The sequence below is a fragment of the Nelusetta ayraudi genome, unplaced genomic scaffold (assembly GCF_046127955.1).
Source record: "Nelusetta ayraudi isolate G7.1 ecotype Tasmania unplaced genomic scaffold, CSIRO-AGI_Nayr_v1 ptg000053l, whole genome shotgun sequence".
Lineage (NCBI taxonomy): Eukaryota > Metazoa > Chordata > Actinopteri > Tetraodontiformes > Monacanthidae > Nelusetta > Nelusetta ayraudi.
In genome coordinates, this window is record NW_027466103.1 from 2163410 (window position 1) to 2307588 (window position 144179).

Here is a 144179-nt window from a genome sequence, read left to right on the forward strand (position 1 = left end):
AGGTTTTGCCCGCTCAGCCCTCACCAACCTTCTTGGATATCTGGTGAGCGGGACAGGCCCGCGATATGACCTTGACTGGCGCGATATTATGATTTAGCATATGTTACGCTCAACGTCATTCCGTGCGGCAGGTAAAAAAAAAGGTGGTGTTGTCCCGGGTGTCCCAATTTCATCGCAAGCCGATCGGAGCCGATTATCACCCGGGTCGTTTGTCGGGTTGGTTGACCCGTTTTGTCGTGCAACAGCTGCAACTGCAAACTGCAGGCTTCAATTTACCGACGCCTTACACATGTGATGGCATGGAGACTGTGCATTGTAGCAACATCAGTCCCCTCAGAGAGAATCTTCTCCAAAACAGGGCAGATATTTACAGAGAGAAGAAACAGGATCAGCCGCACAAAGATGAGGCTCTTGGTTTTTCTCATTGTCAATCTTCACTAAAGGACAAAACTGTTATCTGAATGCTGAGTTTTTTTTTTCTTTTTGTTTTACACATTTTAATTTATATTTTGTTGTGTGAGTTTCTGTAAGCGTATGTTGTTTGACTTTACATTTGTGTAGTAGTAAAAAACTAAACGTTTAAAATTGGTAATAGTTATTTAGATAGAGGCACCTAGACCCACCTGTGGGTCATAACATCCCCTCTCTTAAGAACTAAACCCTATTAACATACCTACAAACAAAACTAAACAAGAAAAACCTCAGTTCCCCTGAAATAAGAATTCCGCAGCTAGTCCACATGTACACGTGATAACGCATCTGCCAACACATTATCAACCCCCCTTCCTGTGGCAAATCTGGAGATTGAAGTCTTGCAGGAGCAGAGACCACCGCATGTACGGCTGGTTTGATTGCGCATCCTATCCAGGACCACGAGGGCATTATAGTCTGTAAAAACCTGACCCCAAATTAACATCAAGATGGGCACTGTCAGAAGGAGAGCCAAAGCTTCTTTCTTAACTTCCCAGAATGGACTCTGTGTGCGTGCTGCTTACTTGTGGCATGTCCCTCTACTTCTATGTCATGGTGCAAAACTGACGTACGGCGGGGGTGGTCAGAAAACAATAGTGGGTGGCTCTCAATTAATTTAACAATATCATGACGGGCTGATGCAGGCAAATGGGACAAAAACGAGCTTAAGTTATTCATAATTTCAGAGTTTCCCAGGCGCGCCGAAGGAACACCGATTTCTTTTTTTCAATGAGCCCTCCCTCCGCCAATGGGCACGGAGGGGGCGGAGGCTCAGGCGACATATTTTTCCAAGCGACGTAACGCCCGGTTCACACTGGACGCGGAAGCGCCACGAAGCGCCGCGAAGCGCCGAGCTCTTCCATTCGGCGCCCATGTTAATCAATGTAGTAGTTCACACCAGACGTGAACAGGCGTGCGGCTCCCCTCGCGGATCGCGCCATGCATTTAACGTCAGTCCACTGGACGTGGAAGCGAAGCGCCGCCGAGCGCTTCCATTCGGCGCCGACGTTAATCAATGTGGTGGTTGCGCGGCTCGCGGCATGCACTTGTTGTTTCGGCGTCTGCTCTATTTCGTGCGCGAGCCGCGAGCGGTCCTCGTCAATAGTACAGGAAGTCGCTCAATAAAAACGAGAAAATCCGGTGAATTTTCAAAATAAACTAATTTCAAAATAAAAACCCAATGACAAATTCGATCATATATCATATTTGTATGTTATATTTGTCAGTACATTGTATCAGAGTGCGAGAGAGATTAAACACACACACACACACACACACACAGAGAAAGACTTGATCAAAATACGTCTGTTTGATCCTAGAGATGCCGGTCAATGATCATTATGAAAGAGGTCTTTGTCTTGAGATGGACACCTGAGTGCGTGTTTCTATTTATTTACACACACACGCACAAAAGTGAGCTATGGAGCGGGCTGGCTACGGGGCGAGGGGGGGCGATGACGAAAATGATTTATTTTATTCTATTTTTTTTAAAGAAAAAAAAAGAAGTGAAAAAGTGGGAGTGAAAAAAAGAGAGCAGAAGCGCTTGTCGACCGTCGCGGAGCTGTTCGCGTCTGGTGTGAACCAGTTGGAGCCTCGCTCGCGAAATTCGTTGGCGCGGCGCTTCCGCTTCCATTGAAATGAATGGCACGAGCCGTTCGCCTGTTCGCGTCTGGTCTGAACCACTACATTCAGTGCGTTTACATGGCACTAGAGAAAATCGAATTATTGCCTTAGTCTGATTATGATCGGAGAACTCACGTGCATGTAAACACCTTACTCCGATTATGATTGGAGTTTGAGAACTCCGATTGGAATCGGAGAACTCCGATTGAGACACCCAGATAATGCGATTGGAATTCAAATTTCTCTGCCATGTATACGCCTTAATCGGACTATTAACTGGACAATGCGAGTGCGCATGCGCCACGCATCGCTCTCGCGACTCATGACCGCACAACTACGTCGTCTAACAAAACAGACGGCGCGAAACAACCTGGCAAACGCGAATAAGAATGTTGACATTTGGAGAGAGGATGAGACCGGGGCGATGCTTTCTCTTCTAAAAGAGATGGACATATTAAAATAACGCGCAACGGAGACCTTTTTAAAAAGGGTAGCGCAGCAAATGCAGGGCTCCGGCTTTGCGCACCCCTGAACAAATACGTATTCCTTCGAATTTATATTTCTACCTTTTCGTTCACATTTTTTGTAAATTAGAAGAATTTTAACTTTGTAAATAAAAGCACAGCAAAGAGATGTTTTCCTGATTTGTTTTTATTTGGGTAATTTCGCTGTTATTCTGCTGGAAACGGCGTGCAGCGGCACCAGCTTCCTCCACGGTCGGCACTTTAATGAGCGTGTGTATAACTGAAGACACCGTTCCTTTGCAAAACCTGTACACAAACTCTCCCACCAGTCTGCTCCGAACCTGAATCCAACAAGAACGAGAGTTTGGGGTCCGTAGCGACGGCACAAAGCGTAGCATCGAAGTGTTGTTGTAGCCCTCCAACAGCAAACAACGTTCTTGTCTGCCTTTTAAAATAACCAGGAGCACAAGACATAGGGTACACCTTATCTGCAAAGCAAGTAACACGTACATTATGAACTATCGTTCCATATCATAATACATTTAATATGTCAACCGAAAGCAGCTGACCGGCTGAAAAGACTCACTCCACCCCCTAGTGTTGGGAGGAGGACCCGTCAATAATTTGAATTTCTCAGCTGCATGTATACGGGGACCAAGGTGAGAACTCCGATTGGACGAGAAAACCGAATGATTGCTTAGTCCGATTAAGCTCTGCATGTAAACGCACTGATTGATTAACATGGGCGCTGAATGGAAGCGCTTGGCGATTTGCAGCACTTCACTTCGCGGCGATTCGCAGCGCTTCACTTCGCTTCGCGGCGCTTCCGCGTCCTGTGTGAACCGGGCGTAACTTTTCAACATTTTGACGTGGCAGACGCGGGATGATCGTTTTCTATCAGGAGTGTGCACTACATAATCTGTATCGGAAAGTTTGCGCTCCACGACATACGGACCAGAAAAACCAGCCTGCAAACCGGAACCGGGTAACGGCAACAATACCAACACACAACGCCTGTCTCAAAAACTCGAGCCACAGCTTTCTTGTCAAACTGCCGCTTCATTTTAGACTGGCTGGCGACAAGAGTTTGGTGAGCAGTTTCACAAGCACGATGCAAGCGTTCACGGAAAAAAAATTACGTAATCTAACACATTATTCTCTACTCGTTTAACATCGGAAAGCCACTTACCCCTTAACAGACGCAAGGGTCCTCTCACCGAACACTAAATCAGCTGGGCTGAACCTGAGGGACTCCCACACATACAATCGACGACTGAAGATACACTTTATGCTGCGGAACCATCACTGTGCTCATTTTAACCCCCCCCCCACACACACACACACACACACACACACACACACTAAAATATACGAATTGCAGTAGGTTGGTTTTGTTGCTCTTGGTTGTCCGTTAGTTTTTTGAGAGTTAGTAGTAGATAGATCCCTAGATAGTAAGTTTGATAGATGGATAGAAATAGATAAGTTAGTTAAAGTTACACACACGCACATATATATATATACATATATATATTAATCTCTTTCAATGAACTCCAAAACATACATGGTCAAAATCCATATTATTATTATGTTGTGGTTTTTTTTAAATGCTCATACAAAACAAGAAAAAAGTGTCACATCCACTTGTAGTGCATTATTTTTGCCAGCAAGCTTCTCTTGTTACTACTGACCACATTGACCCATATTTTCCATATACTCACCTGAATCAGGTACCCTGCAAGGGCAACGACCTTCCCCGAGGTGATCGGTGGAGTGACGTGCAACCAGCATGTGACCTCTAAAATGAGCTTCCTCCCACGGAAGTACCATAGGAGGACACGGATTAAATAGTATGGCTTGTCCACCAGAAGGCTGGATTATGGTGTACATAATATAAAACTTCGGCCCAGTTCTGCTTGTATTGCATTGTATTGGTTGGTGTTCCTGAAGTTTCATTTTTCATCCCTTTTTATTTTTTACATCCATGTTTGTGATGAAATTGTATTGTGAATCGCTAGCTCGCATTGCATGCTGGGAAAAAGCGTCACTCAAGGAAGTTTTGGCTTCGCTGACACGGTCCTGAAGGGAAGTGGGTTTTAGTGCACTGGAACGGGATGAATGTGTTTAATCAAGCAGTACAAACCTGATTAATTGTCTTAATACTTCACTTCGAATGGCCATATTGTTTAGGATTAGAATTAGATGACAACTTCTTCACAATATTTGCAACTATTCAATTTGACCAGCAGGTGTCAGTAGAAGACGAAATTTCATGTTGACTATTTCCTAATGGAAGTGCTCTCTTGACGTTGGATTTTTCTCATAATTATTTGAAGTGTAGGCCTGTATCTGCACACAATTTGCAATTCGTCCCAGCGCCCTGAGCTGTAAATTTGGACGGTGTAAAATGAAAATGGCCAGCTGTAGCAGAAAAGTGGACGTATATATATATATATATATATATATATATCTGCAATTCATATTTTAACGGTTTATATAGACCCCTGAGGCTCCATTCAAAATGGGGGTTATTGTAGGAGAGTTGCAGTCAACTGAGATTTGAAGAGAGTTTGGATGACTAGATTTTGGATAGTGTTTATAGTTTGGAGTGTTTGAGACTAGATAGCGTTTAGTTTGGAGATAGTTTTGAGAGCTTAGGGAGAGAGTGAGGAGAGGAGAGGTGATAGGATGGAGCCCCCTGTCCTGTACATCAATGTCCATGTTACACAAGCATCTATGCCAGGGGTGCCCATTACGTCCATCGCGATCTACTGGTCAATTGCGAAGGGAGTTTGGGTGATCGCATGGAGAGAGAGAGGGAGAGAGGGAGAGAGAGAGAGAGAGAGAGAGAGAGAGAGAGATCCGCGTCAATTACAGCAGGTAGAATCGTTCAGGCAGGATTAGAAAACACGGTGGATCTGGTTGATTTTGGTCATAATGTACGATGTGCTGGATTTTGTTCTTAAATGTGCTGTGCTTTACAGTGAAACGTAAATGTGACTATCGGCTTCGGCACTATTCAGATCAAATAAAGACCAGACAGGGACAGGAAAAAGAGGAGAAAGAGTTTTGCTGTTGTTTTACACGCAAAACTACCGGGGTTGTCGCGTGAGCTTGCAATCCTGGCATAAACTGATGGAGACACCTCGCTCGGAAAATGCGCTTCAAAGTGCGCACGCACTACAGACGCGCCGGAGATCCTGGGAGATGCTGCTTCACACACACACACACACCAATTATCCCTAACCTATGCGCTGGAAAACAGAAAACTATACAGCAAAACATCTTAACGTAAACACACTTTAATTGATAAAATCAAACATAAGCAGATATAACCTAAACAATTTTAAACCATGAGTTTTCTGTGCAATGATGAGCATAAATGCACATGGGAACATGTTGACCCATTTAATCCTCTTTCTTTCTTTATCATTGGACTACAAATATATTGCTGAATGACTTTTCCTGTTTTATAGGAGGTGGATCTTTTTGACTTGCTCATTTTAAAAGTAGCTTGCATGTTGAAAAGGTGTGAGCACCCCTGATCTATGCCCTTTTCCAAGTCCCACAATCACTTTCACTGTCATCTGCCTGATTACACCCATGCAATTTTCAGAAAAAAATTGCACAAACAGAATACATTCAAAAAATGTATCATACACATAGTTATCAAGTCAAGTTATTTATTTATTGTCATTGTTGAACAAAGTTAACAACAAAATTTGTTTGGAGCATCCCCATAACCACTGGCATCAGTACCGATAAAAATAATCATAAATAAGTGAGAAAAAAAAACAAAAATATATATATAATTTATGTACAGAAATTATTTGGTCATTCATTTTTTGCAATTCATAGTCATTCCCAACAGACATAACAGACACAAAAATTCAATGCATCACACATGGTTCAGACACAGCTTGCCTGTGATTGTACATTTGGCCAGTAGGTGGTTTCGTGTGCACATGAAGCTTCGAGAAATGAACCGTTTCTCGAACCAGTTGGCTCAAGTGGTTCAATGCCTCATGAGGCTTCACCTCACCATCACTAGTCGTGACACACAGCTTGCTGTTTGGCTCCACTTGTTGTAGTTCTGTCAGCCACCACTAGATGGAGCGCTCCTCTTCACTCTCCTCCTCATCCTCCCTCACCTCCACCTGTAGAGAGAAGAAGAGACAGCAGGAGTCAGGACTCAGGGTCCTTGAACGCATCATCACAGAGACGCTGACTGTTGATGGAGATGGTGGAGTGACTGGTGAGAAGAAGCAGACTCTCAGTCACATGTCTAGTGTGGAACATGTGAAGGTCATGTGACCAAGGAGTGTTGGACTGATACTGAGGCCTGATGAAGATGAACTGATCAATAATTGGGTGGTGAACTGAGAGAAGAAGCAGTTTGGCAGCAGATGTTGGATGAATGAGGAGCAGCTGGACGTCACCGTCCTCCTCTCACACTGTGACTGGGAACACTGGACCTCTGCTGTGGGATCAGCTGGCTTTGGTGCTGGAACCATCATCCAATGGTTCTAAACCAGTACTGACCTCACACTCTCCAGTTGATGGTCTCTGCTGTGGACAAGATCCATTAGTGGCTTCACTCCTGAATCCTGCAGCTGGTTCCCATCCAGGTCCAGGTGTCTGAGGTGGGAGGGGTTGGACTTCAGAGCTGAGAGCAGCCAATCACAGCTGAGCTCTGACAAACTGCAGCACCACAACCTGAATAGAGAATAAATGATGAAGAGTTTATAATGATGGAGTTTTTCCAGGGTGTCATCACTCTGAAAATCAAAGTGAAATGTCCACTTCAGAATCTGCAATCTGCAAGCTGACCACTAGATGGGAGGATTTTACACACTGTACCTTTAAACCCAGTTTCATTCATTTCAACCACAAACCAGTGACTGCAAATTGAATTTCCAACAGCAGTAAAGTGAAAATCATGACGACAACAACAAGAGTGATAGAAGTTGTAGAGTGAAGAGGGTGAACTGACCTCAGAGTCTCCAGTTTACAGTCTGGACTCTGCAGAAAACCACTCAGCACCTTCACTGTTGAATCCAGAAGGCAGTTCCAACTCAGCTCCAGGTGTCTGAGTTGGGAGGGGTTGGACTTCAGAGCTGAGAGCAGCCATTCACAGCTGAGCTTTGACAACCTGCACCTCCACAACCTGAATAGAGAAGAAATGATGGAGAGTTTTTCCAGGGTGTCTTCACTCTGAGAATCAAAGTCAAATGTCGACTTTAGAATCTGACACTCATCAAAGGAGAGAGGGTGAGTGAATGAGCGCTGCAATCTGAAATCTGACCACCAGATGGCAGGATTTTACACACTGCACCTTTAAACCAGGGGTGCTCACACTTTTTCAACATGCGAGCTACTTTTAAAATGACCAAGTCAAAAAGATCTACCTACTATACAATCGGTGTGTGTGTGTGTGTGTGTGTGTGTGTGTGTGTGTGTGTGTGTGTGTGTGTGTGGAACGCAGATGTTTTGCTAGCAGCATCTCCCAGGATGTCCAGTGCTTCTGCTGTGCGTGACTTTGAAGCGTATTTTGCGAGCGAGGCGTCTCCGTCAGTTTACGCCAGGATTGCAAGCTCACGCAACAACCCCGGTAGTTTGGCGTGTAGTTAAAGAAAACAACAGTCAAACTCTTTTTGCTGTCCCTGTCTGCTCTCAAACAGAATGCAGGTATCTGAAGTATACCTTGATTTTGTTCACTATAGTTGCAGATTTAAAATGAAACCTGCTTTATATCTCCTTTATTTGATCTGAGCAGTGCAGAAGCCGATTCATCACATTTACCTTTGACTGTAAAACACAGCACATATAGAAACAAACTCCAGCACATCGTACATTATGACCAAGATCAACCACAACCACTGTGTTTTCTAATGACTGAGAGAGCGGTTCGTCTCTCTACCCACCCCCTCGACCTAATGGGCACCCCTGCTTCAAACCCAGTTTCACTCATTTCAAACACAAACCAGTGTCTGCAAATTGAATTTCCAACAGCAGTCAAGTGCAAATCATGACGACAACAACAAGAGTGATAGAAGTTGTCGAGTGAAGAGGGTGAACTGACCTCAGAGTCTCCAGTTTACAGTCTGGACTCTGCAGAAAACCACTCAGCTCCTTCACTGCTGAATCCTGCAGCTGGTTCTCACTCAGGTCCAGGTGTCTGAGGTGGGAGGGGTTGGACTTCAGAGCTGAGAGCAGCCAATCACAGCAGAGCTTTGACAACCTGCAATACTCCAACCTGAATAGAGCATAAATGATGGAGAGTTTATAATGATGGAGAGTTTTTCCAGGGTGTCATCACTCTGAAAATCAAAGTGAAATGTCCACTTCAGAAGCTGCAACAACACTTATATCAGTAGACTCATCAAGTTGCAAGGCAAATTTCTTACTGATAGGGATCTTGTCCAAAACCACACTTTCGATGTCTGCAGACATCTCATTAATACGTCTGGAGATTGTGCTATCTGAGAGAGGGACTTTGGCTATTTCTTTAGCCGCTTCGGGTCCGAGCGTCTCATTTACAATGGCTTTGCAGGCGGGAAGTATTAATTGCTCTGCCACAGTGTGGGACTTTTTTTGATTTAGCCACAAGTTCAGCGTAGTGTTGCCACCCGTCCCGTTTTTCCCAGAATTGTTCTCTTTTTTCACCACCTGTCCCGGGAAAAATAAAATCTCTCCCAGGACACAATTTGTCCCGTTTTTAAGGGAAAATGACAAAACCTCATTTGATTTCTGCCTGTGGTCTACTCCCGTAAAATACGCGATTGTCCCGTACTTGGCAACTAAAAAACCTGTCCCGAATGAACTGATACAGGACTGTCCCGTATATTTCGGTGGACCCCCCCCCGTCGACAGACTTGACCCCCCCCCCCCACAGAGGTCCCGGATTTGTAACTCTGGTAGGTGGCAACCCTAGTTCAGCGACGTGGTAGCTAGCTTTAAGGGCTCTCTCGTTTACTTTTGCGGTTTTTCTCATGAAAGTTGCCTGTTTCTCCGTGTGTTCACGCAGGCGAACAAAATACTCCACATTTTTCTTTTGAACTGAGGGCTGTTTCGTTTGGAGATGACGTTTAAGCTTACTTGGGACCATAGCACTGTTGGAGAGCTTTTCACCACATACCAAGCACAACGGAGTCGGTGCCGTTGCATCTCCGGTAAAAGTAAATCCAAATGAAAGATAGCTTTCATTGTATTGCCTCACGCCAGAAACTTTGCTCGACGTCACCGTCTTTGCCTCCACTCATACTAGGGCCTTCATCTGGGTCCGGATTTTGTCCAGGGTCCAGTTCAGAGTCAGCATTTTTCCTCTTCAAAAACTTATCCATCACTTTCAACCGTCGTCCCGCTATCCACAATCCACACACCTGTCGCTGCATCCATGCGTCACTAATTCGCTTGTCTCCAAGCGCAAGGCAATTAGCTACCTGCTGCTGCCACCTACTGGTATGGAAGAGTACTACATGATTACTCTGCCAGGCGCTAGACTGCACATGCACACAAATGGGATAATTTCCCACGGCACACCTGACAATATCTCGCGGCACACAAACACTGGTTTACAGGAACGGGTGCTCATCAGAAAACGCTGGCAGTGTGTTTCCCGTGTCTTACTTCCGGTATAAAGTTCGCTTCAAAATTACAACAGAAACTACTGAAAGATGCCAGTAGGTGGCAACGACGCTCTATAAATGCTTCTCTTAATGCAACAAATAAATGAAATGACTTTCATACTTACACCAACTGCTCTTAACCTATTTATTAAACAATTTAGACTTAAAGTTTTCTTTGTTGTTTCACCTTAATAGAACACTGATAATAATAATAATAATAATAATAATAATAATAATAATAATAATAATAATAATAATAATAATAAATTGCCATTTACAAAACGTGCACATTTCTTTTAAACTTAAGTGTAGTTGTTTTCCATATCTATTGACGCAAATGACGTTAACCTTGCAATGAACGCAGCAACACTTGTACCTAATAACACTAATGATACAACAAATACACGTCAAAATGGTTGCAGTGAAAATGGACGCTTTTAATCATATATGTTTTGGCTCTTGCCAAGTAAAATTTCAGGAATTATTCTTTGTTTGTTTAGAATGTCGGACATGTATTCAGCACTTTGTGATGAAGAGCTGGATGCCGTCATTGCAGAAATCCAACTCAGTCACCCAAACACAGGGTACAGAATGATGAGAGCATTCCTTCATGCCAGGGGATGTACGAGTGCAAAGTAAGTTTGATATGAAGTTGATCCCCACATGAATGTATTCAGTAATCTGTATTGTGCATCAGTTTAACCGAAACAAACAAATATAATTAGCTTTATTTGTATAACGCTTTCCGTACAAAATGTAGCTAAAAGTGCTTACATGGATGATTAAAAAAAGAATGGCGGTATATTTAAAAAAAAAGAAAGTGGGGGTATTTAATAAATTAAATCATACCTTTTGTCAGCATTATCTGTGTTAACACGGATTTGTGCCTTTAATATTTTATGTAGTTTGTCTTTCTTTTTTTTTTGCTGTTGTTGTAGTTCAAAGAGTACGTGATTCCTTAAGAAGAGTGGACCCAATTGGGACTGAAGTGCGAGCCTTGGCCAATCGCACACTAAGACGGAGGCAGTATTCTGTTCCTGCACCAAATGTAATGTGGCACATAGATGGAAACCACAAATTAATACGGTATTTTTCAAAACTGTTTTTAAATACTTGAACAAATGAAACATTGAGATTTTCTACCCACTCCAAATCTTTTCATCTTTGTACCATACCTTTTTTGTGTCAAATAAGCTGTGCATGAACCTTTTTCAATTAGCTATCTGATGCCGTATATATTTTAGATTTCTCTTTCCATCTTCTCTCCCTTTTTTACCAAAAGCTGGAGATTTGTCATTCACGGTGGAATAGATGGCTTTAGCCGTTTAATTGTTTATCTGTCTGCTGCAATAAACAACCGAGCATCCACAGTGTTGGAAACAGGGGCGGTCCTAGAATTTTTTTCTTGGGGGGGCAAGCTCGGGGCACAGATGGGTGGCACACCGGAATGATATTTGTTTTGTTTTTTTAAATGCCCTATGCCTTAGGTAATAATAAATGGTAGGCGGAGGTATGAATAATAGAACTATTTTATTTACCCAAATAATGCACAAAACAGTGTATCATCCAGCATTTAGTAATCTTATCTGACTGAGTAAAATGCTTTTTGTTTGTTTGAGTGGGTTGATCTGTGCTCCGGGAGAGTATACTGGTGTATCTAGTACTAGTAACCTAGTATTAGTTTCAGCAAGATAAACAAGTGTTTCATAGGTATCTATGTATCTTTGTTAACTTATAGAGATGGAAACCAACAACTGAGTTTAGTTATGAATGTTTTTTTTTAAAATTCATAACAGATACAAAGTGCATACACATGAAAAATCCCTTTGTGAGAATTATATTCAAGTTACCAAAGTTTGACTTATATTACAAGTACACAGTTTATGTGTATTATTTACAAACAGGATTATGACAGCTGAATACGCTTGTTTTGGTGTTGACTACCTGCAGAATGCTGAATTGCAGATGATGGGCCCTCAACCTCATCATTGGGAAAAGTTCCTGGGAAAAGTTGTATAAATTACTCAAAATGTCAATACAAGTATAACATCAACTCAACTTTTAATACTTATTCAAATGTTATCGATTTTAAAGACACCCTGCTTCCTTTCTTGACATTGTGGACATATCCTATTCACTTCATTTAAGCGTCTTATGTTATAGGCCACTTGTCTATCCATTAGCTCATAAAACAACAACCACACTTCCATTCAGCACCAATAAAGAGCATTAAAATAGACATAAAGTAATAAAACAGAATGTAATTAGATTAAATTAATATTGCCCATTCCACAGTCCAGAACAAAGCAGAGGTGGTGTGCGACTTTGAGTGTGACTGATTCAGGATGCAGTGACTGTAGTGATGGTGAGGTGAAGCCTCATGAGGCATTGAACCACTTGAGCCAACTGGTTCGAGAAACGGTTCATTTCTCGAAGCTTCATGTGCACACGAAACCACCTACTGGCCAAATGTACAATCACAGGCAAGCTGTGTCTGAACCACGTGTGATGCATTGAATTTTTGTGTCTGTTATGTCTGTTGGGAATGACTATGAATTGCAAAAAATGAATGACCAAATAATTTCTGTACATAAATTATATATATATTTTTGTTTTTTTTTCTCACTTATTTATGATTATTTTATTGGTACTGATGCCAGTGGTTATGGGGATGCTCCAAACAAATTTTGTTGTTAACTTTGTTCAACAATGACAATAAATAAATAACTTGACTTGATAACTATGTGTATGATACATTTTTTGAATGTATTCTGTTTGTGCAATTTTTTTCTGAAAATGGCATGGGTGTAATCAGGCAGATGACAGTGAAAGTGATTGTGGGACTTGGAAAAGGGCATAGATCAGGGGTGCTCACACTTTTTCAACATGCAAGCTACTTTTAAAATGAGCAAGTCAAAAAGATCCACCTCCTATAAAACAGGAAAAGTCATTCAGAAATATATTTGTAGTCCAATGATAAAGAAAGAAAGGATTAAATGGGTCAACATGTTCCCATGAGCATTTATGCTCATCATTGCACAGAAAACTCATGGTTTAAAATTGTTTAGGTTATATCTGCCTATGTTTGATTTTATCAATAAAAGTGTGTTTACGTTAAGATGTTTTGCTGCATATTTTTGTGTTTTCCAGCGCATAAGTTAGGGATAATTGGTGTGTGTGTGTGTGTGTGTGTGTGTGTGTGTGTGTGTGTGTGTGTGTGTGATGCAGACGTTTTGCCAGCAGCATCTCCCAGCATCTTCGGCGCGTCTGTAGTGCGTGTGCACTTTGAAGCGCATTTTCCAAGCGAGGCGTCTCCATCAGTTTACGCCAGGATTGCAAGCTCACGCAACAACCCCGGTAGTTTTGCGTGTAAAACAACAGCGAAACTCTTTTTCCTGTCCCTGTCTGGTCTTTATTTGATCTGAATGGTGCCGAAGCCGATACGTCACATTTACCCTGGACACCCTTGTCCAGGGTGTCCCCTGCCTTCGCCCTAAGACAGCTGGGAGAGGCTCCAGCAGACCCCCGTGACCCAGAGTTCGGGACTAAGCGGGTATGGAAAATGAATGAATGAATGAATGAATGAATGAATGTAAAGCACAGCACATATAAGATCAAAATCCAGCACATCGTACATTATGACCAAAATCAACCAGATCCACCGTGTTTTCTAATCCTACCTGAACGATTCTACCTGCTGTAATTGACGTGGATCTCTCTCTCTCTCACACACTCTCTCTCTCACACACTCTCTCTCTCTCTCCCTCTCTCTCTCCATGCGATAGACCCAAACTCCCTTCGCAATTGACCAGTAGATCGCGATGGACTTAATGGGCACCCCTTGGCATAGATGCTTGTGTAACATGGACGTTGATGTACAGGACAGGGGGCTCCATCCTATCACCTCTCCTCTCCTCACTCTCTCCCTAAGCTCTCAAAAATATCTCCAAACTAAACGCTATCTAGTCTCAAACACTCCAAACTATAAACACTATCCAAAATCTAGTAATCCAAACTCTCTCCAAATCTCAGTTGACTGCAACTCTCCTATAATAACACCCATTTTGAATGGAGCCTTGCAGATATATATATATATATATATATATGGGTCCACTTTTCTGCTGCAGATGGCCATTTTCATTTTACACTGTCCAAATTTACAGCTCAGGGCGCTGGGACGAATTCCAAATTGTGTGCAGATACAGGCCTACACTTCAAATAATTATGAGAAAAATCCAACGTAAAGAGAGCACTTCCATTAGGAAATAGTCAACATGAAATTTCGTCTTCTACTGACACCTGCTGGTCAAATTGAATAGTTGCAAATATTGTGAAGAAGTTGTCATCTAATTCTAATCCTAAACAATATGGCCATTCGAAGTGAAGTATTAAGACAATTAATCAGGTTTGTACTGCTTGATTGAACACATTCATCCCGTTCCAGTGCACTAAAACCCACTTCCCTTCAGGACCGTGTCAGCGAAGCGAAAACTTCCTTGAGTGACGCTTTTTCCCAGCATGCAATGCGAGCTAGCGATTCACAATACAATTTCATCACAAACATGGATGTAAAAAATAAAAAGGGACGAAAAATGAAACTTCAGGAACACCAAACAATACAATGCAATACAAACAGAACTGGGCCGAAGTTTTATATTATGTACACCATAATACAGCCTTCTGGTGGAAAAGCCATACTATTTAATCCGTGTCCTCCTATGGTACTTCCGTGGGTGGAAGCTCATCGTAGACTTCACGTGCTGGGTGCTCGTCACTCCACCAATCGTTGCAAGTGAACAGTCGTAACAGAAGCTTGCTGCTGAAAATAATGCCCTGCAAGTGGATGTGATGCTCACTAAACCCAATTCAGACGACTCACCCTCCACTTTTCTTATTTTGTATGAGCATTTAAAAAAAAACCCAACATAATAATAATGTCAATTTTGACCATGTATGTTTTGGAGTTCATTGAAAGAGGTTAATAATAAAATAAAAAATATAATATATATGTATATATATATAGTGTGTGTAACTTTAACTAACTTATCTATTTCTATCCATCTATCAAACTTACTATCTAGGGATCTTGATATTGTGTTGGCAGATGCATTATCACGTGTACATGTGGAATAGCTGCAAAATTCTTATTTCGGGGGAACTGAGGGTTTTCTTGTTTAGTTTTGTTTGTCGGTATGTTAATAGGGTTTGGTTCTTAAGGGAGGGGGTGTTATGACCCACGGGTGGGTCTAGGTGCCTCTATGTTTCTGTCTGTGTGTGTGTGTGTGTGTGAGAGTGGATGATGCCTTGCAGGTGCGGTCCTGGATGTTGGCTGCTGATTGGACGCGCCATGGCTGAGAAGGAGGAGCAGTCGAGCCAGCCTGACGGTCATCCCTCCTCCGCTCCCAACTCTGCAGTTAGTCACTTCTGAAATGGCGTTAGAGCACGCAGCCGTAGGGATGGGCTGCCATTTTCTTTGTCCCCTCTTTTCTCCTGTTTATTAAGTATGTAGGGAGGTTAGCCTTTCTGTATTTGGCTTCTCTTTCTTTCTTTAGTTAGTTCTTAAGGCGAGCTAGTTGGAGTTTGGTTTATTATTTTGGCCTGGGCCCACCCTGAAGCCTTTGCTGCCCACCGGTTAAGTTGTTTTGTTTATTTCATTTACTGATTCATAAATGTTTTTGTTGAAAACCGCCAACTGCCGTGAGAAATTAATGAGGCTTGGGAGTGGGGGAAGGTGTCCCACACGTTGTGTCTCGGTCCCCCTCGACGGGACGTAACACAGAGTTTTCACCGTGACAGCAGGTTGAGCTCCTACCGTTTTACAAGTGACGTCGTCACGTTAGGCTGTTCCATCCCTGCTAAATTCTTTAAAGAACTACCGTTAGTAAACTTTTAAATTATAATACGCTCTACACTAATTGTAATTTCCTGCCCGTGGTTCTATATTGCAACAGTTGACGGCTCATATCAGCAGATAAGCAGCAACAATCTGGGCATTGCGGGTGATTCATAAATATGTCATTTCTTATTAATTAGCCCATAAGTGTTGTACACCAGTGTGACACCAAATGCTTGTTGCTGACAGCAGTGAAGAAATGACACTCTCGTGGTTCTGCACATTAGTATAAATAGAGTGATTCTCTATCATTACATCACAGGACGGCGGCACTCTGACAGATTCCATGAACCTGGACACTGATGATCCAGACTCCGGTCCAGATGACACAACAGGCCACAGTGGAAACGGATCAGAGCATGGACTGGCTGCTGAAAGGATCCAGGTAGGTGGCGCTGTCATCCCAAGGTGTGTGGTGTGGAGGATCAGGGCCAAAGTTCCAGATGCTCACAGATGTGACTGTGGATTCAGGAGGAGTGTTTGAAGGCTGGACTCCCAACAGTGATTGGCTGCTGAGGACCTCTCAATCACAATCAGGTTTTTTAGTGGCTGTGAGATTGAAAGTGAGATTGCATTGTCCAGGTAGGAGGACAGCAGTCAGCCATGTTTCACCTCCAGTCAACACGCAGTGGTTCACATGAAGGTCCAAGAGGCCTACAGACCTACACTGAGTCTGGAAGTGGCAGTACAGTTGGATCATTGTCTTTGTTGTGTTGTTTGGTCATTGTGATCCAATGTGTGTGAGAGATGCAGTTATATTGGAGTGAGTTATTTTTAGTGTAATAGAAGTTATTATGCAGAGTCTGTTTTTATGAAATGTTCTATCACCTGGCATCCATCCATCCATCCATCCATCCATCCATCCATCTTCTACTGCCGTATCCGGAGTCAGGTCTCGGGGGCAGCAGCCTCAGCAGAGACCCCCAGACTTCCCTGGACCCATTCACCTCCTCCAGCTCCTCCAGTGGGACCCCAAGGCTTCCCAGTCCAGCCCAGAGACCTGGTCCCTCCAGCAGGGTCTCCTCCTGGTGGGACATGCCTGGAACACCTCCCCAGGGAGGCGTCCCAAACAAGACCCCGAGATGCTGGAACTCCTCCCCCTGAGGCAGGGCCTCCCCACCGACCCAGAGAGGGCAAACCACCTCATATCTTGCATTGATTTATCTGTTGGTGATTAATTATAATGTATCATTTATTTTATTTAAATTATATTTGAACTGAATTGGATTGTTTGTAAAAGTGAGATTTATTTTCATTGATTCATGTGGTTTATGTTGAGACCTAGTGGAGAAGTGGGTATGGCCTACAGAAGGTTTGAGTACACAAGTTATTCAGATATGGAGAATCCCCATGGCAGGACTTCAGGAGATATATAATCAAAGTGTTAAAGCAGCAGAAATGAAACGTCAGTTGAGGTCAAGGTCACACAGGTTGTGATGGCTTCTATTGTCAGAATATTGAATCATTGAAATATAATGTTTGAGCTTGTAACAAAGTTAGGATGATATAACATAATCACATAAAATAAATGATCTGGTTTCCTTCTGATTCATTGACGTCCTTCTGAAATCTCCACACAAACATCTGGCAAGCATCAAAACCATGAATTATTTTGAGGGAAACTTCTTTTGTCTTACTTATGATTCAATTATGATTTGAGTTCCCATCACAGGTGTTGTGAATCACTTTATCTTTTCCACATGATTTCATGAGAGCAGAGCAGTGTGTTGTTGATGTGTGGAACCTTCATGCTGAGATGTTCCAGCCGTGGATGATGAGAGCAGAAGCAGTGGTTGTGTTGCTGCTGCCTTCACTGAGCAGCTGCTCCAAGTCCTGCTTCTTCCACTGAGGATTCAGCTCCACCAGTGGCTTCTGGGACGTCTCTCCCAGTAACCACAGCAGCTTGTAGGGAGAAGCAGTCCGCCAGCCACCAGGCTCCACTGGGGTCAAAGGTCGTGACACGCCCACACAGCGTTGGTGCGTGCAGCTTGCTGTTTGGCTCCACTTGTTGTAGTTCTGTCAGCCACCAGTAGATGGAGCGATTCTCTTCACTCTCCTCCTCATCCTCCCTTACCTCCACCTGTAGAGAGAAGAAGAGACAGCAGGAGTCAGGACTCAGGGTCCTTGAACGCATCATCACAGAGACGCTGACTGTTGATGGAGATGGTGGAGTGACTGGTGAGAAGAAGCAGACTCTCAGTCACATGTCTAGTGTGGAACATGTGAAGGTCATGTGACCATGGAGTGTTGGACTGATACTGAGGCCTGATGAAGATGAACTGATCAATAATTGGGTGGTGAACTGAGAGAAGAAGCAGTTTGGCAGCAGATGTTGGATGAATGAGGAGCAGCTGGACGTCACCATCCTCCTCTCACACTGTGACTGGGAACACTGGACCTCTGCTGTGGGATCAACTGGCTTTGGTGCTGGAACCATCATCCACTGGTTCCAAACCAGTACTGACCTCACACTCTGCAGTTGATGGTCACTGCTGTAGACAAGATCCATCAGTGGCTCCTTCACTGATGACTCCTTCAGGGGGTTCATATTCAGGTCCAGCTCTCTGAGGTGGGAGGGGTTGGACTTCAGAGCTGAGAGCAGCCAATCACAGCTGAGCTCTGACAAATTGCAGCCCCACAACCTGAACAGAGAATAAATGATGGAGTTTATAATGATAGAGAGTTTTTCCTGGGTGTCATCACTCTGAAAATCAAAGTGAAATGTCCACTTCAGCATCTGCAATCTGCAATCTGACCACTAGATGGGAGGATTTTACCCACTGTACCTTCAAGCACAGTTTCATTCATTACTATCACAAACCAGTGTCTGCAAATTGAATTTCCAACAGCAGTGAAGTGAAAATCATGACGACAACAACAAGAGTGATAGAAGTTGTAGAGTGAAGAGGGTGAACTGACCTCAGAGTCTCCAGTTAACAGTCTGGACTCTGCAGAAAACCACTCAGCTCCTTAACTGATGAATCCTGAAGATAGTTCTCAGCCAGGTCCAGCTCTCTGAGGTGGGAGGGGTTGGACTTCAGAGCTGAGAGCAGCCAACCACAGCTGATCTATGACAACCTGCACCTCTCCAACCTGAATACGGAATAAATGATGGAGAGTGTCATTCACAGTTGGGTGTGCGCGCGCATCCGCGCGTGTGTGTGTGTGCGTGCGTGAGTGCGTATGTGCGCATACGTGTGTGTGTGTAATTTAAAACCAGTTTTACACATTTCTAATGGAATCAAAGTGAATTCCAACAAACTCAATTCAAAGTCATGACAACAATAACTGCAGCAGTTGTAGAGTGAAGAGGGTGAACTGACCTCAGAGCCTCCAGTTTACAGTCTGGACTCTGCAGAAAACCACTCAGCACCTTCACTGTTGAATCCAGAAGGCAGTTCCAACTCAGCTCCAGGTGTCTGAGTTGGGAGGGGTTGGACTTCAGAGCTGAGAGCAGCCAATCACAGCTGAGCTCTAACAAACTACATCTCCACAACCTGAATAGAGAATAAATGATGGAGAGTTTTTCCAGGGTGTCATCACTCTGAAAATCAAAGTGAAATGTTGACTTCAGAATCTGACACTAAAGCAATCTGAAAGCTGACCACTAGATGGGAGGATTTTACACACTGTACCTTTCCACCCAATTTCATATGCTTCAAACACAAAGCAGTGACTGCAAATTGAATTTCCAACAGCAGTGAAGTGAAAATCATGACAACAACAACAAGAGTGATAGAAGTTGTAGAGTGAAGAGGGTGAACTGACCTCAGAGTCTCCAGTTTACAGTCTGGACCCTGCAAAAAACCACTCAGCTCCTTCACTGTTGAATCCTGAAGGTAGTTCCAACTCAGGTCCAAGTGTCTGAGGTGGGAGGGGTTGGACTTCAGAGCTGAGAGCAGCCAATCACAGCTGAGCTTTGACAAACTGCACCTCCACAACCTGAATAGAGAAGAAATGATGGAGAGTTTTTCCAGGGTGTCATCACTCTGAGAATCAAAGTCAAAAGTCGACTTTAGAATCTGACACTCAACAAAGGAGAGAGGGTGAGTGAATGAGCGCTGAAATCTGACCACCAGATGGCAGGATTTTACACTCTGTACCTTTAAACCAGGGGTGCTCACACTTTTTCAACATGCGAGCTACTTTTAAAATGACTAAGTCAAAAAGATCTACCTACTATACAATCGGTGTGTGTGTGTGTGTGTGTGTGTGTGTGTGGAACGCAGATGTTTTGCTAGCAGCATCTCCCAGGATCTCCGGTGCTTCTGCTGTGCGTGACTTTGAAGCGTATTTTGCGAGCGAGGCGTCAAAACAAAATTCAGTACATCGGACATTATGACCAAGGGCCAATTCCAATTCCTCCCTTAACTCCTCAATCTCAACCCTCGCCCTTAACCCTCAATCTTTGGCCCTCAATCTTGGCCCTCAAAAATAAGTGTAAGGGCTTAGAAATGGGACACCCCTTAAGTGCAGTTACGTCTTCAGACTGTGGGGGGCTGCCTTACGCCAAAGCTAAGTCCAGTCTGTCAAGAAGACGACAACGACGCAGAAGAAGGTGAAGAAGAAAAAGATGATGAAAAAGAAGAAGTCCTCCGTCGCTACACAACGAGGTACACAAGTAACGTGAAGCCGGGACCGCCGGTCCGGCTGACAAACATCGTAAAGTAAAAAAAAATAAAAATGTTACGCAACAACGATGTCAATAATCCATAAAAAACTCTTAAACTAAGACAATAAAATGGTTTCGTAATATTTATATCTTTATTAACTAAGAAAATACTTCCATTTGTAGCTCGCTTTTTCATCGCCATCTTTTTCGAAGATGTCTTGGCGAAAATACACAATGCCTTCTGGGTAGCCCTCACTGCCAAGGGCGGTCCCGGAGAATCTCAATATTGAGGGCGATACAGCCCTTAATCTCCTCCCTCAACTGGACGTTCTTAGAATCGGGACAGCATTTGCACCTAGCAGAGAGCGCGCATTTTTGAGATTGAGGGTTGAGATTGAGGGTTAAGGGAGGAATTGGAATTCACCCCAAGATCAACCACAACCACCGTGTTTTCTAATCATTGACTTCCTGCCTGAACCATTCTACCTGCTGTAATTGACGAGGACTCCACTCTTAAAGCACTCTCTCTCTCTCGCTCTCTCTCTCTTTCCCTCTCTCTCTCTCTTCGACCTAATGGGCACCCCTGTTTCAAACCCAGTTTCACTCATTTCAAACACAAACCAGTGACTGCAAACTGAATTTCTAACAGCAGTGAAGTGAAAATCATGACAACAATAACGAGTGATAGAAGTTGTAGAGTGAAGAGGGTGAACTGACCTCAGAGTCTCCAGTTTACAGTCTGGACTCTGTAGAAAACCACTCAGCTCCTTCACTGATGAATCCTGCAGTTGGTTCTGACCCAGGTCCAGGTGTCTGAGGTGGGAGTCGTTGGACTTCAGAGCTGAGAGCAGCCAATCACAGCTGAGCTCTGACAACCTGCAGCCCTCCAACCTGAATAGAGAAGAAATGATGGAGAGTTTAGAATCAAAGTCAAATGTCGACTTTAGAATCTGACACTCAACAAAGGAGAGAGGGTGAGTGAATGAGCGCTGCAATTCTCTGTACTCTGTACCTTTAAACCAGGGGTGCTCACACTTTTTCAACATGCAAGCTACTTTTAAAATGACCAAGTCAAAAAGATCTACCTACTATACAATCGGTGTGTGTGTGTGTGTGTGTGTGTGTGTGTGTGTGGAACGCAGATGTTTTGCTAGCAGCATCTCCCAGGATCTCCGGTGCTTCTGCTGTGCGTGACTTTGAAGCGTATTTTGCGAGTGAGGCGTCTCCGTCAGTTTACACCAGGATTGCAGGCTCACGCGACAAGCACGGTAGTTTGGCGTGTATTTAAAGAAAACAACAGCCAAACTCTTTTTGCTGTCCCTGTCTGCTCTCATACAGAATGCAGGTATCTGAAGTATACATTGATTTTAACAATTATTACAGTTTCAGATTTAAAATGAAATCTGCTTTATGTCTCCTTTATTTGATCTGAGCGGTGCAGAAGCCGATTCGTCTCATTTACCTTTGACTGTAAAATACAGCACATATAAAAACAAAATCCAGCACATCGTATATTATGACCAAGATCACTGAGTTCCTGCCTGAACCATTCTACCTGCTGGAAGTGACGAGGACTCCACATGATTGACCTAATGGACACCCCTGCTTCAAACCCAGTTCCACTCATTTCAAACACAAACCAGTGTCTGCAAATTGAATTTCCAACAGCAGTCAAGTGCAAATCATGACGACAACAACAAGACTGATATAAGTTGTAGAGTGAAGAGGGTGAACTGACCTCAGAGTCTCCAGTTTACAATCTGGACTCTGCAGAAAACCACTCAGAACCTTCACTCATGAATCCTGCAGCTGGTTCTGACTCAGGTCCAGGTGTCTGAGGTGGGAGGGGTTGGATTTCAGAGCTGAGAGCAGCCAATCACAGCTGAGCTTTGACAACCAGCAGTACTCCAACCTGAATAGAGAAGAAATGATGGAGAGTTTATAACGATGGAATTTTACCAGGGTGTCATCACTCTGAACATCAAAGTGAAATGTCGACTTCAGAATCTGCAACAAAAGCAGTCTGCAATCTGACCACTAGATGGGAGGATTTTACCCACTGTACCTTCAAGCCCAGTTTAGGGCGTGTTTTCATTGCCTCGCCTCACCACGGTTCGCCTCGGTACGATTGCGTTTTCATTGGCTCTGTGATTACGAGACCGTGGACGGAGTCGACACGGTAAAGCGGGACAATGTTTTCCCCAGTATTACTTCTGTGCGATACACAACAGCGCAGCGATGGACAAAGTAGAACAACAACAAAGTAGTTGTTTCATACCTGCTGCTCGGTCTGTGGTTGCTTTTCTGTTCAAGAAAGAACACTTTCCCTCACTGAAGTCACAGTTGATCGTTTATGCAGCAACATTTATAATTTATTGTTTCGTTTTCCATGCGAGCAAATGTGTAGTTCAACCTTTATATTTTCACCAAAAGTAAACACGAGACGGATACAACGGGAAATAGCGTTTATTTAAAAACAAACAAACAGAAAAACAGACAGTAAACACGCCTCCTTATTTGAAATAGCTGCCCTCGCGAGCCAAGGACGACTTTGTTATATGCCGCAGTGTTTGAGGCTTCCTCGCGGCCAAGAGCCACGTCCTCTCGACGAATCAGTATTTCTTCTCTCCTCAAGACTCCTGGGGTTCCCTAGCTTACCGCGCCTCACGCAGGAGCAACTCGATTTGTTTTCTTTACCGAGCGCTTCGCCATTTGCCCTTTGTCGTTTTCGCGAATATGGTTGAACACACTCGCGACGTCGAGGGCATTCCCGGTTCGCCTGCCTCTCCCCAAAAGACAAAAGTAAACATGTATTGAAAAAGCTGTTTTCAAAAACTGTATACACATAAATGTATTTGTACAACACCAATAGTAGCTACTTGTATTCACGGTAAAATGTACCTGACACGGAAGTTCTGTGTCAAAGGAGTTGGCGTGGATGTCCGCTCTGACAGGGAACATCGACGCGGACACGGAGCCAATCCAGTGCCCTGCTCGTCGCTACGTCACCACTAAACTCGCTTCGTCTTGCTCGGACCCTGGGGGATTGAGGTACCAAAACAGCGCCCCCTACAACTGTGTAGCAGCCAGTGCAAACACCCTAACACCATACCGTGGCGAGGCGAGGTGAGGCAATGAAAACACGCCCTTTCATTCATTATCAAAAAAATGTGACTGCAAATTGAATTTCCAACAGCAGTGAAGTGAAAATCATGACAACAACAAGAGTGATAGAAGTTGTAGAGTGAAGAGGGTGAACTGACCTCAGAGTCTCCAGTTTACAGTCTGGACTCTGCAGAAAACCACTCAGCTCCTTCACTGATGAATCCTTAAGGTGGTTCCAACTCAGGTTCAGCTCTCTGAGGTGGGAGGGGTTGGACTTCAGAGCTGAGAGCAGCCAATCACAGCTGAGCTTTGTCAACCAGCAGTTCTCCAGCCTGAATAAAGAATTAATATTTGATTTCTTCCATGGTGTAAATGTCATATTCAGAGTCATTTCTCCCTGTTGATGATCCAGATGTGTAGCTGTTGGGATCACTGAGTCATTCCCTCAAAGGAGTCATTGTGCCAGTGTGTTGTCAACACAATAACAACAGCAGTGTGTCAGTCAGTGTGCAGCCAATCAGTAGTGAAGATGGAAAATAATCAGTGAGTCCTTTGTGTGCTTGTGGCTGTTTTCAGTCATCAGAGTCTCGTTACAAGTCAAACACATTCAAAGGACAAGATGAAGAAATACTGCTGCACTATTAATCTGCCTCTAATGTTTCTTCACAGGATCTTCTGCTCAGTCATGTGACCTTCATCACCAATCAACAACTTCCATTGAGCTCCAAAGTGACTGGAGACATTTTCCACACTTTCTTCCACCATCCAAAGTCTTTTCTGGCTGCAGATTGTTGACATGAAAATATCAACAACATCCACTTTGTCTAGATGAGTCTTGAATATCTGCTTCAAAGTCTTCACACTGAGCAGCGTTACACACCAGTTGTCATCTGCTGACACACACTGTCCACCAGTAGAAAGCAGGAACTGACCTGAGAACTTCCAGTCTGCAGTTTGGACTCTGCAGTCCAGCACAGAGCAGCTTCACTCCAGGATCCCTCAGGAAGTTCTCACTCAGGTCCAGCAGTGTGAGGTGGGAGGGGCTGGACTGCAGAGCTGAAGACACCACTGCACACTGAAGCTCTGAGAGTTCACTGGATGAAGGAGAGCAAAGAGAGAAGTTGTGGTCGACATGTGAGATTCTGAAGACAGTGAAAGTGAATCAAGACTCATTAATGTCTGATCATCATCATCATCATCACCATGTAAATGGAGGGAAGTCCCACGGTGGTGCAGCATGTGTTTACATCTGTGGTGCGTGGTGCCGGGACACTGCAGTGGTATGCAAACACTGTTCACCACTGGCACAGTTGATGATCATAAAGTGCCGTCCATTCTATCTGCCCTGGCAGTTTACTGCCATTTTGCTAGTTGCAGTTTACATCCCTCCCACCAACAACAGCAGTGAGAGGAACGCTGCACTCAATGAACTGTACCAGGCCATCAGTGATCAACAGACAGCAAACCCAAAAGCTTTACCATCCTCACTGGAGATTTTAGTCATGCTGACCTCAAGACTGTCCTTCCAAAAGTCCACCAGCATGTTGGATTTCCAACAAGGGGGGACAACGCTTTGTATGTGGAGGTGTTCCGAGGGAGGAGCAGGGCTCGTGCTCATGTGCGATCAATTCCACAAGGATTGGGACGCTCAAAGGAAATGGGTGTGCGTTTGTGCGTTCGCAACATTTTGAACATCCAGATTTTTTTGTTTCAGGATGAAATCCATGTACGTTTTTGTAAATGAAGCCCCAGGTCCTCAGTGTCTCCACTACAGTGTCCTCAGTGCAGCTTCACACTCCAGTGTGTTCCAGCCACTGAGTGTCAACATGTCCTGTTGTGACTGACAGTGTTGCTCTGATCTGCTGCTTCAACTCAACATGATGCTCAGTTGTGTGTAAAGTCACTGCAGCTTGGAGCTCCACTGGATCAGAGATCCTTCACTGGCGTCTCTTCGGACTCCACTGCATCTTTGATCCAACTGCTGTTTTATTGTCTGCTGCCAAATGAAGGAAGGATGTGATGTGTTTGTGTGTTCAATGTGTTGATTGACTGTCTGCATGAATCCTTCACACTGAACAAAGCTCCTCATTCTGCCACTGTCACATCTTCATCTCCATCCTAGACTCCAGTGGAGCAGCTTCACTGCACTCACCATCCAACACAAAGCAGCTGAGTTAACCCTGTGTTGACAGCCTGCTGCTATAAGTCACCACTCAGTGTTTCCCTCATTGTTTTCTTGGAGACCTGCAGCCACAAGTGGATCTGCTGATGTTGATCCACCCTGTGACTGGAGGAGCTGCTGATATAGCAGAGAGGCTAACACCAAGAGCGCACGCGCACACACACACTCATCATCTCCTCATTTTCACCTTCTTGCGTTCATATATTGGTTCTACACAGCAGTAGGTTGTTTATTGTCATAGAAGAGCCTTCAAACATAATTAGTGGGTGAATCTGATAAGTGGCAGATTGTACCAAACGGCAGAAATATTGGACAGCATTGTGAAGCCATTAGAAACTTACTTGGTGCTGAGCTGCACAACCAGGGAAGAAGCACCACAAAGCAGGTGAGAATCATTGTTGGAGGAACAACACTGTGGAGTTGACCAAGAATTCTCTCCAGGTCTGTGTGTCCACTGGTGGTGGCTGTACTTTCACTTTCACCTCCTCTTCACCTTCCTGTCGTGTTTGGGTCAAATCTGATTGATGTACAAGTTAAAACACTCATAAATATTGTGTTTTACATCTGATTGCCTCAAGGCCTTACACTCTACGCACTTGAACATATAAAATTAATTTTGAGCTCTTTCATTGAATTTTGAGTGTTTTAATCAACACCTGTGGTGTTCCCGGTCAAAAGTGACCGCCATAGGAAATGAATGGGTATCCAGACCCATACACACCACCCCAACTCATTCACTCACCAATTCACTCACTCACTCATTTCACACTGAACAAAGTATTTTGCAGGTACACATCTCTTTCCCGGGCTTACGTGCCGACCGTCCCAGGTGAACCAACTTCCTGATGAAACAACGTATCATATCTTATCATTCATTCATCATCCGTACCTGCTTGGTCCTGGTCTCCGCAGCACATCTCATGTCCAATTTCCAGCGTTTTGGGTTCTTCCAGTGTATGGATCGTTGGCTGTGATCTACCAACACTCCTCGCCTCTGATCTGCGACTAAAGTAAGGGGCGGGAGGTGAACACGACCGTGTTGGACTTTGAGCTGCTGCTTTAGTGTTTCAGGATTCCTGGTTCTAGTCTTTCTCATACAGGAAGTGTTGCCTGAAATGACAGCACACTCTGGAAAAAGGTTTAAAAAAAAGTCAGTAATCATGGAACGTCAATAGTCTGTATATACTAAAATATGACATTTCCAGTAAATTAATCAAATGAACTGAATTTGACTTTTTTCAACATATGATGAAGATAAAAACAGTTTTCATCCACTTTTCATCCCCATGAAAAATAACATCTACAATCTGTTTTTCACCAGAAATTCCAGAAAACATGAACGATAAACCTTCAAGAGAGTGATAAACATTAACTAGAAGACCACACTTTAGAGAAAGTGCCACTTGAAGCTCAACACCTGGGAGGAGGCTGCCCTCCAGAGAGGCATGTGGAGCAGGATGGATCATGAAGGCTCAGTACAAATAGAGAGGGACGTCCACAGTGCCGCAGGGAAAAAGAGGCCACTGAGAAAGGAGAGAGCAACCACCAAGACGCGTCCTGACACCTCCACCACCACCACGACAAGCATTCACACATGCACCCACTGCAATAGAGACTGTGGATCAAGGATTGGCCAGTTCCACATCACAGCAGAGCAGAGCCACCTACAGGAGGACGATCACACTTGCTTCAAACAATGTCACTGAGTCTTCAGTGGAGTGAAACAGACACTGGTCCACCTCTCACTGACCCTGTTGACTGGTATCACATTTCATGTGGATCCATGAGTCAGTGAGGACTCACCCTGCTGCTGCTGCTGCCTCCACTCAACATGGAGCCTGACGGAGAACCACTTGGGCTTTGAGCTGCTCCCCGTTACCTGAAATCCCAGAGCACTGTGAATGATTGAGTGAGTGAGTGAGTGAGTGAGCTCCCTGTTTCAAACAGACACAACTAAACTTGGGACATAAATATCACATTCATCAGTTGTTTCAAATCCCCGAGGGTTGAGCTTTCAGGAACTGTTTTTTCTGTGTTCTTTTGTCATCGGGCAGCTGAGTGGGCAGCTCAGCGGGCAGCTGAGTGGTCCTCAACCCACTGCTGTGCAACCTGATGTCTGCATGGAGGACTTGTGCTGCTTCAATCGAGATCTTCAAGCTGTTCAAATTGTGTCCAGACTCGCTCTCTAACACCCCCCCCCCCCCCCCCCCCCCCCCCCCCCCACACACACACACACACACCTGTTTCTTTGGCTGGTGAACTCTGCCAGAGGATCTGGAGCCAAACTATGCAGTACTTTAGAAATCAAAATTAAATCTGCAAATGTGTGAAGACTGTCCCAGTTTAAAAGACTGTGGGCCAGATCCACAAAGCGATTGCGCGGCTTTTGCGCCTGAAAATCCGTGTAAATAGCGCCAAAAACGGTGATTCCGATCCACAGAGAGGACGCAAACGTGAAAATCGGCGCAAAAGTAGCGGCAGGGTTGCGCCAGACTCATTTGAATGTATTTAAATGAGTCATTACGCGCCCCCTCTATGCGAATATGCCTAATTCAAACCGTGGCAGATCCAGAAAGAGTTTGCGCTTGTGTCTGCGCGCAGTTTGACAGACGCAAACACCGCCGGCCAAAACCAGGCGTAGCTTCTGTCTGTCAAAGTGTTTCTGGCTTCTGAGTGTAACTTTCCTCTCTGAAAAGCCTGCAATATATATATATATATATATGTGTGACCTCTCCTACTGTCCTGCTTGCTGTATAATGAAGACTTGCATAAGTCAGGTGTGGAGCAGCAGTTTATTCTCTGAAACAGAATGGGACACAACCATAACTTGCTCCGTGAAACTTGGTCACCTCCTGCTTCATGGGCTTCCTCTGTACTGAAGTAGTGATCGTATAGTTGTTTTTACAATACAAATAATATTAAAAATAAAATACATTTTTCTACAAAATACAAAAAAATGACATTCGCAATTTAAATAATAAACTCCCTAAAGCTCCATTTTTATACACTGTAACATTCTTCCAGTTACACACACATACCTGAAACAGAATGGGACACAACCATAACTTGCTCCGTGAAACTTGGTCACCTCCTGCAGAGACAACGTGCTCCGTATGAGAGCTGTGTCCTGCTAATGGACATGCTAGCATGCTAATCGTTTTTAATAGCAATAAAAATAAAAACGAACTTTGCTTTAAAAAAAAAAAAATTAAATGAAAGACACCAGCACACATTTAAACACTCAAACACAGTTACATGAAGCATAGCTCAACTTATTGCATTAATTTCTGTCTCAGCAGGGAGGAGACCGTCTCACCTGCTTCATGGGCTTCCTCTGTACTAAGGATCGCCCAGAATGCAAAGCGCTAACTTCAAAATAAAATACAAAATAAAATAAAAATAAAATATAAAGTGCCATGGCTGTGCCCCAACCAAGTTTAAAAATGATTGAACACAATTTAATAACACGGTTACATATGTAGGTCCCCAAATCTTACATATAGATCAGCATAGACTACAGTATATATGCCAATATTTTAGATCGGCTATGAAAAATACAAATGGTACTCAGGTGTTGGTGACAAACGCGTCTTGCATCGAAATGCCAGGAGCGCTTTTATCCTAGCAGAGTTTCACTGTCAAACACATGCACTCACCAACAACCTTTGGCGCAAACTGCTCTCAGGTTGCCACGACCGCAACATTCGCACCTGTTTCAGGTGCCGCATTCGTGGGCGTGTTTGCGCCTGCATGTCATTAGCGCAAAAACCTTTGTGGATACCCGCAACTGTTGCGCAAATTGCCGCCACAATCCCGCCGCAAAATGCGCCGCATTTTAGCGCTGCGCGCCCTTTTTTGAGGATCTACCCCTGAGAGCAGCTACACACACACACACACACACACACACACACACACACACACACACACACACACACACACACACACACACACACAGCAGCTCTAATTGGCTGAGAGCTAAATATCTTCTTATCTTTCTGGGTGTAAATGAATCTGTCCATTTTTTAAATGTCGAAATTTAACATTTGGTTTCTATTTTTTCAGATATTATTTCTGTCAAATTCATTTGAATCAACAGAAGAAGAAAATCAGTGTGTAGTTCAAACTTTGTGCGTCTTTGTGTTCAGTTTTTCTGCTGTAGTTATGCTTTTCTTTTCATTCCAGATGAATTCCACTCCATTTCCTTTTCAAACCTTGTAGGTGTTGAGTGAGCTGCAGCGCCCCTGGCTACAAGTTTCATACTGTGACTCTGCCGACCGAGGTAAAAAAAACAACAACAAACTCTGACACTTTGCTGAGGACCTCCTGGAGGAGCTGAAAGTGCAGAACCTTCTCAGGCCTCTCTGAGGAGGAACTTGCGGCTGTCGGTCCTCTGCTGCCCCCTGCTGGTCACACAGGCATCTCCGTTCGTCTGTTCAGCACAGTGCTTCCTGAACACCTCACCGGCACACTACAGCCGCCTGCTAGCACAAAGCTGCGCAGAGCCTCCTCGTTGTTCTCCTCACCTGGAGGACGCTTGGTGATCAAGACCTGTGGCCCAAAACTCGGTCCTATAAGATAAGTGCAGGAACACTGCTGCCTCGCCCGCACTTGATTGCGCTAGCCGCCCTGTACAGACGGTCGACGGTGCATGTTGCTTCCGTCGAAGTGTGTGTGTGACATCATGGATGTCTTGTTTTAGGATATAATATAATTCATTGCACAAACTGTCAGGCTAAGTATAAGAGCTATAGTCTACTACAATCAGTCGTGCCAAAAAAGAGACATTGTCTTTATTTTTCATTTTTATTTTATTGTGTCAGCATTAAGCAGTTAAAGGTCTACTCTTTTCAGCCATAAAGCCCTGATGGTATGCTTTACCTTGATCTAACAAGGAGAACCAAGAGTGGCCTCCCAGGCCATCCATGATGTCTTGCACTCTTGGAATTGGCTGGCGGTCAGGGATCACGGTAGTCTATGCACAACCGCAAGCCACCACACTTCTTGTGGACACAGACGACTGCAGATGCATACGGTGAGTTCGATTTTCTTATCCTGTGTGTGTGTGTGTGTGTGTGTGTGTGTGTGTGTGTGTGTGTGTGTGTGTGTGAGATTGCATTGTTTGTTTTTCTTGCTATTTCAGTACATGTGACAGATTTTAGGGAACTTTTAGTAACCAACTGTTTATCTTTTCTTTTGTAGTCGCTGAGAGCTGCTGGTGGTGGCGGTGTCCCGGGTGGTGGGCCCCTTTGAGTGCTGTGACCCGGGATTGTGGTTGTTTTCTTCTTTTTTTTGCACTTCACTTTCTTTGCAGGTGTGTCACGTGTGAGTGGGGTGTTCCTTGTTTTCTTTGGTTCCTCCCCCGTTTGGCCCCCTCATCGGTAAGCCTCAGTTTCTACACCAAGAATAAGGAGCTCAGTAGCTCCGTTTTAAGTGTTGGGCTGTTTGTTCCTTTTATTTTTAAATGTTGAATAAAAGTTGGTTTGATATTTTAAACATTCTGAACCACGTCTCCTACTCCTTCCTCGTAGAACTTACCTGTGTGCCTAATTATTACTTTTGTGTTTAGTCGAACTCCCTGGGTGAAATTCCCAGGGTGGTGTTGTCGGTTCCTTTTCATTTTGTTAAATTCCCAATATTAAATCTTGCTTTATCAGATAGCCATAACCACTCTCATCGCCACAGGATATTTGAGTCAACTGAGTCAAACTGTCGTGTCTACTTCCCAGTCTCAATAAAAATGTTCACTACTGCTTTGTGCGAGCTTCTTAAATGGAGGTTTGTCTGGGTTTTTCCCTTTTTAGAAGCAAGGCACATATTTTGTGTCTTTCCACCACAAGACATTGGCTTTTGTCACTCTCTTCGTCGTATTGGGGAAAAAGTGGCATATCGGACTTTCCCGCCGCGAGTCGCTCGTCAACATACTGCTGTGAAAGAGGAGTGACGTCACAGAAAGCGAGGTGCATTTAGGTGCTGCTGCGTAAAACTAAAAGATTTTCCTGTGCAAATATTCATTTGACAGACGTAAACGAAGTGAAATATGACTTCAATTTAAGTTTGTTTTAGTTTGTTTTTATAAACACACAAAAAAGTTTGAGTTAGTTATCGTTTTTGAAAGAAGTTCTTGACTTGACTTGACGAGTTGTTGTATATAAACGGTGTGACTATGTGGTTCGGCAAGCGATGGTGCTGTCTGTACATAGCTTAGCAAACGGCTAGCGCTAGCACCCCCTTTCAATGCCAGAGTGAAAAGATCCACACGGAGTGTTATGACCCACGGGTGGGTCTAGGTGCCTCTATCTTTGTGTCTGTGTGTGAGAGAGAGTGGATGACGCCTTGCAGGTGCGGTCCTGGATGTCGGCTGCTGATTGGATGTGCCACGGCTGAGAAGGAGGAGCAGTCGAGCCAGCCTGACGGTCATCCCTCCTCCGCTCCCAAGTCTGCAGTTAGTCACTTCTGAAATGGTGTTAGAGCACGCAGCCGTAGGTAGTGATGGCCGATGGAGGCTTTGTTGAAGCTTCGACACTTGTTTCAAAAAATGGTTCATTACTCGAGGCTTCAATGACACAGTGCTCGAGGAGGTCATCTAGTGCTCAATAAAATGAAGTGCAATAGAAACGTGTTCATTGTTTCATAGGTTGTTTGGGATTTGATTCGCCATGCATTCTTGTTGGACAACACTACATGCTTGTATGGTTCAATGCTGACACAATAAAATAAAAATGAAAAATAAAGACAATGTCTCTTTTTTGGCACGACTGATTGTAGTAGACTATAGCTCTTATACTTAGCTTGACAGTTTGTGCAATGAATTATATTATATCCTAAAACAAGGCTAAATAGCCCATAGTTTAAAAATATGTTCAATAGTAAGTGTTCAGTGGGTCAGATGTCAAATGTGATCTATTTAAAATGTAGAATAGATGAGCTAAATAACACATTGATGGGAATTGAACCGTCGCCTCAGTCTTGCAAGTCCAAGATTGTCATAATGTACCACAAACCCAAATCACACTCCCTTTTTTCATCGAAGCTGTTTGAGTAGCGTTAGCCCACCGTGATTCCTCATCAACTACAGGCCTACACTTCAAATAATTATGAGAAAAATCCAACGTAAAGAGAGCACTTCCATTAGGAAATAGTCATCATGAAATTTCGTCTTCTACTGACACCTGCTGGTCAAATTGAATAGTTGCAAATATTGTGAAGAAGTTGTCATCTAATTCTAATCCGAAACAATATGGCCATTCGAAGTGAAGTATTAAGACAATTAATCAGGTTTGTACTGCTTGATTGAACACATTCATCCCGTTCCAGTGCACGAAAACCCACTTCCCTTCAGGACCGTGTCAGCGAAGCCAAAACTTCCTTGAGTGACGCTGTTTCCCACCATGTGTTGCGCGACTCCCGTGGGGTACGGTGTGGAGGCAAACACAATCGATCACAGACTCCTGGATTCAGATCGCCGTGCGGATCACTGTTAACATTACTTTTTAACACCAACAACAAAAAAATATAAAAGATAAAATACTAAATGAATGAATTAAATCTTATTCAATTTAACCATTTCTAACATTTCTTTTTAACACTTTTCATCTTTTTTAACATTAATGCAGTATTGTGATCAATTACATGACTCTTCAATTATAACCCTTTACACACTCCCCCTCAACAAAGATGTCGTCCTCGACATGAAACGATTAGGGCAGATGCATATCATCCAATCAAAATATTCAAACAGTTCGTATGCAGACATTTGGCCTACTTAAAGTCCTTAATAATAATAATAATAATAATAAACTTTTATTTGTACAGCGCTAAATCACAGCCAAAGGCGTCTCAAAGCGCTTTATACAATCAGAGAGAACCAACTGGGCCCCCGGAGCAAGCAAGATGCGACAGTGGCTGGGAAAAACTCCCCTGTGGGAAGAAACCTAGGGCAGAACCAGACTCCAGAGGGCCATCATCTGCCTATGAGTAGTTGGGGTGAAGTAGAAAGATAGAGGAGAGACAGAGAAAGAGAGAAAGGAGCAGAGTGAGCCAGGGTGGCAGACAGGACAGAGTGAAAAACAGATACACCAACCAGGCAAAACGGATATAAACACAAAGAATAGGAAATAATTCAAGGCTGCTGTCCATGTGGAGTGTAAGTGTCCATGCTTTGGAAGGCAAGAGCCTAGCTCGATGGACAATCTGCCGATAGGACTAGTCCAGGTCTTAAGCGTGGTGGTGGGATGAAGCGATGACAGCAAGACCCCCAGGACAGCACAATCCAGCTCCTGGCGCAGTGGTCATCACCTGCCGGGGACACAGAGACTGCGGCAGTATCATGCATATCGAGCATACTGTACAAAGCATAATGAGAGCTTGGACAGAGTGGATAGAGTAAAAGATTGGATAGAGTAAAAGATTGATTGGGTGAGGAGAGTGATAAAGGTTCCGCCTGCACAGAGCAACGATCCCTGTAACGGGAGCGAAAGATCTCCCTCCACGGCGTAAGCCTACAGCAGCTTAACTGACAGTGGATGGAGTCTAACTATAAGCTTTAAGAAAAAAAAAAAAAAAAAAGTGTTTAAGTGTTTGCAATATGTGTGTAGCGCAGATCAAGCTGCTTCAACAGTCCATTGTGAGTGTATTTGTGTGTATTAACACTCTGCTTTCTCAAAAGTCCATGCATGTATGGGATGTGTATGTGTGTTTGTCACACTCGGCTTTTACACAGTCCATGAATGTATGTGGTAGCACTCAGCTTCTGGAAAAGTCCATGAGAGTGCATGTGTGTGTATAACAGTCCATGAAATGTATGAGTGTGTGTTCTGTGTTCTCAACAGTCCATGAAATGTATGAGTGTGTGTTCTGTGTTCTTAACAGTCTATGAAATGTATGAGTGTGAGTGCTTTGTGGTCAGTACCCATGTAGGAGTACCGGTTGATGGTGGGGAACCGGCACAGCATACCTCCATTGCATCCCTGCTATTTCTCGTTCATGAGGCAGAACTTGGTGTAAATATTGAGGATGAGCTTGTGGCCCGACGCTGTAACAAACTGGTTTACCCAGTTCATTGTAGGTGAAGACTCTTGGTGCCTGTCTCTCTCTCATCGGCCTTCTGGAAAGCTGCAGAGCCTCACTGGGATTTCCACTTGGACCAGGTGATGCAGGTGCTGGTGTACTGTCCTCTGCAGGAACCTCCTCTGGACAGACAATTTCTACCTGGTTTGGTGCACAGCTTTGATCCAGCAAGTGTGATTCACTTTGATTGTCATTTATCCGTTCCATCGGTTCCTCCCTGGAGTCAGCGTTCATAGTATCATTCACAGATTCGGTTTCGGTTAGGACTGTGTTGTCATCAGCCTGAGACTGCATTGCTGGTGGAGGTTGTACTGGCAAGTAGCAATACCAATCATCCTCATCCTCATCGTCACTGCTATTTTCAGATTGTACTGTGTTGTCACCTTTGTCATCACTGATGCTCTTTTTCTTTGGCGGTTTAACAACTTTAAGTGGGATTTCCAATGGTAAGTAATTACAGGGAAGAAGAAGGTTCCGATGCAGGATCCTGCTGTCTCTTTTTCTCCCTTGCTCAGGCACAACTTCGTAGATTGGAAGCTCTTTGTTTACCTGACGCACAACTTTGTAGATACAGTCTTCCCAGTGACTGCGGAGTTTGCCTGTCCCACCCCTGGGAGTCATGTTTCTGACAAGGACGTGGTCACCCTCTTCCAACACAGAGCTCCTGACTTTGTTGTAATTCCTTTTTCCTCTATCTGCAGATTTTTGTGCCCTTTCTCTGGCAATCTCATATGCTTCTTGCATCCCACTCTTCCATTTTTTCATATATTGCTGGTGGTCTGAGGTTCCAGTCTCTGGTGTTAGTCTAAATAGGAAGTCAATAGGAAGTCGTGGAGCTCTTCCAAACAACAAGTAGAAGGGGGAGAATCCCGTGACGTCACTCCTCTTACAGTTGTATGAGTAGATGAGCTTGTTTAATGACTCCTTCCAGTTAGCTTTCTCCCTCTCTGTGAGCGTTTTCAGCATCTGTAGGAGCGTTCTGTTAAAGCGCTCAACTTGACCATTGCCTTCTGGATGATATGGTGTCGTTCTTGAGCCTACAATGCCACAGTTTTTCGTCAACTGAGCAAACAGTTGATTTTCGAACTCGCCTCCTTGATCGTGATGTATTCTCAAGGGGAATCCGAACTTCAGGGCATAGTCGTTAAATATTTTGTCAGCTACTGTTTTGCCAGACTTTGATGTGGTCGCGTAGGCTTGTGCAAACCTTGTAAAATGATCAATTATTACCAATATATACTCATATCCCCCCGAACATCTATCTAGATGCAGGAAGTCAACAGACACTAATTCAAAAGGCTGAGTAGTGATAATGCTGGTGAGAGGTGTTCTCGTTTCTCTACTGGGCTTCTTGCTTTTCAGACAGGAGCAACTTGAAGACACATAATGTTCAATCTCTTTCTGCATCTGTGGCCAGAAGAATCTGTCTCTTACCAACGAGGTTGTTCTTTCTGCTCCTTGATGTCCCATCTCATTATGTAGTGCTTTTAATACTGTGTCTTTGTACTTTTCAGGAAGGACCATTTGTGTTCTTACAGCTGTTTTGCGACGCAGAATGCCATCATCATCCAGCATCAGCCTCTCCCATTCACGCATCAGCCGTTTAGACTGCATACTGAATGACTTCAACTGTTGAATTGTGGGCTTGATACCAGACATCATAGACTCAACCACAGGGCCAATGTGCTGATCCTCTCTTTGGGCCAGACGGATCTCTTCAGGAGGGATAGGCTGATGCGCTGAGTCACCTATTGCTGTACACTGTGCTGACAGGGTCATAGGCCATAGAATGGTGCCCTGCTCCTCAACAGACTGTACTGTGGCTTGTACTGATCGAGATGAGAGTTCCTCTGTACACTCCTCCATCAGAGTCTCAATATCAACAGGCATCCTGGAAAGAGTGTCAGCATCTGTATTCTCTCTGCCTGGACGGTACTTGACAGTGATGTGAAAATCTGCCAGCTCAGCTACCCACCGACATCCAGTCGCATTCAGTTTGGCTGTTGACAACACATAAGTGAGCGGATTATTGTCTGTATAGACAGTGCAAGAGGAGCTGATCAAATAGTCTCTGAATTTTTCACAGACAGACCACTTTAGAGCCAGGAACTCCAGTTTCCCTGAGTGAAGATGATAGTTCTTCTCAGACTCGGTAAGTGTGCGTGATGCATATGCAATGACTCGCATCTTTCCAGCTTGCTCTTGATATAAAACTGCACCGAGTCCTTGATTGGAGGCATCTGTGTGTAGAACAAAAGGTTTACTAAAATCGGGAAATGCAAGAATGGGTGGCTCTACTAAACAGTCTATCAACTTCTCCAGTAGTTCTTGATGTTTGTCAGTCCATGTAATGGGCTGATTTGAGGGAACCCCTTTGCATTTTACTTTCATCTGTGTTCTCTTTGTGCCTCTTGGTTTGTTTTCAGACTGTTGCGTATCTGGGGATGCTTTTAGGAGGTTGTAGAGGGGGCTGGCAATGCAGGAGAAGCCTCTAATATACTGTAGTAGCTAAGGAGGCCCATAATGGTTCGAAGCTCTCCTACTGTGCGAGGTCTTTTCTCTTTCAGGACTCTCACTGCAATAGTGTCAGCCGGATCCATTTTACTGCCCTCTGCTGATACTATGCGTCCCAGGTAGCGCACTTCCCGCCTGAAGAGCTCACATTTGCTGGGCTTCAATTTAATGCCATGGTGTTGGAGCCGCCTTAGTACTGTTCTGACATCCTCCACGTGGGCTAAAAATGCTTTGCTGAACACTATTGTGTCATCGAGATATGGGATACAAATTTCATCCCTTAGACCCTCCAGACAGTCCTCCATACATCGCTGGAAGGCAGCGGGTGCATTCATCAGGCCGAATGGTATCCTGATCCACTCATACAGACCCCAGGGGGTCACAAAAGCAGTGAGGTCTACTCTTTTCAGCCATAAAGCCCTGATGGTATGCTTTACCTTGATCTAACAAGGAGAACCAAGAGTGGCCTCCCAGGCCATCCATGATGTCTTGCACTCTTGGAATTGGCTGGCGGTCAGGGATTGTCTTTTTGTTAAGCTCACGGTAGTCTATGCACAACCGCAAGCCACCACACTTCTTGCGGACACAGACGACTGCAGATGCATACGGTGAGTTCGATTTTCTTATCCATCCCTGTGCAATCAGGTCATGCAGATAGTCCTTCATTTCTCTGTACAATGGCTGGGGAACAGACAGGTAAGTTTTTGCAACAGGCTCAGTGTCTGTTAATGAGATAGAGAGCTGTAGCTTGTCTATACACCCAATATCATTCTCTGATTTGGAGAAGGAAGCTGATTCATCTCTCAACATTTTTTGTACCACTGCTTTTTCAGGCTCAGTAAGATGATTTAGGTCAATTGGGGGGTCCCAAGCATCACTGGAGGCTTCATCCTTTTCCACATCCACTTGACTCACCACGGCTGTAGAGACAGGTGGAAATTTGCGAAGACTGAGGCAGGGTAAACAGCTTGAATTGGTTGCACTGTTCCTACAACTGTTCTCCCAGCCAACACAATATCATGGTCCGTGGGGTTCTGTACATCAATGATAATGAATGGCTTCACTCCTTTTTTTAGTTTCACAAGGGTGTCGCAGAACTCAAGCCCCTCTGCCCACTGTGGGTTTACATCAGGCTCAAATATGAGGGTGATTTCCTCTTGAAAGGGAGATGTTTGTACACGGCATTCTACCTTAATAGAAGTGTGTTTAGGCACATTTAGTCTCTCTTTTGTTGTTTTTACCATGTACTCATATGTCTGTTCTGTGCTCACTTGTTCCACACAGGTTTGAACACCACTTGTTTCAAATCCAGGAAATGCTGCCACGACACACTGAATCAACTGATGCTTGTTGGCTGTGTTAGACTGTTTTAACTCGGTGTCAACAATGAGCCCTATTACATTGGAACCGATGATGGGCCGGGCCAGACTGGTGCCTTTCATGACAAGTGTGGGGACGATAACCTCTGTCACTGGAGCTCCATCAGTAGCTAACTTGAATGTAATTTCAACCCAGCCAACATATGGCATACTTTCTCCATTAGCTGCAGTGATATCTAGGCTGTTGTCAGCTTCCAGTATTTCATTAATGTCTCTGGGCACCACATTTGGCAAGTTTTCCCTCCTCCATTTCTTGTCGATTATTGTTACCTGAGACCCCGAATCCCATAGAGCTCTAGTCATTTTGTTTTGGATGTAACAGTCGATCAGATACTTTTTTCCAATTAGTGGAGCCATTTTTACTTGTGTCTTTTGCTTTGATGACTTTGCTTGGACCGTCTCACATGATGTTTGTGCACAATGGTTTTTATGAACAGTCCAGTTTTCAGCCTGGCAGAACTTGGAACAGTACAGCACTTTTTTGCATGACGTGCATTGTCTGAGTTTCATGTTATTACCCTTTCTGCCACAGTGTACACAGAACTGGGACAATGTTGTTGGATGAGTCACTCCCTGTCTCGCTGGAGTGACCCGACTCCGTTTAAAGGATTGCTCCTCACCTGCCTTGCTTCCCTCATCCTGCAGCCGGCCAGGAAGTGCTCGCTGCTGCCACAGCCATAGCAATGCATACAGTCTTCAGTGTTGTTTTGCTAGCGAAGCATCTCCTACGGCGTCGAGGGGCTGCCGTTGGGAATGCGGGCTGGGGGACGACCATGTGGTTATACCGATTGTGACTGCCTCGTTGACCATAGCCTGGCAGAGACCATTGTCCTGGCGGTGGCATCTGTGATGGGGAAGAGACTGTCATCTGCTGAATAACATTATCTTGTGGACCTCCTACTTGGTTGGTGTTTGGCAAAGGTGAGCACTGAGGTTTCTGTATGAACTCTTTGATTTCAGAAACTTCTGCTTTCAGGTCGTTCAGAAGAGCCATGTTGGACCGCATTTCCTTGAGCTCAGACAGGATGTCTGGTTGCATCTTACTGCTGGTCTGCTGGACTGTTGTTTTCTCTTTCTTTTCTCCAGGACTGTCGCAGGTCTGTGCAGAATGGATGGCTGCAGAACGGTGTGGCGTTAGCATTCTCCTCTTGTCCTGTCTCTCATTTTCATAGGCACAAGAAGTGTTTAGTTTTTCCAATAGCAGCTCATCAGAAACATTTGGCTGCTTAAGATATGGTTGAAGATCACGTTTAATGTTGTCGCTTTGCAAACCAGTTAATACTGTGTGCAGGAACATGTTTTGGACAAGACCAGGGTTATATTTTAATCCAGACTCAGATTCTTGTGATGCAAATAAAATCTTTTGTCTCAGGTCCAATGCACGAATAACAACATTTTGAGGGGTCTCTTTAGCACCTTGAACCTCAGAACTTAACTGCTTGTAAAGATCTGTTGCACTTTTCTCCTGATAGTGGCACCTGAGGATACGTCTCAGTGTGGGCAATGTCAGATTAGTTTTACCCTCTAGATAACTGCGGAGTTGCATACCAGGAGCAATAGCCCTTATCACAGCATCCAATATCTCCACCTCGGGGAAGCCCTTGCTCAAACCATGCTCTATTTGGCGTGCAAGACTGGAAAAGGTAAGGCGATCTTTCTGTCCGGGCTCACCAATTTGGCCAGATATTTTAAAATCTTTATGCCATGAATGTGGAGCTTGAGAGAGGGTGGTATGGGGGGCTGACAATCTGTTGTGTGTGGTGACTCCCCTTGATGGTTTTTCACACTCACTTTGTCTTTTCATCAACGACGATCGAAGTTGCAGTGCCTCAATTTCCTTAGACAACCGCATCTGTTCCTCATTTTTTTCATTTGCTTGACTTTGCTGGCGTTCATCTTGTTTCTGAGACATGTTAACTTGTTCAGTGGGTTGAGATACATTCCCAGTTAGAGTTTTCTCACTAACAGCCTGGCACTGAATTATTTTATCCATTAGGGGGAGGAGTTCAGCCATACCATCATCCTCTAATTCTCTTAACTCCTCTTGTTGCAAATGGTTGCTTATCATTGAAATCAGTGATGTTTTGTTCTTGCCACTTACATGCTCAAATTCTGGACCGGAGATTGTCAAGAAATCACACAAGTTCACAAGGTGGTCCTTTGACAGTGTGCACAATCCTTGTATTACCTCAAGCTGTAGTTTCTCTAGCTCTGGTGACTCCATATTCCGCGTAGTGACGAGGTAATAAGTTGGCCGTGATAGCGTTAGCTCCGAGTTAGCGGCGTCAGCTCTCCTGGTAACTTTATTGTACCTCAGATTGCAAGCAGGCTGTATCAGGGATCCCGCAGTTCACTGCAGTTACTTCACTACCAGATGTCGCTGGACTGGGTGATTTGGGTAGGCTGAACGACAACGGGGCGTGTTTCGTAATAAAAGTTAGCCCACGTAGCGCTCATCCCAGCGGTGCCTCCAAAATGTTGCGCCCCTGAAAGCAGGGAGAAGTTATCACACAGGGTGATGACAGTGCTTCCTCATCAGAGTGTTTATTGCAATGAGATTTATTTATTTATTTATTATTAATCGCTTACACACGCACGCACACGCGCACGCAGCAAAATTACTTTCGATCAAACCGAAAATATTCCATAACACGCTCTTAGCGTCCAAAACATTTTTATAATATTCCCACACCCCTTTACTGCTTTCCTGCTCACGACACACCTGAAAACAGGGAGAAGTTATCACACAGGGTGATGACAGTGCTTCCTCATCAGAGTGTTTATTGCAATGAGGAAGACACTGCGACTCCCGTGGGGTACGGTGTGGAGGCAAACACAATCGATCACAGACTCCTGGATTCAGATCGCCGTGCGGATCACTGTTAACATTACTTTTTAACACCAACAACAAAAAAATATAAAAGATAAAATACTAAATGAATGAATTAAATCTTATTCAATTTAACAATTTCTAACATTTCTTTTTAACACTTTTCATCTTTTTTAACATTAACGCAGTATTGTGATCAATTACATGACTCTTCAATTATAACCCTTTACACATGCAATGCGAGCTAGCGATTCACAATACTATTTCATCACAAACATGGATGTAAAAAATAAAAAGGGACAAAAAATGAAACTTCAGGAACACCACCCATTGCAATACAAGCAGAACTGGGCCGAAGTTTTATATTATGTACACCACAACACAGCCTTCTGGTGGACAAGCCATACTATTTAATCCGTGTCCTCCTATGGCACTTCCGTGGGAGGAACCTCGTCGTAGAGGTCACGTGCTGTGTGCGCGTCACTCCACCAATCACCTCGGGGAAGGTCTGAGACAAGATCGTTGCCCTTGCAGGGTATCTGATACAGGTGAGTGAGTATATGGAAAATATGGGTCAGCGTGGGCAGTCGTAACCGGAGAAACTTGCTGGTGGAAATGATGCACTACAAGTGGATGTGACGCTAACTAACTTGGAATCGCTTGCGGCTGGCAAATGAGTGCGATGGATAAGGTGGAGCAATGATTCAGACTACTCTCCCTCCACTTTTTTTGTTTTGTATGAGCGTTTAAAAAAAACAACAACATAATGATAATCAAATAAATCGAATAAGCTTTAATTTATTAATCAGAATTAAAATAAGTAGGTTTTGCCCTTACAAGGTTGTAGATTTGTTATAGATGAGTTCCTTTGTTGTAGTTTGGCGCTTGAAAAACTATATATGGGATGTACCATGACCTGAGGGATTTCCTCATCCCATCCCAGCGTGGTTCTGATGCTGAATGTGAATGTATCTTGCTGTACATCCCACTGAGCTCCAAGGGCCCTCTCCATAGGGAGCTGGTCTCTGTCAAGGTTAAGTGTTTTTACCTCTTTAGCTCTCTGCTCTTCAGGAATGGCGGCCAGCACCGAGCGATGATTGCTCACCCACTTATTGAGCTTAAATCCACCTCTACCGCACAGGTCTGTTAGCTGCTGGTACAGATGTATTGCTTGTTCCACCGTGCTGACGGCCTTTAGACAATCATCCACGTAGAAATTTTGACGAACAGTGTTTATAACCTCGGCTGGGAAGTCATGCTGATTGTCGTCGAATGAAGCACAGCTTGGAGATGACACTGCCCCAGTAATGTGGACTAGCATCCTGTGCTCTTGTAGGTCCTTTGTAATGTCCCCATCTGGCCACCAGAGGAAGCGTAAGAAGTTTACATCCTGGTTGAAAACTCTTACTTGATGAAACGTTCCCTCAATGTCAGTCATGAATGCTACAGGGCCTTGGCGAAAACGAAGCAGCACACCTAGCAGTGTACTTGTCAAATTGGGACCCTGCAGGAGCTCTTTATTTAATGATGTTCCACAGTAGGTGGCAGTACAGTCAAATACCACACGCAAGTTTTTTTTTGCGTGGGTGATAGACGCCATGGTGTGATATAAACCACACCTTTCCACTTTCATGATCCAATTCATCTATTGGCACAATTTCTGCATAATTCTTTGCAAAAACATCTTTCATGCAATCTTTGTACTCACTGAAGAACTTGTCCTTCCTCTTGAACCTTTTCAGAAGATGATGTGCTCTTTGCTGGGCCACAGCTTTGTTGTACGGAAGCTTCACATCAGCTTTACAAAAGGGCAGCCTTAGGCTGTAATGTCCATTTTTCAAAACAGCGGAGCTTGAGGCTATTTTCATAAACTCAAGGTCTTCAATAGACATTTTCTTTTTTTCTTCGTAGTGTTGCTCAATAAAATCTTGGTTGTATTGTTGAACCAGCAGCTCTTCAATTGATATTCTGTTACACTGCAGAGATCCATCATTCCCATCATCACTGAGAGGCCCATTGATGACCCATCCAAGCAAGGTTTTCACAGCAGGCCCACTACCCTGGCTGCTGATTACCTTCCATGGTTCCATGGCTCTTGGCGCATTGACTCCTATTAGCAGCCAGTCTGCCACGTCAAAATGTTGAAAAGTTACCCCTGTTTTACACCAGAAGCGTTTGCAGAGTGTCAGCAGAGCGTCTGCGTCGACGCAGTGAAACGCGGCCACTAAAGTCAATGAGCAGGTTTACACCAGGCGCAGAGCGTCCGTGTTTCAGAAGCGTCCCAGAAGCAGTAAAACGCGAGCCGCTGGAAAAGAACGCCAGAATTTATTCTTTGACACTTGCCGCGTCCCTCCTGCGTCAATCGTAGCAGGTGGGATCGTTCGGACAGGAAGTCAATGGTGTAAAAACACAGTGGATCCGGTTGATTTTCATCATAACACACAATGTGCTGGATTTTGTATTTATATGTGCTGTACTTTACTGTGAAACATCAACGTGACGCATCGGCTTCAACGCTGTTCAGGTCGGCCGTCAAACAAAAACAGATTTCACTTTGAATCTCAAACTATGATGAACAAAATGCATCTATACTTTAAATACCTGCATTTTGTATGATGCCAGCAGTTCGGTTTTATTATTATTTTTCTTTTTTACACACATCGATACTTCGAGACACTGTTGGGACAGTGTCTCGAAGTATCTGTCTGCAGAGCGTCTGCAGAGCGACCGCGTTGACGCTCTGCTCACGCTCCAGCACCCTCCCACACAGGACGCGTTTTACGAGCAGAGCGTCTCGTGCAGCGGCTCGATCAGTTCACGCGAGGATTGCAAGATCGCGCGACAACCCAGGTAGTTTTCGCGTGTTTTTAAAGAAAACAACAATGAAACAAAACATCGATACTTCGAGACACTGTCCCAACAGTGTCTTGAAGTATCGATGTGTGTAAAAAAGAAAAATAATAATAAAGTAAACTACTGGCATCATACAAAATGCGGGTATTTAAAGTATAGATGCATTTTGTTCATCATAGTTTGAGATTCAAAGTGAAATCTGTTTTTGTTTGACGGCCGACCTGAACAGCGTTGAAGCCGATGCGTCACGTTGATGTTTCACAGTAAAGTACAGCACATAAGTACAAAATCCAGCACATTGTGTTATGATGAAAATCAACCGGATCCACCGTGTTTTTACACCATTGACTTCCTGTCTGAACGATCCTACCTGCTGCGATTGACGCAGCAAGCGTCAAAGAATAAATTATGGCGTTCTTTTCCAGCGGCTCGCGTTTTACTGCTTCTGGGACGCTTCTGAAACGCGGACGCTCTGCGCCTGGTGTAAACCTGCTCATTGACTTTAGTGGCCGCGTTTCACTGCGTCGACACGGACGCTCTGCTGACGCTCTGCAAACGCTTCTGGTGTAAAACAGGGGTGAGCCTCCGCCCCCTCCGTGCCCATTGGCGGAGGGAGGGCTCATTGAAAAAAAAAAAAAAACGGTGTTCCTTCGGCGCGCCTGGGAAACTCTGAAATTATGAATAACTTAAGCTTGTTTTTGTCCCATTTGCCTGCATCAGCCCGTCATGATATTGTTAAATTAATTGAGAGCCACCCACTATTGTTTTCTGACCACCCCCGCCGTACGTCAGTTTTGCACCATGACATAGAAGTAGAGGGACATGCCACAACTAAGCAGTACGCACATAGAGCCAATGTTGGAGTTGAGAAAGCAACCTTGGCTCTGCTTCTGACAATGCCCATCTTGATGTTTATTTGAGGTCAGGTTTTTACAGACTATAATGCCCTCGTGGTCCTGGATAGGATGCGCAATCAAACCAGCCGTAGATGCGGTGGTCTCTGCTCCTGCATGACTTCAATCTCCAGATTTGCCACAAGAAGGGGGGTTGATAATGTGTTGGCAGATGCATTATCACGTGTACATGTGGACTAGCTGCGAAAGAATTTCGGGGGAAGTGAGGTTTTTCTTGTTTAGTTTTGTTTGTAGGTATGTTAATAGGGTTTAGTTCTTAAGGGAGGGGATGTTATGACCCACACGTGGGTCTAGATGCCTCTATGTTTGTGTCTGTGTGTGTGTGTGTGTGTGTCTGTGTGTGTGTGAGAGTGGATGACGCCTTGCAGGTGCGGTCCTGGATGTCGGCTGCTGATTGGACGCGCCACGGCTGAGAAGGAGGAGCAGTCGAGCCAGCCTGACGGTCATCCCTCCTCCGCTCCCAAGTCTGCAGTTAGTCACTTCTGAAATGGCGTTAGAGCACGCAGCCGTAGGGGTGGGCTGCCATTTTCTTTGTCCCCTCTTTTCTCCTGTTTATTAAGTATGTAGGGAGGTTAGCCTTTCTGTATTTGGCTTCTCTTTCTTTCTTTAGTTAGTTCTTAAGGCGAGCTAGTTGGAGTTTGGTTTATTATTTTGGCCTGGGCCCACCCTGAAGCCTTTGCTGCCCACCGGTTAAGTTGTTTTGTTTATTTCATTTACTGATTAATAAATGTTTTTGTTGAAACTGCCAACTGCCGTGAGAAATTAATGAGGCTTGGGAGTCGGGGAAGGTGTCCCACATGTTGCGTCTCGGTCCCCCTAGACGGGACGTAACACAGAGTTTTCACCGTGACAGCAGGTTGAGCTCCTACCGTTTTACAAGTGACGTCGTCACGTTAGCCTGTTCCATCCCTGCTAAATTCTTTAAAGAACTACCGTTAGTAAACTTTTAAATTATAATACGCTCTACACTAATTGTAATTTCCTGCCCGTGGTTCTATATTGCAACAGTTGACGGCTCATATCAGCAGATAAGCAGCAACAATCTGGGCATTGCGGGTGATTCATAAATATGTCATTTCTTATTAATTAGCCCATAAGTGTTGTACACCAGTGTGACACCAAATGCTTGTTGCTGACAGCAGTGAAGAAATGACACTCTAGTGGTTCTGCACATCAGTATAAATAGAGTGATTCTCTATCATTATGTGGCATCATAGTCACGCCCGACGCACTGATTGCCTGGCCCGTCAACCAATGATTAGGGGGTGGGGTGCTATAAAGACAGGGGTGGAAACAGTTGGCTATTACTGCACTTTGACGCCCCGTCACGTCACTTCCGTTGCCGTCGTCACGTTTCCGTGCGCCTGTCCGCGTCTGCCTCAGGTATGGTTGCCTCTGCCGACTTTGTTTTTCATTGTTTTGGAGTACTGGTTTTAGACTGTGGTTTATTTTTAGGGTCTGACATGTAGTGCGCCGTGGCGCTTTCGGCATGTACCACCTATTGCAACTCCCGGTGAGTCTTTTACTTTCTTTAGTTTTCGTCACTAGCATCTAACAGCTGACCAAACCACTTAATGGCATCGTTTGTTTTTTTTGTAGATACCGCCAAGAAACTTGGCTTTGCCGCTGCACTGACAGCCTCTAAAAACCAGTCAACTTACTGCTGCTTTGCTGATGCCGAAAGTGTCCGATCACGTCGTCTATTAAGACCTGAAATACGCGGCCGTTCGACGTGTGACAGTCGGCGCGTAGTGGCCACTAACCACTTCTAATTGTTTTGTTTGTTTGTTCAATTTTCGTTTGTTGTATTGTTGATTTAATTGTATTTTTGGTTTATTTAAATGTCGATCTAATCCTGATTTGTGTGTGTGTGTGGTGGTGTGAGCTTAACCATTGAGTTCGCATACGCGCTCGTGATCCCTCCTAATTGTTTTCTTTTCTTTTGTGATTCAGAGGCTGAGGTCGACAGGTGTGGACGGGTGGTGGTATCCCTCTTTTTTTTTTTGGTTTTAGTTTGCTGTGTCGTCGCCACCCAATTTTGACTGCCCACTGGGATGTGCACGTGTGATTGGGGTGACTCCCTTGGGCTTCCGTCCCCATCCAACCTGCTCTGCTATATCTCGGTGGCCTCAGCCCTGAACACCATCATCACATCCCGTGAGTCGTCTTGTTTCTGTTGCCCCCCCCCCTCCCCGTGTGGTGTCAGCCTGTCCTGCTTTTGTTTGACCCATCTCTCCCCCCTTATTTGAATCATTGGCCTCCTTTATTTTGAAGATCCTTTCCCTTTTTTTTTTGAGTTTCAGAAGTTGATTCGCTCATTTGCTTTGATATTTATGGTTTAAGTTTCCCCCCCTTGTTCGTACGTTGTTTGTGTCGAACGGTGCTTCCCCCCCCCCCCTTGTGTCTTTTTGGTCTTGGTAGTTTACTTATAAATTTGTTTTCCTTTTTCTGAGTTTAGTTAATTTAAATTCGTAACTGCCTGGATTCCTTTCTGTCTAGATGCATTTCCTTCAATTATAATAAAGCCTTGTCTGTTTTTTTGCAAACCACGTCTCAGCTCATTTGTACACGAAACCTGTGTGCTTTTCATTATTTTATTTCCTCCACAAACAACTTGAGGTGGCGTTGTCGTCCATATCCTTACCCCTTAACAATAACCCCCTTGCATTCTGTAAACTCATCCACATCATCATCTTCCCCCCCGCCCCCCCCCCACACACTGCTCCTTTGTGTTGCCACAGTTAGTAAAGCTTATGTCTAACTAGGTTGACGGTGACAAAGCCTCCACTGTATAAAAGACCTTCTTCTTCCTTCTCTCTTTGCACTCGCACTGGCATTCATTCGAGCTGTTGCACCTGTTGCATCTGTTCTGTTGGTTGTACTTTGTTTGTGCCTCGGATATCCGATCATTTATTTCATGTTCATTAAATTACTTATTTACTCAGCATTTCTGCATCGGTAGCTTTGCTCTTTTCCACAACAGTTTGGTGTCACGAACAGGATAGCTGGAGACCCGTCAGTGAAACTCTGGGACGTCGACGGCCCGGGACCAGGAACGGAGGAAACTCCTCGTTCCCCCTCTACCTCGAACCAAGCATTCAGAGACGAGAGGATCGGCGTCTAAGAGTGGATCTGATCGGCTTCACGTCTATCCAACGAACCTGGAGAGAAAGTGCTAATCCGGAGATCGGGTGAGAAGTAATTGTTCTTTTTCCAGACATAACAGTGACCAAGGTGTTTTTTCTTGTCGTCCACGAACGGTCCCAGTACAGGACGGAACGCATGCGTTAGTCGTTTCTGTGTGGGTAGGCGGTGATTGTGAATCACTGCAGTCCCAGTACAGAGTGTGCGTTGGCCGGGCCTGTCCCGCTCACCAGATATCCAAGAAGGTTGGTGAGGGCTGAGCGGGCAAAACCTTTGGTGACTAAGTACCGAAGGGGTGAAATTTTTCTCTACCTTTTTGCGCCTGAGTAAAAAAAGGGGGCACAGGGACGCCTGTGCAGCTACAAGTAATAAGTCTAGACAGGGATGGGGAAGAACCAGCGCAAAGTGGCTGCTGCAGTTCCCCAGGGGGGACAAATTGTGGACGACATGCGGAAAAAATACGGTCCAGATTGTCTTGATATGTTGGATGTTTGGGTTGAAAAGTATGGTTTCCCAGAGGGGGGATCACTGAGTATGGAGGAATTGAGAAACCTCCGGGATAAACTGAATATAGCCGAGGGAAAGGTTACAAAAAAGAAAAACCCAAACAGGTGGGAGATTCAAATCATCAAAGATCATGAAAGGTGTTTTTCATTCTGGAAACCTGAAGCAGAGGTCAGGGACAGGAAACAAGTAAAGAAACGTGTGAACAGCGCTGGGCGCTGGAGCACAGGGGTGACAGAGATAACGGCAGAGGGTGCACACACTCACACACACTCCCCAGAGGAGGGAGAAAAGGAGCCACTCACACACGAGCATTCAAATGCACCAAATCGTCTGTATCCTTCTCTTACAGGCCCGAGGGACCCTCTCCTGGACATGCCTGTCTTCCCTCCTCCCGCCTGCCCTCATCCAACGCTACCACCGTACAACCCTGCGCACTCCAGCACCGACGCCGCAGCGTCGCCACGTTCATCAGGACTGCCGTCAACCAAACGGCCAGCCTCATCACTGCTTTCAGACAAGGGCTGCTCCCCCAGATCGCCAAAGCAGTTAACACAAGCTGCTGCGTGGGGATTGAAGATGCCCGGCTGACAGAGGTCCGACGTCATGCAGTGCACGCTGAGAGGCTTCTGCAGGAGGCCAGCGATGCAGAGGACAAGAAGATAAAGCGTGCCTCCCTCACCATGATGAAGCACCTCAGTGACACGGCGAGACGGCCCTACAGGAACAACGACAACCGACGAAGGGCGACTAGCGGAGACAGAGGCGAAAAGGGGGCGTGCCACATCTGCGGCCGAATGGGTCACTGGGCCAGAGAATGCCCTGACAAAGGAAGACACCGCGGGCACAACCATGCCCACCGCAGCCAAGAGAGTGATCGCGAGGACCGGAAAAGAGGATCCAGAGGGGACCAGGACGTGTTTATGTAGCATAATTGTGGCAAAGCACTGTTCCTGCTTTTGTTGTGGTTTGTGGCGTGTGTGAGAGTGATCAGTGAGCAGGGTGCAGTTACCCACTTCTACCAGTGGAGGTCGTGTTCGCCCCGGGGAATAACGCTAGAGAGGTCTCTCAAGTGGCTCGTGAGACCTATGTGGAGCGAACCGTCGTAGCGGACGTTAACGTGTGTGTTATCTGTTGTGCTTCCACAGGTGAGAAGGGGAAATGGTTGAAAATAAGAGCAAATGTATGTGTGGCTGTTTCGTAATTGAAGTCTGAGATCGAGGGTATGTGAGTTAAATTTACGTTTTGAATGTATCGTCTCTGAGTGATTACCTAGCGAAGAGGAAACAACGGCTAGCCCGTTGCTAGGTTACCAGGAGGCGGGGTTGACGCTCGGTTACGTTAGTGTTCGTTTAACGTTATGGGATGTTTATTCAGTAGAAATGTGAATATTTAAATGTATACGAGTAAGATTGAATGTGGGAAACGACATGATTAATAAGTTCAAGTCGAAGTCGGGTATGGATCTGTGTTTTGAAATGTAAAAAGTAGATAACGCTCGAGAGGAAGTCTCTCAAGTGGCTCGTGAGACCTATGCGGAGCGAACCGTAGTAGCGGACGTTAACATGTGTGTTGTCTATTGTGCTTCCACAGAAAACCAAAATAAAAGCTTCTAAAGAAACAAAGAAAAACAAAAATAAATGTGTCTTCGCAACATTACCATGCTACATTTACGTTTGACTATCTGCTTTAATATAAAACCACAACAAATGTGTTTTATAATTGCCTTTATATAATCTACAAACGTATTTGTATGATCCAGGGAAAATTCCATGTTTGTTTGCGAAACTCATTGGAAGAATGAAGAAAATCTGTTTGATTGTTATTGTCATGAACATGAATCACAAAACATATATATATTATTATTTTTATTATTATTATTATTATTATTATTATTATTATTATTATTATTATTATTTTTCCATGTGTCACTTTAACAGAGACAACGCCATCTGTAATTACTATGTTTGGTTGCATTTCCCTGGCAGGCAAAGATAGATGGAAGAGACATCCTTCTGGGTGGAAAATGGGACTGGCTTGTCTGTGGCTGGTGGAGGCTCGCTGGGCTCATCAATCCGTCCATCCATTCACCTTGTTTGTCTCATCCTGACTGCAGCACGCCACTGTGGAGGCTTGACATAACACACATTAGATTAATAACAGAAAAGGAAAATGTGACTGATGGTGTATTATTTAGTGTGCTTCAGTTATAATTCTCATAATGACTATTTTGCTGGCTTCACACAATATATATAATTGTCCTGTCTTAGTTAAAAGCCCACTCACCACGACAAGATGCAGGCCAAGAGTGGGAACACAAACACAGACCAGAAACGAACAGGACAAATCCAGACAAGACTACAAAAAACACAAACACAAATAACACTAATATCACTTTGACCACTATCTTTTTTCACAAGAACTTTTATTTCTTTACAAATTGAACCTTAGATTGTGTCACAACAAACTAAATAAACCCTTGAAACAGCCAACAAAACATGAAATAACACTTCATCAATATTATAATGAGTATCCTCATAAATGATTTCAAGATAACTTTCAACACTTTCTTACAAATTTTTTTTTACGTCTGCCGTAACGATTTTCAAGTTTTTTTCATGTGAATATTTTAACATTGAACATGTTAACTGAACAGTCAATGTAAAATCCCTTCATTGTTGCTCTGACCTCTTCATCATTTGTGACCTCTTCATCATTGGTGATCTCTACATCATTTGTGAACTCTACATGTACATCAGACACAGTATGGCTGTCACATGGTTCCTGAATCACGAGAAAACTGTCTTCTTCAAAGATCTCTGACACCTCTTATATTTTTTAGAATATGTATGGTCAAAGATTTGATCAAAATCACGTGTGTGTGTGTGTGGGTGTGTGTGTGACTCACTTACCTTTTGTTTGGTAGCCATGCTCTTACCTGATTTGAAGAAACTAAAAATGGTTGGTACAGCTGTTGAAGTTAGGCACTTTCTCTCACCGCGCAAAATGAAAGATTTCTCCTCAAAGTGAAGAGCACACAGCCTGGAGTTGTCATTGGGTGTCCAGTTTTTTCTTCTCACATTTTCCACCCATTTGTGCAACCTTTTTCTGTCCCCAAAAGGAAAGCTGTAAAAAGCAAAACATTCCAAAAAAATTTTTGTGTAATTTTACTTAAAATTGGGTATGCAAACATATTTAACTCATTTAAGCTTGAACACAATGCAGACAGTTGTGCAGAAAGTTTAGTGTTAGCTAAAATATCGGGCACACAGACGTACTTATTATGTATACATTTCTTTCCATTGTAACAGGTCACTACAAGATCTGCAATCCATTACCTAGAATTGGTTTTCCTTAAACTGATGTACAGGATTACTAATCTGACTTTGATGGGCAAATTTGACAACAGAATACAATTATGAAGCACTAAAACACAGGACCACAAAACAATTAAATGCATGATGAAATAATGATATGCTTTGTTAAATGAAATAAAATGGCATTTTCAACTGCCCGGACCTGGGACCTTTCTGTGTGGAGTTTGCATGTTCTCCCTATGTCTGCGTGGGTTCTCTCTGGGTTCTCCGGCTTCCTCCCACACTCCAAAAACATGCACGTGAGGTCAATTGAACATTCTAAATTGTCCGTAGGTGTGCATGTGAGTGTGAATGGTTGTTTGTCTCTATGTGGCCCTGCGATGAACTGGCGACTTGTCCAGGGTGTCACCCTGCCTTCGCCCTAAGACAGCTGGGATAGGCTCCAGCAGACCCCCGTGACCCTGAATAGGAATAAGCGGGTATAGAAGATGAATGAATGAAATCTTTATTGAATGAATGACACATTTTATTTCACTCGTCATTTATGTAATTATTATTTTTTGCTCCATAGCTTTCATGATTCAGCATTACATGTTAAGCGTGATGAATTGCATGAAAAGAGAGAGCACTCACTGATAAATTAACATGGTGTGCTGTTTAATTCCATGAGGACGACAAAATATTTGCAAATTTGTGTTAGCCACACACACACGGACGTAAGTACGTAAAAACGTCAGCGGCATAAAAGTTCCTTACAGTCATTTCATTAATCATTCTAACCGAAATAACGTGGGTCCTTTGCACCCTTTGCCTGTTGATTGGGTGACACAGTTAATTGCAGCACAGGTCGGCATTTTCTCGAACACTGTAGAGAAGCCAAAAGTTGACCGGTCGACAGGTGCAAGAGAAAGGGAGGAACTTTCAAGATCGTTGAGTTTTTATTTTTTATTTTTTAGTTCTGATGAAATAAATAGACCAATCATTTCATTACTTTGTCTGCTTTCCAAAGAGAGTTGCTTCAAAGAATTATCATTTATTATTCAGTGGCACATTGCTCACTTGTTTAATACACAAATAATAGTATATTATTATAATAATACTATTTTATTAATATAATAATAATATTCATCATCATCATCATCATCATCATCATCATCAAAATTTCCAAACAACAATCGTCAGTTGTTCCGTAAAAAATACATTCATTTCCAGGTTGAATTTCGTACGGTTCGTGACGGTCTCCACACTGACACAACTGCGCATGCTCTATTATCCCATCAATGCGGAAGTCAAAAAGTTTTTGGGAGCCATGCGCTGGGTGAGCAACTTCATTGAAAGGAATGGGACGCCATCTTGGACTCTGGGGGCTTGCCGCACTGTCACGCAGGTTGTGACGTGGAGGGCCGGCGACGCCGACAGGTATGATGTGAATGATTGACAGCTACCATTCGTTCCCGTTAGCGAGAGGATTAAAAACAAACAGACACCATAATGGCATCAGAAAGGAGTTATCCCAGCGGTGCGGAAAAACGGAAGGAAAAGAAAACTGATCAAGAAAAACTTGCAAAGGGGAAAGGTAAGTTATTTGTTTATGTGGGCTGGAGAGGTGGAGGTGAAACGCTGTTTCCCCCCCCCCCCCAAGTTTGTTTATTTGTCCTGCTAGCCAGCTAGCTAGCGTCGGATAAATGTTAGCTGGCTGGCTAATATTTGTTCGTCATGAATCAGCGTTTTTGTTTGTTTTATGAAAGTTGACCATGTCCTGTCAAGTTGGCCTATCCTGCCATGGGAATGAGTGATTGACTCCACACCCGTTTATTCACATTCTAACAGGGAGGGAGGGAGAGCATGTTGTAGTTGTTGTTGTAGTCAGTCCCCTGTTATTGTTCAGTGGAAGTTGTCTCTCACATATTTGACTCTTAATGTTATTTTAGCCTTAACTTAGGATGAATTTACTAAGCTTAGTTTGTATTTTGTAGGCCCTTCATTAGAAATGTGCTACTGTTTTATAATTCAAAGAAATATTTTATGGAAATACTTTATTTGGCATGGTGTTGACTATTTTAGACTATTGTGGCAGTGGGTCATTTATCTAAGTTTTATTACTTTAACTAGTACAGTGTGTAAAGAAATGCCAAAAACTCTTAAAAGTGACAGTTTTGTAATTGGGTAAAAGCTTTAAAGGGACACTGCAATCATAATGTTTAATTTAAAAACAAATACATTTTTAATTTTCCTATATTACTGCAACATCACTGTAATAATAAAATAGGAAAATGCGCTTCTGATCTGTTTTGCTTGATGATCTAATGAGCTTTGTCTCTGCAGGAGCAATTCTAAAATATGTTGGCGCTGCAGACATTGAGCCCGAGGGATCTCCCGAACATCCTGACCAGGAAGCTCCAGGACCAACACATTCCTCAGAACCTCCTTCTGTCCAGGTGAATAATGTGTGTTATTCTTAGTAGCTAAGCTGATAAGTGTGGGACGAAGCTAAGGCAATTAAGCATTATTTTGATTGTTGGTTTGCTTTTTAGTGTTGCACTTGTTGGTTTGTTGGATTTTCTTATTTAAAGTAAGCATTTTTTTTATGAATACTCAATCTGTTGTATTTATTGACATATAGAGGATTCTTTTCCTAGTATTATAGTGTTTTGCTCGCGAGGTGTAATAGATTGTGGAATCTTAGTAGACCTTAGTAGACGCATGCTGCTGAGAGTGGCAGCAATCAGCTCCGATGACAGTGGTGCTTGTAAATAAGGCAAATGCGCCATCTAGTGGGATGCAGCATGTTTATTCGTGTTGGAGCCATGGCAAGTACTACTAACAAAACAAAAGATGCACAGGGTAAAAAAAATAATCATAAACTCAAGCCCAACAAAGATAACAGATGGGCATAACTGTACATAGTAATGATTACTAGTACTTCCAACATTTGTATATTTTACTTTCAACTCGAATTTGAACTATTCATCCCCTTTTTTCAGCAGCCATTAACACTAATAAATTAAATTAAATCAAAACAATAAATTAAAGCTGCAAGCAGCGTTTGCGGGACTGAGCCGCCGTGGCCGACGCGATGCCCGATGACCCCCGATGACGCCTGACCCCTGTCGACGCCCGCAATTGACCCCCGTCCTCTGCCGACGCCCGGCGACATCTGCTGAAAGAAGTCAATGCAAATGATGCAGATTTCTCACCTCCATTTTTTTTTTTTGGAGGATGCTGTCAAATGTAAAATATTGGCCTTGATGAGACAAACACGTAGGTATTTGAATGACGTCTGTAGCACTTTTCTAAAGGAAACTGCAGGCATTTGTGTGTTGACAAAGAGGGAGAAGAGGTCTAATCATCATATGCCTGTGTATGCAAATGATGCATATTTTTGACCTGCATTTTTTTTTAAGTGGCTGTCAAATGTAAAATATAGGTCTTGATGAGACAAACACATGGATGTTTGAATGACGTCTGTAGCACTTTTGTAAAAGAAACTGCAGCCATTTACAGTATAGTGTGTGTGTGTGTGTGTGTGGAAGTAGGGATGTGCGATACCACTATTTTTCCTTTCGATACGATACCAGGTGATACCAAGGCTAGTATCCCGATACCAATACAGATACCAATATGAAAATGATGACTTTTACAACGAAAACTTGTGAATGTTATTATAAAAAATGTATTTTATACCTATGTATAAGAATTAAACAAGCTGCCAAATATCAGACTTTGTTTTAATTTTAATCAGAGAAATCAAATCAACAGGTCAACTGAAAATCTGAGCAAATCTCTCTCAAAAAAGAGAAAATAAGAACAGCTGCTCTCAATTCAATATAATTCTTTTTGGACCAGACAGAGTGGTCTTCAGGTTAGAACTTGACAGAATATGTCTGTCATCTATGAAAAATGTAAATATTCTTGATGTAAAAGGAAGTCTTTTTATGGGAAGTATAACTCACATACCACCACAAATAGACTAAATAGCAACTGTTTTACTTGAAATGTGCCATTTAAGTAATTTAATTATTATGCTTTTCCAACTTAAAAGTGACACTGAATTGTGTTAAGATGATGGCAGGAATGTGAGTTAAATTAACAAATACATATTGTGCTGGGAGGAAACATTTTTATCTAACTAAATAAATAAAATATGTTTTAATGAAAAATTGACAAACATTCTGGTATTTTATGTAAATTTATCTTATCTATGTCTATATGCCTGTGATGGTGGGCACTGGGATGTATTTTCACTCCACCTGGATATTGCCTTTCTCTCTGCAGTGCTGGTTGGAAATTGCGCTAACGTTGACGGGGGGTGGTGGGGGGGGGGGCGGGGGGGGGGAAGCACGCTATCGCTGTCGCGCTACGGTAACGTGTCGGCAAAGTTAACGTGCCAAGTTTCGTTGCGGGGTGGGGGGACTGGACTCCAAGATGCTCCTGCTGATCACTGCTATGCTGGAGCTGGAGATGTGGCCTGTGATGTCTGCACTGGGAGGAAACTGAAGGCCCTCAAGTCCTGTCTGGTCTGTCGGGCCTCCTACTGTGACTCTCACCTCCAGCCTCATCGTGATGCTGCTCCCCTACAGAGACACAAGCTGGTGGAACCCAGCCAGCAGCTCCAGGAGAACATCTGCCCTCGTCATGATGAGGTGATGAAGATGTTCTGCCGCACTGATCAGAAGATCATCTGTGCTTTATGCTGTATGGATGAACATAAAGGTCATCAGACAGTGTCAGCAGCAGTACAGAGGCCTGGGAGGCAGAGAGAGCTGGAGGAGACCAGGCAGAAGATCCAGCAGAAGATCCAGCACACAGAGGAAGACCTGAAGGGGGTGGAGTCCATCAACGGCTCTGCTGATAAAGCAGTGAAGGACAGCGAGAAGATCCTCACCCAGATGACCCGTCTGCTGGAGAAAAGACGCTCTGAGGTGCAGCAGCAGGTCAGATCCACACAGGGGGCAGCAGTGAGTGGAGTCAAAGAGCTTGAGAAGAAGCTGGAGCAGGAGATGATGGAGCTGAAGAGGAGAGACGCTGAGCTGGAGAAGATCTCACACACACTGGACCACAGCCAGTTTCTCCACAGGTTCTCCTCACTGCCAGCACTCAGTCCGTCTCCAGACTCCTCCAGCCTGGAGATCCGTCCTCTGAGATACTTTGAGGACGTGGCAGCAGCTGTGACCAAGCTGAGAGATGAAATACAGCAAGTTCTGCAGAGTGCACAAACGTCTGTTATTATCTGAGGAGAACAGAAAAGTGACATTCATGGAGGAAGTTCAGTCTTATTGTGATCATCCAGACAGATTCACTGACAAGAAGCAGGTCCTGAGTAGAGAAGGTGTGACTGGACGATGTTACTGGGAGGTTGAGTGGAGAAGGGGGAGGGACTTCTGTGGTTTATTTTAGGGGGTTGGTGTAGCAGTGGCCTACAGGAACATCGGCAGAGCAGGAAGGTCAGAGGAAAGTAGATTTGGATTCAATTGCTGTGTCTCAATTCAGGTTCTGCATCCTTGAAGTGCGCATTTTGAAAGCAAGTTGCGTCATCGCACTGCGCGAAGGCTTGTCCCAATTCCCGAGGGTGTTTAGGACGCTCAAAATGCGCACTCGTAAATACGCACTCGTTTTAGCCGATTCCAAGGATACACCGCTACTATCCTTCGCGTACTTGGGTATCCCATGATGCTTTGCGTGCTGCTGCAAAGCATCGTGGGATCCTGGGAAGTCAGCTGAAATTAGCGGCATGTACTGGTTAAGGCACGACATATAAATCTAAATATTGACGTTTCACATAAAGTATCCAGTTTTTAACGTAGGATTTTATTTATTTGAACATTCAACGGCATCGTTAGATGGCGAACCAATGGTTAGCGTGATACTATAAAAACGTCACTTCCGGGGTTGGCCAGCAGGAGGGAACGGCGGTGACGAAACGAGGAAATACGCCGAAGGCTAGACCGCCCCGAGTGGTTACCGGGGAGGCGGGGTTTGGTCCGTCCTTCTAGGCTGGGAACTCTAAGAATGCTTCTTTCAGACGGAGGACACTCGGTCTCAAGGGTGCAGAACCTGAATTGAGACACAGCAAATGACAAATCCTGGAGTTTATATTGTTACCCAGGTGAATATTGGTTTCGTCACAACAACATCAGTACTCGTGTCTCAGGTCCTCGGTCCTCCAGAGTGGGAGTGTACCTGGACCACAGAGCAGGTCTTCTGTCCTTCTACAGCGTCTCTGGAACCATGGAGCTCCTCCACAGAGTCCAGACCTCCTTCACTCAGCCGCTACATGTTGGACTTTATGTTCCTTCAGGTTCTTCAGCTGAGTTGATGAAAGTGTGACTGAAGTCGTCAGAGAGACTCTGAGCTGAATTCTCACCTTTGATTCTTCTTCTGTCTTCACGTTTGTTACCCAGTGTCTCCAGCTGTCAATCACAGGGTGGGCGGGGCCTGTACGCCACTTCCTGTTGGTGCTCCTGGTGACTGTTGTCCACCTGCTGGATGTTGATGTTCCCTCTAAGCTGCTTGCTTGCGCAATCGCGCACTACTTGCACATTCTCAGCGCACAAGGAAATCTATGTAGCACATAAAATAAAATTCAACAGAAACGTATTAATTAATAATTTTAGAGCTTTTATTAGGCGGCGCACCGCTACGCCTTCGGAATGATGTTTTTTTTTTCTTCCAGCTGCACCGTATGAGTCCAAAAGGCAGAGAAAGTTTCCAGGCTGCAGCACCGCGCTGACATAGATTGCGTAACAAAGTGAAGAGGTGCCACTCCGCTCTATTTTCACTGGCTAACTGCAGCACACTGGCTTAACTTGTCTATTCAGAGAAGAGCTATCACTTCGGCTTATTTTTCAATCTATCACGCGCATGCCATTGCACATTGACGCAACATGACCCTCAGCCAGGCCAAAGCAGGACTCTTCCTATGGTTAAAGCAGGACTCTCACATATAACACACTACACATCTCATCAACAACAAGATTTTGCTATTTTTCATTTAAAGTGGGCCAAATCACTTCTATTCAAAGTAAACTCATGAAAATTGCTGCTGGAATTTGATTCTTTTAATAAGCCATGTAACTTGCTATGATCCAAGGTTTTGAACAGGTGTGATACTGGTGTGTGGCCACAGCGTGCACATCTGATGTTGCCCACAGTGGTCCTCAGTGTGCTCAAGGAGCTTGTCTGGATGCCCAGACACATGGAAAATTAGAGGGAGCATTGATCATAACACCCATGATCATGTGAATTCATATATAGGGATTATATAATTCTATAATATGTTATATATTATGTTGCCTGACAGCGCCACCTGGGGAGTTGCACCCCAGGAAATAGACTATAATAAAAATTCCTCGGGCTACACAGGTTCGTTACGCTTTGAGATTTGAGAGGATGAGACGGACTTCCAAAGAAACAGCTTTATTCAATCACAATTTAAAATAGTTGACTCTTTTTTAAACACACCAAGGAAATTTTTTTTTAAAAAAAACAATAAGACCAGGTTTAGCTGCCTGAGTGAGTGTCAAAAAAAATAAGTACTATACCAAAAAGATTGTTCAACATCATAAGAAAATAAGGGGAGCAGGGCTGGACGTAGCCGAGCGGAAAGGCTAAAGAAAAAACAAAGAAAAACTGAAAAAAGGGAATAAACAAAGCGAAGGGAATCACTACAAAGCAAAATTTCCCTCGTGCTGTGCAAAATAAAGCAAAGTGAAGGGGAACCACCGACGCAGTTTGCCGCACGCTACGCCAACTCCTGTCCAAAAGAAAAGAGAACACAATGAATACACTAATACATTGAGACACTCAGGCAAGCGTTAAACAGTTCAAACAAAAGAAAAATTTTCTTTAGTCTTCACACACACACACAAAACAAAAGGTAACGATCACTGGGGAACAAAATAGTAATGAACTAAAAAGGAAATCAAACTACTCAATAGAAAACCCAAAGTTTCACCAAAATTTTACCAAGAAAACAAAAGCAACCAAAGAAAGTGGTGACGCCAACAACAAAAACAGACAAACTCAGTTGTCTACACCAAATAAACCACAACCAAAGGAGGGGGGGTTAAACATTCAGCAATGAATGCCCATTGCCCACCTCTGGGATTGCGAGCCGAAATGCCAAGAACTGCGGAGGACAGAGTTCTCAGCGTGGACACTGGGGTTGCCGGAGCGGCGGAGTGGAGACAAAGTCAAGTGCGTCCCGTCTCAGTTCATTACGGGACAGCTTTTTTAGTTGCCAAATACGGGACAATCGCGTATTTGAGCACGGAAACGACGCAAAGTCACAAACACAAATACAAGTTTACAACGGTACAAAAAGAGGATCGTGGTGCAAACGCAAAAAAAACAAAACAAAAAAACAACACGCTGCAGGACATAAAAACAATCACTTCATCAGAGGAGCGATGCAAAGCAAGAAAACACATGCAAAAGAAAAAACGCTGCATAACGCATTCCCTACACCGGAAGTAGAGTTGCTCCACGAGGAGCGCTCCCCTACAGCGAAGAACAGTCCCGACACTTCCAGTGAGAGTCGCCGCCTCCTACAGTTTCAACACCGGGACATCTCGCGGGGGTGGAGGACCTCCACCTGAATGTGGAAGTGGGTGTGTTTCCACAAAATATGTGTCTTCATGGTATTTAGCTTTTTAATGAAAGGACTCTTAAAACACTGAAAAATAAATGCAATATAGCTATTTTATCACTTACTGTAAATGTACAGGTAGGAGACATTTCCTGCTTGGCATTGCTGCCTGTCGCACTTCTTTCGGTGCCCACGGGTCAGCTGCAGGGTCATCAACCATGAACTACCATTCATTGACGTTTCGCCCCTTGTGGCGGGACAGTGACAGGGACGTATGCCTCGTTGATTCTGTGGTTGTTGATGGGGTGAGGTGTTCTTTCCCCAACTCCTGTCCTTGTTTCGTTCTTTCTTTTATACAGTCAGGCAATCTTTGTAGATACGCTACTTTTATTGTATGGCCGCAAGTTATAACAGTGCTCATCAGGTAAAACACCCGGAAGCCAACGTCATCAACTCGCACCAGATGTCTCTGCATATTGCATGGAACTTGGCTGCCATCTAGTGGTTAACTTTCGTAACATCTCCTTTAACATATGGAAAGAAAGCAGTTGGACAATAGTGACCGGATGAGAGTTACGTGGCCAGCAACAACAATAGCTGGCTACAGGTTAAACAGAAATGACTAGTTCACTCTCCTAAACATTAGAAAAAAATGAACAGTCCACATGAACAAAGTGGCACAGAAATAAACAAGAGATGACATTCCTTCTTCAGAAAGTTTAAACAACAAAGTCTTTGCGGTACCTCTCAGGAGGTTTTATGTTGGATCTGGTTCTGGTCTGCTTGAGGCCTAAATGTCCAGATTGGGGGACACTTGGCACATCAGTCAACACTGGAGCCCCTTCTAGTTCTGAAGCCCCTTCCCTCCTGTCACCAACTATGTGCTTGAGTCTGCTGTCTGTTTGACTGTTGTCCCTACATTTTTTCCTTTTTCTTTTTTCTATATATTTTATGTACAGATGGGGTGTATGGGCTTAAGGTGCTTGGGTGTTTCTCTTTTCGGAAACTATTTCCCCAGCTTTCGAAAACACCCTCTCGCAGGGCACAGAGGATGCTGGTGTTGCCAGGCAGGTACTCATTTGCTAGCTTGTATAGGTTTGGGTATACAGCTTTGTGTGTCATCCAGTACACCAGAGGGTCCTGTGATAACACTGCATCTCCACTATGGCATCAGCAGTAGCATTGCTGGATGCCCTCGCTTCTTCAGCGTCCCGGTCCAACAGCTTCCACAGGTCAATGGCTGAAAATGAAACATTAGATAAAGTTTAGTCTGTACATGAAAAAATACAAATAAAGTCTATTGATCCAAATTCTATAATTTTTGTACCTTGGGAAGATGCAGCTGGTTCTGGCTGTGCTCTCGAAGTAGATGGCGGCTCCTCTTCATGCGGTACATTCCGCAACAATGCTGCACACTCAGATTTTAACCGGCGCACAGCTGACTCAGCATTTTCAGGGCTTTTATTTGTTATTGTATGAATAAGTTGAGTAATACGCTTGTAACAAATGACCTTGTTCGGCGGCACGATTTCAAAATGCTCCCAGACTTGAGATCTCTTCCTGGTTGGTTCCGTTGCAGAGCAATAAGAAAGCAAACCGAAAGCAATACGAAAGCTGATCAAATCAATCCAAAAGGTATCGACCAGATAGGCAACGCATTGCGCCGTTTCATCCATTTTAAACTCAACTGAGACCTGCCAGTCTTTCAAAGCCTCACCCACTGAACCAAACCAGCCAGCTGATTCAGTCTGAATGAAGCAGTGAAGTGGTTCAAACGTCATCAGTCACGTGATTTGAAGCAAGCTCCGGAGCAGCGCTTCAGAAAAAAACCCTACCGAGTTGTGGGGCGTGGTTCGAAGCCCCGTGTCAGAGAGAACATCACTAGTTGTGTCTGAAAGTTCATCTAGTTCCCAGTCGTCAGAGTAGTAGAAAGGTCGTAGTTCTGGAGCTACTGCTTGTGTAGCTGTGGGCCACCCTTTCAATATGTAAGTCTGGAGTGCACAACATAGTGGATCTTTGATTGTGGCAGTTCTAATGGACTCCAGTGTAGCTGTTGAAATATTTGTGTCTGCGAGGTGGTCGACTCGTTGTAGGTCTTTGGTGGTGAGGCCCATGGCATAGATGGTGGCAGGTGTTTGCATGTGGGCATGCTGTGTGTTTGGCTGTTAAGTCCTCGACAGAAAATCTGCCACATGAAGATCCTTCCCTTGCTTGTACACCACCTTTGCGCATATCTCTGTTCAGTAGGCGAATGCAACAGGTTGCCCATTCTGGAGAAGAGCTGCACCTAGGCCTGTCTCGCTGGCGTCACACTGTAGTGTGACTTCTTCCTGCAGGTTGTAGTACTTGAGTACTGGGTGGCATGTGATTAATTGCTTCACAGTGTCAACGGCAGATTCATGTTGTGATAGCCATGTCCACTCCACGTCCTTATCTGTCAGGCGTTGGAGAGGCTCGCACACATCTGAGAGATGAGGAAGAAATTTGGCAAGATAATTTACAAACCCCAGGAATCTCTGTAGCGATTTAACATCAGTGGGTGTTTGCATGTGTTGAAACGCTGCCACCTTCTCTGGGTCAGGGCGAAGGCCCTCTGTGGTGAGAAGATGTCCCATGTATTGGACACTGGATAGTTTTAGTTTCAGCTTCTTTTTATTGAGCTTTAGATTGACCTCCCTGGCCCTCTGCAGCAAGGCAGTCAGGTTTCTGTCATGGTCAGTTAGTGCCTCTTCTGAAGTGTCTCCACAGCCGTAGAGAAGAATGTCGTCTGCAATGACACTTACACCGGTCAGGCCTTGCAACACCTCATGTTGCCTGCGTTGATATTCTTCTGCAGCTGGTTTTATGCCGAAAGGCATCCTTAGCCACCCGAATCTGCCAAGCGGGGTCCAAAAGGTGGTCCGATAACTGCTCTCTTCTTCAAGTTTGACTTGCCAGTAGCCATCTTTGGCATCAAGCACGGAGAATACTTTTGCTTTTGCAATGTCTGGGAGTATCTCCTCTATTGTTGGCATCTGGTAGTGTGACCGCCGTAGAGCTTTATTGAGTGCGCTGGGATCAATGCAGGTGCGCAGCTTTCCTGGCTTTTCTATGACAACCATGTTGCTGATCCATTGTGTTGGCTCTGTGACTCTTTTGATGATGCCATTCTTCTCCATGGATCGTATGGCTTCAGTGACTTTGTGTTTGAGCGGAATGGGAATTCGTCGTGGCACCTGATGCACAGGCCTAATGTCGGGGTCCACCTCGAGGTGTAGTTCACCAGGAAGACAGCCAAGGCCTTCAAACACGTTGTTGTATTTTGAGATGATGTCCTCTGTGGTGGTTGTGAAATGCATATCTGTCCCTGTTGTGCTGCGTGAGACCGCTGTAGATGACATATCTGTGTGGTGTATGAAATAGCAAGTTGAGTCTTTTGCATGTTTTTGCAGAAAGCAGAGGCATTTGTGACGTGTGCATAACTTGAAACTTCAGGTCGTGTGTTTGTCCATCATGGTCAGCTTTGAGGTGACACAACCCAGCTAGTTTCACTTGTGACCCATCATACAGTTTAATGGTGGCTTTGCTGGCTGGTATGTCTGGATTACCATCTTGTGTGATGAGCTGGAGATCTCTGAAGCTTATGGCGTTGGTTGTGGCTCCTGTGTCCAATTGACATGATTGTATGGCTAGGGTCATATGATACTGGTTCAGTCATGTACGGTGTTACTTTGAGGTTGACAAGCCATTTCTCGTTTCCCTGTTCCATAGCGTTTATGTTTGATAGGAACCACACCTCTTCCATTTCTTCTTCCTCCTCTACTCTGTCTTCTCCAAGAAAGTTCACCCGTGTCTTGCACTGGGCTTGTTTGCACACTCTTGCAGTGGCAAGTGGTTTTTCTTTCCACAGGCTTTGCAGATGACGCCAAATGCAGGGCATTTCATTCTGTCATGCACTGCTCCACAGTAACGACAGAGGTTATTATTTGGGCGTTTATCTTTGTTTGCATGTCCCATATGCTCTTTGTAATTATGCTGAGGTGCAAATGAGGGGTGCATCTCTGAGCGTTTGTCATGTGCAAAGTGTACATTCTCCTGTTCCACACCAGTTATTATCTTATTTTGAATTTGTGCTAGTTCGCTGACTCTAAACATGTCTATTGCTTTGGCAAGTGTGAGTTCTGATTCACGTAACATGAGTGCTTGTGTACTTGCATTTTTAGTCACAAGCACTAATCTGTCACGGATCAATTCATCTCGCAGGGGACCAAATTCACATTTGTCTGCTAGCTTTCTCAGGTTTGCAACATTTTACTCTGTTGACTCATGTTGACTCTGCTGTGCAGTGTTAAATACGTAGCACTCGTAGATTACATTTCTGGAAGTTTCAAAGTGTTTTTGTAGTGCATCCAGATTCTTCTGTGGATTGTCTCTGTCCTCCGCTGACATGTGAAGATGTCTTTGTATTATGTGACATTCTTTGCCCATTACTGTAAGCAGGGTGGCTACTCTTACTTTTGCTTCTTTTTTGTCCAGTTCCGTTGTTATCTCATAGTTTTCCCATTGTGCTCTAAAGAATGTCCAGTTGTTATATACGTCGCCCTTCATGTCCATTGCGTCTGGTACAGGAATCGAAAAAGCCATGGTTCGTCAGGTATTAGCTTAGCAGTTTAGCTCCATTGAAAAAACGTCCAGCCTTTATAGCGCCTTGTTGTTCTGTCTTCAGCTGCGGCGTTAAGTTTCCGCTTCTGACACCATGTTTCGTTCTTTCTTTTATACAGTCATGCAATCTTTGTAGATACGCTACTTTTATTGTATGGCCGCTAGTTATAACCATAGATATATACAGAAGGCTAGATGTCTCACGGCGCAGAATCCAACGTCCGCACTGGCCGCCATCTTTCCACAGTCAGGCAGTCACGGTCTGATGTAGTGAATGTGAGGGAACGTGAGTGACCTGAACAAACATTAACACTCTGATCTCGCTGAAAACATGACGGCTTTGCACACGGTTTGCTTTCTTACAAACGTTCATAACGTAGCAATAATTCTGGATGGTTGAACATGTTGAGAGTGCAGCTTTCTATGAGAAAAAAAACACAACGGTGCTATGGCAGCTGCACAAGTTAATACGACGGAGACCACTAAGATTTTCATTTCTTAAGTTAAGTATAGCCAACAGCTATTTCAGGACAAACTAGTATTTTGTTCACATACAATATTTGTGGTGTCGGTTGTAGTTATTCGCTGAGGTGCGTTTCCTATAACGTTGCTGCTGCATGAACGCAGTCTCATCAGTTTATGCAGCAGAGACACGGTGATCAATGAACTAGAGCTGCTGATATCTCATCCCCCACCTGTTTGATTCAGAGTCGAACGGTGACAACCTGAGATTACAGGCCGTCTTTTTTCTTGTTGTGATAAAAGGGATTAGGATTGGTAGGTGTAAATAAAACAAGCAATTTGACTTATGGAGAGACAGAATAGCTTTTTTTTCCATATCATTTAACTTAATTCGCAAATGATTTACAATTGGATTGCTTTGCTACAGCATCATGCATTATGGTTTCTACAGGAAATCGGTGACTGAAAAAATGCCAAACTTCTGTGCCGCTTATGGTTGCAGCAATCGTCGCTGTCCACAAACAAAAGCTTGTAGGATCACATTTCATCTGTAAGATATTGTTGGAGCTGTTTGATTAATGTTACGATTTAGTGCTGGTTTGTTTAGTTTAGCGTTTAGCGTATATGTTTTTATTAAATATGGGTGTGTGCGTGTTTTTGCTATTTTCACATGAAAGCCGATGGTTATAAATCATTAATAAGTATGCAGTATCATAACTATGCTTATAACCTTTGTAACAAACCAAACCGCTCGAAATTCGGTTGAAAATAGAGCAATTTAGGGCTATTTAAAAGAACATGCACAATAAGAATACATAGTTATGAGTGAGAGGGGCGGAGCGAGGTGACTGTGGCAAGATGGCCGCCAGTGCGGACGTTCGATTCCATTGGCCAGCAGCGCGGATAAGACATCTCGCCTTCTGTATATATCTATGGTTAGAACAGTGCTCATCAGGTAAAACACCCGGAAGCCAACGTCATCAACTCGCACTAGATGTCTCTGCATATTGCATGGAACTTGGCTGCCATCTAGTGGTTAACTCTCGTAACACTGTCCATTATGAAACATTTCGTCATCTACTCAAATCTTACAATAAAACTGTCAAACAGGCAAGAATAACCCATTTCTCCAACCTCATCACAAACAATAGCAAAAACCCTTGATTTCTTTTCTCTACCTTCAATCTTTTAACCAATACAAATTTTAATCAGGACGTACAGACACCAACAGATGCCCTCTGTGAGGATTTTGCAGACCACTTTGTAAGTAAAATTGATGTCATTAGGTCCAGTATTTTAATTAATCAAAATCAATTTTTCTACACATCTGGACAACCACTTTTATCTGAGGAAACACTGGAGAGTTTTGCTCTAGTTGATGCAAGGACACTTGGTAGAGTTTTCTCCCAAGTAAAGCCCACAACACAGCCTGCCTTTTAGACCCAATTCCCACGTCACTCTTAAAGTCACTTTATGGGTTCTTTGAGGAGCAGATTTTATATATTGTCAATTGCTCTCTTCAGACGGGTGTTTTCCCTGCTGCCTCTAGAACGGCGGTGGTGAGGCCCCTTTTGAAGAGGAGCAACTTGGATCCAAACATTTTTAATAACTACCGACCTGTATCCAACTTACCGTTTTTAAGTAAGATTTTAGAAAAATTGTTTTTTAACCAAGTAAATTACTTTTTAAATACAAACAATATTTTAGAGAATTATCAATCTGGTTTTAGAAAGAACCACAGTCCTGAGACAGCCCTTTTAAAGATCGTCAATGATTTCAGGTGTAACGCAGACTCTCAGAAGCTGACAGTCTTGGTGCTACTGGATCAAAGCGCTGCTTTTGATACAGTAGATCACCATATTTTATTAAATAGACTCAGAAACCTGGTGGGCCTGTCAGGTACTGTTTTTAACTGGTTTCGTTCTTATCTCACAGATCGATGTTTCTTTGTAAGTATGGATACGTGCTCCTCCAGAATGCATGAAATTAGATGTGGGGTCCCCCAAGGGTCAATTTTAGGTCCGGTTCTTTTTAATCTGTACATGCTTCCCTTGGGGGACGTCGTAAGGAAACACGGCATCAGCTTCTACAGCTATGCTGATGATACACAAATGTACATTGCCGTGTCTCCTGATGACACAGCGCCAATTGATGCCCTTTTAAACTGTATTTTAGATATCAATCATTCTCATGGCAGAGAATTTCCTACAGCTTAACCAGGACAAAATTGAGGTTTTAGTTATTGGTCCTGAAGGCCGGAGAGAGGAACTTTTACCAAAACGTCGGGATTTTAAACCCTCGCAATTTGTAAAGAATCTGGGCGTTGTTTTTGATTCTGAGCTCACCTTTGTTCCACATATAAAAAATATTACAAAGATAGGTTTTTATCATCTAAAGAAAATAGCCAGAATCCGCCCGTTCCTCTCTCAGGCCAACACGGAGGTGCTAATGCATGCTTTTATTTCTTGTAGACTAGATTATTGCAATGCCCTGCTCTCTGGTCTTCCCAAAAAGAGTGTTTACAGTCTACAAATACTACAAAACTCAGTCGCACGTGTGCTGATTAGGACCAGAGGAAGGGAACACATTACACCGCTTTTAAAGTCACTGCATTGGCTCCCCGTCCGCTTCAGGATTGATTTTAAGGTTCTCTTATTAGTTTTTAAATGTCTCAACGGTCATGGCCCATCTTATCTAACTGACCTGCTTTCATCATATCCTAGGTCTTCTGGCACTGGCCTGTTAACTGTTCCCCGAGTCAAAAAAAAACCCATGGTGAGGCTGCTTTCAGCCATTACGGCCCTACTCGGTGGAACAGCCTGCCAGAGAGCCTCAGGGCCGCAGCGACTGTTGATATTTTTAAGGGGAGGCTCAAGACGTACCTTTTTAACCTGCCGTTTAACTGACTTCTTTTACTCTTCTCTCTCTTACTCCACTAATTTTATGCCGTTTTACTATTTTTATGCCTTTTATTACCTTCAATTGATTTTTATACTTTTATAATGGTTACCCATTTTTATGCCACTGTTTCACACTTTATTTTTATGTATTTGGTTTATTTCTCATTATGATTATTCTCCCTTTTATACTTTTAGTGCCAGTGTTTCCTCATGGGGGGCCCTTCACGGTGGGAGCTACGCCTGGTCTGCCCATAGGGGCGCTGCAGGCCATGGTGCCCCCTTGTGTGGACGGCTCCCCATAGTGGCCTTTCCTCATCAGATTCTTCAGTGCCAAGCCGTGTTATCTAATGTCTGTGTGAATATGGGGGTGGGCGTTTGTCTGTGTGCGTTGGTGGGGAGGGGTGGGTCCGTATGGGGTGGGGGGAGGGGCAGTGGAGCTTTTTATTTTTTCTCATTGTTATTATTATGATTGTTGTTCTTCTTCTTATTATTATTATTACCTTTCTTTGTTTTGTTTTGTTTTGTTTTGTTAAGCACTGTGGGTTGCACATGTTGTGTATGAGCAGTGCTATATAAATAAAGTTTATTGTTATTATTATTATTATAGAAACATGAAGACACATCAAAGAGTAACATGAGGTTGTTGTTGTGACACTGGACGGTAGAGAGTCTGAATCCCCGTCCCAGGCGCAAATCCTCATGGAGGCTTCTGAGGAGGTCAAAGATGGCCAATCCGTCAATCCCAGCTCCATAACGGGGGTCTATGGAAGGAAGCCGCGAGCATTGCGCACTGATCCAGGATAGCTTTCACCTGGCTTGATGGATCCGTGTCTTCTCATCCTGGATGGCTTTTAGTGCAACCCATGAAGCCTGGACACACGTGTTGTGGATTGGTTGAACGCTGAAGGCTTAGTGACTCATCTTGGATGACGCAATCCTACTTTGGTGCAAGGGGGCCCAGACACCAACATCATCAAGAGCCAGTAATGGACTCCACAGTGCAGCACTCGTTCGCTCGCCCTCCCTCTCCCATTTTATTCTGTAGTGTCAGATTCTGAAGTCGATTTCACTTTGATTTTCAGAGTGATGACACCCTGACAAAACTCATCCATCATTATAAACTCTCCATCATTTATTCTCTATTCAGGTTGGAGTATTGCAGGTTGTCAAAGCTCAGCTGTGATTGGCTGCTCTCAGCTCTGAAGTCCAACCCCTCCCACCTCAGAGAGCTGCACCTGAGTTGGAACCAGCTGCAGGATTCATCAGTGAAGGAGCTGAGTGGTTTTCTGCAGAGTCCAGACTGTAAACTGTAAACTCTGAGGTCAGTACTGGTTTGGAACCAGTGGATGATGGTTTCAGCATCAAACACAGTTCATCACACATGTTGAATAAACATTGAACTGAAGGTTGATTCATCTCAAAATGACATCCAGAATATGAAAACTTCATTCTGTTCATGTTTGAAGTAAAAAAAAAAAAAAAAAAAAGGAAAAGGAAAAGGAAAAACAGGTCATCAGTGGTCATGTGACAAAACATCATTTCAACACACATTAGTTTTGGACTGAGGATTTAATTTCAAGGTGACATTTTCTGTAGTGTCAGATCCTGAAGTCGACGTTTCACTTTGATTTTCAGAGTGATGACACCCTGGAAAAACGCTCCATCATTATAAACTCTCCATCATTTATTCTCTATTCAGGTTGATTGACTGCAGTTTGTCAGAGCTCAGCTGTGATTGGCTGCTCTCAGCTCTGAAGTCCAACCCCTCCCACCTCAGAGAGCTGGACCTGAATATGAACCCCCTGAAGGAGTCATCAGTGAAGCCACTGATGGATCTTGTCTACAGCAGTGACCATCAACTGGAGAGTGTGAGGTTAGTACTGGTTTGGAACCATTGGATGATGGTTCCAGCACCAAAGCCAGTTGATCCCACAGCAGAGGTCCAGTGTTCCCAGTCACAGTGTGAGAGGAGGATGGTGACGTCCAGCTGCTCCTCATTCATCCAACATCTGCTGCCAAACTGCTTCTTCTCTCAGTTCACCACTCAATTATTGATCAGTTCATCTTGATCAGGCCTCAGTATCAGTCCAACACTCCATGGTCACATGACCTTCTGATGTTCCACACTTGACATGTGACTGAGAGTCTGCTTCTTCTCACCAGTCACTCCATCATCTTCATCAACAGTCAACGTCTGTGTGATGATGCGTTCAAGGACCGTGAGTCCTGACTCCTGCTGTCTCTTCTTATCTTTGCAGGTGGTGGTGAGGATGAGGAGAGTGAAGAGGAGAGCTCTATCTAGAGGTGGCTGACAGAACTACAACCAGTGGAGCCAAACAGCAAGCTGCACTCACCAACATTGTGTGGGTGTGTCACGACCTTTGACCCCAGTGCAGCCTGGTGGCTGGCGGACTGCTTCTCCCTACAAGCTGCTGTGGTTACTGGGAGAGACGTCCCAGAAGCCACTGGTGGAGCTGAATCCTCAGTGGAAGAAGCAGGACTTGGAGCAGCTGCTCAGTGAAGGCAGCAGCAACACAACCACTGCTTCTGCTCTCATCATCCACGGCTGGAACATCTCAGCATGAAGGTTCCACACATCAACAACACACTGCTCTGCTCTCACTTCAGACTTCTATAACATCTTCATTTTGGAGGTGAAAAATACTTTTCAAGAGACTTTATTTCTGCTTCATGATCTTAAATGAGGAAATCATGTGGAAAAGATAAAGTGATTCACAACACCTGTGATGGGAACTCAAATCATAATTGAATCATAAGTAAGACAAAAGAAGTTTCCCTCAAAATAATTCATGGTTTTGATGCTTGCCAGATGTTTTTGTGGAGATTTCAGAAGGACGTCAATGAATCAGAAGGAAACCAGATCATTTATTTTATGTGATTATGTTATATCGTCCTAACTTTGTTACAAGCTCAAACATTATATTTCAATGATTCAATATTCTGACAATAAAAGCCATCACAACCTGTGTGACCTTGACCTCAACTGACGTTTCATTTCTGCTGCTTTAACACTTTGATTATATATCTCCTGAAGTCCTGCCATGGGGATTCTCCATATCTGAATAACTTGTGTACTCAAACCTTCTGTAGGCCATACCCACTTCTCCACTAGGTCTCAACATAAACCACATGAATCAATGAAAATAAATCTCACTTTTACAAACAAATCCAATTCAGTTCAAATATAATTTAAATAAAATAAATGATACATTATAATTAATCACCAACAGATAAATCAATGAAAGATATGAGGTGGTTTGCCCTCTCTGGGTCGGTGGGGAGGCCCTGCCTCAGGGGGAGGAGTTCCAGCATCTCGGGGTCTTGTTTGGGACGCCTCCCTGGGGAGGTGTTCCAGGCATGTCCCACCAGGAGGAGACCCTGCTGGAGGGACCAGGTCTCTGGGCTGGACTGGGAAGCCTTGGGGTCCCACTGGAGGAGCTGGAGGAGGTGAATGGGTCCAGGGAAGTCTGGGGGTCTCTGCTGAGGCTGCTGCCCCCGAGACCTGACTCCAGATACAGCAGTAGAAGATGGATGGATGGATGGATGCCAGGTGATAGAACATTTCATAAAAACAGACTCTGCATTATAACTTCTATTCCACTCTAAATAACTAACTCCAATATAACTGCACTCGTCCTTCTCTCACATTACATTGGATCACAATGACCAAACAACACAACAAAGACAATGATCCAACTGTACTGCCACGTCCAGACTCAGTGTAGGTCTGTAGGCCTCTTGGACCTTCATGTGAACCACTGCGTGTTGACTGGAGGTGAAACATGACTGACTGCTGTCCTCCTACCTGGACAATGCAATCTCACTTTCAATCTCACAGCCACTAAAAAACCTGATTGTGATTGAGAGGTCCTCAGCAGCCAATCACTGTTGGGAGTCCAGCCTTCAAACACTCCTCCTGAATCCACAGTCACATCTGTGAGCATCTGGAACTTTGGCCCTGATCCTCCACACCACACACCTTGGGATGACAGCGCCACCTACCTGGATCCTTTCAGCAGCCAGTCCATGCTCTGATCCGTTTCCACTGTGGCCTGTTGTGTCATCTGGACCGGAGTCTGGATCATCAGTGTCCAGGTTCATGGAATCTGTCAGAGTGCCGCCGTCCTGTGATGTAATGATAGAGAATCACTCTATTTATACTAATGTGCAGAACCACTAGAGTGTCATTTCTTCACTGCTGTCAGCAACAAGCATTTGGTGTCACACTGGTGTACAACACTTATGGGCTAATTAATAAGAAATGACATATTTATGAATCACCCGCAATGCCCAGATTGTTGCTGCTTATCTGCTGATATGAGCCGTCAACTGTTGCAATATAGAACTACGGGCAGGAAATTACAATTAGTGTAGAGTGTATTATAATTTAAAAGTTTACTAACGGTAGTTCTTTAAAGAATTTAGCAGGGATGGAACAGGCTAACGTGACGACGTCACTTGTAAAACGGTAGGAGCTCAACCTGCTGTCACGGTGAAAACTCTGTGTTACGTCCCGTCTCGGGGGACCGAGACGCAACATGTGGGACACCTTCCCCCACTCCCAAGCCTCATTAATTTCTCACGGCAGTTGGCGGTTTTCAACAAAAACATTTATTGATCAGTAAATGAAATAAACAAAACAACTTAACCGGTGGGCAGCAAAGGCTTCAGGGTGGGCCCAGGCCAAAATAATAAACCAAACTCCAACTAGCTCGCCTTAAGAACTAACTAAAGAAAGAAAGAGAAGCCAAATACAGAAAGGCTAACCTCCCTACATACTTAATAAACAGGAGAAAAGAGGGGACAAAGAAAATGGCAGCCCACCCCTACGGCTGCGTGCTCTAACACCATTTCAGAAGTGACTAACTGCAGACTTGGGAGCGGAGGAGGGATGACCGTCAGGCTGGCTCGACTGCTCCTCCTTCTCAGCCATGGCGCGTCCAATCAGCAGCCAACATCCAGGACCGCACCTGCAAGGCGTCATCCACTCTCTCACACACACACAGACACAAAGATAGAGGCACCTAGACCCACCCGTGGGTCATAACACCCCCTCCCTTAAGAACCAAACCCTATTAACATACCGACAAACAAAACTAAACAAGAAAACCCTCAGTTCCCCCGAAATAAGAATTTTGCAGCTAGTCCACATGTACACGTGATAATGCATCTGCCAACACAATATCAAGATCCCTAGATAGTAAGTTTGATAGATGGATAGAAATAGATAAGTTAGTTAAAGTTACACACACACTATATATATATATATATATATATATATATATACATATATATATATATATACATATATATATATATATATATTATTTTTCTTTTATTATTAACCTCTTTCAATGAACTCCAAAACATACATGGTCAAAATCCATATTATTATTATGTTGTTGTTTTTTTTAAATGCTCATACAAAACAAGAAAAGTGGAGGGAGAGTCGTCTGAATCGGGTTCAGTGAGCATCACATCCACTTGTAGTGCATTATTTCCAGCAGCAAGCTTCTGTTAAGACTGTTCACTTTTTCGTTCACTCGCAAACTCAAACGATTGGTGGAGTGACGAGCATCCAGCACGTGACATCTACGATGACCTTCCACCCACGTAAGTACCATGGGAGGACACGGATTAAATGGCTTAACCACCAGAAGGCTGTATTATGGTGTACATAATATAAAACTTCGGCCCAGTTCTGCTTGTATTGCAATGTATTGGTTGGTGTTCCTGAAGTTTCATTTTTCGTCCCTTTTTATTTTTTACATCCATGTTTGTGATGAAATTGTATTGTGAATCGCTAGCTCGAATTGCATGCTGGGAAACAGCGTCACTCAAGGAAGTTTTGGCTTCGCTGACACGGTCCTGAAGGGAAGTGGGTTTTAGTGCACTGGAACGGGATGAATGTGTTCAATCAAGCACTACAAACCTGATTAATTGTCTTAATACTTCACTTCGAATGGCCATATTGTTTAGGATTAGAATTAGATGACAACTTCTTCACAATATTTGCAACTATTCAATTTGACCAGCAGGTGTCAGTAGAAGACGGAATTTCATGTTGACTATTTCCTAATGGAAGTGCTCTCTTGACGTTGGGTTTTTCTCATAATTATTTGAAGTGTAGGCCTGTATCTGCACACAATTTGCAATTCGTCCCAGCGCCCTGAGCTGTAAATTTGGACGGTGTAAAAGGAAAATGGCCAGCTGCAGCAGAAAAGTGGACCATATATATTTATATATATATATATATATATTTATGTATATATATATATATATATATGCAATTCATATTTTAACGGTTTATATAGACCCCTCAGGCTCCATTCAAAATGGGGGTTATTGTAGGAGAGTTGCAGTCAATTGAGATTTGGAGAGAGTTTGGATTACTAGATTTTGGATAGTGTTTATAGTTTGGAGTGTTTGAGACTAGATAGTGTTTAGTTTGGAGATCGTTTTGAGAGCTTAGGGAGAGAGTGAGGAGAGGAGAGGTGATAGGATGGAGCCCCCTGTCCTGTACATCAATGTCCATGTTACACAAGCATCTATGCCAGGGGTGCCCATTACGTCCATCGCGATCTACTGGTCAATTACGAAGGGAGTTTGGGTGATCGCATGGGAGAGAGAGAGAGAGAGAAGAGAGAGAGAGAGAGAGAGAGAGAGAGAGAGAGAGAGAGAGAGAGAGAGAGAGAGAGATCCGCGTCAATTACAGCAGGTAGAATCGTTCAGGCAGGATTAGAAAACACGGTGGATCTGGTTGATTTTGGTCATAATGTACGATGTGCTGGATTTTGTTCTTATATGTGCTGTGCTTTACATTCATTCATTCATTCATTTTCCATACCCGCTTAGTCCCGAACTAAGGGTCACGGGAGTCTGCTGGAGCCTCTCCCAGCTGTCTTAGGGCGAAGGCAGGGGACACCCTGGACAAGGGTGTCCAGGGTAAATGTGACGTATCGGCTTCGGCACTATTCAGATCAAATAAAGACCAGACAGGGACAGGAAAAACAGTTTCACTGTTGTTTTACACGCAAAACTACCGGGGTTGTCGCGTGAGCTTGCAATCCTGGCGTAAACTGATGGAGACGCCTCGCTTAGAAAATGTGCTTCAAAGTGCGCACGCACTGCAGACGCGCCGAAGATCCTGAGAGATGCTGCTGGCAAAACGTCTGCATCACACACACACACACACACACACACACACACACACACACACACACACACACACACACACCTTTATCCCTAACCTATGCGCTGGAAAACACAAAACTATACAGCAAAACATCTTAACGTAAACACACTTTTATTGATAAAATCAAACATAGGCAGATATAACCTAAACAATTTTAAACCATGGGTTTTCTGTGCAATGATGAGCATAAATGCACATGGGAACATGTTGACCCATTTAATCTTCTTTCTTTCTTTATCATTGGACTACAAATATATTTCTGAATGACTTTTCCTGTTTTATAGGAGGTGGATCTTTTTGACTTGCTCATTTTAAAAGTAGCTTGCATGTTGAAAAAGTGTGAGCACCCCTGATCTATGCCCTTTTCCAAGTCCCACAAATCACTTTCACTGTCATCTGCCTGATTACACCCATGCCATTTTCAGAAAAAAATTGCACAAACAGAATACATTCAAAAAATGTATCATACACATAGTTATCAAGTCAAGTTATTTATTTATTGTCATTGTTGAACAAAGTTAACAACAAAATTTCTTTGGAGCATCCCCATAACCACTGGCATCAGTACCGATAAAATAATCATAAATAAGTGAGAAAAAAAACAAAAAAAAAATATAATTTATGTACAGAAATTATTTGGTCATTCATTTTTTGCAATTCATAGTCATTCCCAACAGACATAACAGACACAAAAATTCAATGCATCACACGTGGTTCAGACACAGCTTGCCTGTGATTGTACATTTGGCCAGTAGGTGGTTTCGTGTGCACATGAAGCTTCGAGAAATGAACCGTTTCTCGAACCAGTTGGCTCAAGTGGTTCAATGCCTCATGAGGCTTCACCTCACCATCACTACAGTCACTGCATCCTGAATCAGTCACACTCAAAGTCGCACACCACCTCTGCTTTGTTCTGGACTGTGGAATGGGCAATATTAATTTAATCTAATTAAATTGTTTTATTACTTCATGTCTATTTTAATGCTCTTTATTGGTGCTGAATGGAAGTGTGGTTGTTGTTTTATGAGCTAATGGATAGACAAGTGGCCTATAACATAAGACGCTTAAATGAAGTGAATAGGATATGTCCACAATGTCAAGAAAGGAAGCAGGGTGTCTTTAAAATCGATAACATTTGAATAAGTATTAAAAGTTGAGTTGATGTTATACTTGTATTGACATTATGAGTAATTTATACAACTTTTCCCAGGAACTTTTCCCAATGATGAGGTTGAGGGCCCATCATCTGCAATTCAGCATTCTGCAGGTAGTCAACACCAAAACAAGCGTATTCTGTCATAATCCTGTTTGTAAATAATACACATAAACTGTGTACTTGTAATATAAGTCAAACTTTGGTAACTTGAATATAATTCTCACAAAGGGATTTTTCATGTGTATGCACTTTGTACCTGTTATGAATTAAAAAAAAAAACATTCATAACTAAACTCAGTTGTTGGTTTCCATCTCTATAAGTTAACAAAGATACATAGATACCTATGAAACACTTGTTTATCTTGCTGAAACTAATACTAGGTTACTAGTACTAGATACACCAGTATACTCTCCCGGAGCACAGATCAACCCACTCAAACAAACAAAAAGCATTTTACTCAGTCAGATAAGATTACTAAATGCTGGATGATACACTGTTTTGTGCATTATTTGGGTAAATAAAATAGTTCTATTATTCATACCTCCGCCTACCATTTATTATTACCTAAAGCATAGAGCATTTAAAAAAACAAAACAAATGTCATTCCGGTGTGCCACCCATCTGTGCCCCGAGCTTGCCCCCCCAAGAAAAAAATTCTAGGACCGCCCCTGTTTCCAACACTGTGGATGCTCGGTTGTTTATTGCAGCAGACAGATAAACAATTAAACGGCTAAAGCCATCTATTCCACCGTGAATGACAAATCTCCAGCTTTTGGTCAAAAAGGGAGAGAAGATGGAAAGAGAAATCTAAAATATATAAGGCATCAGATAGCTAATTGAAAAAGGTTCATGCACAGCTTATTTGACACAAAAAAGGTATGGTACAAAGGTGAAAAGATTTGGAGTGGGTAGAAAATCTCAATGTTTCATTTGTTCAAGTATTTAAAAACAGTTTTGAAAAATACCGTATTAATTTGTGGTTTCCATCTATGTGCCACATTGCATTTGGTGCAGGAACAGAATACTGCCTCCGTCTTAGTGTGCGATTGGCCAAGGCTCGCACTTCAGTCCCAATTGGGTCCACTCTTCTTAAGGAATCACGTACTCTTTGAACTACAACAACGGCAAAAAAAAAAAGAAAGACAAACTACATAAAATATTAAAGGCACAAATCCGTGTTAACACAGATAATGCTGACAAAAGGTATGATTTCATTTATTAAATACCCCCCCTTTCTTTTTTTAAATATACCGCCATTCTTTTTTTAATCATCCATGTAAGCACTTTTAGCTACATTTTGTACGGAAAGCGTTATACAAATAAAGCTAATTATATTTGTTTGTTTCGGTTAAACTGATGCACAATACAGATTACTGAATACATTCATGTGGGGATCAACTTCATATCAAACTTACTTTGCACTCGTAATCCCCTGGCATGAAGGAATGCTCTCATCATTCTGTACCCTGTGTTTGGGTGACTGAGTTGGATTTCTGCAATGAGGGCATCCAGCTCTTCATCACAAAGCGCTGAATACATGTCCGACATTCTAAACAAACAAAGAATAATTCCTGAAATTTTACTTGGCAAGAGCCAAAACATATATAATAATAATAATAATAATAATAATAAACTTTTATTTGTACAGCGCTAAATCACAACCAAAGGCGTCTCAAAGCGCTTTATACAATCGTATAATATATGATATATTATATATTATATTATATATTATATACTGATATATGATTAAAAGCGTCCATTTTCACTGCAACCATTTTGACGTGTATTTGTTGTATCATTAGTGTTATTAGGTACAAGTGTTGCTGCATTCATTGCAAGGTTAACGTCATTTGCGTCAATAGATATGGAAAACAACTACACTTAAGTTTAAAAGAAATGTGCACGTTTTGGAAATGGCAATGTCTTAATATTATTATTATTATTATTATTATTATTATTATTATTATTATTATCATTATTATTACTATTATTATTATTATTATTATTATTATTATTATTATTATTATTATTATTATTATTATTATTATTATTATCATTAGTGTTCTGTTAAGGTGAAACAACAAAGAAGCCTTTAAGTCTAAATTGTTTAATAAATAGGTTAAGAGCAGTTGGTCTAAGTATGAAAGTCATTTCATTTATTTGTTGCATTAAGAGAAGCATTTATAGAGCGTCGTTGCCACCTACTGGCATCTTTCGGTAGTATTTCTGTTGTAATTATGAAGCGAACTTTATACCGGAAGTAAGACACGGGAAACACACTGCCAGCGTTTTCTGATGAGCACCCGTTCCTGTAAACCAGTGTTTGTGTGCCGCGAGATATTGTCAGGTGTGCCGTGGGAAATTATCCCATTTGTGTGCCTGTGCAGTCTAGCGCCTGGCAGAGTAATCATGTAGTACTCTTCCATACCAGTAGGTGGCAGCAGCAGGTAGCTAATTGCCTTGCGCTTGGAGACAAGCGAATTCGTGACGCATGGATGCAGCGACAGGTGTGTGGATTGTGGATAGCGGGACGACGGTTGAAAGTGATGGATAAGTTTTTGAAGAGGAAAAATGCTGACTCTGAACTGGACCCTGGACAAAATCCGGACCCAGATGAAGGCCCTAGTATGAGTGGAGGCAAAGACGGTGACGTCGAGCAAAGTTTCTGGCGTGAGGCAATACAATGAAAGCTATCTTTCATTTGGATTTACTTTTACCGGAGATGCAACGGCACCGACTCCGTTGTGATTGGTATGTGGTGGAAAGCTCTCCAACAGTGCTATGGTCCCAAGTAAGCTTAAACGCCATCTCCAAACGAAACAGCCCTCAGTTCAAAAGAAAAATGTGGAGTATTTTGTTCGCCTGCGTGAACACACGGAGAAACAGGCAACTTTCATGAGAAAAACCGCAAAAGTAAACGAGAGAGCCCTTAAAGCTAGCTACCACGTCGCTGAACTAGGGTTGCCACCTACCAGAGTTACAAATCCGGGACCTCTGGGGGGGGGGGTCACCGAAATATACGGGACACAAAGTGAAGTGCGTCCTGTATCAGTTCATTACGGGACAGGTTTTTTAGTTGCCAAGTACGGGACAATCGCGTATTTTACGGGAGTAGACCACAGGCAGAAATCAAATGAGGTTTTGTCATTTTCCCTTAAAAACGGGACAAATTGTGTCCCAGGAGAGATTTTATTTTTCCCGGGACAGGTGGTGAAAAAAGAGAACAATTCTGGGAAAAACGGGACGGGTGGCAACACTACGCTGAACTTGTGGCTAAATCAAAAAAGTCCCACACTGTGGCAGAGCAATTAATACTTCCCGCCTGCAAAGCCATTGTAAATGAGACGCTCGGACCCGAAGCGGCTAAAGAAATAGCCAAAGTCCCTCTCTCAGATAACACAATCTCCAGACGTATTAATGAGATGTCTGCAGACATCGAAAGTGTGGTTTTGGAGAAGATCCCTATCAGTAAGAAATTTGCCTTGCAACTTGATGAGTCTACTGATATAAGTGTTGTTGCAGATTCTGAAGTGGACATTTCACTTTGATTTTCAGAGTGATGACACCCTGGAAAAACTCTCCATCATTATAAACTCTCCATCATTTATGCTCTATTCAGGTTGGAGTATTGCAGGTTGTCAAAGCTCAGCTGTGATTGGCTGCTCTCAGCTCTGAAGTCCAACCCCTCCCACCTCAGACACCTGGAGCTGAGTTGGAACTGCCTTCTGGATTCAACAGTGAAGGTGCTGAGTGGTTTTCTGCAGAGTCCAGACTGTAAACTGGAGACTCTGAGGTCAGTTCACCCTCTTCACTCTACAACTTCTATCACTCTTGTTATTGTTGTCATGATTTTCACTTGACTGCTGTTGGAAATTCAATTTGCAGTCACTGGTTTGTGTTTGAAATGAATGAAACTGGGTTTAAAGGTACAGTGTGTAAAATCCTCCCATCTAGTGGTCAGCTTGCAGATTGCAGATTCTGAAGTGGACATTTCACTTTGATTTTCAGAGTGATGACACCCTGGAAAAACTCTCCATCATTATAAACTCTCCATCATTTATTCTGTATTCAGGTTGTGGTGCTGCAGTTTGTCAGAGCTCAGCTGTGATTGGCTGCTCTCAGCTCTGAAGTCCAACCCCTCCCACCTCAGACACCTGGACATGGATGGGAACCAGCTGCAGGATTCAGGAGTGAAGCCACTAATGGATCTTGTCCACAGCAGAGACTATCAACTGGAGAGTGTGAGGTCAGTACTGGTTTAGAACCATTGGATGATGGTTCCAGCACCAAAGCCAGTTGATCCCACAGCAGAGGTCCAGTGTTCCCAGTCACAGTGTGAGAGGAGGATGGTGACGTCCAGCTGCTCCTCATTCATCCAACATCTGCTGCCAAACTGCTTCTTCTCTCAGTTCACCACCCAATTATTGATCAGTTCATCTTCATCAGGCCTCAGTATCAGTCCAACACTCCATGGTCACATGACCTTCACATGTTCCACACTAGACATGTGACTGAGAGTCTGCTTCTTCTCACCAGTCACTCCACCATCTCCATCAACAGTCAGCGTCTCTGTGATGATGCGTTCAAGGACCGTGAGTCCTGACTCCTGCAGTCTCTTCTTCTCTCTACAGGTGGAGGTGAGGGAGGATGAGGAGGAGAGTGAAGAGGAGCGCTCCATCTAGTGGTGGCTGACAGAACTACAACAAGTGGAGCCAAACAGCAAGCTGTGTGTCATGACTAGTGATGGTGAGGTGAAGCCTCATGAGGCATTGAACCGCTTGAGCCAACTGGTTCGAGAAACGGTTCATTTCTCGAAGCTTCATGTGCACACGAAACCACCTACTGGCCAAATGTACAATCACAGGCAAGCTGTGTCTGAACCACGTGTGATGCATTGAATTTTTGTGTCTGTTATGTCTGTTGGGAATGACTATGAATTGCAAGAAATGAATGACCAAATAATTTCTGTACATAAATTATATATATATATGTATATATATATATTTATTTTTTTTCTCACTTATTTATGATTATTTTTATGGGTACTGATGCCAGTGGTTATGGGGATGCTCCAAACAAATTTTGTTGTTAACTTTGTTCAACAATGACAATAAATAAATAACTTGACTTGATAACTATGTGTATGATACATTTTTTTGAATGTATTCTGTTTGTGCAATTTTTTTCTGAAAATGGCATGGGTGTAATCAGGCAGATGACAGTGAAAGTGATTGTGGGACTTGGAAAAGGGCATAGATCAGGGGTGTTCACACTTTTTCAACATGCAAGCTACTTTTAAAATGAGCAAGTCAAAAAGATCCACCTCCTATAAAACAGGAAAAGTCATTCAGAAATATATTTGTAGTCCAATGATAAAGAAAGAAAGGATTAAATGGGTCAACATGTTCCCATGTGCATTTATGCTCATCATTGCACAGAAAACTCATGGTTTAAAATTGTTTAGGTTATATCTGCCTATGTTTGATTTTATCAATAAAAGTGTGTTTACGTTAAGATGTTTTGCTGTATAATTTTGTGTTTTCCAGCGCATAGGTTAGGGATAATTGGTGTGTGTGTGTGTGTGTGTGTGTGTGTGTGTGTGTGTGTGTGTGATGCAAACGTTTTGCCAGCAGCATCTCTCAGGATCTTCGGCGCGTCTGCAGTGCGTGCGCACTTTGAAGCGCATTTTCCGAGCAAGGCGTCTCCATCAGTTTACGCCAGGATTGCAAGCTCACGCGACAACCCCAGTAGTTTTGCGTGTAAAACAACAGCGAAACTCTTTTTCCTGTCCCTGTCTGGTCTTTATTTGATCTGAATAGTGCCGAAGCCGATACGTCACATTTACCCTGGACACCCTTGTCCAGGGTGTCCCCTGCCTTCGCCCTAAGTCAGCTGGGAGAGGCTCCAGCAGACTCCCGTGACCCTGAGTTCGGCACTAAGCGGGTATGGAAAATGAATGAATGCATGAATGAATGTAAAGCACAGCACATATAAGAACAAAATCCAGCACATCGTACATTATGACCAAAATCAACCAGATCCACCGTGTTTTATAATCCTGCCTGAACGATTCTACCTGCTGTAATTGACGCGGATCTCTCTCTCTCTCTCTCTCTCTCTCTCTCTCTCTCTCTCTCTCTCTCTCTCTTTCTCTCTCTCTCTCTCTCCCATGCGATCACCCAAACTCCCTTCGTAATTGACCAGTAGATCGCGATGGACGTAATGGGCACCCCTGGCATAGATGCTTGTGTAACATGGACATTGATGTACAGGACAGGGGGCTCCATCCTATCACCTCTCCTCTCCTCACTCTCTCCCTAAGCTCTCAAAACGATCTCCAAACTAAACACTATCTAGTCTCAAACACTCCAAACTATAAACACTATCCAAAATCTAGTAATCCAAACTCTCTCCAAATCTCAATTGACTGCAACTCTCCTACAATAACCCCCATTTTGAATGGAGCCTGAGGGGTCTATATAAACCGTTAAAATATGAATTGCATATATATATATATATATATACATAAATATATATATATATATATATAAATATATATGGTCCACTTTTCTGCTGCAGCTGGCCATTTTCCTTTTACACCGTCCAAATTTACAGCTCAGGGCGCTGGGACGAATTGCAAATTGTGTGCAGATACAGGCCTACACTTCAAATAATTATGAGAAAAACCCAACGTCAAGAGAGCACTTCCATTAGGAAATAGTCAACATGAAATTCCGTCTTCTACTGACACCTGCTGGTCAAATTGAATAGTTGCAAATATTGTGAAGAAGTTGTCATCTAATTCTAATCCTAAACAATATGGCCATTCGAAGTGAAGTATTAAGACAATTAATCAGGTTTGTAGTGCTTGATTGAACACATTCATCCCGTTCCAGTGCACTAAAACCCACTTCCCTTCAGGACCGTGTCAGCGAAGCCAAAACTTCCTTGAGTGACGCTGTTTCCCAGCATGCAATTCGAGCTAGCGATTCACAATACAATTTCATCACAAACATGGATGTAAAAAATAAAAAGGGACGAAAAATGAAACTTCAGGAACACCAACCAATACATTGCAATACAAGCAGAACTGGGCCGAAGTTTTATATTATGTACACCATAATACAGCCTTCTGGTGGTTAAGCCATTTAATCCGTGTCCTCCCATGGTACTTACGTGGGTGGAAGGTCATCGTAGATGTCACGTGCTGGATGCTCGTCACTCCACCAATCGTTTGAGTTTGCGAGTGAACGAAAAAGTGAACAGTCTTAACAGAAGCTTGCTGCTGGAAATAATGCACTACAAGTGGATGTGATGCTCACTGAACCCGATTCAGACGACTCTCCCTCCACTTTTCTTGTTTTGTATGAGCATTTAAAAAAAACAACAACATAATAATAATATGGATTTTGACCATGTATGTTTTGGAGTTCATTGAAAGAGGTTAATAATAAAAGAAAAATAATATATATATATATATATGTATATATATATATATATATATATATATAGTGTGTGTGTAACTTTAACTAACTTATCTATTTCTATCCATCTATCAAACTTACTATCTAGGGATCTTGATATTGTGTTGGCAGATGCATTATCACGTGTACATGTGGACTAGCTGCAAAATTCTTATTTCGGGGGAACTGAGGGTTTTCTTGTTTAGTTTTGTTTGTCGGTATGTTAATAGGGTTTGGTTCTTAAGGGAGGGGGTGTTATGACCCACGGGTGGGTCTAGGTGCCTCTATCTTTGTGTCTGTGTGTGTGTGAGAGAGTGGATGACGCCTTGCAGGTGCGGTCCTGGATGTTGGCTGCTGATTGGACGCGCCATGGCTGAGAAGGAGGAGCAGTCGAGCCAGCCTGACGGTCATCCCTCCTCCGCTCCCAAGTCTGCAGTTAGTCACTTCTGAAATGGTGTTAGAGCACGCAGCCGTAGGGGTGGGCTGCCATTTTCTTTGTCCCCTCTTTTCTCCTGTTTATTAAGTATGTAGGGAGGTTAGCCTTTCTGTATTTGGCTTCTCTTTCTTTCTTTAGTTAGTTCTTAAGGCGAGCTAGTTGGAGTTTGGTTTATTATTTTGGCCTGGGCCCACCCTGAAGCCTTTGCTGCCCACCGGTTAAGTTGTTTTGTTTATTTCATTTACTGATTCATAAATGTTTTTGTTGAAAACCGCCAACTGCCGTGAGAAATTAATGAGCCTTGGGAGTGGGGGACGGAACGTAACACAGAGTTTTCACCGTGACAGCAGGTTGAGCTCCTACCGTTTTACAAGTGACGTCGTCACGTTAGCCTGTTCCATCCCTGCTAAATTCTTTAAAGAACTACCGTTAGTAAACTTTTAAATTATAATACACTCTACACTAATTGTAATTTCCTGCCCGTGGTTCTATATTGCAACAGTTGACGGCTCATATCAGCAGATAAGCAGCAACAATCTGGGCATTGCGGGTGATTCATAAATATGTCATTTCTTATTAATTAGCCCATAAGTGTTGTACACCAGTGTGACACCAAATGCTTGTTGCTGACAGCAGTGAAGAAATGACACTCTAGTGGTTCTGCACATTAGTATAAATAGAGTGATTCTCTATCATTACATCACAGGACGGCGGCACTCTGACAGATTCCATGAACCTGGAGACTGATGATCCAGACTCCGGTCCAGATGAGCCAACAGGCCATAGTGGAAACGGGTCAGAGCATGGACTGGCTGCTGAAAGGATCCAGGTAGGTGGCGCTGTCATCCCAAGTTGTGTGGTGTGGAGGATCAGGGCCAAAGTTCCAGATGCTCACAGATGTGACTGTGGATTCAGGAGGAGTGTTTGAAGGCTGGACTCCCAACAGTGATTGGCTGCTGAGGACCTCTCAATCACAATCAGGTTTTTTAGTGGCTGTGAGATTGAAAGTGAGATTGCATTGTCCAGGTAGGAGGACAGCAGTCAGCCATGTTTCACCTCCAGTCAACACGCAGTGGTTCACATGAAGGTCCAAGAGGCCTACAGACCTACACTGAGTCTGGAAGTGGCAGTACAGTTGGATCATTGTCTTTGTTGTGTTGTTCGGTCATTGTGATCCAATGTAATGTGAGAGAAGGACGAGTGCAGTTATATTGGAGTGAGTTATTTAGAGTGTAATAGAAGTTATAATGCAGAGTCTGTTTTTATGAAATGTTCTATCACCTGGCATCCATCCATCCATCCATCCATCCATCCATCTTCTACTGCCGTATCTGGAGTCAGGTCTCGGGGCAGCAGCCTCAGCAGAGACCCCCAGACTTCCCTGGACCCAGTCACCTCCTCCAGCTCCTCCAGTGGGACCCCAAGGCTTCCCAGTCCAGCCCAGAGACCTGGTCCCTCCAGCAGGGTCTCCTCCTGGTGGGACATGCCTGCAACACCTTCCCAGGGAGGCGTCCCAAACAAGACCCCGAGATGCTGGAACTCCTCCCCCTGAGGCAGGGCCTCCCCACCGACCCAGAGAGGGCAAACCACCTCATATCTTTCATTGATTTATCTGTTGGTGAATAATTATAATGTATCATTTATTTTATTTAAATTATATTTGAACTGAATTGGATTTGTTTGTAAAAGTGAGATTTATTTTCATTGATTCATGTGGTTTATGTTGAGACCGAGTGGAGAAGTGGGTATGGCCTACAGAAGGTTTGAGTACACAAGTTATTCAGATATGGAGAATCCCCATGGTAGGACTTCAGGAGATATATAATCAAAGTGTTAAAGCAGCAGAAATGAAATGTCAGTTGAGGTCAAGGTCACACAGGTTGTGATGGCTTTTATTGTCAGAATATTGAATAATTGAAATATAATGTTTGAGCTAGTAACAAAGTTAGGATGATATAACATAATCACATAAAATAAATGATCTGGTTTCCTTCTGATTCATTGACGTCCTTCTGAAATCTCCACACAAACATCTGGCAAGCATCAAAACCATGAATTATTTTGAGGGAAACTTCTTTTGTCTTACTTATGATTCAATAATGATTTGAGTTCCCATCACAGGTGTTGTGAATCACTTTATCTTTTCCACATGATTTCCTTATTTAAGATCATGAAGCAGAAATAAAGTCTCTTGAAAAGTATTTTTCACCTCCAAAATGAAGATGTTATAGAAGTCTGAAGTGAGAGCAGAGCAGTGTGTTGCTGATGTGTGGAACCTTCATGCTGAGATGTTCCAGCCGTGGATGATGAGAGCAGAAGCAGTGGTTGTGTTGCTGCTGCCTTCACTGAGCAGCTGCTCCAAGTCCTGCTTCTTCCACTGAGGATTCAGCTCCACCAGTGGCTTCTGGGACGTCTCTCCCAGTAACCACAGCAGCAGAAGCAGTCCGCCAGCCACCAGGCTGCACTGGGGTCAAAGGTCGTGACACGCCCACACAGTGTTGGTGCGTGCAGCTTGCTGTTTGGCTCCACTGGTTGTAGTTCTGTCAGCCACCAGTAGATGGAGCGCTCCTCTTCACTCTCCTCATCCTCACCACCACCTGCAAAGATAAGAAGAGACAGCAGGAGTCAGGACTCACGGTCCTTGAACGCATCATCACACAGACGTTGACTGTTGATGGAGATGATGGAGTGACTGGTGAGAAGAAGCAGACTCTCAGTCACATGTCAAGTGTGGAACATGTGAAGGTCATGTGACCATGGAGTGTTGGACTGATACTGAGGCCTGATGAAGATGAACTGATCAATAATTGGGTGGTGAACTGAGAGAAGAAGCAGTTTGGCAGCAGATGTTGGATGAATGAGGAGCAGCTGGACGTCACCATCCTCCTCTCACACTGTGACTGGGAACACTGGACCTCTGCTGTGGGATCAACTGGCTTTGGTGCTGGAACCATCATCCAATGGTTCCAAACCAGTACTAACCTCACACTCTCCAGTTGATGGTCACTGCTGTAGACAAGATCCATCAGTGGCTCCTTCACTGATGACTCCTTCAGGGGGTTCTGACCCAGGTCCAGGTGTCTGAGGTGGGAGTCATTGGACTTCAGAGCTGAGAGCAGCCAATCACAGCTGAGCTCTGACAAATTGCAGCCCCACAACCTGAACAGAGAATAAATGGATGGAGTTTATAATGATAGAGTTTTTCCTGGGTGTCATCACTTCAGCATCTGCAATCTGCAATCTGACCACTAGATGGGAGGATTTTACCCACTGTACCTTCAAGCCCAGTTTCATTCATTACTATCACAAACCAGTGTCTGCAAATTGAATTTCCAACAGCAGTAAAGTGCAAATCATGACGACAACAACAAGAGTGATAGAAGTTGTAGAGTGAAGAGGGTGAACTGACCTCAGAGTCTCCAGTTTACAGTCTGGACTCTGCAGAAAACCACTCAGCTCCTTAACTGATGAATCCTGAAGATAGTTCTCAGCCAGGTCCAGCTCTCTGAGGTGGGAGGGGTTGGACTTCAGAGCTGAGAGCAGCCAATCACAGCTGATCTATGACAACCTGCACCTCTCCAACCTGAATACGGAATAAATGATGGAGAGTGTCATTCACAGTTGGGTATGCGCGCGCGCCCGCGCGCGTGTGTGTGTGCGTGCGTGAGTGCGTATGTGCGCAAACGTGTGTGTGTGTGTGTGTGTGTGTGTGTGTGTAATTTAAAACCAGTTTTACACATTTCTAATGGAATCAAAGTGAATTCCAACAAACTCAATTCAAAGTCATGACAACAATAACTGCAGCAGTTGTAGAGTGAAGAGGGTGAACTGACCTCAGAGTCTCCAGTTTACAGTCTGGACTCTGCAGAAAACCACTCAGCACCTTCACTGTTGAATCCAGAAGGCAGTTCCAACTCAGCTCCAGGTGTCTGAGTTGGGAGGGGTTGGACTTCAGAGCTGAGAGCAGCCAATCACAGCTGAGCTCTAACAAACTACATCTCCACAACCTGAATAGAGAAGAAATGATGGAGAGTTTTTCCAGGGTGTCATCACTCTGAAAATCAAAGTGAAATGTTGACTTCAGAATCTGACACTAAAGCAATCTGAAATCTGACCACTAGATGGTAGGATTTTACACACTGTACCTTTCCACCCAATTTCATATGCTTCAAACACAAAGCAGTGACTGCAAATTGAATTTCCAACAGCAGTGAAGTGAAAATCATGACAACAACAACAAGAGTGATAGAAGTTGTAGAGTGAAGAGGGTGAACTGACCTCAGAGTCTCCAGTTTACAGTCTGGACCCTGCAGAAAACCACTCAGCTCCTTCACTGTTGAATCCTGAAGGTGGTTCCAACTCAGGTCCAAGTGTCTGAGGTGGGAGGGGTTGGACTTCAGAGCTGAGAGCAGCCAATCACAGCTGAGCTTTGACAACCAGCAGTACTCCAACCTGAATAGAGAAGAAATGATGGAGAGTTTATAACGATGGAATTTTATCAGGGTCTCATCACTCTGAACATCAAAGTGAAACGTCGACTTCAGAATCTGCAACAAAAGCAGTCTGCAATCTGACCACTAGATGGGAGGATTTTACCCACTGTACCTTCAAGCCCAGTTTAGGGCGTGTTTTCATTGCCTTGCCTCACCACGGTTCGCCTCGGTACGATTGCGTTTTCATTGGCTCTGTGATTACGAGACTGTGGGCGGAGTCGACACGGTAAAGCGGGACAATGTTTTCCCCAGCATCACTTCTGTGCAAGACACAACAGCGCAGCGATGGACAAAGTAGAAGTTGTTTCATACCTGCTGCTCGGTCTGTGGTTGCTTTTCTGTTCAAGAAAGAACACTTTCCCTCACTGAAGTCACAGTTGATCATTTATGCAGCAACATTTATAATTTATTGTTTCGTTTTCCATGCGACCAAATGTGTAGTTCAACCTTCATATTTTCACCAAAAGTAAATACGAGACGGATACAACGGGAAATAGCGTTTATTTAAAAACAAACAAACAGAAAAACAGACAGTAAACACGCCTCCTTATTTGAAATAGCTGCCCTCGCGAGCCAAGGACGACTTTGTTATATGCCGCGGTGTTTGAGGCTTCCTCGCGGCCAAGAGCCACGTCCTCTCGACGAATCAGTATTTCTTCTCTCCTCAAGACTCCTGGGGTTCCCTAGCTTACCGCGCCTCACGCAAGAGCAACTCGATTTGTTTTCTTTACCGAGCGCTTCGCCATTTGCCGTTTGTCGTTTTCGCGAATATGGTTGAACACACTCGCGACGTCGAGGGCATTCCCGGTTCGCCTGCCTCTCCCCAAAAGACGAAAGTAAACATGTATTGAAAAAGCTGTTTTCAAAAACTGTATACACATAAATGTATTTGTACAACACCAATAGTAGCTACTTGTATTCACGGTAAAATGTACCTGACACGGAAGTTCTGTGTCAAAGGAGTTGGCGTGGATGTCCGCTCTGACAGGGAACATCGACGCGGACACGGAGCCAATCCAGTGCCCTGCTCGTCGCTACGTCACCACTAAACTCGCTTCGTCTTGCTCGGACCCTGGGGGATTGAGGTACCAAAACAGCGCCCCCTACAACTGTGTAGCGGCCAGTGCAAACACCCTAACACCATACCATGGCGAGGCGAGGTGAGGCAATGAAAACACGCCCTTTCATTCATTATCAAAAAAACAGTGTCTGCAAATTGAATTTCCAACAGCAGTGAAGTGAAAATCATGACAACAACAACAAGAGTGATAGAAGTTGTAGAGTGAAGAGGGTGAACTGACCTCAGAGTCTCCAGTTTACAGTCTGGACTCTGCAGAAAACCCCACTGAGCTCCTTCACTGATGAATCCTTAAGGTGGTTCCAACTCAGGTTCAGCTCTCTGAGGTGGGAGGGGTTGGACTTCAGAGCTGAGAGCAGCCAATCACAGCTGAGCTTTGTCAACCAGCAGTTCTCCAGCCTGAATAAAGAATCAATATTTGATTTCTTCCATGGTGTAAATGTCATATTCAGAGTCATTTCTCCCTGTTGATGATCCAGATGTGCAGCTGTTGGGATCACTGAGTCATTCCCTCAAACGACTCATTGTGCCAGTGGGTTGTCAACACAATAACAACAGCAGTGTGTCAGTCAGTGTGCAGCCAGTCAGCAGTGAAGATGGAAAATAATCAGTGAGTCCTTTGTGTGCTTGTGGCTGTTTTCAGTCATCAGAGTCTCGTTACAAGTCAAACACATTCAAAGGACAAGATGAAGAAATACTGCTGCACTATTAATCTGCCTCTAATATTTCTTCACAGGATCTTCTGCTCAGTCATGTGACCTTCATCACCAATCAACAACTTCCATTGAGCTCCAAAGTGACTGGAGACATTTTCCACACTTTCTTCCACCATCCAAAGTCTTTTCTGGCTGCAGATTGTTGACATGAAAATATCAACAACATCCACTTTGTCTAGATGAGTCTTTAATATCTGCTTCAAAGTCTTCACACTGAGCAGCGTTACACACCAGTTGTCATCTGCTGACACACACTGTCCACCAGTAGAAAGCAGGAACTGACCTGAGAACTTCCAGTCTGCAGTTTGGACTCTGCAGTCCAGCACAGAGCAGCTTCACTCCAGGATCCCTCAGGAAGTTCTCACTCAGGTCCAGCAGTGTGAGGTGGGAGGGGCTGGACTGCAGAGCTGAAGACACCACTGCACACTGAAGCTCTGAGAGTTCACTGGATGAAGGAGAGCAGAGAGAGAAGTTGTGGTCGACATGTGAGATTCTAAAGACAGTGAAAGTGAATCAAGACTCATTAATGTCTGATCATCATCATCATCATCATCATCACCATCATCATGTAAATGGAGGGAAGTCCCGCGGTGGTGCAGCATGTGTTTACATCTGTGGTGCGTGGTGCCGGGACACTGCAGTGGTATGCAAACGCTGTTCACCACTGGCACAGTTGATGATCATAAAGTGCCGTCCATTCTATCTGCCCTGGCAGTTTACTGCCATTTTGCTAGTTGCAGTTTACATCCCTCCCACCAACAACAGCAGTGAGAGGAACGCTGCACTCAATGAACTGTACCAGGCCATCAGTGATCAACAGACAGCAAACCCAAAAGCTTTACCATCCTCACTGGAGATTTTAGTCATGCTGACCTCAAGACTGTCCTTCCAAAAGTCCACCAGCATGTTGGATTTCCAACAAGGGGGGACAACGCTTTGTATGTGGAGGTGTTCCGAGGGAGGAGCAGGGCTCGTGCTCATGTGCGATCAATTCCACGAGGATTGGGACTCTCAAAGGAAATGGGTGTGCGTTTGTGCATTCGCAACATTTTGAACATCCAGATTTTTTTGTTTCAGGATGAAATCCATGTACGTTTTTGTAAATGAAGCCCCAGGTCCTCAGTGTCTCCACTACAGTGTCCTCAGTGCAGCTTCACACTCCAGTGTGTTCCAGCCACTGAGTGTCAACACGTCCTGTTGTGACTGACAGTGTTGCTCTGATCTGCTGCTTCAACTCAACATGATGCTCAGTTGTGTGTAAAGTCACTGCAGCTTGGAGCTCCACTGGATCAGAGATCCTTCACTGGCGTCTCTTCGGACTCCACTGTATCTTTGATCCAACTGCTGTTTTATTGTCTGCTGCCAAATGAAGGAAGGATGTGATGTGTTTGTGTGTTCAATGTGTTGATTGTGTTGATTGACTGTGTAGTTCCACAGTTTTCATTCATGTAGCCGCTCTTTACCTTTGACGCTCAGGTGTCTTCAATGTCCGTCCGTCATACCAGCACCACTACATCATTCATAAATTGATGAGACGTGGGTTCCATTTAACTCGTTTATTTTCCTTCTTGAGTTTTTGGGTCGAGGCAACACAGACAACGTGAGGTCAAAAGAATTTTTGGCTCACCAACCACTCCGGCTTGACCCGCTTTCCATCAAACAAACATTTCGGCCATTTTTTTTTCTCGACCTAAAATAGCTGCGGGTCACCTTTCAAAATAAAATAACGGCTTCAGCATCAGAATCGGATGGTCTTGGTTCCCTTTCTTGAAGAACTTGGCAGTTGTTAGCCGGAAGGCATCTTGCACTGTACCCCTGACGACGCCATTAACTTCGTCCAGCAGTGCAACGTAGGGCTCTTTCATCAGACGTTGACTGATACATGACTGAACGAATGGCTCGCGGCTTAGCGCATCAGCGACAACGTTCTTAACGCCAGGGACATACTTCAGATCGAAATCAAATGCGGCAAGCTTAGCAACCCATCTTTGTTCACATGCGTCCAAACATGGCTTTGTTAAGATGTAGGACAATGGGCAATGACAATGACCAAACTTGTCACAAATGGCCCATTTTAACGCCAGGAATTCCAACCTGTGCGCTGGATAGTTAATTTGTGATCGGGACAGTGTCTTGCTGGCGAAAGCGACAGGTCGAGCAACAGTCTCACCTGGTGGCACTTGAGACAGGACTGCGCCAATGCCATCAAACGACGCATCAACAGCGAGAACGAAGGGCTCACTGAAGTTGGGGTGGGATAAGGTGACATTGCAAGCTAATTCATTCTTCAGGGTCTGGAACGATTCTTTGCATGCAGCAGTCCAGTCGCTCGCCATAAGCGCTGGTGGAGCAGATGATCGCTTTTTCACCTTCTTGCCTCTCATGGCCTTATGCTGCACCTGCCTTCCAGAGAGGAGTCTGAACAAGGGTTTTGCTTTAGCAGAGCAGTCAGCTATGAAGTGCTGATAGTAGAAAATTAGGCCCAGGAAAGAATTAATCTTTCTCCAGGAAGGGGTCACACCATCACTCTCCATCAGGTCAGACTCTCCCACATCCATGATGGCTTTCATCTTGTCAGGGTCCTTCATCACCCCGTCCCCACAAATGACATGTCCCAGGAACCTTACTGACCTCCGCAAGAGATGACACTTCTTGGGGGCCAGTTTGAGTTTGTGACTTTTCAGACGGGAGAACACCATCTCTAGACGCTCAAGCGCCTGCTGTTCAGTTGGGGCAAAGACCATCAGGTCATCAAGATAGCAGAGCAGACTAGTGAAGTTTTCATCCCCGAAGATTGACATCATCATTCGCATGAATGTTGCAGGACTGTTGGACAGACCTTGTGGCATTCTGTTGTACTAGTGGAGGCCAAAAGGTGAAGAGAAAGCTGTGTATTTTTTGTGCTCTTCATGGAGTGGCACATTGTAGAAGCCAGACGTCAAGTCCATGGTGGAGAAGAAGACATTTCCTCCAAGTGCAACCCACCGATCCTGGGGTGCCTTGGGCCAGGCCGTCGAGTCGGACCATGAACAGGACTGTTTGAAGCTGGGGAAGATCTTTGCAGGAGCACCTTCTCCAGCATGTTAATAAGGCGGTTCAGGGCATCAGGGTCAGTGGCCTGTGGCTGCAGTGGGCTCTGTTCTTCAGCAGGTGGTGCAGGTGGCGAGACAGCAGCAAGAGCATTCACTGACACCCTTTCTCTGGAAGTTCTGTTCACTGACATCATTTCAGAATGATATTCGTTCAGAATGTCTTGGACTTCACGAGCAGTCCACTTGTCTATCGTCTTCGACCTGAAGGTCATGGCGAGCTCAGTAGGAGGGCAGTTCTTTATGAACATTCGAGTCACCTCAGTGCTGGGGCTGTCCAGTGACTTTCCTTGCTCCTTCAGACGTTCAATGGCCAAGTCAACAGCGCGGTTCAGTCTAAGCCAGTAGTCAAAGGCATCCTCACCCTTCCCAGGAAGAGTGGTGTAAAAGTCTGCTAATGGGAGTGGTGAACACGGAACAGAATCAAAGTGCTTCCGCAAGAGACCATAAATGGCATCGGGGTTACAGGTGATGTTAATACCACTGTTCCTGGTCCCAAACCTGACAACATCCTTTGCTTTGCCACCAAGATGAACAAGGATCTCCTCCGCTTGTTCCTCAGGTTGCAGATTCCCCCTCTTAATGAAACTCCTCATGAGCTCCTCCCACTCCTGGACGGAAACAGAGTCTGAGTTGTCTCCTCTGAAGCAGGGGGGCTCCTTCAGCTTTCGATGAGGGACATATTGCAAATGGGACACGTCAAAAGCATTTGTGGCAGACACATTTGCATGGCTAGGTCGAGGGGTAGCACTATGTAAAGGGGAACTGGCTAGCATATCAGCATGGGCAGGTGAAGGGGCAGCACTGAGTAAAGGGGTAGTGACAGATGCACTGAGGTGAGAGATAATGTCCTGTGCCACCCGCTGGCTGACCTGTTGAATCAATGCATCACCCATCTGACCTACAATACTAGCAGCAATAACATCAGGGGTAGGTGCAGGGGAACACATGCTGTGCCTGTCCGGGACAGGGGAATGCGTGCCCTGGCTAGCAAGGGCATGAGGGTTTGCATCGGAGTTGGGGGGAGGGATAACACCAGTACTGAGCAAGGGGCGCCCAGGTGTACACTGATTACCCAACACTACACCACCCCCCTGAACAGGACTCTCAAACAGTAAACTTGAAGGATGCATAAAACCCCTCCCTCTGCCAGCACCAAAAGGAGATACAAAAACATTACCCTTAGGATTACTCATCTTTCCAAAAAGTTAACAAAACACAATACCACAAAACAAAAGGATGAAACCACAAAAGGCCTAGACTGGAAACTGAAAAAAAAAAAAAAAAAAAAAAAAATCAAATAAAAGTACATAAACCCTCTATCTGATGTCTAACACTGCACAAAAGCAACACATCTGACCGACTTCAGTGACCGCAGATGAACAGCAGCAGCAGAACAGTCCCCGGGTCGCTCTGCAGCATCGGTAGCACAACAAAAGAGTCTCGAGTCACGGCACCAATGTGACCTCTCCTATTCTGTCCTGCTTGCTGTATAATGAAGACTTGCAGAAGTCAGGTGTGGAGCAGCAGTTTATTCTCTGAAACAGAATGGGCCACAACCATAACTTGCTCCGTGAAACTTGGTCACCTCCTGCTTCATGGGCTTCCTCTGTACTGAAGTAGTGATCGTATAGTTGTTGTTTCTACAATACAAATAATATTAAAAAATAAAATACATTTTTCTACAAAATACAAAAAAATGACATTCGCAATTTCAATAATTCGCTCCCTAAAGCTCCATTTTTATACACTGTAACATTCTTCCAGTTACACACACATACCTGAAACAGAATGGGACACAACCATAACTTGCTCCGTGAAACTTGGTCACCTCCTGCAGAGACAACGTGCTCCGTATGAGAGCTGTGTGCTGCTAATGGACATGCTAGCATGCTAATCGTTTTTAATAGCAATTAAAAAAAACGAACTTTGCTAAAAAAAAATAAAAAATAAAAAATAAAAAATAAAAAATAAATGAAAGACACCAGCACACATTTAAACACTGAAACACAGTTACATGAAGCATAGCTCAACTTATTGCATTAATTTCTGTCTCAGCAGGGAGGAGACCGTCTCACCTGCTTCATGGGCTTCCTCTGTACTGAGGATCGCCCAGAATGCAAAGCGCTAACTTCAAAATAAAATACAAAATAAAATAAAAATAAAATATAAAGAGCCATGGCTGTGCCCCAACCAAGTTTAACATGATTGAACACAATTTATTTTGTGTGTGTGTGAGATAGAGAGAGTGGATGACGCCTTGCAGGTGCGGTCCTGGATGTCGGCTGCTGATTGGACGCGCCACAGCTGAGGAGGTGCAGTCGAGCCAGCCTGACTGTCATCCCTCCTCCGCTCCCAAGTCTGCAGTTAGTCACTTCTGAAATGGTGTTAGAGCACGCAGCCGTAGGTAGTGATGGCCGATGGAGGCTTTGTTGAAGCTTCGACACTTGTTTCAAAAAATGGTTCATTACTCGAGGCTTCAATGACACAGTGCTCGAGGAGGTCATCTAGTGCTCAATAAAATGAAGTGCAATAGAAACGTGTTCATTGTTTCATAGGTTGTTTGGGATTTGATTCGCCATGCATTCTTGTTGGACAACACTACATGCTTGTATGGTTCAATGCTGACACAATAAAATAAAAATGAAAAATAAAGACAATGTCTCTTTTTTGGCACGACTGATTGTAGTAGACTATAGCTCTTATACTTAGCCTGACAGTTTGTGCAATGAATTATATTATATCCTAAAACAAGACTAAATAGCCCATAGTTTAAAAATATGTTCAATAGTAAGTGTTCAGTGGGTCAGATGTCAAATGTGATCTATTTAAAATGTAGAATAGATGAGCTAAATAACACATATATAATACACGTTGATGGGAATTGAACCGTCGCCTCAGTCTTGCAAGTCCAAGATTGTCATAATGTACCACAAACCCAAATCACACTCCCTTTTTTCATCGAAGCTGTTTGAGTAGCGTTAGCACACCGTGATTCCTCATCAACTACAGGCCTACACTTCAAATAATTATGAGAAAAATCCAACGTAAAGAGAGCACTTCCATTAGGAAATAGTCAACATGAAATTTCGTCTTCTACTGACACCTGCTGGTCAAATTGAATAGTTGCAAATATTGTGAACAAGTTGTCATCTAATTCTAATCCTAAACAATATGGCCATTCGAAGTGAAGTATTAAGACAATTAATCAGGTTTGTACTGCTTGATTGAACACATTCATCCCGTTCTAGTGCACTAAAACCCACTTCCCTTCAGGACCGTGTCAGCGAAGCCAAAACTTCCTTGAGTGACGCTGTTTCCCAGCATGCAATGCGAGCTAGCGATTCACAATACTATTTCATCACAAACATGGATGTAAAAAATAAAAAGGGACGAAAAATGAAACTTCAGGAACACCAACCATTGCAATACAAGCAGAACTGGGCAGAAGTTTTATATTATGTACACCATAATACAGCCTTCTGGTGGACAAGCCATACTATTTAATCCGTGTCCTCCTATGGCACTTCCGTGGGTGGAAGCTCGTCGTAGAGGTCACGTGCTGGTTGCACGTCACTCCACCGATCACCTCGGGGAAGGTCGTTGCCCTTGCAGGGTACCTGATTCAGGTGAGTATATGGAAAATATGGGTCAATGTGGTCAGTCGTAACAAGAGAAGCTTGCTGGCAAAAATAATGCACTACAAGTGGATGTGACACTTTTTTCTTGTTTTGTATGAGCATTTAAAAAAAACAACAACATAATAATAATATGGATTTTGACCATGTATGTTTTGGAGTTCATTGAAAGAGATTAATATATATATGTATATATATATATATATATATATATATATATATATATATATATATATATATATATATATATATATATATATGTGCATGTGTTTAACTTTAACTAACTTATCTATTTCTATCCATCTATCAAACTTACTATCTAGGGATCTATCTACTACTAACTCTCAAAAAACTAACGGACAACCAAGAGCAACAAAACCAACCTACTGCAATTCGTATATTTTAGTGTGTGTGTGTGTGTGTGTGGGGGGGGGGGGGTTAAAATGAGCACAGTGATGGTTCCGCAGCATAAAGTGTATCTTCAGTTGTCGATTGTATGTGTGGGAGTCCCTCAGGTTCAGCCCAGCTGATTTAGTGTTCGGTGAGAGGACCCTTGCGTCTGTTAAGGGGTAAGTGGCTTTCCGATGTTAAGCGAGTAGAGAATAATGTGTTAGATTACGTAATTTTTTTTCGTGAACGCTTGCATCGTGCTTGTGAAACTGCTCACCAAACTCTTGTCGCCAGCCAGTCTAAAATGAAGCGGCAGTTTGACAAGAAAGCTGTGGCTCGAGTTTTTGAGACAGGCGTTGTGTGTTGGTATTGTTGCCGTTACCCGGTTCCAGTTTGCAGGCTGGTTTTTCTGGTCCGTATGTCGTGGAGCGCAAACTTTCCGATACAGATTATGTAGTGCACACTCCTGATAGAAAACGATCATCCCGCGTCTGCCACGTCAAAATGTTGAAAAGTTACGCCCGGTTCACACAGGACGCGGAAGCGCCGCGCCGCGAAGTGAAGCGCTGCGAATCGCCGAGCACTTCCATTCAGCGCCCATGTTAATCAATCAGTGCGTTTACATGCAGAGCTTAATCGGACTAAGCAATCATTCGGTTTTCTCGTCCAATCGGAGTTCTCACCTTGGTCCCTGTATATATGCAGCTGAGAAATTCAAATTATTGACGGGTCCTCCTCCCAACACTAGGGGGTGGAGTGAGTCTTTTCAGCCGGTCAGCTGCTTTCGGTTGACATATTACATCATTATGATATGGAACGATAGTTCATAATGTACGTGTTACTTGCTTTGCAGATAAGGTGTACCCTATTTCTTGTGCTCCTGGTTATTTTAAAAGGCAGACAAGAACGTTGTTTGCTGTTGGAGGGCTACAACAACACTTCGATGCTACGCTTTGTGCCGTCGCTACGGACCCCAAACTCTCGTTCTTGTTGGATTCGGGTTCGGAGCAGACTGGTGGGAGAGTTTGTGTACAGGTTTTGCAAAGGAACGGTGTCTTCAGTTATACACACGCTCATTAAAGTGCCGACCGTGGAGGAAGCTGGTGCCGCTGCATGCCGTTTCCAGCAGAATAACGGCGAAATTACCCAAATAAAAACAAATCAGGAAAACATCTCTTTGCTGTGCTTTTATTTACAAAGTTAAAATTCTTCTAACTTACAAAAAATGTGAACGAAAAGGTAGAAATATAAATACGAAGGAATACGTATTTGTTCAGGGGTGCGCAAAGCCGGAGCCCTGCATTTGCTGCGCTACCCTTTTTAAAAAGGTCTCCGTTGCGCGTTATTTTAATATGTCCATCTCTTTTAGAAGAGAAAGCATCGCCCCGGTCTCATCCTCTCTCCAAATGTCAACATTCTTATTCGCGTTTGCCAGGTTGTTTCGCGCCGTCTGTTTTGTTAGACGACGTAGTTGTGCGGTCATGAGTCGCGAGAGCGAGGCGTGGCGCATGCGCACTCGCATTGTCCAGTTAATAGTCCGATTAAGGCGTATACATGGCAGAGAAATTTGAATTCCAATCGCATTATCTGGGTGTCTCAATCGGAGTTCTCCGATTCCAATCGGAGTTCTCAAACTCCAATCATAATCGGAGTAAGGTGTTTACATGCACGTGAGGTCTCCGATCATAATCGGACTAAGGCAATAATTCGATTTTCTCTAGTGCCATGTAAACGCACTGAATGTAGTGGTTCAGACCAGACGCGAACAGGCGAACGGCTCGTGCCATTCATTTCAATGGAAGCGGAAGCGCCGCTCCAACGAATTTCGCGAGCGAGGCTCCAACTGGTTCACACCAGACGCGAACAGCTCCGCGACGGTCGACAAGCGCTTCTGCTCAGCTGCACTCTTTTTTTCACTCCCACTTTTTCACTTCTTTTTTTTTCTTTAAAAAAATAGAATAAAATAAATCATTTTCGTCATCGCCCCCCCTCGCCCCGTAGCCAGCCCGCTCCATAGCTCACTTTTGTGCGTGTGTGTGTAAATAAATAGAAACACGCACTCAGGTGTCCATCTCAAGACAAGACCTCTTTCATAATGATCATTGACCGGCATCTCTAGGATCAAACAGACGTATTTTGATCAAGTCTTTCTCTGTGTGTGTGTGTGTGTGTGTGTGTGTGTGTGTGTGTGTGTGTGTGTGTGTGTTTAATCTCTCTCGCACTCTGATACAATGTACTGACAAATATAACATACAAATATGATATATGATCGAATTTGTCATTGGGTTTTTATTTTGAAATTAGTTTATTTTGAAAATTCACCGGATTTTCTCGTTTTTATTGAGCGACTTCCTGTACTATTGACGAGGACCGCTCGCGGCTCGCGCACGAAATAGAGCAGACGCCGAAACAACAAATGCATGCCGCGAGCCGCGCAACCACCACATTGATTAACGTCGGCGCCGAATGGAAGCGCTCGGCGGCGCTTCGCTTCCACGTCCAGTGAACTGACGTTAAATGCATGGCGCGATCCGCGAGGGGAGCTGCTCGCCTGTTCGCGTCTGGTGTGAACTACTACATTGCTTAACATGGGCGCCGAATGGAAGCGCTCGGCACTTTGCGGCGCTTTGTGGCGCTTCCGCGTCCAGTGTGAACCGGGCGTTACGTCGCTAGGAAAAATGTGTCGCCTGAGCCTCCGCCCCCTCCGTGCCCATTGGCGGAGGGAGGGCTCATGAAAAAAAAAAAAAAAAAAAAAAAATCGGTGTTCATTCGGCGCGCCTGGGAAACTCTGAAATTATGAATAACTTAAGCTTGTTTTTGTCCCATTTGCCTGCATCAGCCCGTCATGATATTGTTAAATTAATTGAGAGCCACCCACTATTGTTTTCTGACCACCCCCGCCATACGTCAGTTTTGCACCATGACATAGAAGTAGAGGGACATGCCACAAGTAAGCAGCACACACAGAGTACATTCTGGGAAGTTAAGAAAGAAGCTTTGGCTCTCCTTCTGACAGTGCCCATCTTGATGTTAATTTGGGGTCAGGTTTTTACAGACTATAATGCCCTCGTGGTCCTGGATAGGATGCGCAATCAAACCAGCCGTACATGCGGTGGTCTCTGCTCCTGCAAGACTTCAATCTCCAGATTTGCCACAGGAAGGGGGGTTGATAATGTGTTGGCAGATGCGTTATCACGTGTACATGTGGACTAGCTGCGGAATTCTTATTTCAGGGGAACTGAGGTTTTTCTTGTTTAGTTTTGTTTGTAGGTATGTTAATAGGGTTTAGTTCTTAAGAGAGGGGATGTTATGACCCACAGGTGGGTCTAGGTGCCTCTATCTAAATAACTATTACCAATTTTAAACGTTTAGTTTTTTACTACTACACAAATGTAAAGTCAAACAACATACGCTTACAGAAACTCACACAACAAAATATAAATTAAAATGTGTAAAACAAAAAGAAAAAAAATCAGCATTCAGATAACAGTTTTGTCCTTTAGTGAAGATTGACAATGAGAAAAACCAAGAGCCTCATCTTTGTGCGGCTGATCCTGTTTCTTCTCTCTGTAAATATCTGCCCTGTTTTGGAGAAGATTCTCTCTGAGGGGACTGATGTTGCTACAATGCACAGTCTCCATGCCATCACATGTGTAAGGCGTCGGTAAATTGAAGCCTGCAGTTTGCAGTTGCAGCTGTTGCACGACAAAACGGGTCAACCAACCCGACAAACGACCCGGGTGATAATCGGCTCCGATCGGCTTGCGATGGAATTGGGACACCCGGGACAACACCACCTTTTTTTTAACCTGCCGCACGGAATGACGTTGAGCGTAACGTACGCTAAATCATAATATCGCGCCAGTCAAGGTCATATCGCGGGCCTGTCCCGCTCACCAGATATCCAAGAAGGTTGGTGAGGGCTGAGCGGGCAAAACCTTTGGTGACTAAGTACCGAAGGGGTGAATTTTTTCTCTACCTTTTTGCGCCTGAGTAAAAAAAGGGGGCACAGGGACGCCTGTGCAGCTACAAGTAATAAGTCTAGACAGGGATGGGGAAGAACCAGCTCAAAGTGGCTGCTGCAGTTCCCCAGGGGGGACAAATTGTGGACGACATGCGGAAAAAATACGGTCCAGATTGTCTTGATATGTTGGATGTTTGGGTTGAAAAGTATGGTTTCCCAGAGGGGGGATCACTGAGTATGGAGGAATTGAGAAACCTCCGGGATAAACTGAATATAGCCGAGGGAAAGGTTACAAAAAAGAAAAACCCAAACAGGTGGGAGATTCAAATCATCAAAGATCATGAAAGGTGTTTTTCATTCTGGAAACCTGAAGCAGAGGTCAGGGACAGGAAACAAGTAAAGAAACGTGTGAACAGCGCTGGGCGCTGGAGCACAGGGGTGACAGAGATAACGGCAGAGGGTGCACACACTCACACACACTCCCCAGAGGAGGGAGAAAAGGAGCCACTCACACATGAGCATTCAAATGCACCAAATCGTCTGTATCCTTCTCTTACAGGCCCGAGGGACCCTCTCCTGGACATGCCTGTCTTCCCTCCTCCCGCCTGCCCTCATCCAACGCTACCACCGTACAACCCTGCGCACTCCAGCACCGACGCCGCAGCGTCGCCACGTTCATCAGGACTGCCGTCAACCAAACGGCCAGCCTCATCACTGCTTTCAGACAAGGGCTGCCCAGATCGCCAAAGCAGTTAACAGAAGCTGCTGCGTGGGGATTGAAGATGCCCGGCTGACAGAGGTCCGACGTCATGCAGTGCACGCTGAGAGGCTTCTGCAGGAGGCCAGCGATGCAGAGGACAAGAAGATAAAGCGTGCCTCCCTCACCATGATGAAGCACCTCAGTGACACGGCGAGACGGCCCTACAGGAACAACGACAACCGATGAAGGGCGACTAGCGGAGACAGAGGCGAAAAGGGGGCGTGCCACATCTGCGGCCGCATGGGTCACTGGGCCAGAGAATGCCCTGACAAAGGAAGACACTGCGGGCAGAACCATGCCCACCGCAGCCAAGAGAGTGATCGCGAGGACCGGAAAAGAGGATCCAGAGGGGACCAGGACGTGTTTATGTAGCATAATTGTGGCAAAGCACTGTTCCTGCTTTTGTTGTGGTTTGTGGCGTGTGTGAGAGTGATCAGTGAGCAGGGTGCAGTTACCCACTTCTACCAGTGGAGGTCGTGTTCGCCCCGGGGAATAACGCTAGAGAGGTCTCTCAAGTGGCTCGTGAGACCTATGTGGAGCGAACCGTCTTAGCGGACGTTAACGTGTGTGTTATCTGTTGTGCTTCCACAGGTGAGAAGGGGAAATGGTTGAAAATAAGAGCAAATGTATGTGTGGCTGTTTCGTAATTGAAGTCTGAGATCGAGGGTATGTGAGTTAAATTTACGTTTTGAATGTATCGTCTCTGAGTGATTACCTAGCGAAGAGGAAACAACGGCTAGCCCGTTGCTAGGTTACCAGGAGGCGGGGTTGACGCTCGGTTACGTTAGTGTTCGTTTAACGTTATGGGATGTTTATTCAGTAGAAATGTGAATATTTAAACGTATACGAGTAAGATTGAATGTGGGAAACGACATGATTAATAAGTTCAAGTCGAAGTCGGGTATGGATCTGTGTTTTGAAATGTAAAAAGTAGATAACGCTCGAGAGGAAGTCTCTCAAGTGGCTCGTGAGACGTATGCGGAGCGAACCGTAGTAGCGGACGTTAACATGTGTGTTGTCTCTTGTGCTTCCACAGAAAACCAAAATAAAAGCTTCTAAAGAAACAAAGAAAAACAAAAATAAATGTGTCTTCGCAACATTACCATGCTACATTTACGTTTGACTATCTGCTTTAATATAAAACCACAACAAATGTGTTTTATAATTGTCTTTATATAATCTACAAACGTATTTGTATGATCCAGGGAAAATTCCATGTTTGTTTGCGAAACTCATTGGAAGAATGAAGAAAATCTGTTCGATTGTTATTGTCATGAACATGAATCACAAAACATATGTATATATATATATGTATATATATATATATATATATATACATATATATATATGTATATATATATATATATATGTATATATATATATATACATATATATATATATATATATATATATATATATACATATATATGTATATATATACATATATATATATATATATATATATATATATATATATATATATATATATATATATATATACATATATATATATATATTATTATCATTATTATTATTATTATTATTATTATTATTATTATTATTATTATTATTATTATTATTTTTCCATGTGTCACTTTAACAGAGACAACGCCATCTGTAATTACTATGTTTGGTTGCATTTCCCTGGCAGGCAAAGATAGATGGAAGAGACATCCTTCTGGGTGGAAAATGGGACTGGCTTGTCTGTGGCTGGTGGAGGCTCACTGGGCTCATCAATCCGTCCATCCATTCACCTTGTTTGTCTCATCCTGACTGCAGCACGCCACTGTGGAGGCTTGACATAACACACATTAGATTAATAACAGAAAAGCAAAATGTGACTGATGGTGTATTATTTAGTGTGCTTCAGTTATAATTCTCATAATGACTATTTTGCTGGCTTCAGACAATATATATAATTGTCCTGTCTTAGTTAAAAGCCCACTCACCACGACGAGGTGCAGGCCAAGAGTGGGAACACAAACACAGACCAGAAACGAACAGGACAAATCCAGACAAGACTACAAAAAACACAAACACAAATAACACTAATATCACTTTGACCACTATCTTTTTTCACAAGAACTTTTATTTCTTTACAAATTGAACCTTAGATTGTGTCACAACAAACTAAATAAACCCTTGAAACAGCCAACAAAACATGAAATAACACTTCATCAATATTATAATGAGTATCCTCATAAATGATTTCAAGATAACTTTCAACACTTTCTTACAAATTTTTTTTTACGTCTGCCGTAACGATTTTCAAGTTTTTTTCATGTGAATATTTTAACATTGAACATGTTAACTGAACAGTCAATGTAAAATCCCTTCATTGTTGCTCTGACCTCTTCATCATTTGTGACCTCTTCATCATTGGTGATCTCTACATCATTTGTGAACTCTACATCTACATCAGACACAGTATGGCTGTCACATGGTTCCTGAATCACGAGAAAACTGTCTTCTTCAAAGATCTCTGACACCTCTTTACATTTTTTAGAATATGTGTGGTCAAAGATTTGATCAAAATCACGTGTGTGTGTGTGGGTGTGTGTGTGACTCACTTACCTTTTGTTTGGTAGCCATGCTCTTACCTGATTTGAAGAAACTAAAAATGGTTGGGACAGCTGTTGAAGTTAGGCACTTTCTCTCACCGCGCAAAATGAAAGATTTCTCCTCAAAGTGAAGAGCACACAGCCTGGAGTTGTCATTGGGTGTCCAGTTTTTTCTTCTCACATTTTCCACCCATTTGTGCAACCTTTTTCTGTCCCCAAAAGGAAAGCTGTAAAAAGCAAAACATTCCAAACATTTTTTTGTGTAATTTTACTTCAAATTGGGTATGCAAACATATTTAACTCATTTAAGCTTGAACACAATGCAGACAGTTGTGCAGAAAGTTTAGTGTTAGCTAAAATATCGGGCACACAGACGTACTTATTATGTATACATTTCTTTCCATTGTAACAGGTCACTACAAGATCTGCAATCCATTACCTAGAATTGGTTTTCCTTAAACTGATGTACAGGATTACTAATCTGACTTTGATGGGCAAATTTGACAACAGAATACAATTATGAAGCACTAAAACACAGGACCACAAAACAATTAAATGCATGATGAAATAATGATATGCTTTGTTAAATGAAATAAAATGGCATTTTCAACTGCCCGGACCTGGGACCTTTCTGTGTGGAGTTTGCATGTTCTCCCTATGTCTGCGTGGGTTCTCTCTGGGTTCTCCGGCTTCCTCCCACACTCCAAAAACATGCACGTGAGGTCAATTGAACATTCTAAATAGTCCGTAGGTGTGCATGTGAGTGTGAATGGTTGTTTGTCTCTATGTGGCCCTGCGATGAACTGGCGACTTGTCCAGGGTGTCACCCTGCCTTCGCCCTAAGACAGCTGGGATAGGCTCCAGCAGACCCCCGTGACCCTGAATAGGAATAAGCGGGTATAGAAGATGAATGAATGAAATCTTTATTGAATGAATGACACATTTTATTTCACTCGTCGTTTATGTAATTATTATTTTTTGCTCCATAGCTTTCATGATTCAGCATTACATGTTAAGCGTGATGAATTGCATGAAAAGAGAGAGCACTCACTGATAAATTAACATGGTGTGCTGTTTAATTCCATGAGGACGACAAAATATTTGCAAATTTGTGTTAGCCACACACACACGGACGTAAGTACGTAAAAACGTCAGCGGCATAAAAGTTCCTTACAGTTCATTACAGTCATTAATCCTTCTTACCGAAATAACGTGGGTCCTTTGCACCCTTTGCCTGTTGATTGGGTGACACAGTTAATTGCAGCACAGGTCGGCATTTTCTCGAACACTGTAGAGAAGCCAAAAGTTGACCGGTCGACAGGTGCATGAGAAAGGGAGGAACTTTCAAGATCGTTGAGTTTTTATTTTTTATTTTTTAGTTCTGATGAAATAAATAGACCAATCATTTCATTACTTTGTCTGCTTTCCAAAGAGAGTTGCTTCAAAGAATTATCATTTATTATTCAGTGGCACATTGCTCACTTGTTTAATACACAAATAATAGTATATTATTATAATAATACTATTTTATTAATATAATAATAATATTCATCATCATCATCATCATCATCATCATCATCATCATCATCATCATCATCAAAATTTCCAAACAACAATCGTCAGTTGTTCCGTAAAAAATACATTCATTTCCAGGTTGAATTTCGTACGGTTCGTGACGGTCTCCACACTGACACAACTGCGCATGCTCTATTATCCCATCAATGCGGAAGTCAAAACGTTTTTGGGAGCCATGCGCTGGGTGAGCAACTTCATTGAAAGGAATGGGACGCCATCTTGGACTCTGGGGGCTTGCCGCACTGTCACGCAGGTTGTGACGTGGAGGGCCGGCGACGCCGACAGGTATGATGTGAATGATTGACAGCTACCATTCGTTCCCGTTAGCGAGAGGATTAAAAACAAACAGACACCATAATGGCATCAGAAAGGAGTTATCCCAGCGGTGCGGAAAAACGGAAGGAAAAGAAAACTGATCAAGAAAAACTTGCAAAGGGGAAAGGTAAGTTATTTCTTTATGTGGGCTGGAGAGGTGGAGGTGAAACGCTGTTGTCCCCCCCCCCAAGTTTGTTTATTTGTCCTGCTAGCCAGCTAGCTAGCGTCGGATAAATGTTAGCTGGCTGGCTAATATTTGTTCGTCATGAATCAGCGTTTTTGTTTGTTTTATGAAAGTTGACCATGTCCTGTCAAGTTGGCCTATCCTGCCATGGGAATGAGTGATTGACTCCACACCCGTTTATTCACATTCTAACAGGGAGGGAGGGAGAGCATGTTGTAGTTGTTGTTGTAGTCAGTCCCCTGTTATTGTTCAGTGGAAGTTGTCTCTCACATATTTGACTCTTAATGTTATTTTAGCCTTAACTTAGGATGAATTTACTAAGCTTAGTTTGTATTTTGTAGGCCCTTAATTAGAGATGTGCTACTGTTTTATAATTCAAAGAAATATTTTATGGAAATACTTTATTTGGCATGGTGTTGACTATTTTAGACTGTTGTGGCAGTGGGTCATTTATCTTAGTTTTATTACTTTAACTAGTACAGTGTGTAAAGTAATTCTAAAATATGTTGGCGCTGCAGACATTGAGCCCGAGGGATCTCCCGAACATCCTGACCAGGAAGCTCCAGGACCAACACATTCCTCAGAACCTCCTTCTGTCCAGGTGAATAATGTGTGTTATTCTTAGTAGCTAAGCTGATAAGTGTGGGACGAAGCTAAGGCAATTAAGCATTATTTTGATTGTTGGTTTGCTTTTTAGTGTTGCACTTGTTGGTTTGTTGGATTTTCTTATTTAAAGTAAGCTTTTTTTTTTATGAATACTCAATCTGTTGTATTTATTGACATATAGAGGATTCTTTTCCTAGTATTATAGTGTTTTGCTCGCGAGGTGTAATAGATTGTGGAATCTTAGTAGACCTTAGTAGACGCATGCTGCTGAGAGTGGCAGCAATCACCTCCGATGACAGTGGTGCTTGTAAATAAGGCAAATGCGCCATCTAGTGGGATGCAGCATGTTTATTCGTGTTGGAGCAATGGCAAGTACTACTAACAAAACAAAAGATGCACAGGGTAAAAAAAATAATCATAAACTCAAGCCCAACAAAGATAACAGATGGGCATAACTGTACATAGTAATGATTACTAGTACTTCCAACATTTGTATATTTTACTTTCAACTTGAATTTGAACTATTCATCCCCTTTTTTCAGCAGCCATTAACACTAATAAATTAAATTAAATCAAAACAATAAATTAAAGCTGCAAGCAGCGTTTGCGGGACTGAGCCGCTGTGGCCGACGCGATGCCCGATGACCCCCGATGACGCCTGACCCCTGTCGACGCCCGCAATTGACCCCCGTCCTCTGCCGACGCCCGGTGACATCTGCTGAAAGAAGTCTATGCAAATGATGCAGATTTCTCACCTCCATTTTTTTTTTTTGGAGGATGCTGTCAAATGTAAAAAAAAATTGGCCTTGATGAGACAAACACGTAGGTATTTGAATGACGTCTGTAGCACTTTTCTAAAGGAAACTGCAGGCATTTGTGTGTTGACAAAGAGGGAGAAGAGGTCTAATCATCATATGCCTGTGTAAGCAAATGATGCATCTTTTTGACCTGCATTTTTTTTTAAGTGGCTGTCAAATGTAAAATATAGGTCTTGATGAGACAAACACGTGGATGTTTGAATGATGTCTGTAGCACTTTTGTAAAGGAAACTGCAGCCATTTACAGTATAGTGTGTGTGTGTGTGTGTGGAAGAAGGGATGTGCGATACCACTATTTTTCCTTTCGATACGATACCAGGTGATACCAAGGCTAGTATCCCGATACCAATACAGATACCGATACTTTTAGACGTCCAACTTGTGTATATGAAAATGATGACTTTTACAACGAAAACTCGTGAATGTTATTATAAAAAATGTATTTTATACCTATGTATAAGAATTAAACAAGCTGCCAAATATCAGACTTTGTTTTAATTTTAATCAGAGAAATCAAATCAACAGGTCAACTGAAAATCTGAGCAAATCTCTCTCAAAAAAGAGAAAATAAGAACAGCTGCTCTCAATTCAATATAATTCTTTTTGGACTTTTTGGACAGAGTGGTCTTCAGGTTAGAACTTGACAGAATATGTCTGTCTCTTTGGGAGTCATCTATGAAAAATGTAAATATTCTTGATGTAAAAGGAAGTCTTTTTATGGGAAGTATAACTCACATACCACCACAAATAGACTAAATAGCAACTGTTTTACTTGAAATGTGCCATTTAAGTAATTTAATTATTATGCTTTTCCAACTTAAAAGTGACACTGAATTGTGTTAAGATGATGGCAGGAATGTGAGTTAAATTAACAAATACATATTGTGCTGGGAGGAAACATTTTTATCTAACTAAATAAATAAAATATGTTTGAATGAAAAATTGACAAACATTCTGGTATTTTATGTAAATTTATCTTATCTACGTCTATATGCCTGTGATGGTGGGCACTGGGATGTATTTTCACTCCACCTGGATATTGCCTTTCTCTCTGCAGTGCTGGTTGGAAATTGCGCTCACGTTGACGGGGGGGGGGACGCACACTATCGCTGTCGCGCTACGCTAACGTGTCGGCAAAGTTAACGTGCCAAGTTTCGTTGCGGGGGGGGGGGGGGCTGGACTCCAAGATGCTCCTGCTTATCACTGCTATGCTGGAGATGTGGGCTGTGATGTCTGCACTGGGAGGAAACTGAAGGCCCTCAAGTCCTGTCTGGTCTGTCGGGCCTCCTACTGTGACTCTCACCTCCAGCCTCATCGTGATGCTGCTCCCCTACAGAGACACAAGCTGGTGGAACCCAGCCAGCAGCTCCAGGAGAACATCTGCCCTCGTCATGATGAGGTGATGAAGATGTTCTGCCGCACTGATCAGAAGATCATCTGTGCTTTATGCTGTATGGATGAACATAAAGGTCATCAGACAGTGTCAGCAGCAGTACAGAGGCCTGGGAGGCAGAGAGAGCTGGAGGAGACCAGGCAGAAGATCCAGCAGAAGATCCAGCACACAGAGGAAGACCTGAAGGGGGTGGAGTCCATCAACGGCTCTGCTGATAAAGCAGTGAAGGACAGCGAGAAGATCCTCACCCAGATGACCCGTCTGCTGGAGAAAAGACGCTCTGAGGTGCAGCAGCAGGTCAGATCCACACAGGGGGCAGCAGTGAGTGGAGTCAAAGAGCTTGAGAAGAAGCTGGAGCAGGAGATGATGGAGCTGAAGAGGAGAGACGCTGAGCTGGAGAAGATCTCACACACACTGGACCACAGCCAGTTTCTCCACAGGTTCTCCTCACTGCCAGCACTCAGTCCGTCTCCAGACTCCTCCAGCCTGGAGATCCGTCCTCTGAGATACTTTGAGGACGTGGCAGCAGCTGTGACCAAGCTGAGAGATGAAATACAGCAAGTTCTGCAGAGTGCACAAACGTCTGTTATTATCTGAGGAGAACAGAAAAGTGACATTCATGGAGGAAGTTCAGTCTTATTGTGATCATCCAGACAGATTCACTGACAAGAAGCAGGTCCTGAGTAGAGAAGGTGTGACTGGACGATGTTACTGGGAGGTTGAGTGGAGAAGGGGGAGGGACTTCTGTGGTTTATTTTAGGGGGTTGGTGTAGCAGTGGCCTACAGGAACATCGGCAGAGCAGGAAGGTCAGAGGAAAGTAGATTTGGATTCAATTGCTGTGTCTCAATTCAGGTTCTGCATCCTTGAAGTGCGCATTTTGAAAGGAAGTTGCGTCATCGCACTGCGCGAAGGCTTGTCCCAATTCCCGAGGGTGTTTAGGACGCTCAAAATGCGCACTCGTAAATACGCACTCGTTTTAGCCGATTCCAAGGATACACCGCTACTATCCTTCGCGTACTTGGGTATCCCATGATGCTTTGCGTGCTGCTGCAAAGCATCGTGGGATCCTGGGAAGTCAGCTGAAATTAGCGGCATGTACTGGTTAAGGCACGACATATAAATCTAAATATTGACGTTTCACATAAAGTATCCAGTTTTTAACGTAGGATTTTATTTATTTGAACATTCAACGGCATCGTTAGATGGCGAACCAATGGTTAGCGTGATACTATAAAAACGTCACTTCCGGGGTTGGCCAGCAGGAGGGAACGGCGGTGACGAAACGAGGAAATACGCCGAAGGCTAGACCGCCCCGAGTGGTTACCGGGGAGGCGGGGTTTGGTCTGTCCTTCTAGGCTGGGAACTCTAAGAACGCTTCTTTCAGACGGAGGACACTCGGTCTTAAGGGTGCAGAACCTGAATTGAGACACAGCAAATGACAAATCCTGGAGTTTATATTGTTACCCAGGTGAATATTGGTTTCGTCACAACAACATCAGTACTCGTGTCTCAGGTCCTCGGTCCTCCAGAGTGGGAGTGTACCTGGACCACAGAGCAGGTCTTCTGTCCTTCTACAGCGTCTCTGGAACCATGGAGCTCCTCCACAGAGTCCAGACCTCCTTCACTCAGCCGCTACATGTTGGACTTTATGTTCCTTCAGGTTCTTCAGCTGAGTTGATGAAAGTGTGACTGAAGTCGTCAGAGAGACTCTGAGCTGAATTCTCACCTTTGATTCTTCTTCTGTCTTCACGTTTGTTACCCAGTGTCTCCAGCTGTCAATCACAGGGTGGGCGGGGCCTGTACGCCACTTCCTGTTGGTGCTCCTGGTGACTGTTGTCCACCTGCTGGATGTTGATGTTCCCTCTAAGCTGCTTGCTTGCGCAATCGCGCACTACTTGCACATTCTCAGCGCACAAGGAAATCTATGTAGCACATAAAATAAAATTCAACAGAAACGTATTAATTAATAATTTTAGAGCTTTTATTAGGCGGCGCACCGCTACGCCTTCGGAATGATGTTTTTTTTTCTTCCAGCTGCACCGTATGAGTCCAAAAGGCAGAGAAAGTTTCCAGGCTGCAGCACCGCGCTGACATAGATTGCGTAACAAAGTGAAGAGGTGCCACTCCGCTCTATTTTCACTGGCTAACTGCAGCACACTGGCTTAACTTGTCTATTCAGAGAAGAGCTATCACTTCGGCTTATTTTTCAATCTATCACGCGCATGCCATTGCACATTGACGCAACATGACCCTCAGCCAGGCCAAAGCAGGACTCTTCCTATGGTTAAAGCAGGACTCTCACATATAACACACTACACATCTCATCAACAACAAGATTTTGCTCTTTTTCATTTAAAGTGGGCCAAATCACTTCTATTCAAAGTAAACTCATGAAAATTGCTGCTGGAATTTGATTCTTTTAATAAGCCATGTAACTTGCTATGATCCAAGGTTTTGAACAGGTGTGATACTGGTGTGTGGCCACAGCGTGCACATCTGATGTTGCCCACAGTGGTCCTCAGTGTGCTCAAGGAGCTTGTCTGGATGCCCAGACACATGGAAAATTAGAGGGAGCATTGATCATAACACCCATGATCATGTGAATTCATATATAGGGATTATATAATTCTATAATATGTTATATATTATGTTGCCTGACAGCGCCACCTGGGGAGTTGCACCCCAGGAAATAGACTATAATAAAAATTCCTCGGGCTACACAGGTTCGTTACGCTTTGAGATTTGAGAGGATGAGACGGACTTCCAAAGAAACAGCTTTATTCAATCACAATTTAAAATAGTTGACTCTTTTTTAAACACACCAAGGAAAATCTTTTTTTAAAAAACAATAAGACCAGGTTTAGCTGCCTGAGTGAGTGTAAAAAAAAAGAAGTACTATACCAAAAAGATTGTTCAACATCATAAGAAAATAAGGGGAGCAGGGCTGGACGTAGCCGAGCGGAAAGGCTAAAGAAAAAACAAAGAAAAACTGAAAAAAGGGAATAAACAAAGCGAAGGGAATCACTACAAAGCAAAATTTCCCTCGTGCTGTGCAAAATAAAGCAAAGTGAAGGGGAACCACCGACGCAGTTTGCCGCACGCTACGCCAACTCCTGTCCAAAAGAAAAGAGAACACAATGAATACACTAATACATTGAGACACTCAGGCAAGCGTTAAACAGTTCAAACAAAAGAAAAATTTTCTTTAGTCTTCACACACACACAAAACAAAAGGTAACGATCACTGGGGAACAAAATAGTAATGAACTAAAAAGGAAATCAAACTACTCAATAGAAAACCCAAAGTTTCACCAAAATTTTACCAAGAAAACAAAAGCAACCAAAGAAAGTGGTGACGCCAACAACAAAAACAGACAAACTCAGTTGTCTACACCAAATAAACCACAACCAAAGGAGGGGGGGGGGGGGGTTTAAACATTCAGCAATGAATGCCCATTGCCCACCTCTGGGATTGCGAGCCGAAATGCCAAGAACTGCGGAGGACAGAGTTCTCAGCGTGGACACTGGGGTTGCCGGAGCGGCGGAGTGGAGACAAAGTCAAGTGCGTCCCGTCTCAGTTCATTACGGGACAGCTTTTTTAGTTGCCAAATACGGGACAATCGCGTATTTGAGCACGGAAACGACGCAAAGTCACAAACACAAATACAAGTTTACAACGGTACAAAAAGAGGATCGTGGTGCAAACGCAAAAAAAACAAAACAAAAAAACAACACGCTGCAGGACATAAAAACATTCACTTCATCAGAGGAGCGATGCAAAGCAAGAAAACACATGCAAAAGAAAAAACGCTGCATAACGCATTCCCTACACCGGAAGTAGAGTTGCTCCACGAGGAGCGCTCCCCTACAGCGAAGAACAGTCCCGACACTTCCAGTGAGAGTCGCCGCCTCCTACAGTTTCAACACCGGGACATCTCGCGGGGGTGGAGGACCTCCACCTGAATGTGGGAGTGGGTGTGTTTCCACAAAATATGTGTCTTCATGGTATTTAGCTTTTTAATGAAAGGACTCTTAAAACACTGAAAAATAAATGCAATATAGCTATTTTATCACTTACTGTAAATGTACAGGTAGGAGACATTTCCTGCTTGGCATTGCTGCCTGTCGCACTTCTTTCGGTGCCCACGGGTCAGCTGCAGGGTCATCAACCATGAACTACCATTCATTGACGTTTCGCCCCTTGTGGCGGGACAGTGACAGGGACGTATGCCTCGTTGATTCTGTGGTTGTTGATGGGGTGAGGTGTTCTTTCCCCAACTCCTGTCCTTGTTTTGTTCTTTCTTTTATACAGTCAGGCAATCTTTGTAGATACGCTACTTTTATTGTATGGCCGCAAGTTATAACAGTGCTCATCAGGTAAAACACCCGGAAGCCAACGTCATCAACTCGCACCAGATGTCTCTGCATATTGCATGGAACTTGGCTGCCATCTAGTGGTTAACTTTCGTAACATCTCCTTTAACATATGGAAAGAAAGCAGTTGGACAATAGTGACCGGATGAGAGTTACGTGGCCAGCAACAACAATAGCTGGCTACAGGTTAAACAGAAATGACTAGTTCACTCTCCTAAACATTAGAAAAAAATGAACAGTCCACATGAACAAAGTGGCACAGAAATAAACAAGAGATGACATTCCTTCTTCAGAAAGTTTAAACAACAAAGTCTTTGCGGTACCTCTCAGGAGGTTTTATGTTGGATCTGGTTCTGGTCTGCTTGAGGCCTAAATGTCCAGATTGGGGGACACTTGGCACATCAGTCAACACTGGAGCCCGTTCTAGTTCTGAAGCCCCTTCCCTTCTGTCACCAACTATGTGCTCGAGTCTGCTGTCTGTTTGCCTGTTGTCCCTACATTTTTTCCTTTTTCTTTTTTCTATATATTTTATGTACAGATGGGGTGTATGGGCTTAAGGTGCTTGGGTGTTTCTCTTTTCGGAAACTATTTCCCCAGCTTCCGAAAACACCCTCTCGCAGGGCACAGAGGATGCTGGTGTTGCCAGGCAGGTACTCATTTGCTAGCTTGTATAGGTTTGGGTATACAGCTTTGTGTGTCATCCAGTACACCAGAGGGTCCTGTGATAACACTGCACCTCCACTATGGCATCAGCAGTAGCATTGCTGGATGCCCTCGCTTCTTCAGCATCCCGGTCCAACAGCTTCCACAGGTCAATGGCTGAAAATGAAACATTAGATAAAGTTTAGTCTGTACATGAAAAAATACAAATAAAGTCTATTGATCCAAATTCTATAATTTTTGTACCTTGGGAAGATGCAGCTGGTTCTGGCTGTGCTCTCGAAGTAGATGGCGGCTCCTCTTCATGCGGTACATTCCGCAACAATGCTGCACACTCAGATTTTAACCGGCGCACAGCTGACTCAGCATTTTCAGGGCTTTTATTTGTTATTGTATGAATAAGTTGAGTAATACGCTTGTAACAAATGACCTTGTTCGGCGGCACGATTTCAAAATGCTCCCAGACTTGAGATCTCTTCCTGGTTGGTTCCGTTGCAGAGCAATAAGAAAGCAAACCGAAAGCAATACGAAAGCTGATCAAATCAATCCAAAAGGTATCGACCAGATAGGCAATGCATTGCGCCGTTTCATCCATTTTAAACTCAACTGAGACCTGCCAGTCTTTCAAAGCCTCACCCACTGAACCAAACCAGCCAGCTGATTCAGTCTGAATGAAGCAGTGAAGTGGTTCAAACGTCATCAGTCACGTGATTTGAAGCAAGCTCCGGAGCAGCGCTTCAGAAAAAAACCCTACCGAGTTGTGGGGCGTGTTTCGAAGCCCCGTGTCAGAGAGAACATCACTAGTTGTGTCTGAAAGTTCATCTAGTTCCCAGTCGTCAGAGTAGTAGAAAGGTCGTAGTTCTGGAGCTACTGCTTGTGTAGCTGTGGGCCACCCTTTCAATATGTAAGTCTGGAGTGCACAACATAGTGGATCTTTGATTGTGGCAGTTCTAATGGACTCCAGTGTAGCTGTTGAAATATTCGTGTCTGCGAGGTGGTCGACTCGTTGTAGGTCTTTGGTGGTGAGGCCCATGGCATAGATGGTGGCAGGTGTTTGCATGTGGGCATGCTGTGTGTTTGGCTGTTAAGTCCTCGACAGAAAATCTGCCACATGAAGATCCTTCCCTTGCTTGTACACCACCTTTGCGCATATCTCTGTTCAGTAGGCGAATGCAACAGGTTGCCCATTCTGGAGAAGAGCTGCACCTAGGCCTGTCTCGCTGGCGTCACACTGTAGTGTGACTTCTTCCTGCAGGTTGTAGTACTTGAGTACTGGGTGGCATGTGATTAATTGCTTCACAGTGTCAACGGCAGATTCATGTTGTGATAGCCATGTCCACTCCACGTCCTTATCTGTCAGGCGTTGGAGAGGCTCGCACACATCTGAGAGATGAGGAAGAAATTTGGCAAGATAATTTACAAACCCCAGGAATCTCTGTAGCGATTTAACATCAGTGGGTGTTTGCATGTGTTGAAACGCTGCCACCTTCTCTGGGTCAGGGCGAAGGCCCTCTGTGGTGAGAAGATGTCCCATGTATTGGACACTGGATAGTTTTAGTTTCAGCTTCTTTTTATTGAGCTTTAGATTGACCTCCCTGGCCCTCTGCAGCAAGGCAGTCAGGTTTCTGTCATGGTCAGTTAGTGCCTCTTCTGAAGTGTCTCCACAGCCGTAGAGAAGAATGTCGTCTGCAATGACACTTACACCGGTCAGGCCTTGCAACACCTCATGTTGCCTGCGTTGATATTCTTCTGCAGCTGGTTTTATGCCGAAAGGCATCCTTAGCCACCCGAATCTGCCAAGCGGGGTCCAAAAGGTGGTCCGATAACTGCTCTCTTCTTCAAGTTTGACTTGCCAGTAGCCATCTTTGGCATCAAGCACGGAGAATACTTTTGCTTTTGCAATGTCTGGGAGTATCTCCTCTATTGTTGGCATCTGGTAGTGTGACCGCCGTAGAGCTTTATTGAGTGCGCTGGGATCAATGCAGGTGCGCAGCTTTCCTGGCTTTTCTATGACAACCATGTTGCTGATCCATTGTGTTGGCTCTGTGACTCTTTTGATGATGCCATTCTTCTCCATGGATCGTATGGCTTCAGTGACTTTGTGTTTGAGCGGAATGGGAATTCGTTGTGGCACCTGATGCACAGGCCTAATGTCGGGGTCCACCTCGAGGTGTAGTTCACCAGGAAGACAGCCAAGGCCTTCAAACACGTTGTTGTATTTTGAGATGATGTCCTCTGTGGTGGTTGTGAAATGCATATCTGTCCCTGTTGTGCTGCGTGAGACCGCTGTAGATGACATATCTGTGTGGTGTATGAAATAGCAAGTTGAGTCTTTTGCATGTTTTTGCAGAAAGCAGAGGCATTTGTGACGTGTGCATAACTTGAAACTTCAGGTCGTGTGTTTGTCCATCATGGTCAGCTTTGAGGTGACACAACCCAGCTAGTTTCACTTGTGACCCATCATACAGTTTAATGGTGGCTTTGCTGGCTGGTATGTCTGGATTACCATCTTGTGTGATGAGCTGGAGATCTCTGAAGCTTATGGCGTTGGTTGTGGCTCCTGTGTCCAATTGATATGTGATTGTATGGCTAGGGTCATATGATACTGGTTCAGTCATGTACGGTGTTACTTTGAGGTTGACAAGCCATTTCTCGTTTCCCTGTTCCATAGCGTTTATGTTTGATAGGAACCACACCTCTTCCATTTCTTCTTCCTCCTCTACTCTGTCTTCTCCAAGAAAGTTCACCCGTGTCTTGCGCTGGGCTTGTTTGCACACTCTTGCAGTGGCAAGTGGTTTTTCTTTCCACAGGCTTTGCAGATGACGCCAAATGCAGGGCATTTCATTCTGTCATGCACTGCTCCACAGTAACGACAGAGGTTATTATTTGGGCGTTTATCTTTGTTTGCATGTCCCATATGCTCTTTGTAATTATGCTGAGGTGCAAATGAGGGGCACATCTCTGAGCGTTTGTCATGTGCAAAGTGTACATTCTCCTGTTCCACACCAGTTATTATCTTATTTTGAATTTGTGCTAGTTTGCTGACTCTAAACATGTCTATTGCTTTGGCAAGTGTGAGTTCTGATTCACGTAACATGAGTGCTTGTGTACTTGCATTTTTAGTCACAAGCACTAATCTGTCACGGATCAATTCATCTCGCAGGGGACCAAATTCACATTTGTCTGCTAGCTTTCTCAGGTTTGCAACATATTACTCTGTTGACTCATGTTGACTCTGCTGTGCAGTGTTAAATACATAGCACTCGTAGATTACATTTCTGGAAGGTTCAAAGTGTTTTTGTAGTGCATCCAGATTCTTTTGTGGATTGTCTCTGTCCTCCGCTGACATGTGAAGATGTCTTTGTATTATGTGACATTCTTTGCCCATTACTGTAAGCAGGGTGGCTACTCTTACTTTTGCTTCTTTTTTGTCCAGTTCCGTTGTTATCTCATAGTTTTCCCATCGTGCTCTAAAGAATGTCCAGTTGTTATATACGTCGCCCTTCATGTCCATTGCGTCTGGTACAGGAATCGAAAAAGCCATGGTTCGTCAGGTATTAGCTTAGCAGTTTAGCTCCATTGAAAAAACGTCCAGCCTTTATAGCGCCTTGTTGTTCTGTCTTCAGCCGCGGCGTTAAGTTTCCGCTTCTGACACCATGTTTCGTTCTTTCTTTTATACAGTCATGCAATCTTTGTAGATACGCTACTTTTATTGTATGGCCGCTAGTTATAACCATAGATATATACAGAAGGCTAGATGTCTCACGGCGCAGAATCCAACGTCCGCACTGGCCGCCATCTTTCCACAGTCAGGCAGTCACGGTCTGATGTAGTGAATGTGAGGGAACGTGAGTGACCTGAACAAACATTAACACTCTGATCTCGCTGAAAACATGACGGCTTTGCACACGGTTTGCTTTCTTACAAACGTTCATAACGTAGCAATAATTCTGGATGGTTGAACATGTTGAGTGTGCAGCTTTCTATTAGAAAAAAAACACAATGGTGCTATGGCAGCCTATCTGCACAAGTTAATACGACTGAGACCACTAAGATTTTCATTTCTTAAGTTAAGTATAGCCAACAGCTATTTCAGGACAAACTAGTATTTTGTTCACATACAATATTTGTGGTGTCGGTTGTAGTTATTCGCTGAGGTGCGTTTCCTATAACGTTGCTGCTGCATGAACGCAGTCTCATCAGTTCATGCAGCAGAGACACGGTGATCAATGAACTAGAGCTGCTGATATCTCATCCCCCACCTGTTTGATTCAGAGTCGAACGGTGACAACCTGAGATTACAGGCCGTCTTTTTTCTTGTTGTGATAAAAGGGATTAGGATTGGTAGGTGTAAATAAAACAAGCAATTTGACATATGGAGAGACAGAATAGCTTTTTTTCTATATCATTTAACTTAATTCGCAAATGATTTACAATTGGATTGCTTTGCTACAGCATCATGCATTATGGTTTCTACAGGAAATCGGTGACTGAAAAAATGCCGAACTTCTGTGCCGCTTATGGATGCAGCAATCGTCGCTGTCCACAAACAAAAGCTTGTAGGATCACATTTCATCTGTAAGCTATTGTTGGAGCTGTTTGATTAATGTTACGATTTAGTGCTGGTTTGTTTAGTTTAGCGTTTAGCGTATATGTTTTTATCAAATATGGGTGTGTGCGTGTTTTTGCTATTTTCACATGAAAGCCTATGGTTATAAATCATTAATAAGTATGCAGTATCATAACTATGCTTATAACCTTTGTAACAAACCAAACCGCTTGAAATTCGGTTGAAAATAGAGCAATTTAGGGCTATTTAAAAGAACATGCACAATAAGAATACATAGTTATGAGTGAGAGGGGCGGAGCGAGGTGACTGTGGCAAGATGGCCGCCAGTGCGGACGTTCGATTCCATTGGCCAGCAGCGCGGATAAGACATCTCGCCTTCTGTATATATCTATGGTTAGAACAGTGCTCATCAGGTAAAACACCCGGAAGCCAACGTCATCAACTCGCACTAGATGTCTCTGCATATTGCATGGAACTTGGCTGCCATCTAGTGGTTAACTCTCGTAACACTGTCCATTATGAAACATTTCGTCATCTACTCAAATCTTACAATAAAACTGTCAAACAGGCAAGAATAACCCATTTCTCCAACCTCATCACAAACAATAGCAAAAACCCTTGATTTCTTTTCTCTACCTTCAATCTTTTAACCAATACAAATTTTAATCAGGACGTACAGACACCAACAGATGCCCTCTGTGAGGATTTTGCAGACCACTTTGTAAGTAAAATTGATGTCATTAGGTCCAGTATTTTAATTAATCAAAATCAATTTTTCTACACATCTGGACAACCACTTTTATCTGAGGAAACACTGGAGAGTTTTGCTCTAGTTGATGCAAGGACACTTGGTCGAGTTTTCTCCCAAGTAAAGCCCACAGCCTGCCTTTTAGACCCAATTCCCACATCACTCTTAAAGTCACTTTATGGGTTCTTTGAGGAGCAGATTTTATATATTGTCAATTGCTCTCTTCAGACGGGTGTTTTCCCTGCTGCCTCTAGAACGGCAGTGGTGAGGCCCCTTTTGAAGAGGAGCAACTTGGATCCAAACATTTTTAATAACTACCGACCTGTATCCAACTTACCATTTTTAAGTAAGATTTTAGAAAAACTGTTTTTTAACCAAGTAAATTACTTTTTAAATACAAACAATATTTTAGAGAATTATCAATCTGGTTTTAGAAAGAACCACAGTCCTGAGACAGCCCTTTTAAAGATCGTCAATGATTTCAGGTGTAACGCAGACTCTCAGAAGCTGACAGTCTTGGTGCTACTGGATCAAAGCGCTGCTTTTGATACAGTAGATCACCATATTTTATTAAATAGACTCAGAAACCTGGTGGGCCTGTCAGGTACTGTTTTTAACTGGTTTCGTTCTTATCTCACAGATCGATGTTTCTTTGTAAGTATGGATACGTGCTCCTCCAGAATGCATGAAATTAGATGTGGGGTCCCCCAAGGGTCAATTTTAGGTCCGGTTCTTTTTAATCTGTACATGCTTCCCTTGGGGGACGTCGTAAGGAAACACGGCATCAGCTTCCACAGCTATGCTGATGATACACAAATGTACATTGCCGTGTCTCCTGATGACACAGCGCCAATTGATGCCCTTTTAAACTGTATTTTAGATATCAAATCATGGATGGCAGAGAATTTCCTACAGCTTAACCAGGACAAAACTGAGGTTTTAGTTATTGGTCCTGAAGGCCGGAGAGAGGAACTTTTACCAAAACGTTGGGATTTTAAACCCTCGCAATTTGTAAAGAATCTGGGCGTTGTTTTTGATTCTGAGCTCACCTTTGTTCCACATATAAAAAATATTACAAAGATAGGTTTTTATCATCTAAAGAAAATAGCCAGAATCCGCCCGTTCCTCTCTCAGGCCAACACGGAGGTGCTAATGCATGCTTTTATTTCTTGTAGACTAGATTATTGCAATGCCCTGCTCTCTGGTCTTCCCAAAAAGAGTGTTTACAGTCTACAAATACTACAAAACTCAGTCGCACGTGTGCTGATTAGGACCAGAGGAAGGGAACACATTACACCGCTTTTAAAGTCACTGCTTTGGCTCCCCGTCCGCTTCAGGATTGATTTTAAGGTTGTCTTATTAGTTTTTAAATGTCTCAACGGTCTTGGCCCATCTTATCTAACTGACCTGCTTTCATCATATCCTAGGTCTTCTGGCACTGGCCTGTTAACTGTTCCCCGAGTCAAAAAAAAACCCATGGTGAGGCTGTTTTCAGCCATTACGGCCCTACTCGGTGGAACAGCCTGCCAGAGAGCCTCAGGACCGCAGAGACTGTTGATATTTTTAAGGGGAGGCTCAAGATGTACCTTTTTAACCTGCCGTTTAACTGACTTCTTTTACTCTTCTCTCTCTTACTCCACTAATTTTATGCCGTTTTACTATTTTTATGCCTTTTATTACCTTCAATTGATTTTTATACTTTTATAATGGTTACCCATTTTTATGCCACTGTTTCACACTTTATTCTTATGTATTTGGTTTATTTCTCATTATGATTATTTTCCCTTTTATACTTTTAGTGCCAGTGTTTCCTCATGGGGGGCCCTTCACGGTGGGAGCTACGCCTGGTCTGCCCATAGGGGCGCTGCAGGCCATGGTGCCCCCTTGTGTGGACGGCTCCCCATAGTGGCCTTTCCTCATCAGATTCTTCAGTGCCAAGCCGTGTTATCTAATGTCTGTGTGAATATGGGGGTGGGCGTTTGTCTGTGTGCGTTGGTGGGGAGGGGTGGGTCCGTATGGGGTGGGGGGAGGGGCAGTGGAGCTTTTTATTTTTTCTCATTGTTATTATTATGATTGTTGTTCTTCTTATCATTATTATTACCTTTCTTTGTTTTGTTTTGTTTTGTTTTGTTAAGCACTGTGGGTTGCACATGTTGTGTATGAGCAGTGCTATATAAATAAAGTTTATTGTTATTATTATTATTATAGAAACATGAAGACACATCAAAGAGTAACATGAGGTTGTTGTTGTGACACTGGACGGTAGAGAGTCTGAATCCCCGTCCCAGGCGCAAATCCTCATGGAGGCTTCTGAGGAGGTCAAAGATGGCCAATCCGTCAATCCCAGCTCCATAACGGGGGTCTATGGAAGGAAGCCGCGAGCATTGCGCACTGATCCAGGATAGCTTTCACCTGGCTTGATGGATCCGTGTCTTCTCATCCTGGATGGCTTTTAGTGCGACCTATGAAGCCTGGACACACGTGTTGTGGATTGGTTGAACGCTGAAGGCTTAGTGACTCATCTTGGATGACGCAATCCTACTTTGGTGCAAGGGGGCCCAGACAGCAACATCATCAAGAGCCAGTAATGGACTCCACAGTGCAGCACTCATTCGCTCGCCCTCCCTCTCCCATTTTATTCTGTAGTGTCAGATTCTGAAGTCGATTTCACTTTGATTTTCAGAGTGATGACACCCTGGAAAAACTCATCCATCATTATAAACTCTCCATCATTTATTCTCTATTCAGGTTGGAGTATTGCAGGTTGTCAAAGCTCGGCTGTGATTGGCTGCTCTCAGCTCTGAAGTCCAACCCCTCCCACCTCAGACTCCTGGACCTGAGTAGGAACCAGCTGCAGGATTCATCAGTGAAGGAGCTGAGTGCTTTTCTGCAGAGTCCAGACTGTAAACTGTAAACTCTGAGGTCAGTACTGGTTTGGAACCAGTGGATGATGGTTTCAGCACCAAACACAGTTCATCACACATGTTGAATAAACGTTGAACTGAAGGTTGATTCATCTCAAAATGACATCCAGAATATGAAAACTTCATTCTGTTCATGTTTGAAGTAAAAAAAAAAAAAAAAGAAAACAAAAAGGAAAAGGAAAAACAGGTCATCAGTGGTCATGTGACCAAACATCATTTGAACACACATTAGTTTTGGACAGAGGATTTAATTTCAAGGTGACATTTTCTGTAGTGTCAGATTCTGAAGTCGACGTTTCATTTTGATTTTCAGAGTGATGACACCCTGGAAAAACGCTCCATCATTATAAACTCTCCATCATTTATTCTCTATTCAGGTTGATTGACTGCAGTTTGTCAGAGCTCAGATGTGATTGGCTGCTCTCAGCTCTGAAGTCCAACCCCTCCCACCTCAGAGAGCTGGACCTGAATATGAACCCCCTGAAGGAGTCATCAGTGAAGGAGCCACTGATGGATCTTGTCTACAGCAGTGACCATCAACTGCAGAGTGTGAGGTCAGTACTGGTTTGGAACCATTGGATGATGGTTCCAGCACCAAAGCCAGTTGATCCCACAGCAGAGGTCCAGTGTTCCCAGTCACAGTGTGAGAGGAGGATGGTGACGTCCAGCTGCTCCTCATTCATCCAACATCTGCTGCCAAACTGCTTCTTCTCTCAGTTGACCACTCAATTATTGATCAGTTCATCTTCATCAGGCCTCAGTATCAGTCCAACACTCCATGGTCACATGACCTTCTGATGTTCCACACTTGACATGTGACTGAGAGTCTGCTTCTTCTCACCAGTCACTCCATCATCTTCATCAACAGTCAACGTCTGTGTGATGATGCGTTCAAGGACCGTGAGTCCTGACTCCTGCTGTCTCTTCTTATCTTTGCAGGTGGTGGTGAGGATGAGGAGAGTGAAGAGGAGAGCGCCATCTACTGGTGGCTGACAGAACTACAACCAGTGGAGCCAAACAGCAAGCTGCACGCACCAACACTGTGTGGGTGTGTCACGACCTTTGACCCCAGTGCAGCCTGGTGGCTGGCGGACTGCTTCTCCCTACAAGCTGCTGTGGTTACTGGGAGAGACGTCCCAGAAGCCACTGGTGGAGCTGAATCCTCAGTGGAAGAAGCAGGACTTGGAGCAGCTGCTCAGTGAAGGCAGCAGCAACACAACCACTGCTTCTGCTCTCATCATCCACGGCTGGAACATCTCAGCATGAAGGTTCCACACATCAACAACACACTGCTCTGCTCTCACTTCAGACTTCTATAACATCTTCATTTTGGAGGTGAAAAATACTTTTCAAGAGACTTTATTTCTGCTTCATGATCTTAAATGAGGAAATCATGTGGAAAAGATAAAGTGATTCACAACACCTGTGATGGGAACTCAAATCATAATTGAATTATAAGTAAGACAAAAGAAGTTTCCCTCAAAATAATTCATGGTTTTGATGCTTGCCAGATGTTTGTGTGGAGATTTCAGAAGGACGTCAATGAATCAGAAGGAAACCAGATCATTTATTTTATGTGATTATGTTATATCATCCTAACTTTGTTACGCGCTCAAACATTATATTTCAATGATTCAATATTCTGACAATAAAAGCCATCACAACCTGTGTGACCTTGACCTCAACTGACGTTTCATTTCTGCTGCTTTAACACTTTGATTATATATCTCCTGAAGTCCTGCCATGGGGATTCTCCATATCTGAATAACTTGTGTACTCAAACCTTCTGTAGGCCATACCCACTTCTCCACTAGGTCTCAACATAAACCACATGAATCAATGAAAATAAATCTCACTTTTACAAACAAATCCAATTCAGTTCAAATATAATTTAAATAAAATAAATGATACATTATAATTAATCACCAACAGATAAATCAATGCTGGATATGAGGTGGTTTGCCCTCTCTGGGTCGGTGGGGAGGCCCTGCCTCAGAGGGAGGAGTTCCAGCATCTCGGGGTCTTGTTTGGGACGCCTCCCTGGGGAGGTGTTCCAGGCATGTCCCACCAGGAGGAGACCCTGCTGGAGGGACCAGGTCTCTGGGCTGGACTGGGAAGCCTTGGGGTCCCACTGGAGGAGCTGGAGGAGGTGACTGGGTCCAGGGAAGTCTGGGGGTCTCTGCTGAGGCTGCTGCCCCCGAGACCTGACTCCAGATACGGCAGTAGAAGATGGATGGATGGATGGATGGATGGATGGATGGATGGATGGATGGATGCCAGGTGATAGAACATTTCATAAAAACAGACTCTGCATTATAACTTCTATTACACTCTAAATAACTCACTCCAATATAACTGCACTCGTCCTTCTCTCACATTACATTGGATCACAATGACCAAACAACACAACAAAGACAATGATCCAACTGTACTGCCACGTCCAGACTCAGTATAGGTCTGTAGGCCTCTTGGACCTTCATGTGAACCACTGCGTGTTGACTGGAGGTGAAACATGGCTGACTGCTGTCCTCCTACCTGGACAATGCAATCTCACTTTCAATCTCACAGCCACTAAAAAACCTGATTGTGATTGAGAGGTCCTCAGCAGCCAATCACTGTTGGGAGTCCAGCCTTCAAACACTCCTCCTGAATCCACAGTCACATCTGTGAGCATCTGGAACTTTGGCCCTGATCCTCCACACCACACAACTTGGGATGACAGCGCCACCTACCTGTATCCTTTCAGCAGCCAGTCCATGCTCTGACCCGTTTCCACTGTGGCCTGTTGTGTCATCTGGACCGGAGTCTGGATCATCAGTGTCCAGGTTCATGGAATCTGTCAGAGTGCCGCCGTCCTGTGATGTAATGATAGAGAATCACTCTATTTATACTAATGTGCAGAACCACTAGAGTGTCATTTCTTCACTGCTGTCAGCAACAAGCATTTGGTGTCACACTGGTGTACAACACTTATGGGCTAATTAATAAGAAATTACATATTTATGAATCACCCGCAATGCCCAGATTGTTGCTGCTTATCTGCTGATATGAACTGTCAACTGTTGCAATATAGAACCACGGGCAGGAAATTACAATTAGTGTAGAGTGTATTATAATTTAAAAGTTTACTAACGGTAGTTCTTTAAAGAATTTAGCAGGGATGGAACAGGCTAACGTGACGACGTCACTTGTAAAACGGTAGGAGCTCAACCTGCTGTCACGGTGAAAACTCCGTGTTACGTCCCGTCTCGGGGGACCGAGACACAACATGTGGGACACCTTCCCCCACTCCCAAGCCTCATTAATTTCTCACGGCAGTTGGCGGTTTTCAACAAAAACATTTATGAATCAGTAAATGAAATAAACAAAACAACTTAACCGGTGGGCAGCAAAGGCTTCAGGGTGGGCCCAGGCCAAAATAATAAACCAAACTCCAACTAGCTCGCATTAAGAGCTAACTAAAGAAAGAAAGAGAAGCCAAATATAGAAAGGCTAACCTCCCTACATACTTAATAAACAGGAGAAAAGAGGGGACAAAGAAAATGGCAGCCCACCCCTACGGCTGCGTGCTCTAACACCATTTCAGAAGTGACTAACTGTGGACTTGGGAGCGGAGGAGGGATGACCGTCAGGCTGGCTCGACTGCTCCTCCTTCTCAGCCATGGCGCGTCCAATCAGCAGCCAACATCCAGGACCGCACCTGCAAGGCATCATCCACTCTCTCACACAAACACAGACACAAACATAGAGGCACCTAGACCCACCCGTGGGTCATAACACCCCCTCCCTTAAGAACCAAACCCTATTAACATACCGACAAACAAAACTAAACAAGAAAACCCTCAGTTCCCCCGAAATAAGAATTTCGCAGCTAGTCCACATGTACACGTGATAATGCATCTGCCAACACAATATCAAGATCCCTAGATAGTAAGTTTGATAGATGGATAGAAATAGATAAGTTAGTTAAAGTTACACACACTATATATACATATATATATATATATATATATATATATATATATATATATATATATACATATAAATATATATGTATATATATATGTATATATATATATATATATATATATATATATATATATATATATTTATATATGTATATGTATATATATATATATATATATATATATATATATATATATATATATATATATATATATATATATATATATAATATATGTATATGTATATATATATATACATTATATTTTTATTTTATTATTAACCTCTTTCAATGAACTCCAAAACATACATGGTCAAAATTCATATTATTATTATGTTGTTGTTGTTTTTTTTAAATGCTCATACAAAACAAGAACATTATTTCCAGCAGCAAGCTTCTGTTACGACTGCCGCAACGATTGGTGGAGTGACCCAGCACGTGAATTCTACGATGAGCTTCCTCCTACGGAAGGACCATAGGAGGACACGGATTAAATAGTATGGCTTGTCCACCAGAAGGCTGTATTATGGTGTACGTAATATAAAACTTTGGCCCAGTTCTGCTTGTATTGCATTGTATTGGTTGGTGTTCCTGAAGTTTCATTTTTCGTCCCTTTTTATTTTTTACATCCATGTTTGTGATGAAATAGTACTGTGAATCGCTAGCTCGCATTGCATGCTGGGAAACAGCGTCACTCAAGGAAGTTTTGGCTTCGCTGACACGGTCCTGAAGGGAGTGGGTTTTAGTGCACTGGAACGGGATGAATGTGTTTAATCAAGCAGTACAAACCTGATTAATTGTCTTAATACTTCACTTCGAATGGCCATATTGTTTAGGAATAGAATTAGATGACAACTTCTTCACAATATTTGCAAATATTCAATTTGACCAGCAGGTGTCAGTAGAAGACGAAATTTCATGTTGACTATTTCCTAATGGAAGTGCTCTCTTGACGTTGGATTTTTCTCATAATTATTTGAAGTGTAGGCCTGTATCTGCACACAATTTGGAATTCGTCCCAGCGCCCTGAGCTGTAAATTTGGACGGTGTAAAATGAAAATGGCCAGCTGCAGCAGAAAAGTGGACCCATATGTGTATATATGTGTACATATATATATATATATATGTATGTATATATATATATATATATATATATATATATATATATATATATATATATATATATATATATATATATATATATATATATATATATGTATATATATATATATACATATATATACATACATATATATAATAACCCCCATTTTGAATGGAGCCTGAGGGGTCTATATAAACCGTTAAAATATAAATTGCAGATATATATATTATATATATATGTATATGTATGTATATATATATATGTGTGTATATATATATATATATATATATATATATATGTATTTGTATATATATATACATATACATATACATATATATATATGTATATGTATATATATACATATATATATATATATATATATATATATATATATATATATATATATATATATATATATACACATATATATATATCTGCAATTCATATTTTAACGGTTTATATAGACCCCTCAGGCTCCATTCAAAATGGGGGTTATTGTAGGAGAGTTGCAGTCAACTGAGATTTGGAGAGAGTTTGGATTACTAGATTTTGGATAGTGTTTATAGTTTGGAGTGTTTGAGACTAGATAGCGTTTAGTTTGGAGATAGTTTTGAGAGCTTAGGGAGAGAGTGAGGAGAGGAGAGGTGATAGGATGGAGCCCCCTGTCCTGTACATCAATGTCCATGTTACACAAGCATCTATGCCAGGGGTGCCCATTACGTCCATCGCGATCTACTGGTCAATTGCGAAGGGAGTTTGGGTGATCGCATGGAGAGAGAGAGGGAGAGAGAGAGTGAGTGTGAGAGAGAGAGAGAGAGAGAGAGAGAGAGAGAGAGAGAGAGAGAGAGAGAGAGAGAGAGAGATCCGCGTCAATTACAGCAGGTAGAATGTTCAGGCAGGATTAGAAAACACGGTGGATCTGGTTGATTTTGGTCATACTGTACGATGTGCTGGATTTTGTTCTTATATGTGCTGTGCTTTACAGTGAAACGTAAATGTGACGTATCAGCTTCGGCACTATTCAGATGAAATAAAGACCAGACAGGGACAGGAAAAAAGAGTTTCGCTGTTGTTTTACACGCAAAACTACCGGGGTTGTCACGTGAGCTTGCAATCCTGGCGTAAACTGATGGAGACGCCTCGCTCGGAAAATGCGCTTCAAAGTGCGCATGCACTACAGACGCGCCGAAGATGCTGGGAGATGCTGCTGGCAAAACGTCGGCATCACACACACACACACACACACACACACACACACACACACACACACACACACACACACACACACCAATTATCCCTAACCTATGCGCTGGAAAACACAAAACTATACAGCAAAACATCTTAACGTAAACACACTTTTATTGATAAAATCAAACATAAGCAGATATAACCTAAACAATTTTAAACCATGAGTTTTCTGTGCAATGATGAGCATAAATGCACATGGGAACATGTTGACCCATTTAATCCTCTTTCTTTCTTTATCATTGGACTACAAATATATTTCTGAATGAATATGTTTTCCTATTTTATAGGAGGTGGATCTTTTTGACTTGCTCATTTTAAAAGTAGCTTGCATGTTGAAAAAGTGTGAGCACCCCTGATCTATGCCCTTTTCCAAGTCCCACAATCACTTTCACTGTCATCTGCCTGATTACACCCATGCCATTTTCAGAAGAAAATTGCACAAACAGAATACATTCAAAAAATGTATCATACACATAGTTATCAAGTCAAGTTATTTATTTATTGTCATTGTTGAACAAAGTTAACAACAAAATTTGTTTGGAGCATCCCCATAACCACTGGCATCAGTACCGATAAAATAATCATAAATAAGTGAGAAAAAAAAACAAAACAAAAAATATAATTTATGTACAGAAATTATTTGGTCATTCATTTTTTGCAATTCATAGTCATTCCCAACAGACATAACAGACACAAAAATTCAATGCATCACACGTGGTTCAGACACAGCTTGCCTGTGATTGTACATTTGGCCAGTAGGTGGTTTCGTGTGCACATGAAGCTTCGAGAAATGAACCGTTTCTCGAACCAGTTGGCTCAAGTGGTTCAATGCCTCATGAGGCTTCACCTCACCATCACTACAGTCACTGCATCCTGAATCAGTCACACTCAAAGTCGCACACCACCTCTGCTTTGTTCTGGACTGTGGAATGGGCAATATTAATTTAATCTAATTACATTCTGTTTTATTACTTTATGTCTATTTTAATGCTCTTTATTGGTGCTGAATGGAAGTGTGGTTGTTGTTTTATGAGCTAATGGATAGACAAGTGGCCTATAACATAAGACGCTTAAATGAAGTGAATAGGATATGTCCACAATGTCAAGAAAGGAAGCAGGGTGTCTTTAAAATCAATAACATTTGAATAAGTATTAAAAGTTGAGTTGATGTTATACTTGTATTGACATTATGAGTAATTTATACAACTTTTCCCAGGAACTTTTCCCAATGATGAGGTTGAGGGCCCATCATCTGCAATTCAGCATTCGGCAGGTAGTCAACACCAAAACAAGCGTATTCAGCTGTCATAATCCTGTTTGTAAATAATACATATAAACTGTGTACTTGTAATATAAGTCAAACTTTGGTAACTTGAATATAATTCTCACAAAGGGATTTTTCATGTGTATGCACTTTGTATCTGTTATGAATTAAAAAAAAAAAAACATTCATAACTAAACTCAGTTGTTGGTTTCCATCTCTATAAGTTAACAAAGATACATAGATACCTATGAAACACTTGTTTATCTTGCTGAAACTAATACTAGGTTACTAGTACTAGATACACCAGTATACTCTCCCGGAGCACAGATCAACCCACTCAAACAAACAAAAAGCATTTTACTCAGTCAGATAAGATTACTAAATGCTGGATGATACACTGTTTTGTGCATTATTTGGGTAAATAAAATAGTTCTATTATTCATACCTCCGCTTACCATTTATTATTACCTAAGGCATAGGGCATTTAAAAAAACAAAACAAATGTCATTCCGGTGTGCCACCCGTCTGTGCCCCGAGCTTGCCCCCCCAAGAAAAAAATTCTAGGACCGCCCCTGTTTCCAACACTGTGGATGCTCGGTTGTTTATTGCAGCAGACAGATAAACAATTAAACGGCTAAAGCCATCTATTCCACCGTGAATGACAAATCTCCAGCTTTTGGTAAAAAAGGGAGAGAAGATGGAAAGAGAAATCTAAAATATATAAGGCATCAGATAGCTAATTGAAAAAGGTTCATGCACAGCTTATTTGACACAAAAAAGGTATGGTACAAAGATGAAAAGATTTGGAGTGGGTAGAAAATCTCAATGTTTCATTTGTTCAAGTATTTAAAAACAGTTTTGAAAAATACCGTATTAATTTGTGGTTTCCATCTATGTGCCACATTGCATTTGGTGCAGGAACAGAATACTGCCTCCGTCTTAGTGTGCGATTGGCCAAGGCTCGCACTTCAGTCCCAATTGGGTCCACTCTTCTTAAGGAATCACGTACTCTTTGAACTACAACAACAGCAACAAAAAAAAAGAAAGACAAACTACATAAAATATTAAAGGCACAAATCCGTGTTAACACAGATAATGCTGACAAAAGGTATGATTTCATTTATTAAATACCCCCCCTTTCTTTTTTTTAAATATACCGCCATTCTTTTTTTAATCATCCATGTAAGCACTTTTAGCTACATTTTGTACGGAAAGCGTTATACAAATAAAGCTAATTATATTTGTTTGTTTCGGTTAAACTTACTTTGCACTCGTACATCCCCTGGCATGAAGGAATGCTCTCATCATTCTGTACCCTGTGTTTGGGTGACTGAGTTGGATTTCTGCAATGACGGCATCCAGCTCTTCATCACAAAGCGCTGAATACATGTCCGACATTCTAAACAAACAAAGAATAATTCCTGAAATTTTACTTGGCAAGAGCCAAAACATATAATAATAATAATAATAATAATAATAATAATAATAATAATAATAATAATAATAATAATAAACTTTTATTTGTACAGCGCTAAATCACAACCAAAGGCGTCTCAAAGCGCTTTATACAATCGTATAATATATGATATATGATATATTATATTATATATTATATACTGATATATGATTAAAAGCGTCCATTTTCACTGCAACCATTTTGACGTGTATTTGTTGTATCATTAGTGTTATTAGGTACAAGTGTTGCTGCGTTCATTGCAAGGTTAACAACGTCATTTGCGTCAATAGATATGGAAAACAACTACACTTAAGTTTAAAAGAAATGTGCACGTTTTGTAAATGGCAATTTCTTAATATTATTATTATTGTTATTATTATTATTATTATTATTATTATTATTATTATTATTATTATTATTATTGTTAGTGTTCTGTTAAGGTGAAACAACAAAGAAGCCTTTAAGTCTAAATTGTTTAATAAATAGGTTAAGAGCAGTTGGTGTAAGTATGAAAGTCATTTCATTTATTTGTTGCATTAAGAGAAGCATTTATAGAGCGTCGTTGCCACCTACTGGCATCTTTCGGTAGTATTTCTGTTGTAATTTTGAAGCGAACTTTATACCGGAAGTAAGACACGGGAAACACACTGCCAGCGTTTTCTGATGAGCACCCGTTCCTGTAAACCAGTGTTTGTGTGCCGCGAGATATTGTCAGGTGTGCCGTGGGAAATTATCCCATTTGTGTGCATGTGCAGTCTAGCGCCTGGCAGAGTAATCATGTAGTACTCTTCCATACCAGTAGGTGGCAGCAGCAGGTAGCTAATTGCCTTGCGCTTGGAGACAAGCGAATTAGTGACGCATGGATGCAGCGACAGGTGTGTGGATTGTGGATAGCGGGACGACGGTTGAAAGTGATGGATAAGTTTTTGAAGAGGAAAAATGCTGACTCTGAACTGGACCCTGGACAAAATCCGGACCCAGATGAAGGCCCTAGTATGAGTGGAGGCAAAGACGGTGACGTCGAGCAAAGTTTCTGGCGTGAGGCAATACAATGAAAGCTATCTTTCATTTGGATTTACTTTTACCGGAGATGCAACGGCACCGACTCCGTTGTGCTTGGTATGTGGTGAAAAGCTCTCCAACAGTGCTATGGTCCCAAGTAAGCTTAAACGTCATCTCCAAACGAAACAGCCCTCAGTTCAAAAGAAAAATGTGGAGTATTTTGTTCGCCTGCGTGAACACACGGAGAAACAGGCAACTTTCATGAGAAAAACCGCAAAAGTAAACGAGAGAGCCCTTAAAGCTAGCTACCACGTCGCTGAACTAGGGTCGCCACCTACCAGAGTTACAAATCCGGGACCTTCGAGTCCCACACTGTGGCAGAGCAATTAATACTTCCCGCCTGCAAAGCCATTGTAAATGAGACGCTCGGACCCGAAGCGGCTAAAGAAATAGCCAAAGCCCCTCTCTCAGATAACACAATCTCCAGACGTATTAATGAGATGTCTGCAGACATCGAAAGTGTGGTTTTGGACAAGATCCCTATCAGTAAGAAATTTGCCTTGCAACTTGATGAGTCTACTGATATAAGTGTTTTTGCAGATTCTAAAGTCGACATTTCACTTTGATTTTCAGAGTGATGACACCCTGGAAAAACTCTCCATCATTATAAACTCTCCATCATTTATGCTCTATTCAGGTTGGAGTATTGCAGGTTGTCAAAGCTCAGCTGTGATTGGCTGCTCTCAGCTCTGAAGTCCAACCCCTCCCACCTCAGACACCTGGAACTGGATGGGAACCAGCTGCAGGATTCAGGAGTGAAGCCACTAATGGATCTTGTCCACAGCAGAGACTATCAACTGGAGAGTGTGAGGTCAGTACTGGTTTGGAACCATTGGATGATGGTTCCAGCACCAAAGCCAGTTGATCCCACAGCAGAGGTCCAGTGTTCCCAGTCACAGTGTGAGAGGAGGATGGTGACGTCCAGCTGCTCCTCATTCATCCAACATCTGCTGCCAAACTGCTTCTTCTCTCAGTTCACCACCCAATTATTGATCAGTTCATCTTCATCAGGCCTCAGTATCAGTCCAACACTCCATGGTCACATGACCTTCACATGTTCCACACTAGACATGTGACTGAGAGTCTGCTTCTTCTCACCAGTCACTCCACCATCTCCATCAACAGTCAGCGTCTCTGTGATGATGCGTTCAAGGACCCTGAGTCCTGACTCCTGCAGTCTCTTCTTCTCTCTACAGGTGGAGGTGAGGGAGGATGAGGAGGAGACTGAAGAGGAGCGCTCCATCTAGTGGTGGCTGACAGAACTACAACAAGTGGAGCCAAACAGCAAGCTGTGTGTCATGACTAGTGATGGTGAGGTGAAGCCTCATGAGGCATTGAACCACTTGAGCCAACTGGTTCGAGAAACGGTTCATTTCTCGAAGCTTCATGTGCACACGAAACCACCTACTGGCCAAATGTACAATCACAGGCAAGCTGTGTCTGAACCATGTGTGATGCATTGAATTTTTGTGTCTGTTATGTCTGTTGGGAATGACTATGAATTGCAAAAAATTAATGACCAAATAATTTCTGTACATAAATTATATATATATTTTTGTTTTTTTTTCTCACTTATTTATGATTATTTTTATGGGTACTGATGCCAGTGGTTATGGGGATGCTCCAAACAAATTTTGTTGTTAACTTTGTTCAACAATGACAATAAATAAATAACTTGACTTGATAACTATGTGTATGATACATTTTTTGAATGTATTCTGTTTGTGCAATTTTTTTCTGAAAATGGCATGGGTGTAATCAGGCAGATGACAGTGAAAGTGATTGTGGGACTTGGAAAAGGGCATAGATCAGGGGTGCTCACACCTTTTCAACATGCAAGCTACTTTTAAAATGAGCAAGTCAAAAAGATCCACCTCCTATAAAACAGGAAAAGTCATTCAGAAATATATTTGTAGTCCAATGATAAAGAAAGAAAGAGGATTAAATGGGTCAACATGTTCCCATGTGCATTTATGCTCATCATTGCACAGAAAACTCATGGTTTAAAATTGTTTAGGTTATATCTGCCTATATTTGATTTTATCAATTAAAGTGTGTTTACGTTAAGATGTTTTGCTGTATAGTTTTGTGTTTTCCAGCGCATAGGTTAGGGATAATTGGTGTGTGTGTGTGTGTGTGTGTGTGTGTGTGTGTGTGTGTGTGTGTGTGTGTGTGACGCAGACGTTTTGCCAGCAGCATCTCCCAGGATCTCCGGCGCGTCTGCAGTGCGCGCGCACTTTGAAGCGCATTTTCCGAGCGAGGTGTCTCCATCAGTTTATGCCAGGATTGCAAGCTCACGCGACAACCCCGGTAGTTTTGCGTGTAAAACAACAGCGAAACTCTTTTTCCTGTCCCTGTCTGGTCTTTATTTGATCTGAATAGTGCCGAAGCCGATAGTCACATTTACGTTTCACTGTAAAGCACAGCACATTTAAGAACAAAATCCAGCACATCGTACATTATGACCAAAATCAACCAGATCCACCGTGTTTTCTAATCCTGCCTGAACGATTCTACCTGCTGTAATTGACGCGGATCTCTCTCTCTCTCTCTCTCTCTCTCCCTCTCTCCCTCTCTCTCTCCATGCGATCACCCAAACTCCCTTCGCAATTGACCAGTAGATCGCGATGGACGTAATGGGCACCCCTGGCATAGATAATTGTGTAACATGGACATTGATGTACAGGACAGGGGGCTCCATCCTATCACCTCTCCTCTCCTCACTCTCTCCCTAAGCTCTCAAAACTATCTCCAAACTAAACGCTATCTAGTCTCAAACACTCCAAACTATAAACACTATCCAAAATCTAGTAATCCAAACTCTCTCCAAATCTCAGTTGACTGCAACTCTCCTACAATAACCCCCATTTTGAATGGAGCCTGAGGGGTCTATATAAACCGTTAAAATATGAATTGCAGATATATATATATATATATATATATATATGTATATATATATATATATATATATATATATATATATATATATATATATATATGTATATATATATATATATATATATGTATATATATATATATATATATATATATGTATATATATATATATGTATATATATATATATATATATATATATATATATATATATATATATATATATATATATATATATATATATATACATATATATGTATATATATATATATATATATATATATATATATATATATATATATATATATATATATAAATATATATATATATATATACACATATATACACATATGGGTCCACTTTTCTGCTGCAGCTGGCCATTTTCATTTTACACCGTCCAAATTTACAGCTCAGGGCGCTGGGACGAATTCCAAATTGTGTGCAGATACAGGCCTACACTTCAAATAATTATGAGAAAAATCCAACGTCAAGAGAGCACTTCCATTAGGAAATAGTCAACATGAAATTTCGTCTTCTACTGACACCTGCTGGTCAAATTGAATAGTTGCAAATATTGTGAAGAAGTTGTCATCTAATTCTAATCCTAAACAATATGGCCATTCGAAGTGAAGTATTAAGACAATTAATCAGGTTTGTACTGCTTGATTAAACACATTCATCCCGTTCCAGTGCACTAAAACCCACTTCCCTTCAGGACCGTGTCAGCGAAGCCAAAACTTCCTTGAGTGACGCTTTTTCCCAGCATGCAATGCGAGCTAGCGATTCACAATACAATTTCATCACAAACATGGATGTAAAAAATAAAAAGGGATGAAAAATGAAACTTCAGGAACACCAACCAATACAATGCAATACAAGCAGAACTGGGCCGAAGTTTTATATTATGTACACCATAATCCAGCCTTCTGGTGGACAAGCCATACTATTTAATCCGTGTCCTCCTATGGTACTTCCGTGGGAGGAAGCTCATTTTAGAGGTCACATGCTGGTTGCACGTCACTCCACCAATCACCTCGGGGAAGGTCGTTGCCCTTGCAGGGTACCTGATTCAGGTGAGTATATGGAAAATATGGGTCAATGTGGTCAGTAGTAACAAGAGAAGCTTGCTGGCAAAAATAATGCACTACAAGTGGATGTGACACTTTTTTCTTGTTTTGTATGAGCATTTAAAAAAAACCACAACATAATAATAATATGGATTTTGACCATGTATGTTTTGGAGTTCATTGAAAGAGATTAATATATATATGTATATATATATATGTGCGTGTGTGTAACTTTAACTAACTTATCTATTTCTATCCATCTATCAAACTTACTATCTAGGGATCTATCTACTACTAACTCTCAAAAAACTAACGGACAACCAAGAGCAACAAAACCAACCTACTGCAATTCGTATATTTTAGTGTGTTTGTGTGTGTGTGTGTGTGTGTGTGTGTGTGTGGGGGGGGGGGGTTAAAATGAGCACAGTGATGGTTCCGCAGCATAAAGTGTATCTTCAGTCGTCGATTGTATGTGTGGGAGTCCCTCAGGTTCAGCCCAGCTGATTTAGTGTTCGGTGAGAGGACCCTTGCGTCTGTTAAGGGGTAAGTGGCTTTCCGATGTTAAACGAGTAGAGAATAATGTGTTAGATTACGTAATTTTTTTTCCGTGAACGCTTGCATCGTGCTTGTGAAACTGCTCACCAAACTCTTGTCGCCAGCCAGTCTAAAATGAAGTGGCAGTTTGACAAGAAAGCTGTGGCTCGAGTTTTTGAGACAGGCGTTGTGTGTTGGTATTGTTGCCATTACCCGGTTCCGGTTTGCAGGCTGGTTTTTCTGGTCCGTATGTCGTGGAGCGCAAACTTTCCGATACAGATTATGTAGTGCACACTCCTGATAGAAAACGATCATCCCGCGTCTGCCACGTCAAAATGTTGAAAAGTTACGCCCGGTTCACACAGGACGCGGAAGCGCCGCGAAGCGAAGTGAAGCGCTGCGAATCGCCGCGAAGTGAAGTGCTGCAAATCGCCAAGCGCTTCCATTCAGCGCCCATGTTAATCAATCAGTGCGTTTACATGCAGAGCTTAATCGGACTAAGCAATCATTCGGTTTTCTCGTCCAATCGGAGTTCTCACCTTGGTCCCCGTATACATGCAGCTGAGAAATTCAAATTATTGACGGGTCCTCCTCCCAACACTAGGGGGTGGAGTGAGTCTTTTCAGCCGGTCAGCTGCTTTCGGTTGACATATTAAATCTATTATGATATGGAACGATAGTTCATAATGTACGTGTTACTTGCTTTGCAGATAAGGTGTACCCTATGTCTTGTGCTCCTGGTTATTTTAAAAGGCAGACAAGAACGTTGTTTGCTGTTGGAGGGCTACAACAACACTTCGATGCTACGCTTTGTGCCGTCGCTACGGACCCCAAACTCTCGTTCTTGTTGGATTCAGGTTCGGAGCAGACTGGTGAGAGAGTTTGTGTACAGGTTTTGCAAAGGAACGGTGTCTTCAGTTATACACACACTCATTAAAGTGCCGACCGTGGAGGAAGCTGGTGCCGCTGCACGCCGTTTCCAGCAGAATAACAGCGAAATTACCCAAATAAAAACAAATCAGGAAAACATCTCTTTGCTGTGCTTTTATTTACAAAGTTAAAATTCTTCTAATTTACAAAAAATGTGAACGAAAAGGTAGAAATATAAATTCGAAGGAATACGTATTTGTTCAGGGGTGCGCAAAGCCGGAGCTTTGCTGCGCTACCCTTTTTAAAAAGGTCTCCGTTGCGCGTTATTTTAATATGTCCATCTCTTTTAGAAGAGAAAGCATCGCCCCGGTCTCATCCTCTCTCCAAATGTCAACATTCTTATTCGCGTTTGCCAGGTTGTTTCGCGCCGTCTGTTTTGTTAGACGACGTAGTTGTGCGGTCATGAGTCGCGAGAGCGATGCGTGGCGCATGCGCACTCGCATTGTCCAGTTAATAGTCCGATTAAGGCGTATACATGGCAGAGAAATTTGAATTCCAATCGCATTATCTGGGTGTCTCAATCGGAGTTCTCCGATTCCAATCGGAGTTCTCAAACTCCAATCATAATCGGAGTAAGGTGTTTACATGCACGTGAGTTCTCCGATCATAATCGGACTAAGGCAATAATTCGATTTTCGACAAGCGCTTCTGCTCTCTTTTTTTCACTCCCACTTTTTCACTTCTTTTTTTTTCTTTAAAAAAAATAAAATAAAAAAAATCATTTTCGTCATCGCCCCCCCTCGCCCCGTAGCCAGCCCGCTCCATAGCTCACTTTTGTGCGTGTGTGTGTAAATAAATAGAAACACGCACTCAGGTGTCCATCTCAAGACAAAGACCTCTTTCATAATGATCATTGACCGGCATCTCTAGGATCAAACAGACGTATTTTGATCAAGTCTTTCTCTGTGTGTGTGTGTGTGTGTGTGTTTAATCTCTCTCGCACTCTGATACAATGTACTGACAAATATAACATACAAATATGATATATGATCGAATTTGTCATTGGGTTTTTATTTTGAAATTAGTTTATTTTGAAAATTCACCGGATTTTCTCGTTTTTATTGAGCGACTTCCTGTACTATTGACGAGGACCGCTCGCGGCTCGCGCACGAAATAGAGCAGACGCCGAAACAACAAATGCATGCCGCGAGCCGCGCAACCACCACATTGATTAACGTCAGCGCCGAATGGAAGCGCTCGGCGGCGCTTCGCTTCCACGTCCAGTGAACTGACGTTAAATGCATGGCGCGATCCGCGAGGGGAGCCGCACGCCTGTTCACGTCTGGTGTGAACTACTACATTGATTAATATGGGCGCCGAATGGAAGAGCTCGGCGCTTCGCGGCGCTTCGTGGCGCTTCCGCGTCCAGTGTGAACCGGGCGTTACGTCGCTTGGAAAAATATGTCGCCTGAGCCTCCGCCCCCTCCATGCCCATTGGCGGAGGGAGGGCTCATTGAAAAAAAGAAATCGGTGTTCCTTCGGCGCGCCTGGGAAACTCTGAAATTATGAATAACTTAAGCTTGTTTTTGTCCCATTTGCCTGCATCAGCCCGTCATGATATTGTTAAATTAATTGAGAGCCACCCACTATTGTTTTCTGACCACCCCCGCCATACGTCAGTTTTGCACCATGACATAGAAGTAGAGGGACATGCCACAAGTAAGCAGCACGCACACAGAGTCCATTCTGGGAAGTTAAGAAAGAAGCTTTGGCTGTCCTTCTGACAATGCCCATCTTGATGTTAATTTGGGGTCAGGTTTTTACAGACTATAATGCCCTCGTGGTCCTGGATAGGATGCGCAATCAAACCAGCCGTACATGCGGTGGTCTCTGCTCCTGCAAGACTTCAATCTCCAGATTTGCCACAGGAAGGGGGGTTGATAATGTGTTGGCAGATGCGTTATCACGTGTACATGTGGACTAGCTGCGGAATTCTTATTTCAGGGGAACTGAGGTTTTTCTTGTTTAGTTTTGTTTGTAGGTATGTTAATAGGGTTTAGTTCTTAAGAGAGGGGGTGTTATGATGGGTCTCGGTGCCTCTATCTAAATAACTATTACCAATTTTAAACGTTTAGTTTTTTACTACTACACAAATGTAAAGTCAAACAACATACGCTTACAGAAACTCACACAACAAAATATGAATTAAAATGTGTAAAACAAAAAGAAAAAAAAATCAGCATTCAGATAACAGTTTTGTCCTTTAGTGAAGATTGACAATGAGAAAAACCAAGAGCCTCATCTTTGTGCGGCTGATCCTGTTTCTTCTCTCTGTAAATATCTGCCCTGTTTTGGAGAAGATTCTCTCTGAGGGGACTGATGTTGCTACAATGCACAGTCTCCATGCCATCACATGTGTAAGGCGTCGGTAAATTGAAGCCTGCAGTTTGCAGTTGCAGCTGTTGCACGACAAAACGGGTCAACCAACCCGACAAACGACCCGGGTGATAATCGGCTCCGATCGGCTTGCGATGGAATTGGGACACCCGGGACAACACCACCTTTTTTTTTACCTGCCGCACGGAATGACGTTGAGCGTAACGTACGCTAAATCATAATATCGCGCCAGTCAAGGTCATATCGCGGGCCTGTCCCGCTCACCAGATATCCAAGAAGGTTGGTGAGGGCTGAGCGGGCAAAACCTTTGGTGACTAAGTACCGAAGGGGTGAATTTTTTCTCTACCTTTTTGCGCCTGAGTAAAAAAAGGGGGCACAGGGACGCCTGTGCAGCTACAAGTAATAAGTCTAGACAGGGATGGGGAAGAACCAGAGCAAAGTGACTGCTGCAGTTCCCCAGGGGGGACAAATTGTGGACGACATGCGGAAAAAATACGGTCCAGATTGTCTTGATATGTTGGATGTTTGGGTTGAAAAGTATGGTTTCCCAGAGGGGGGATCACTGAGTATGGAGGAATTGAGAAACCTCCGGGATAAACTGAATATAGCCAAGGGAAAGGTTACAAAAAAGAAAAACCCAAACAGGTGGGAGATTCAAATCATCAAAGATCATGAAAGGTGTTTTTCATTCTGGAAACCTGAAGCAGAGGTCAGGGACAGGAAACAAGTAAAGAAACGTGTGAACAGCGCTGGGCGCTGGAGCACAGGGGTGACAGAGATAACGGCAGAGGGTGCACACGCTCACACACACTCCCCAGAGGAGGGAGAAAAGGAGCCACTCACACACGAGCATTCAAATGCACCAAATCGTCTGTATCCTTCTCTTACAGGCCTGAGGGACCCTCTCCTGGACATGCCTGTCTTCCCTCCTCCCGCCTGCCCTCATCCAACGCTACCACCGTACAACCCTGCGCACTCCAGCACCGACGCCGCAGCGTCGCCACGTTCATCAGGACTGCCGTCAACCAAACGGCCAGCCTCATCACTGCTTTCAGACAAGGGCTGCTCCCCCAGATCGCCAAAGCAGTTAACAGAAGCTGCTGCGTGGGGATTGAAGATGCCCGGCTGACAGAGGTCCGACGTCATGCAGTGCACGCTGAGAGGCTTCTGCAGGAGGCCAGCGATGCAGAGGACAAGAAGATAAAGCGTGCCTCCCTCACCATGATGAAGCACCTCAGTGACACGGCGAGACGGCCCTACAGGAACAACGACAACCGACGAAGGGGGCGAAAAGGGGGCGTGCCACATCTGCGGCCGCATGGGTCACTGGGCCAGAGAATGCCCTGACAAAGGAAGACACCGCGGGCAGAACCATGCCCACCGCAGCCAAGAGAGTGATCGCGAGGACCGGAAAAGAGGATCCAGAGGGGACCAGGACGTGTTTATGTAGCATAATTGTGGCAAAGCACTGTTCCTGCTTTTGTTGTGGTTTGTGGCGTGTGTGAGAGTGATCAGTGAGCAGGGTGCAGTTACCCACTTCTGCCAGTGGAGGTCGTGTTCGCCCCGGGGAATAACGCTAGAGAGGTCTCTCAAGTGGCTCGTGAGACCTATGTGGAGCGAACCGTTGTAGCGGACGGTAACGTGTGTGTTATCTGTTGTGCTTCCACAGGTGAGAAGGGGAAAGGGTTGAAAATAAGAGCAAATGTATGTGTGGCTGTTTCGTAATTGAAGTCTGAGATCGAGGGTATGTGAGTTAAATTTACGTTTTGAATGTATCGTCTCCGAGTGATTACCTAGCGAAGAGGAAACAACGGCTAGCCCGTTGCTAGGTTACCAGGAGGCGGGGTTGACGCTCGGTTACGTTAGTGTTCGTTTAACGTTATGGGATGTTTATTCAGTAGAAATGTGAATATTTAAATGTATACGAGTAAGATTGAATGTGGGAAACGACATGATTAATAAGTTCAAGTCGAAGTCGGGTATGGATCTGTGTTTTGAAATGTAAAAAGTAGATAACGCTCGAGAGGAAGTCTCTCAAGTGGCTCGTGAGACCTATACGGAGCGAACCGTAGTAGCGGACGTTAACATGTGTGTTGTCTGTTGTGCT